We start from the raw sequence: 125,017 nt of genomic DNA on the forward strand, positions 1-125,017 counted from the left end.
GGAGTTAAACAAGCCAAAAAACATAAAAGACTCCTAAAATATCAAATACAATGTATGGTTCAAAACATAAAATAAAATTAGTTTTACTCCACAAGAAAAACAAGCCAACAAACATCAAATAAACGTTACTCTATAGAATACATGACAACTAGTTTCTCCTAACACGACTTGCAAGGATTTTCATTTGTCGTTGAAGATAGTATTCTTTTAGCATTGGAGGCATGGCAATTGTATTAATCATCATAATTCTTTGTTTTTATTTCTTTTCCTCAATCTGTACATTCTCCTGATCAACTTGCATCCTCTCTTTCTGAATACACACTTCCTATTGTCTAAGACAAAGCATCTGTTTGTCATAATCATACGCTTCTTGCATAAGTAAGATTTTACTATTTATATTTTCCTTCATCTCATTTAGTACCATGAGAGAATCTGATTCTGTTTTTTTTTTTTCCTTTCGTTTCTCTTTCTTACCTTTACGACCCATTGGCCGATCCAAATTTGAAGATGCCGCTTGGAAATCCTCATCTTCACCTAAATTTACTGAATTTGGAGTCGAAGTATTTGAATTTGGCTGTAGTTTTTTCTTTGGCTTCACTATATCCATATATTTCACCCACTTTGGATGGATCTCAACACATGCCAACAATAATCAAAGTTGGAAGTTTTCTTTTCTATTTTTAGGTACAAGACATTTGTCTTGCCAATCTACATGAATAAAGCACCATAAATATAATTAAGTAAATATACCTTTGGCATGAAAAAACAAAAGTAATACCTTTCTATATCTATATATATATATATATAAAAGGTATATCAAATTAAACAAAACATACCTTTGGCATGAAATTAATGAATCATAAAAGAAAATGTGAAAAACATACCTTGTATTGCTCATGAAAATCACTTTGATGCATTCTTTCAACTCGTGCCAAGTAACCACAAAACTTATTTACCTCTTGTTGAATTGTCGATCACTAATTCATTAGAGATGTGTAGTTACGTGTAGAATCAAAATTCTTGTTTTCCTCAAAGTATTTATGAATTATTTTCCATAATATCATGTGCTTTTGATCTTTTCCTTGCACCGCATATAAAGAAATTTCAAGTCAATCCTCCACAAGCATAAAATCTTCCTCGTTACTAAAATTGTTATTGTTGTGATTTTTATCCACTAGGTTCAATCTCAATAACCTCAACTCGGGGTAGAGATAGTTGTTGTTCATTTATCTCATCTGTGGATTCTATCAAAAATTCATTGTTATTTAGAAGATTTGTGAAGTAGGCATTTTAGTGAGTTCTTGAATCCATTCCCATTAAAGATCTCTGGAAGGGCAAGTTGAACTAAATGAGGCAACAAACATGGTGATGAGAAAGTGTTGTTGTAGACACTTGTGTATACATAGATCTGAGCATAGAGTTTTCTGACTCTGGCAAAGCCCTCTTCCTATTTTCGAGAGTGGCATAGAACTTAAATAGATAACAGAGCTAATAGGATAATATAGCATGATTTATTGTTCCTTGAACTAAAGCTTATATATTAAGAAAATAATACCAATCATATTCCACTATTAGTTCAAATATGAAGAACTTCTACCTATCACAAAAAAGACAAAAAAAAGAAGACAAAAATGCAAACCAGTTTTAAATGATGGAGGAAAAGTACATAAAAACCTTGATTAGTCAGCACTAATTGCGAGCTAGACATAGTCGAAATTTAGCTAAGATTTACTATTTAGTTAGCTTCACTTTTTTTTTTTTTTCCTTTTTCCTATAACAAATACGTAATGTATAAGTAATAAGTAGAACAACTTAATTAGTTTAATAAAAATAAAATTAAATTAAAAAAATTAAAATATATAAAATGTGTGATGATAATAAATAGCATCCCTCATCAAATAAAAGCCGAGCGAGGGGTAATAGAATAGAAAGTAGGCAAAGCTAAGCTTCAAATTATAACAAGCATTTAGGGCAGTGATTACATCTAAATCTCTAATATGGTACTTTCACACTATATAAAACAAAGATTTGAATATCAACAAGGTGTAAAACATTTGACAATCTAAAATTATTTATTGATATTGAAAATGAAAAATTCTAGACTTAAGTTTCGCACTCTATACACAACTTAAGAATATATAATTTTATCATTTTAGTATCATATCTCATCAAATATGAAATATGAGGGTAAAATAATAATTTAGGTGATGTGCAGAGTGTGAGACTTCTATGTAACACGACTCATTGAAAATTTTCTGTATTAGTATGAGATTTGATGGAAAACTGCACAAGAAAGCATCCATAGAAAATGAATACAGAGAGGATACAAAAAAACTAACCAAAAATCGCAAAACCTAAATGAGAAACAGATCCCCAGCACCTGATGAACTCCCAAGAAGTTTAATAAACCATCAGTCTAATAGTAAGTTCTACCATTTAAAGCTACACAGATCCACCACAAAATCATGAATAGAGGATAAAGCATGTTGCTGAACATCAGCGCCCAAAATCAAGAAGTTTGAAAATGTTCTCCCCTAGACACACACAGCGACAAAACTAAGAGAGAGAGTTAGGGAAAAATCAAGAGTGAGAGATACGGAGAGAGACAGAAGAAGAGAGAGAAAGAGAGATGGACGATTGAGAGACTCACCGACTTCCTTCAGTGGCGACGGAATGGCAACGAGCTTGGCTTAGGAACAGGCACCAAAAAGTCGAGAGAAAGGAGAGAGAGTATCGGCCTGGAGAAGAAAGAAAGCAGGGCTGGAGTGCATCATCGCCGCAAAATCTAATAAGTGATTCTGGCGTTTTTGTCGTCGTAAAAAGTTATTTTCCCACAAAGTTTTGCTCGCTGGACATGATCTCGCTGCAAAAGGCTTGTTTTTTTTTTTTTGACAGTTTTTGTGTCATCAATTAAGTATTTTCCACTATAGCAAGTCTTGAAAAAAAAACTCAGTGAAAAAAAGCTAAATTTCTTGTAGTGAGCAACAGTTACCTACACTACTTTGATGCTCTCCAGTTTTGCGATTCTTATCCACTTACTTACGCCACTGTATGGAGGAAGCACAGGCTCGCTCACTAGGCTATTCAGGACTCAATACTATTTCTCCATTTTTTCCATGTTGGCTATGGTGATAGCCTTCGTTACAGCCAAATATGCAGTGTTAGCTCATGTTATGAACCTCACAGGTTGTATATACCGAATCAGAATGACAATGGAAAATAGAGAAAACTATGAACAGAGAAGAAGATGATCGAAATGCTACGGGATTCATATGCTTTGGGGTATTCGAGGTCCGCAATTCCTCCAAATGAAAGTACCAAACAAGTCTAAGAGATTTCCAGGTACAAGATGATCCCCCACAGACTACCACCTGCAGTCTATATACTACATGAAAATAGAAACTAGCCGAAGCGTAAAGGGCCATGGGCCAACTAACAAAAGCACTATAGCTCTATGGCCCAAGGACACACTCCTAGCCCATCTATGAACACAAGCTAAAATGCTAAAAAGATTACATAACATGAGCCCCTCAACTAGGCCCAGACACCGGACCCTAAGCTGCTAACAGCTCGCTCCTTTGCGCTTGCCAATATTGCCACTTGTGTCATCGGCACCATCTATGCCCCTTTTTTATGCTCAAAATGTTCCTTACCCACCGTTTAAATAACCGTTGAGACCGATGAAGCAATGTGCTGGGTTTATTAAAATTGCGTTTAGATGATGAGATATTTTATGAATAATAATAAAAAAAATATTAAAAAAATAATAATAAAATATTAAATAATAATAAAAAATAAATAATAAAATAATAATAAAATAATAAATAGTGATAGAGTATTCCTAGAATACTTCACTATTATTAATTATTTTATTTTTACTTTTTATTATTATTCACTATTATTCAATATTTTTTTTTTTTTACTACTATTCACATAATACTTGAAAATACCTCATTATCCAAACGTAATCAAAGTATTCGTATGTGAAAACCTCCGAAATGGTTTGATTTGCGTTATCCAATGTAATCTTATGTTTGGGTGTTTGCCCTTCCCGACTTGTTTGTATGAACTGATCTTTTAGTAAGTTTTTTCCCTTTTTGTTTAATACGCAAGGGAACTCAAAATAAGTATGATGTACGCTTGAATCCAAATGGGATTCGCTCGTGAGTACCGATTGGCTGCAAGAAGATTAAAGATATCCACTTCAAACTAGATGCAAGCCGAACGTATCAAATGGTTGGATCCATATATTCTCATCCCTGCATCGATTAATGAAATTCTTTTATTTCTCAAACTCATTTTCAGGAGAAAAACCTTTGCCGCAAAAACATTTAGGTCTCATGTTTTAGTGTGAGTGTGAGCGTTGCTTTTCTAAACCCGGCCTCTTTTCTTTGTAGAAGGTATTCTTTCTGTAAAAAATTTAAAATTGATTAATAATAGCTCAAAGGGAACGCGGGGCATGGAATTTATGAAGAGATGTTACACCCACACCCTTCTAGTTTATCAGTCACAACTTGTCCTATCGTCTTCCCTTCTGCGAAATCAATGCAGTACGTGATTCACTCGGCAGGACGCTGGCCTAAATGTAATAAATATATAGTAGATTACACATCTCAGTGGAAAATACCGCAATAAAACAATCAGCAATCAAAGACAAACCCACCACCAAAGAGAAATTATGACACAGAACCCCAAAATAAACCCAAAAAGAAAGAAAAAACCACCTCAGCTCTTCGATTTGGAATGCTTTACAAGCCAATCAATTACTGAATCAATGTTTGTCGAGTTCTTGCACGAGATCATGAAGCAACAAACTTCTCTATCAGTAATTGACTTGAGATCCCTGCAAAGCACAATGCAATTTTTAGTAATGAAACTATATGTTCGTCCTCATTCTTTAGCGAAAACTAATATATGGAAATTGTATCATCTCAACATTAACCCCAAAAGTGGCTCATCTTGGAATATTGCTTGAGAAAGTTCCCATCACAAAGTAAATGTCTTACATTTGATCAGTCAAAGCCTGCTTAGACAGAGCTCCCGGCTTGTCAATCTTGTTTCCCAGCACTAGCAACGGGATACCACTAAGTGAGGATTTGCTCAGCAAATCATGCAGCTCGCTTCTTGAGATACTCACGTTGTCTGGATCAGCAGCATCAACAACATAGCTGCAGAAACAATCAGGTTGTAGCAACTTGTAAACTTTTGAGTCATAACAAAATTAAGAACTAACACTACTGGTCTATTACTTATTCGATCAAAAAGGCAATAAAAGTACTTATTTGACCAGAGATTTATTAAAAAACATGATTAATGATCAATAAACATTTTCCTGGTGGTAAATTTTAGATTACACAAGCAAAGTCTCAAATGCAACTTTACTAAATAACACAAGGCATTATAGCCAACATCTGTTGGTGGAAGAATAGAATGACAAGCAAACCAAACGGAATATCTGGATTTCTATAGCTCAGACTGCCAAACAATACTGTTAAACCTCAGAATTTTCTAAAGTTTCTTGTGTCTTCCATGTAATTGCACCCATCCCATCTCATGCTTAAAGAATTAATTGGATAGACACTTTGCTTATCACGGGACTATCAATCCTATACTAACACAGACTGGTGAAGACAACAATACAACAACAATTTGTGAAACCAAGGTAATTCATGGAAAGTTCTCCTTCCAAAAAGGCAAGAGCTCAACTCCAAGGAATTTGGGTGACCACTAGCTTTCAGCACTGTATTGAGAATCACACAATGACTCAATTTCTCATCAGTTTCAATAAACATAGCTTTGATGGAGACAATCCAAGCATTTCAATCAGTAACAACATCTCATATCAATTTGATACATAGCCGAAACGAGAAAAACAAAAGGTTATAATTTGACAAATCAAATGCACACGCTTGCTCTTCTTCTTCTTCGTCTTTTTTTTTTTATTTTTTGGCTTAGAAAAAAAATATATAAATGCATCTATTCATACATACGCGCATTGAAATAGAAGTGCACATTCATTAAACTATGAAAAACTTAACAGCTCAATGTTAATGCCTAAAAATAGCGCAACAGGCCGGAAGGGGAGAAAGAATCATTCCCGGCTCGTTAAGACTATTCGGGCCTCGATCGGTGTAGTGTGGAGCCCCTGGCAATGGTCTGGTGTGGCTATACGGCATCTGTGCATACAAACATGGCGGTGAGTAGTAAATAAATGCAGGGAAATAAGAGACGGGGACACACAGATTTGCGTGGTTCGGCACTGGACCTACGTCCATGGGTCATTTAGAGGGCAAATCCACTATAATATGCGTATTTTACAGTCTCTCATGGTCTCTCCTCCTCGCTGTATAATGGAGATATAAGCTCTAGCTTCTAGTGGAGATCCCGTCGCTGGAGTCCCTCTCGTGAGGTTGAAGAAGTTGAAGTCGAAGAAATCCCCCCCAAAGTCATCTAGAAAAACCCTCCTTTATCCTCTACTCCTCCCTTGTTTTACGTCACATCTCCACTTCCTTACGTCACATCTCTACTTTTCCTCCTGACACCATTTTTCCTTCCTTAGCTCTTTGTCCCCTCCTTCCTTCTCTCTTTCTTCCTTCCTGATGAATCCCCTCATATTGGGCTGGGCTTGGAAACCCTTTATGGGCTTGGGATATTTTATCCCCTCCACTCAACAATAACATAGAAGACATAATTTCTTATATTTAAATGTTCTATACTAATATCTATTTCAGTTAGAACTTTTAGAATCTCCAAAATTTCTCAAATCTAGACTACCCAAGATAAATGGAAGCGTGCATGTATAACTCTACATATGCAAGCATGCATGGTTGTATGTATTAAGTCCCCTTAATAAGGTTTTCATCATACCACTTTAGTTTCAAAATTATACATTACTCTGAGCTTCCATAATATCTATTATTGCATATTGCTACCAAGAGAAATAGGTCTAATAAAGCTAAGCTCCAAATTATCACAAGCATTTAATGTGGAGACTACCTCTGAGACTCTAATATGGTATTTTCTTTCTTTTTTGTTTGGCACCGAGTGTCTGAGAACAGCGTCTCGACTAATCCCAAAGGTGCACAAGCCTTAGGCAAGATGTTTTCCCCAAGTGCACCTCAAGTAATTCAAGGAGAAAATCCCCCAATCCAATAGCCCCTAGAAATTGTTTGCACCCAAGAAGATTCGGACTTAAGACCTAAAAGGAGCATACCACCAAGACCAAGGTCTTTACCACTTGAGCCAACCCCTATGGATTCTCTAATATGGTATTTTCACGTTATATAAAACAAAGACTTGAATATCAACAAGTAGGGTTGGCAATTCATGTTTGCGGGTTGTGTACAGGTCATGTTAAATCATAGACATTCGACTATATAGCTCAACCCGAATACGACCCGTTAAGCTAAACAGGTCAGACTTTCAAATCCTAACATGACTCATTTAAATAATGGGTCGTGTTGTGTCACCCGTTTTGACCCGTTTAATAATTAATTCGAAATGAGTCAATACATAACCCATTTGATGTAATTAATATAAAAGCTTAAATCTATATTTATTAGTAGTCACAATATCTAAAAAAATAATAATAAGACTACTTACTAACAAAAAAATATCAGTATTCTTTAGATTTTAACTTACAATAAAATCAATTTACAAATCCAACAATAACAAATATGAGCATAAGTCCAGAATTACAATCTCAACAATAAAAACATAAGCATGTCAAAAAATATCATTATTACAACCCAACAAAAATAAAATTGTAATTTTGAAATAAATTTTTTTTTTATAAGTGATTTTGAAATAAAATTGAAACAGGTGATTGTGGGTTAATTTCGAGTTAAGCGGGTTGACCCGTTTATTAATCGTTTCTTAATTGGTCAATCGTTTTGACCCGAACCCATTTATATCAAACCCAAACCCGCTAGTTTCATGTTGGGTTCACGGGTCGTGTCACATATTGTCATCCCTATCAACAAGGTGTAAAACATTTGAAAATCTAAAATTATTTACTGATATTGAAAATCTTATGTATCAGTATGAGATTTGATAGAAAACTGCACAAGAAAGCATCCATGGATATCCAAACCAGACATAAATACAAGGCCATAATAAAAGGAAGAAACATAAATAAGGTATGCATTTGAAACCAAATATTATCTTATTCAACACATCAAGTCAACTAAGATGGAAATAAAATTTGTACATACACAATAGCAGAAACTGCACGACAATATCGCTCCCACATACTGCGGAACCTTGGTTGACCTCCAAGATCCCACAACTTTATGGTGACATTTCCTTTTGTCACCTTCCTCATATTAAATCCTACCTGCAAATAGCATCGGTAGATACATTTAACCACCAACAAGAAAATAACTGTAACAGAATGAAATAGCATTGACTGAAAGAGAGTGAAATACAAGCTTTTGGCAAAAGTATATCCTACACTCGTAAAATTAAAAAAGGGCACAACTCCATTTAAAAGGCCACTCACCGTAGGGATCATGTCTTCACTATATCCACCAGTCTAGAAGCAACACCAACAATCAGGATTTCAGTGAATAAACCCCGAGATACAAGAAGTAGTAATACTAATACAAGCTCAATATGATGATTACGTACCGCGACAACATTTACAAGTGATGTCTTTCCAGCATTCTGAAGTCCTATCAAAGATAGCTCCATTTCCTGCTTGAAAAAGAGGCTGCAATCACATTACAATCGAGTAAGGACACTCATTCTAAGCAAATGATCAACCAAGGTCACTCAGAAAAATTTAATAGCAGACTTTAAGATTCCAAATATTCTTGTCATAACATATTACCAAATTCAAATGGCAGCCAAATGCTCTGCAAGACAAAGATTTCTATTTAAGGTCAATGTGCAAAATTATTTGCTCCAAAGATTACCTATGGGTGGTTTGGGAGGAGTTTAACTATCATATACGTAAGTGAGGTGTTTGCACATCTTTAAAGTGGTGGTTACTTGGGGATAAGGGTTTTTTAATGTATGACTTGGAAAATCAGCAAAAAAGAATATCCTTGGGTGGTGGGTATATAAGATGGTGTTGTATGGGTTGATTGGGGCAACTTAGAGTTCATGGATGGGATGCGTATCCCTGCAGGGATGGTTAGGTCACAAGCCATATGAGTAATTTAGTGAGCAATGGAAGGTGCACTTTTGGAGTGTTGGATTCTGGAGTTTTTTTTTTTTTTAAAAAAAAAAATGGGAGAGAAAAAAGGAAGATACAGATGTTAATAATTGTATAGGATGTTCAGAAGGCATGAACAATTACTGTCTTTATTGATTGGTAACCGAGCTAATCAGAAAATTCTCGCAGTCGCTAATCATATGAATATCGTGGTCTACTACTGCCGATGTACAATACCGCTAAACCTATAGCTTCATTTATATTTCATCGAATATCCATTGTGTCATTTAGGAAACATAATTTTCTGAGCAGCTAAAGCCCAAGAGTAATATTTGAATATAATTCAACAATCCCAGGTTCAGCATATTTCGTTTTAATAATGCTCGTGCTCAATCACCAAATAAAGCATTAGAAAGTTAAATAGGAAAAAATCAATATGAATAAGTGAATGATTTTCCACTATGATTCTTGAAGTTGGAGACAAAAAAAGAAATAACGAAGAAAACCAGAAAGACATCTATGAGATGTTGCTATCATTACGCGAAAGGAAAAACCTGCAGTCGGAACACATTACAGAATACAAATCAGGGATTCGAACGAAGAAACATCGACCTCTGATCTAATCTTCATATTCATACTACAAAATATGAAAATGTAACTTTTGGGATGAAAAAGGACATCGAGATTTCGAGAGGGAGAGAGGGGAGGGGGAGCTAGAGCTAACCTTCGGAGCCAATTGAGAAAGGCATCCCACAAACCCATTGATGATCAGAGAAATGGATCTACGCGAGTCTCTGTTTGCAATTTGACCCTTTGGAAAATTATTCTTCTTCTTGTACAAGATGCGATGCGAGACAGAAGGAAGGATTCAGATTCACGCTGATCAACTATTTACTATTTTGCAGACCGAACTACGAAGCGACGTCGTCTTTGTTTGTCACACTGAATACCCCATAGATTTTTAACAACGAATCCTGGCGACTCCGAATAATTGGTAAAGTTAAGAGGCGTGCAGCCAGGATCCAATCTGATAGACTTTCGCCAGCACCAACCAATCAGCGAAAGAGATTTCGGAGAAGTGGAAATATAATGCCTAAATAGCGAGTGGGTGAAACGTACCAATAGAAAGAGCAGGGAAGGGAAGACATACTGCTAAGCGTTCATTGGTCCACGCGCATCTCTTTGCCACGTGTAATCGTAGAGACACGCCCACGAGTGTTTCATCTCATCTTCTTGCAGCCGATCACTTATTATAATTTTCTTAAATTTTTATATAAAATATAATAAATAATTTAATTTTTTAAAATTTTAAAACGATAAAAATATTAAAAAATAATATTTTAATAATATTTTATTCAATTTTTAACTTTCAACTTTGTTTGGAACCTAAAATCATCTCAACTCATCATTATAACTTTTTCAAATTCCAACACAAAATATAATAAACAATTCAACCTTTTTAAATCTAAAAATAATAATATTTTAACAATATTTTATTATCTCAACTCAACTCAATTCAACATTCAAACTCAATTAAAGTCAGCTCATTTTATCTCACTATTCAAATAGGTTAAATCTAGTTTATTTTCACAGATGAAATGAGATAAAATGAGATGAGTTGAAATAAAAGTTGAATGTTTAATAAAATATTTTGTTAGAATATATTTTTTTAATATTTTTTTATTTTGAGATTTGAAAAAATTAAATTGTTTATTTTATTTTATGTGAAAATTTAAAAAAATTGTAATAATTAGATGAAATGAAACAAGATGAGTTGAGATAAAAATTAAAAATTGAATAAAATATTGTTAGAATATATTTTTTTAATATTATTATTATTTTAAATTTTTTTTATTTTATGTATAAATTTGAAAAAATTATAACCTATAGACGAGAAGAGAGTTGATGTATTGTGAAAATGAAGGAGGCTTAAAATACAACCAAACCAAAGTAGGACCTGTCATAACCTCTGAGTTGTGACAAAGTTTGGGTCTGCCAGAGGTTAGTTCAAACAATATAATATGTAGTTGATTACATCTTGTATGTCGCATGTATTTTACATGATAAATATTGATTTTTTTATTTTTATATATATTTAGTTAAAAAGTTTAATTAATTGTTTATAGGCTCATGAAATATTATAGGCTTATGTTGTATTGAGAATATGATTTAAAATTCTAAATGGAGACAAAATATGAAAATATTTGAAGTCTAATTAATAATAAAAAAGCTTTTTGTGTAAAAAAAAAATTCGGGTTCAACCCAGAATCTGGAATCCGAGTTTCGAAAAACTCGGATTTACCCGGGTTCCGGCCCGGGTCTGACCCGGATCAACCCGGTCCAGGTTCCGGCCCAGGTTTGAAACCCGGGTCCCGGGCCGGGTATACCCGAGTTCCCGGGTTGGAACCCGGATGAACACCCTTAGGGTCTGGTACGCCGCATGTCATCATATCTTATTTATTAACATTAGAGAAATGCTGCTCTTCGGAGATCGGATGGAGATTCGGACAATGTTTTTACTTTTTCAATAATTAAATAAATATTTTTTAATGATGTTGTAAATATTTAAAAAAAAAATTAAAATGTCTCGTTTGGTTATGCATTTTAGATTAGATGAGATAAGACATTTTGTTAAAAGTTGAATAAAATATTGTTAGAATATAATTTTTATTTTAGAATGTAAAAAAGTTGAATTATTTATTATATTTTGTGTGAAAGTTTAAAAAAATTATAATAATTAAATAAGATGAGATATTTTTGTATATCCAAATCAAGTCTAAAAATTCCATAAAAAAAAATAAAAATAAAAATACTGTCAGAATCCTATGTGCGGCTGTAGAGCCACTCTTAACATTAATATTCTTTCATGATTTCCAATCATTTTAGGTAGAATCATGTTTAAAACTGTTGGATGAAAAAGGTTAAGGTTGGTTTAGGTTTTTTGGAGCATTGATTATTCTGTTTATAATAGTAATCAAATAATTTGTGTTAAAATATTTGAATAGAATTTAAAAACGTATGTATCATTGTAAGATATATATGGATGTATAAGCAAGATGGTATGGTTTTAGTTTTTTATGAAAATTAAAAAAGTTATGAATCCTATCAATAATTAGTGTATTTTTATAATGATTGGTTAATTATTGATGAAGATATTTTCCAATATAAATTATCAAATGAATTATTCCCAAACATATTTAAATGGATAATTCCTAAGTTTTACATAATTGGAAATTTTCCAAAATTATCAATTATGAAGACACCATTCTATTTATCAACTATTAAATGAAAAATCTCTAGGTTTTTTAATAAATACTCGTACTAATAATTAGAATGGTGGATTAAAGTGTTATATAACTCATTATTTTATACTTACATTTGGGAAATTCGCATTTTTAAGTATACAGATTTTCATAACTTTATAATAAACAATGGTAATTAATTAGTGATATTAGGTGGAATAACTCTTATGAATCGACTCGAAAATGACATAATTCTTAACCTGATCAATTTACTTTTGTGTCGGATGGATCATGATCAAATTAAGCTTGATTCTATCCCATCTACTTCATGTTCATGTGTTGGCTTGTGTAAAAAATTGATATCCTTAAATATTAGATGGTGCAATGGGGCAAAAATATCAAGCCTCTTTTGAATGAGAACGATGTCATTTCGTTTTGTCTTCCAGATCAAAATGTATTGTTTTTTACTAGGGATGAGCAAAAATCTAAAATTCGTGTGAGTGAAGAGAGTCTTCCTCCCATGGCCACCATAGCTTTAAAATTGGGTGACTTTTTTATCTTATGTCTGAACAACAGCAACTACCCACTCTGGCATGAACGAATATTGGCCTTAACTAAGAGCCAAAACCTAGTGGAACATCTCCTAATTGAGACTTCGACACCCCCAGAGTTTGACATCCTTATCGACAGAGCCTTTGGTTCTAGTAAATCATAACCCACCCTAGCTTTTCTCCAATAGCACAAATTCGACTGATTGCTATAGGGTGGATTATTTACACTCTCTCAGAATAGGCCCTTGGTTTCCTCGTTGGCTAGACTCGGTCCACCAAGTGTTGGCTACACTCAAGGCGGTGTACGCACACAAATCTAGGAATGAGAGTCTCATCTAACCCAACAACTAACTTACCTAAGGAAGGAACCCACACCTCTACTTGTAGATCACCTACAAATGTTTAAGAAATTGTGTGATAGCTTGGCTTCAACTGGACACCCCATGCAAGATAAGATGAATGTGTTTTAGTTGTTGTATAGCCTTGGTGCCTAATACAAACCTTCACTATGTTGATGCTCAAGCCTCCCATGCTGTCCTACGTCGAGCTCATTCCTCTTCTCCATGGGTTTGAAACTCGAACCTCCCTCCATGATTCTATTTCTAACTCTTCATTTGAATTCTATGGACAGTGGAATAATGCGCTAGCCTCCAAGGACCACCGTAGTGGCAACTTCTCCTCTCGAGATCAAGGGTTTCACCCTGCGAGTCACTCGGCCAGAGAAAACAACACAGGGCCCTCTTCCACTCCTCGTGAGCCCATTGACAAGTCCAACCCAAATAAAGCCCTTGATCCCCCACCCCCTAGTGTAGATATATGTCAAATCTATGGCAAAAATGGTCACGTTGCCCTTAAGTCCTGGAACAGATTTAATCACTCTTACCAATCTAATGATATTCCTTAAGCACGAGCTGCTCCGACACTAAATTTTTTTTCTCATGATAATGAATTGATTACAGACACTTGAGCATATGCCCATATGACAGGTAATCTAGGTATATTAAAAAATCTTCATCGCTATTTTGGTACTGATGTTATAATTATAGGCGACGGTAGCTCTCATGCTATTACACATGTTGGTGGCACTTCTATAAATAATGGTACTATTAGAATTAAATTGCAATATGTGCTTTTAGTACTGGCCTTAGCAAAAAATATTTGATCTATTGAACAACTTGTTCATGATTATCCCGATAATTATGAATTTTATGGTGTTGGTTTTGTTGTTAAGGAATGGGAGACCCAACGCATCCTGATGACCGAACGACAAAAGGGTTATTTTTACACCTTATCATCCCCTTACGAAACTCACTTCTCCATTCATTTCCAGACTATCTCTGAAGAAGTGTGGCACCAATATTTGGGACATCCTAAGTCAGGAGAATTCTCAAATCCAAATGACTTATTCAAATTACTAGTTCTGATAAAACTCATTCTATTTGTGAAAATTGTCAATTAGGCAAACTGAGCAAACTTTCTTTTTTAACCTCTTCTAGTTTAACTCATGTTGTCTTTGATAAGGTTTATTGTGAATGGTGCCCTGCCCCTATTATTTTTGCTGGGAAATTTCATTATTATGCATGTTTGGTTGATGCATTTTCTAAATACATGTGGTTTATTCCCACCGAGAAAAAATTGATTTTTCTCTGCCTTTTTACTTTTTGAAAAATATGTTGAACCTCAATTCAATAAAAAAATAAAAATTTTCCAAATTGATGGGGGTGGTAAATTTGCCAACACTCAGTTTGCTTCTCATTTATAACAACAAGGTATTATTCACCAATTCTCCAGTCCCCATGCCCCTTAACAGAATGACACTGTCGAATATCGTCATCGTACCATTCGTGAACTTGGTATGACAATGTTTTTCCATGGTGGTGCTCTGAAACGTTTTTCAGGTTGAAGCATTTGCTCCAGCTACCTTTTTTAATTAATCGGCTTCCCACTACCACTCTTGATTTGCAATCACCTATTTTCAAACTTTATAGGACTTATCCCGACTATCGTTCCTTGCGTGTGTTTGGCTCCATATACTATCCCTACATCGAGCGTATAAGTGCTATCACCCTCCGACTTGTCGCACTTACATTTCTCATCATGCTATCTTTGATGAACATTCCTTTCCTTATAAACAACCTAAGAACCTTCAAGTACCTCCACTCTCTAAGTCAACTCACCCCCCCCCCTCCCAATTCAACCTACACCCACTGTTATCTCCCCTCCACTACCTGTCCATGATCCTCACTCCACTACCTTACCTCACTCAGATATCCCAGAACCTCCTACCCCATCATCTGCTCTTCCTCCCACACCTCCTTCTGGGCCCTACTGAACACACAATGATTACCTGCTCCAAAGTCAAAATACACAAACTCAATCCAAAATATACCAACCTTCATAATCTCACTACCAAACCCAAAGAGCCAAAATCGTCCACTCTATTCTTAATCACCCTACTTGGTCCCAAGCCATGTTTGATGAGTTACGAGCCTTGTATGACAACAATACGCATATTCTTGTTCCCCATGACCCCTTCATGTCTGTCATTGGTTGCAAGTGGGTTTTTAAAACCAAACTCAATGCAAATAGCAGCCTTGATCATTCAAAGGCTCATTTAGTTGCTAAAAGCTTCCACCAAATAGATGGTATTAACTAGCATGAAACCTTTTGTTATCACCATCCAGATTGTTATCACTCTTGCCTTGATCAACCAATGGGACATTTGCTAGTTGGATGTCAATAACGCATTCCTCCATGGTGATCTCCACAAATCTGTCTACATGGAACAACCTCCAGTTTTTATCGACCCAACTCACTCTTCTAATGTTTGTAAGTTAAATAAAACTCTCTATGGTTTAAAAGAAGTGTCACATGCATAGTTTGATAAGTTCAGTAGGTTTCTTCTTACTTATAGCTTTATTTGTAGCACTATTGATTCGTCTATTTATTTATCATTCATCTCGTGGTTGTCTTATATTACGACTGTATGTTAATGACATTTTACTCACTAGTTCCTTTACTGATTTTCTTAATGAGTTTATTTCGACTCTTCGAAATCAATTTGCCATGAAAGATCTTGGCCTTCTTCACTATTTTCTGGGTATTCAAATCACCCCGATCCCTGATGGTCTCACATTTTCTCAAACAAAATATGCCCTCGATATTTTAAAATGTGCTCAAATGACTGACTGTAAGCCCATGGGTATTCACATGATGATCAAGACCAAAGGCCTTACCTCTACAAACCCTTTTCTTGACCAAGCCCATTATCGTAGTATTGTGGGTGCCCTTTAATACCTTACTTTTACCCGTCCTAATCTTTTCTATAGTGTTAATTTTGTTTCTCAATTTATGCACTCTCCTATAGAAGCCCATTTTAAAATGGTCAAACGCTTTTTTTAGATATTAAAGAGGTACTGTGGAACTTGGTCTTCATTTTAGCTCCAATTCTACACTTGATCTTTATACCTTTTTCGACGCAAATTGAGTAGGGTGCCATCTCACACGGGGTCCCACTACCGGATACTGTGTATTTCTCGATAGCAATTACATTTTCTGGTATGCCAAAAAGCAACACACTATCTCTCGCTCAAGTTCTGAAGCTTAATACAGAGCGATGGCTCAAACTACTACTGAGCTCACTTGGATCTCATTTCTCCTTTGTGACATGGGCGTCAAGTTACCGACTTCTCCACTATTACTTTGTGATAATCTCAGCGCTCTTTACATGAAAATTAACCTTGTTTTTCATGTCTACAACAAACATATCGTGATTGATTACCACTACATCCATGAACGTGTAGCTCTTGGTCTGCTTCATACCCGTCATGTCACATCATCTATGCAACTTGTTTATCTTCTCACCAAACCACTTGACCGCCCTATACTTTTTTATCTTCGCACCAAACTTGTTCTCGTTACTTGGCATAGTTTGTGGGGGTGTATTGACATTATTCAAACACCAATGGCAAAATTATCAAAATTGGAGCACTAACCAAATGAAACATCCTCTGCTATGGTAACTTCACACCCAACTGCTACAACACTATGAGTACTCAAATGGAATCTCCCTCACAAGCGACATCTAGTACTTGCCTTTGTAAACCGATTGTGTATATCTTAGCTCTAGCAATTACCATGTATAGATTACTGTCTCTAACGGTAATATGCATCTTGTATAATTGTACTCCATTATATAAATACGAAAAATAGACTCTTGGCACTCTCACGGTCATTGAGAACTTTCATCAAACAACTTACCTTCATTGTCTTCTCTCCCTCAACTAAGTGATATCATTTAAGTATTTACATGTAGCTATTCATCATATGTATATCCTTATCCTTACCTTTAGAAATCCAAATTCATATGTAACATAATAAAGTTGTGTTGAGTCACCATAAATATAAGGATAGAGTTACGGGTAGATCATCTTGGTCACCCTTTTCTTTCCAAACTTTTCATGATATCAATAGCCACTGGCCTATGCCTTTAAACCTTTCTCTTCATGAGTTTCCACTCCTTTCTTCTCACCTCTACCACTTCCTTTCCCAACTTCACCCAAGTCATTCTTTTCAAACTCGATTGCACCAACTACCTCATGTGATTGCAGTTGTAGGCTAACCAATTGAGGATGTTGTTCTCATCTCCTTTATCATAAGTGGTTTACACCTTTCTTATTCTCCCTTTACCACTTCATTCTCTTTGGCTACTTGAGATCACCCTCTTTCTTTGATGATGTTCAAGATGAGCTGTTAAATCATAAGACTTCTAAAAAAGCAGCAAATTGTCATTTTGGATACTTATTCGTATGCTCTCTATACTCGAAAACCAGGCAATCGACACTTTCCTTCAAAGCTAGCTTACTTAATGAAGTTGTCATTTGGGTTGATGTTTGAAAACTCAAACATCAACCCCAAAATCACAATCTCCTCAATTGCAATCTACATACTTCTTAATGACATAGGCAGGGAGGCAAATTCCGCCGCTCATAGTGCATAGAAGTTGATGATATTGTAGTATGGCGGCTCTGTGTGCCAAATATTATTAAGCAAGTAGTATTGCTCGAAGCTTGATTTGTATTGATGTTTTTCCATATTAATGATGGATGTTTCAATAATATCAAAGAAAGGAATGAGATTCATCATACAAATTAAGATTAATATCAAAAACATTAATCTAGATCACATACTCCTCTCACAAACATTCAATTATTTAACATATTCATTCCCTCCAAAGATCTCTTTGCATGGTAAGTAGAAAAAAATTCATTGGAGCGCAAACTTCGATGGACAACCAAATTAGATGGGTCGTTCTTTCAATAACTCTTTACATCTTTCATTTTATTATTCTTAACTGAATAATGTTGCAACTACTACAAGTTGAAAAATTCTAGTCATTATCTTCACATCACACACCATACATAATTTTTTAATTTTTAATTTTTTTCTCTTACCAAATGTGTGATATGTTTAATGAGTAGAAAAATTCAATTAGTTTAGAAAGAATAAAACAAAAAATTATTATAAAAAAATTATTAAAAAAAAGTATGGTGTGTGGGGATGATGAGTAGCAAAACTAACTACAAGTTTACTAAATTGGTTTTATAAAAGGGTCATGTTGTGCGCTCATCATCCCACATCGCACACCATACATAATTTAATTTTTTTATATTTTATTCCTAATAAACTTATTGAATTGTTCTACTTATCATCTATATACCACATACATATTATGGGAAAAAAGAAATTAAAAGAGGTTTGGTGTGTGAGATGCTAAATAGAATTATTCTTTATAAAATGATACATGATCAGTCTAATCTATTATCTTTTTAATTATTATTTTACTGAAAAACTATTTATTAATTTTTTTGCATTAGAAGAGTTCATAATCTTTGATAACCAATATTTATTACATTGGTGATTTACTATCAATTACATGAAATTTATACCTTTCTAGTAAAACTTGTAGTAAGGTCATCATTTTCTTTCTTAATATACTAGTTAATATTATTAATTTTGAATAATTTTGGCTTAAATGCTTGAATTAAAAAATAATTAAAATTATTCGTGGATAAATGTAATTTAAAATAAAAAGTTAAGAGTGCGATTTTTTTAAAAGTAAATTTATTTGTAATTTTTTTTTTTCTAAAAAATAGCTTCATATAAATGAAGGTTTTAGCGTTGTGGTTGGTTATCTTTGTCCGTATTCAACTGTCAAAAATAAAATTGGGTTAAAAACTTAAAATCTTATAATAAATACGGAATTGACTGAGCGAAGAAATTACTCTATAATCCATTACAAATTTACAAGCCTTCCATACCATACAATTGTTTAAAAAAATCTATATAATTTATTATTAAAAAATTATTAGTTTTTATATAAATTTTATATTTATTATTTTTTTAAAAATAATTATAAACGTTTACGCAGCACTACTACTACAACTACCATTTTTCTCCACCCTATAAATCCATCCATCCGACAGGACCTTCTAAGGCCCAAACACAAACAGCGACGTAGGTAGTATCGTTGGTCGCCGGTCATACATCATCATCGACCTTAGACTCAGATCCAATTCAACAAAAGAAGCTAAGGTTGAACAGCCCCAACCCCAAAAACAAAATTTCCCCGTGACCCTTGAACAGTGTTCCGGGACCTGGTAGAATCGGTCTGATGGGCTTGTGGGATTAGTGTATGATTTAATGAACTCCGTTGTGTGTTGCTTTGGTGTTCTGATTTCGCATACTATTGGAGGCGCTAGAGTCTAAATCCATGTCTGGGAATTTAGCTGCACTCGTGGTTCGTGTGTTCGCAGGTAAGGTGTTTGATAAACGTACTGTTAGCAACATTTAATGTATGAGACTGTGTTTATCTTTGAATATTTTTGTTGATTCTGTCTGTGAAATGAGGTATGGTTCAGTTGAATTGAACTTTTTGAGCATCTCTATTATTTTGTGGCTTGAAGTGTATTAGCGAATTTCAATTCGAGTGTGCCAATTATTATGTGATATGCTGTGGTCGCTGATTTTTGAACTTTAGATCCTTTGGTTTCATTTTATGCGAAAGGTATGAATATCTGGCTGCGTACTACTTGCTTTACTGGCAGAGAGACAACTATCTTCTGATTAATCAGCCTTTACATAACCAGGAATCGCTTTAGTTGCTGTGAATTGGTTCATCCTTTGACATTAGTTCGTCAAGTGAAAGAAGAGGAAGGGGGAGAAAACGCTGTGGGTGTAAAATTATGGGAATACATGAAGTGGGGATCGAGTTTTATTCAGATTTATAAATTGGACCATTAGCAATAAACTGTTGTGTTTATAACGTTGTTATTATTGCACAAGAACTTATCCAAAAATAAGAGTACTGCATATGAACTGTTTCCAAGCGAAGTTACTCTGATTTTAATGTGGATTCCTTTGTAATCGATTTATATATCACATTCTTGCTTTTGATTTTTTTTTTCCTTGCACTTTCAAGAAAGAAATAGAATTTTTACGCCGCCAAAAAGACATAGATTAGCAAGGTTTTGACTCATATTTGGTCGGACTTATTGTATCTCCGTAGGTTGCAATATCTTAATTGCAGCATCATCTTGGAGATAAATAAAAAAGAAAGAGAAAATGAGGATCAAGAACAAATGCGGGAAACCAACCACTTTCCGTTGCAATGCAGGGGGCAGATGTTCAATGTCTGCTGTGATATGGAGCTTGGTGGGATGTCTTCTTATGCTTCATCTATACTCCCTTGCTCGCCACAAGGATGAGGTGGGTGGAGAGATCCAATTGCACGTGAGCCAGCACCCACAATTCCGTGAACTTGTAGAGGTCGAAGAAGAAAATATTCACATTCCCCCACCAAAGGGAAAGAGATCTCCACGTGCAGCAAAAAGAAGACCTAAGCGGCCAACCACACTAATCGATGAATTTCTCGACGAGAATTCACAACTTAGAAATATATTCTTTCCTGATCAGAAAACTGCCATAGATCCAATGAGGGATGCTGGGAATGATAGCTTTTACTATTATCCGGGGAGACTCTGGTTGGACACTGATGGAAACCCCATTCAAGCCCATGGAGGAGGTGTTCTATATGATCAAAGATCAAGGACATACTATTGGTATGGAGAATTTAAAGATGGTACCACTTACCATGCTCACAAAAAAGCTGCAGCACGGGTAAGTAACAATTCATAGGCTTATCCGCAACTGTAGGAAGCTCTTATTAGCCTTTTCTATCTTCCTTGATCTCTTTCTTGTGGGCTGTGTTCTTATACTTACTGTAAGGACACCTCCTTATGTCATTAAGCTTAGTTCTCTGTATCAAATCCTGTTTTTGTGTTCTATAAATACTGAAAGTAAATAATAAAGAGTTTTTTCTTTTGTTTAATATTTTTAGAAGTGAAGAGAAAACTTTTATTAGCAGAGAGGGAATCACATGCTAGCATGAACACCTAGTACAAACTTTTCACCTGAATCAGTAGACTTGTTGGAAATACAATTAGGTCTCCAGTTGCTCAGAATTTTTTACTGCCGAACCAAAGGAAAACGAAAAAACATAATAATCAGGAACGGAAACTGAGAGAGAAAAAAAATCTTTATAGAAATGTGACTCATAATAAAGTAAAAAAATCCAATGATGGGTTCAATTCGAAATTCATGTGACAACACTGACGCTAGAAGTTTGGTTTATGGATGATAAGATCTTAGGTCTAAATTTGCTACCAACTCTTTAAGAGGGAAAGGTGGGTTAAATATTTCTAGTGAATTTAGTATGTCTTACAACTGGTACTGGAAAAGACCTCAACTGTTCTGTTTCTTTATTGTTGAATGTGGCACCTTTAATATCCTTTAAAATAAATAAAAATCTCAAGTCTAGCATAGTGCATTTGGGCTATTTGATAGATTACGCATTAGATGATGGAGATTTAGATTGAGACCCTTCTATTTAATACAAACTTGTTACTTGTGGTTATCAGCGATTAAGGTATGAATCTGCAATTGACTCTTTCTTGTCAACATATTAATCAATAATATTCTTAGCCTGGCACACACCTCCTTCGAGTATATTTTTGTTTATCTCTATCTACAATTGACTCTTTCCTGTCAACATATTTATCTATAATATTTTTAGCCTGGCACACACCTCCTTCGATTATATTTTTGTTAATTTCTACCTCCAACTTAAGTGGCTTATTGTGGCCATGAACCTAGGCATACAAATCTGTGAAACTTCCCTTAAATAGATAAAGAAACACCCCAACTGAATGATAGTCTCTAGCATGATTGTGGATGTCAGTTTTCTCTATTTTCCTGCTCTTTCCCATATTGTCTGAACATGAAAGTACAACCATACGTTATCTTGTGCAAAGTTTTGCTCTTTTATCATTCTGGTCCGGGTTGAAGGCAATTTTTTGTTTTTTGTTAGTTCATTTTTACCTATTAAGTAGCCAATGTAGGACTTAGCACCGATTACTATCTTTATAACCTACCCACTCTATGTGATTTATTCATATTTCCAGTGTGGGCCTGGAGGGCTACAAACTCCTCCTCTTATGACTATCTTTATAACCTACCCACTCCATGCGATTATCCGTATATCCAATGTGCTGGAGTGTTACAAATTCCTCCCCTTTAGACTCCTGGCATCCTCATCAAGGCCATGTCATGCAGTACTTCATTATTATATGGCTGGCTGTACTAGGTGGCTCTGATATCATACGTAACAATCTAGGGAAAACAATAGCCACATCTGCACTATATGCCATTAAGACTAGATAGTTTGAAGTGTCTCTAATATCACTTATAAAGCCCAGTTTCACCTAATAGGTTACTAATTTGGGAGTTAACACACATAACTATCTTTATGTGATGGCCATTGCTTGTCACAAAAATAAAATGCCTATTTGACGGTGATGAGTGGGGATGGGATCATCTATAGAAGGATGCATACTGTCTTATAGAGGAGGATCTGAAAACTGTATCATTTGGGTTGCAATGGAAATTCGTAGAGCAATTATCTTATCATGTTGTTGGAACTGAAAAAGTGGTTTGTAGCATGCAAATGTTGCTTAAAGACCTACGCCTTGTACTACATGATGGTAATTATCAAATTTCAAAAGTACAGATACTAATAAATAAGGTTTATGAAAATCATAATGATTGTAATGACATCCCTCGCTTCAATGAGAGTATGTATATTAACTTCAGATATCATGGGGTGAAAAAAAAAACAGAATATTGAGGCTGAAAATGGGGAATTTGCAAAAATAATTTCCCATTTGTTAACGGATTATAAATAGATAATCATCCCTGTCAGAAGCGAACACTCATATTCTTTTTGCACGCAGTCACATGATTGCAGATATATCACTTCTCTAGCACTAATAATTAACTGCGAGTACTTTTTAATGGTTCAGGTTGACATCATAGGAGTTGGTTGCTATTCTTCCAAGGACTTGTGGACTTGGAAAAATGAGGGTATAGTCCTGGCAGCAGAAGAAACAAATGAAAGCCATGATCTCCACAAATCTAACGTTCTCGAGAGGCCAAAAGTGATTTACAATGAGAAGACAGGGAAATATGCTATGTGGATGCATATAGATGATGCCAATTATACAAAAGCTTCCGTGGGTGTTGCTGTGAGTGATTACCCAGATGGTCCTTTTACTTATCTCCATAGCAAAAGGCCTCATGGATTTGAGAGCAGGGACATGACAATCTTCAAAGATGATGATGATGTAGCATATCTGATATACTCCTCTGATGATAATAGTGAACTTCATATAGGACCGCTTACTGAAGATTATCTTGATGTGTCTGATGATGTCATGAGAAGAATTCTTGTGGGACAACATCGTGAAGCCCCAGCTTTATTCAAGCACCAGGGGACTTATTACATGATCACATCAGGTTGCACTGGATGGGCCCCAAATGAGGCGCTGGCTCATGCAGCTGAGTCAATCATGGGGCCATGGGAGGCAATGGGCAACCCATGCGTTGGAGGGAGCAAAATATTCAAGCTCACAACGTTTTTTGCTCAAAGCACATATGTGATTCCTCTTCCAGGGTTTCCAGGTTTGTACATTTTCATGGCAGATCGGTGGAATCCAGCTGACTTGAGGGACTCAAGATATGTGTGGTTGCCTTTGATAGTTGGTGGACCAGTTGATCGGCCACTTGACTATAATTTTGGATTCCCATTGTGGTCAAGAGTGTCCATATATTGGCATAGAAAGTGGAGACTTCCTCTGGGGTGGAGTAGTACTAGTGGGTTTTAAGTGACATATATTGGTTCTGTTTTTTTGAAAAAAAAAAAATTTAAATGGTATGTATGTGTATTATATAATTTGATGCCTCCGGGGTCATTCTTTCACTGGTTTTCATTATTATTACCGGGATTTGCTTATTTCTAGCCATGAGTTCATGAGTTTCAAACCCTCTTAGTGAAGTAACGTACACGTACCATACATATCCCTTTGCCCAGGTAATGTTAAAATCTTAGCTTCCAAGTAGGGTAGATTTTTCCCATGTGGACTATGGCCATTTTGAAATCTTGCTGAAAATTAGTCCAATAATTTAAGGAAAATTATTAAATTGTTTGAGAATAAAGATAACCTGGTATCATATGTTATCATGGGATGATAAGGTGAGAGTAAATATAACATTTCCATTTTTCAAAGCTAGTTTATAATCACCAGCAAGAGAAGCATCAATTCATCCCTCTTTCTAAGGGTATTCCTATTTTCCTGTAAATAAGCCTCAACAGACGGATCGGATGGGTCTGTCATTACCTGATCCTGAATCGATATACACACACATGCCCACACAATCCCATTTGGATGTTGGAACGTATTGAGATCAATTCAGTTCAATCTAATTTTAAGTTAAGTCTAATATCTAAACACCCAACTCTCAAATCATTAAACATCACTCAACTCAAAATATTTTTATACATGGGATCCACAATATTTTCAACTCAATACATCTTTACACGCGGGATCCACAATCTTTTTCAGTTTTCCTTAAATACATCTAAACTCATTTTAACATCCAAACACATCTAAACTCATTTTAAGTAGGCCCTACAAAACTCATTACATTATCTCAATTCACTACTATTCATAAAGAACTCAACTAATTTTAACTCAACTCAACTCAACATTCAAACGGGACCTCAAGTCCGCGCAATACTCACCAATAGTACTTTCTCAGCCTCATTCTAATAGTTGTAATTTCAATGACCATGCACCACCACCATTCCTCCTAATTTGCATGTGAACAAACACAGGTCGATCGATCATATATATGAATGAGCCTAGCTATATAATATGAATATGCAGGGAATTAAAAAGAGGTTTTAGATTGAACCACTACAACTAATTGGTTTCTTGGGACGACAATTTTTGTTCCAAAAAATTGAGATTTCGTCTCAAAATATTTCATGGGATGAAAAGCAAGCGTCCCAAGGTCATTTCAATAACAATGTGCCAAAATGTATTTTGGAAAGAAAATATCAATTTCATCCCAAAAAATATATTTTGAAACGAAATTAAGCAGAAACATTTGATCACGTTCGAACGGAATAGTTTTTTTGGGATGCTTGAACTTCGTCCCAGAATCATGTTCGAACGGTACAAAATTGACGTTCGAACGTGTCCTTCATGAGTGGTCGATTGATATCAGTCTGTTCGACCAAATAGACATGAGGAAACATTCGAACAAACAATTTGATGATCAAATAGTAAAATATGTTTGAACAAATGACTTATTGAGTAAGACGTTTGAACGGACCATGATAGGATTGAACGATTTCATATTAGTAGACATTCGAACGTTTAGTTCACGTTCGATGATTCATTCGAACGGTTTCACGTACTATTTGAACGTTTAATTCCAATTATATTTGAATGTTCTATATCAATGTTCGAATGGTTTTACTCAACTTGTTTGAACGGTTTTTTCTTGTTTGACGGTTACTATTTTATTTTACCCAATAATTATAAACCAAACAGACACATAATATTTAAACAAATATATTACAATTTTTTCAATACCTATAAAACTAGTCTAATAAGTGCGGACTAAATAAATAAAACAGTCGTAGTACTAGCGTTTTTCGTACAGAAATAGATATCGAAATCTGTACATATAATGTAAATCAGTTCCTTGGAGGCCTGAACTGTTGCATAAGCATATGCATTTGGAGTTGCACATCTCTCCTAAACTCTTCATGTTGTTGTTCTTGCTGTTTCATGCGTATCTCCATATCTGCTTGTTTTGTCAATTGAGTCTCTAACTCATGCTGCTTTGCAATCAATTCTTTGATTTTGAAATCCACTCTGTCTAACACTATAGAGGTATTATAGGCAAACTCGGACAATGAGGAAGGGCTAGAAGGCTTTACACAACGACTCAAATCCCTCAAATATCCTGAACGTCGATCCAAAACTTGTATAAAGATTTCAACATCACTTATTGAGAAGTTTTCATTTAACGCAGATTCAACACGTAGGTCAACCATTTTATCCTACACACGAGAAAGAATTAATATCATCATAAATATTCAAATATGTTTAATTAAAACAGATTATAATACTTATATAATTTTCACGAGTATCAGGATGAGTCCACTCTCCATAACGATCAGTATGTGATACACATATAATTTTATCAAATCATAATTGGTATCTGACTTTTGCTACAAGAGATATTTGTTGAGATATAAAGTCATTAAAATACTTCCAAATAACAAATTATATACAATAAATAAAATAAAATAGCATTACCAATTTCTTAAAGAGGCGGGGAAAGAAAGATCTTGACCTTGCATGATGATAAATCTTTAATTTCGATCTATTTATTTTGTTTATAAATTTTTGCTCCTGCATAGAAGTTTTAAATATTAGGAAGCGAAAATTATAAATAAGACACATAAAAATTTACCTTATATGATAGATCTTTAAACATGTCACAAAATTTTTCCCAATCGGAAGGTTTGACATTCTGAAAAGGATGTTGGCTTGCATCTTTCTCGTTCTCGAACTTATTGTAATGTTCGAGACATCCCGCCTTATATTTGGGAATGCATTACACATAAACTCATCGACAGTCTCACACTATTTTTTCCGACCAAAATTTAATTCAAAATGATCATTGAAAAAATATATACAAAAAGATATTATCACCCAGAATATTCTAAATCTTGCATATATATATTAAATAATATTAATATAAATGAATTATTTAAATATTACCAAATAACGCTTCTTAATAAGCTCTTTCATATCTTTAGTGGTTTTTTGCCACGAACTCGTAGTCAAAGGTGCATAAGTTTGTGTAAGAGCACCTGCATGTGATACAAGCCAAGCTGACAACAAGCAGCTTGATGAATGTTCGTCAAGAATGTTAATCTTAATCTTACCAATTTTATGATAGTTTTCCAACGTCACACCTCTAATAGTTCCTCGACCTTGATGAAGTTGTATTGTTAACTCTATAAAATATTTATTTCATTGTAAAAACAAAATAAATGATGGTTAGAAACGCTATAATATGTATTAATGACCTTAATTGAAACAAAATGACTATTAGACTTTTACCTTGTTTTGTAGAGTCAATCTCTAGTGGTGAGTCAGACAGAGAGTTAGGAAAAGGTGAAGATGAGATGCGAACTTCCTTCCTCTTCGGTAGCATAATTTCGAAATACTGATATATTCATTACATAAAAGATTTGTCATAATGTGTAACACAAAACTGGTCAATCATCTGTATTAGTTTCATTTGTAGATTCGCCCTCATCATTTGTAGATATTTAAGATAACTCAACATTTTACTCAACTGTCGCATCAATAATTTTAGCTTCAATATCTTCCCTATTTAATGAAATAATCTCATACTATCTCAAATCCACAACAAGTTAAAGACGGGTTGACTCTGTTGGTATGCTTTTTGAGTAGAGGGTTCATCTTCTTCTTCATCTTGTCCTTCAGCCTCAGGGATATCATCATATATATTTCTTCGAGAAAACTTTTTATACTACTCGCCATTGATTTCCTAATTTAAGACCATCTAAGTTGAATACTTGAGATGCTTGAGAAGCTAAAATAAAATAATCATTTTCATACATTTTTTTAATGTATTAATACTAAAAAAATATTCATTATCGCGTTTTACCCTTCAAAGATTTCTTAAATCCCACCAATCACACTTAAACAATACACCACAAACTCCCACAAATATCTCATTCCAATTATATCGACAATAACCTCATAAAAATCAATATTTTCTCTGCCATTTCTTCCTTCGACTAAGATACCACTATTTTATGTTTTCCTATAGCATTTTCGATCCATTGTGTGATACATACTTCCTAAAAAACTCATTTCGTTGTCTTGCTTGGTCAACATCAAAGTTTCTTTCTGGCCAATCAAACCTCGTGTCAACTCCGTGGAAGTATTTGAAACAGAATGTAAGCCACTCATTGTCAATATATGTTTTTGCAATTAATCCTTCTGGGCAGACCTTGTTACCCACTGTGCGTTTCAACTTTCCGAAGAATTGTTCAATGAGATATATCCATCTATATTGGACTGGTCCTGCAAGTCGAGCCTCACGTGTCAAATAAACAGCTAGATGAATTATGACATCGAAAAATGACGGTGGATAAATACACTTCATCTTATACAATTTTATAGAAATTTCTCCTTCCATACGATCCAAAACTTCTATATTCAATGTCCTAGCATATAAATATTTTAAAAAATGTATTCAACTTAGTCAAAGTCACGCGTACATCTCTTGTCAAGTATCCACAGATACCAACATGTAAGATACATTGTAAAAATACATGACAATCATTACTATCGGATACCATCGGATTTATTTCGATGAAACATCAGTCTTCAATGATCGTGGTTGGACACAAATCCTCAATCAGAAGGACGAAGCATGAGACCTCGTATCTTATATTGACATCGTCTCTAAGTTCTATAAAGAGTTCGGTGATGCCAATCCAAATGACGAAATGGCATACACAATCTCTATTCGAAGAGTTTCAGTTATATTTTCAGCATATATATTCACTGATTTTATTGGTATTCCTAGACTGCGCACTACATATCCGAATGTGGTGCCTAAAGAGTCTCCAGCTTCGGGTGATGGGGAGACGGCTGAGGACGAGGGATCAACTTATACAGATGAGCTCGATACCCTTGCTGATCATCTAGTGAGGGAGTTAATTGTTGGTCCAGATGCTCCTCTGTATGATGAGACGACGAGTATCAAGCAGGTAGATCTATCTGCTTTTTTCAAGATCATGACTTTGATCATCACTAACAATATTGATTATCGGCAACACAAGATAAAGGTTGACATGAATCAGGTGAAGTTTATGATATGTGTCGCTCATGTTGTTCCTATCGACCTAGTGGGTTATAAATTTGATAGGATTCGATCAGAGGCTTGGTATATTACGACGGATATATTGCCATTCAGAATCCTGATCACCCGATTTCTGCTACATATCCGAGTCCTGTCAAATATTGCCCAGTGTGTCAGATAGATGGACACTCGGGAGATCGTGGAGTATCGCCTGGTGAGACATCCACGCAGACCAAGGTATCATGCACAGCTACTCGTGAGTAGATGGCTGATATAGTGCATACAGAGATCAGCGGACAGACATCAGCAATGATCGATGCAATGCGTATGGAGATCTGTACTACCATGTCTGACTTTTGTACAAAGATTAATGCTAGAATCTCAGACTTACAAATATGGATTAATGCTAGTATCTCTGACTTACATATAGAGATTGATGTCATGTCTACGACTCATGTCATGATCAGTACTCGACTGACACAACTAGAGACATGCCTAGCTGCAGTCGATGATGTGTGCAGAGAGTTGAGATCTTAGTAGTTTCTATATTTTATTTACATTTTTTATTTATGTTTGGTATGGACAATATTTGATGTTTTGTAAATTTAATTTAATTATGAACTCAATCTTTTTTTTCTTTTCTAAATTAATTATTGATTTCTATTATTTAATTGCTAACTTTTATATAAATTAAATATTTATCCATATATAATTAAGTAAGGTATTTTGTTGCCATCAATAATTATAAAAATTCTATAACCATTAAAACGGAATATGCCACGTTCGAACGTTTCTAATCTCCATTCGAACACTTTATTTTACGTTTGAACATTGATAACTTATTAGTTCGAATGATATAGTAATATGTTCGAATGGTAAGTCAATGTCCCGCTAAATTTATTGACTTAACCAGCTAATTTTTTGTTTGATCATATATAATATGTATTCGAACATTGATTATCTTTGACGTTCGAATGTGCTGTATGCTATTTGAACGGTAAGTCAATATCCTGCTAAATCTTAACCCACCAATTTCTCATTCAATCATATATAATATCTGTTCGAACATTGATTAACATTGACATTTGAACGTTATTGTATGATGTTCAAACGGTAAGTTAATGTCCTGCTAAATCTTAACCCACCAATTTCTCATTCGATCATATATAATATCTATTCGAATATTGATTAATCTTGATGTTTGAACGTTATTGTATGTTATTTGAACAATAAGTCAATGTCCCTCTAAATTTTGTCACTTAATGCACCAAATTGTCGTTCAACCATATATAATTTCCATTCGAATATATATTTTATTTTGTTCAAATGTTTTTTGTGGATGTTTGAGCGGTTATTTTATTAGAGATGAACTTTTTTGTCCCTACATATACCGTTCGAACGAGAAACAGCTTCCGTCACTTTTTAGGAATGAAATTTAAATTTTGTCCCTACATCTCATTTTTTGGGACGATTTTTGTTTCGTCCCAAACAAAAATCATCCAAAAAATGAATTTTTGTTGTAGTGAATATTTGTTGATTTGAGCGATGGAAACATATATAACATGGGTGGCTCTACAGCCATCGTTGGGAGCTCCTGCTGGGGGCTCCCGATAGTACATTTCATCCTTTTTTTCTTGCTTATTTTTTTCACATGTATTTTTTTAACAATTTTAAAAATTTTATTTTAAATTCACAACAGAATTAAAAACACTTTCTTAATTATTAAATAAATCCTAGTGGGAGCTGCTCGGAAGCTGAGTACTAGCGTTATTCATATAACATTATAGATATATATAGCAACATTGACGACTAGGACCATATAAGATGATGATATGCACGTCTCACCAAATATGGTCCCCCAGTTAGGTCTATGAGAATCGAATGGACCACGATCGATTGTGACCCACATCATCATCATCATGGAGTGGTTAATTTGCTAATATATATATATCGATCCAAATTAGTATTAATCTAATAGAACATTATTAATGCTACGTACGTACGTACGTGTATTATTATTTTTCATGACTTGGCAATATTACCATGTATGACTTACATATATATATATATATATTATCGTTGGAGTAGACAATTAATTAATTCATGATGATGCAAATTAATTAAGTATTTGTTGGAAATACGTATAACTCCATGCATTTCATATATACGTGATCGCAATTCGCAAAGCCTTACGATCGACCGAGTGATGTACGTACGTAGTACTCCAATTAAAGAGTCAGTGCTAATTATATTAATTATTTCTTGATACCGCTTGCATGGCATCAATATCATCATGTATTAATGTCTTATATATATATATATATAGATTTATATATACCGCGAGCGAGAAATTAATTAAGATCATGATCACGCTATTCATCTGATCTTCCAGTACTACAGCTAGCATGATCAGAAACCAATTAATTAATTAATTAAAGGAATAATTAGCTAGCTAGGGCTTGGGCTTTTCATTTTCCATGGATGCACGGCCTTGTGTGCGCTAGGCGCTGTTGCATGATTGATCAGAAAGTCTGGAACTATTTTGCCCAGATCACACTAATTAATAATACTGTTTCAACGTGTGTTCGATGATCTGTACGTACATTTCGGCCACCAGAGACGACGACTATGGTCCTATCTATATATATATGAAACTTTATATAAAAGCAACATTAACATGATCAGCTGCATGCTGCATGGTCCTGTCAATTATTTTTCTGCTAAAAGGAAAACCAAAGCCCAAAGCTAAGCAAGCTAAAGGGCGGGCGGGCCATGTAGTATATATATATAATAGTACTACAAAGACAGCTCCCCTTCCCTTTAAAATAACCCACATAAAGACACACATTCATTTAAATATAAGCTGCTAGCTAGCTAGCTATACCTAAAATGTTTGATAAATAATTAAACTGAAATTAAACATGATTAAACAAATTAAAGAGGTGGATGCAGGGGTGATAAAAAAAGAGCGTAAGCATGACAACGTGGAGGAGGGGTGGGCGGCAAGTTTCATCAAAGCGATCTAAGATATATCTATCTATATGCAAACCCTGAAAAGATGTTCCCATGCCACTGTATATTATGCCTGCCTCTCTTTTAAAATAGTTTTCTCCTCCTTCCGTGGGCCAAAAACGTCGTACCATGCACTTCTTTTACGCTACTAGACCACCATGAAAGTTAAATTGCTTCTGCTTCTGCTTCTGCTTCTGCTGCTTCTTCTAGTGCATGTGGTGGGGGCCTGGGCGGCCTATATAACATTATAAGTTAAGGTGGGGGGTTAGATAGTAAGATGAGATGAAATGATTTTAGATTAAAATTAAAAGTTGAATAAAATATTGTTAAATTTTTTTTTAATATTATTATTATTTTAAAATTTAAAAAAATTAAATTGTTTATTGTATTTTATATAAAAATTTATAAAAATTATAATGATGATATGAGATATGATATGAATTTAATATCTAAACTGAGCGTTAAAAGCTTTTCTTCAATTGAAAGACGACTAGGGCTTTAAAAAAATAAAACAAATGGAGAAGACCATGTCAACATAACGTGCTGGCCACTGAACTGCTACCTCCTGTGTGCCACTATTGGCTAAACACCTTTTTATGAGATTCTCCTTACACAGCCCAACTCAGTCATGGCCGTCCAAAGATTCTATCACCCAAACTTTGATAACGACCCTAGCTTTTGACTTCATTAGCTATTTGTACTTTAAGGACTTGAAACTTTAAACCCTTCTTTAGCTCCTAGCTAAGATATTCCTCGAGCTAGCTCATCATGACATCGTAGTTACACCACATATATACCAAACCCATTAGAATTTTGGTCCCTTATCTTCATGGTGTTTTAGGTTTAATATATGCATATAACAAGTAAGGACCATCTGAATTAATTAAGAAACTAATATATATGTATATTTGGAGTGATTAACATGGGATGCTAACTGCATTAATGTTGATTAGTTGTAGGTTAATGATAGAGACGTGTGCAGGCCATGATCTCTAGTCAAACGCTGGACAACATCCATCCAATATCTCATATATATGCTATATAAAATCCATCAATACATGCCACAATAATCCTATATATAATTGAGTGTTAATTAGATCCAGGGCATCAAGATAATTTTGCAAATGATATCGATCGATCGAGGATCGATGTTACCAATTGGAATACATGGTGTGCACATATTATACACACACTGCATACTGATCAGAGAACTGGCTGGATACTTGTTTTATAATAAGAGAACTTTGTATTCAGTCAATCAAAGTATGGTTATCTTGGACTATTTTACGAAACTAGTTTTCCTTCAAGAAAAGAAAAACACCAAAGCAAAGCAATGTCTATAAAATAATACCCAGAGATACGGCCATAATTAAAAAAAAAAAATGATCAAAATCCCTACAAATCACAATCTACAGATATTAAAACAAGAGTACTAATGAAAATGAATTTACTTCATTTCTATTCAAATCAAGCAAATCCCTATTCTCGATCTCTTCCTTTATTCCAAATTAAAGCAAACCCAAAATTAAACTCCAGTACCCCATGCACGCCCAAAAAAAAAAAAACTGTCATACGTGTGGATCACTCCCAAGCGTCTGAATCCATGGTCAAGGCTTCCATGTGCTGGCCCACACCACCGGCTGATCCTTCCACGACAAAAATATTCCGGAAACATCCGAGCACTGTGTCATCGACCAACCCTCCTTGTACCTCCTCAATAATGCCCGTACATCATCACACACTTCATCACTGTAAGAAATCGGACCGAACCGACCCACGTGAAAACGCCGGGACCAGCTCGCTGCCAACTCGCGCCGCTCTTTCGAGTCGGATGGCGAGCACGCCACCAGGTCCACAATGGCACGTCCAGCCGCGCGCTCCAGCATCAGCCTCTCGTTGCTGGTCCGGGGAAAGCTCTCGTCCAGAGCCTCGAAATAAACCCTAAACCATCTCAAACATTCTTCAAAGCCTTTCATAAACTCGAGCCCATCAACTCCAACGTCAAGATCAGCTTCTTCTTCAACCACGGTCACTATCCTCGGCTGCAATCGTCTGAAAGAGGATACCAGATAATCTCGGCGGTTACCAATGGGTGTGATTGAATGCAAAGTGCCCACACAGTTGATAGCTAGGGCTTCATCGTCTTTGACGTCCAACTCCTCTAGGTTTAAGTCTGAGAGATCACCAGCATGGTGGACAACATTGAATTTGAATGGCACGCCCATAAGCCTAGCGAACTTTTCCATTCTGCTACCAATCTCTTTCATTACCTTTTGCACTGCGGCCATACCTCCAGAACCACTGGACTTTGTGGCGACCACGGTGGTGAGTCGGAGATGTGGAGTTTCGTCGCTGCGGGTTGCAAGGGACTCGAGTAAAGTAGGCCACTGGGTACAGTATGTGTTGCTAAAGTCAACTATATGTAACTTCGGCTCACCTTCAAGGGCTTCCATGATTGCACCATTACACGCCACATGTCCAAACGTAGTCCACGGGCTCACCTCTTGAAACCTCAAGAGCATTTTTCTGGTTGATTCGAAGGAGCAATTTTTGTCTGATGCGGAAGCAAGAGTGCGGTAACATCGCTCACCGGAGTCTGTCATGCGGCTAAACAAGGCCTGGAGGAAGTGGGCGGCGAGCTTTTGATCGATGTCGCCGTAAGGAGAGCTGAGCTCGTTGAGCATCCACATGAGTTGTTGGACACGGGTGCTGTTCTTGTCTGCGATGGCTCGTGCAGCTTCGAGGAGTACATCGGATGCCCACTTGCCGGAGAATTCGAAGTTAAAATCACGGGCGGGGGAGAGAGAAAATTCGGTGGGGGTACTGCTTATGTTTGTGGCGGTGGTATTAGTGGTGGTGGTGGAAGGGTGGGGTTGATAGGGATAGTAGTGCTTCGAAGAAGACGAGGAGAAGTCTTCTTCATCCATGAAAAAGTTGAAGCATTCTTCGTCTTGATCTTGTTGGTAGTGATGGTTTTGTCTGGAGGATCGAGAGCTGCTGGAGGTTCTACTGGAGTTGTAAGATTGATCAGATTGAAGACTTACTAGCCTAAACAAGGTATCCATTTAACAAACCCACAGAGATCCACATCAATAAACTGTGAGTCTGTTTGGTCTTTGGATATTGGAAGGGAGATGGGTTGCTTGAGTTTTTAACAACTAGGGGAATTGGGATAGAGAATGATTAAAGGAGGAATCTTGAAGTTGGAATTTAGCCTAGGTTTAACTCCAAAACATAATTAGGGGGGAATCGAGTTAGATTTTGCCTACTTTTGGGGAAATCGAGGAGGAATGAATACTGGGGTTGGGTTGCATTTCTAGCTTAGGTTATTATATTTTATGGGTTAGAATATTAAATTCTAGCTAGGATGGGATATATTGACTGCAATAGAGCCTTAATCTGTTAAAAAAAAACTAGAAAAGTAGTGTGGACTGGCTGGTGTTATAGAATTAGAATTGTCTGACAAAAAGATGAAAAAAGATAACAAGGCCGATATCAGCAAATGGGTTAGTGGATTAGCTTTTCAATTCTTGGAGAGAGAGAGAGAGAGAGAGAGAGAGAGAGATGCTAGTTTTTTTTTGAGTGGGAGCAGGCGTGCCGACTGCGTTTTGGGAGAAAGAGAGAGAGACATGAGTACTAAAGCTGCCGGCGTGCATCGTCATCATTAAACCCACCCATCACGGCCACCCCAAGCACAACCCCACTCATATTCCTTGCCTCCTAATCCCTGCTCTCCAAACACTGCCAAAATTCCCCCATACTTTTTCCCTCCTTTTTTTTACTACTATTAATATTATACCCATACATGAAATTCTCATATAATATATATTATTTTATCCAAATACCGAAATGTGCTTTCCCCAAAATCTAGGGCATGCTTTTCACCTTTTTCCCTACTCCCATATGTTAGTTTAGTTTATAAGCGCACTACGTATATACTGTAATAATCTCTCACCCCCCACCAACCCCACCCAAGGTTAAACATGATTTCTGATCTAAATATAGCCCAAACATGCATATAGCTAGCTAGCTAGCTCTCTCTCCTCCATTTCACATCTGTATCTCCTCATGATCTTCCTACCAAGATGCATGGACGTTCCTGGCCTATCTATATTTTGCGCCAACCCCAACTGATTGAATTTTCATTTATATCTAGTTCGATCCATATCATCATGATGATCAAGCCCGGCCGGTACGTACTCTTCAATATTCCATACAATATAGTAAACCAATATCATCAACCCCAATATAATTCGATACTCATCAATAATCTTGCGCCAAGCTTGGAATATTGCGCTCGATGGTTGAAATGAACGCAAACCAATTTCTTGCAACAATGTTTTACCTTACCAAATGGTTTGGCATGGGATGGTTTTAGTACGCACTAAAAGCTAGATTTAATAGAATTAACATATAAAGCTAGCAAATACGTACGTGAACGTAGCTTTATTATTATTACATATATTTATTCTGTCGAGTACGTTAATGGATATACAACAAATTACATGTTTGTTGGAATTTTGTAGATTTCTTCTAAGCTAGCTAGCTCGCTCGCTCGCTCATGTTTTTCTTCTTTCAATCATTAGGAAAATCCCATGTTTATGCTTTTTTTTGTCCCCTGTTGAGAAGTTGGTTCGAGGTGTTTTTTCTCGGAAGCCATCATTGCTAGCTGCAGACAGATGAAGCACAGAGGTTATTGCTCATCTTTCAATCCAAGTATACCGACCCAACAGTCATATGGCTGTACGTTGCCCCGTGAAGGGCAGTTTGGTCATGACTTTGGTCATTCAACTCTCAAGTACTCAATCGGAAGAATATATCGTACGTATTATTATCTGAAGAGTACTTGTATATTCCCCGGCCCAGAGGAAACTCCACTTGCAAAACTACACACATATATGCAAAGATGGATGCTTTATGAGACGGATCATTCAAATTCGTTATTAAACAACTAATAATTAATCTCGTGATGTGACACGACTTGCTGAAATGAAAGAAATAAGACAAATATATACATCCATGCATTGATCGACCGAATTTATTATAAGGATATATGCATGTATGTATCCATGGCTTTCTAGGCTCACATCTTTACAGCTTACAGCTTACATTAATATCTCGTTGATCGATTAAATGCATGCCACTGTCTCTAACCCTAGCCAATACAAAGTTTGTTTCTAAAGTAATTACAGACCGATCGACGTTGGAATATCGATTCTTTGGTGCGTGGTGGGTTGATTTTTTGCAGTAGTTTCTTCCTCATGATATTTATGTTGGCTTAGTGGAAGTATATATTATAACAAGATCGAGAACGAAAATAGCTAATTACTCGGGAGATCACCTTAATTGTTTTCATTTATTAATTTGTTGATCATAAGTCCCGATCAACCAATTTATAATATATGATGTTGAATAGATAAAAATAAGCACCTAGCTAGCCAGCTAGCATGATATAAAAATATATGGTGACGGGAGAAATTCCTAGCGGCTGGGCCCAGGATAAGGCCCGAGCCCGAGTCCACGTATAAGAATTGGGATGGGCCGACACGGCCCAGAAGGAAAGACACAAGGCAACAAGGCAAGAGTCCTGACAAAAGAATAGGAGACTGTGCAACCTGACACCACTGACAGAGGTGCCCCCGACCCTGACACAACAGGATGGCATGGCACTCAAATGGGCAAACCATCAGAGACATCCTCGTCCCTAACACTGCTGTCTAGACGACATAGGAGGGCAAGCGAGCTCGTCTAGGGTCACGCCGCATTTAATTATGCGGGAATGAGCACGCATGGCAAGGCCACGTCGCATTCAATGCATACCGAGATCAGTACGGAACGACGTGCCCTCCTAGGTGTCAGCGACAACCCAGGCCAGGCCTGACAAGTCTGACCGGAGGCAGGGGGTTGGCAGGGACACGCGATCCGGTACAGATCCGCACACCGGTCACCATCACTTCAGGACTGACCCCCTTTAGGTATAAATACCCCCTTCTTGCCGAGAAGGGGGGTTACTTTCGGTTTCAATACTTCTTTACAAAAAGACATGAGTTCTCTCTCTCTCTCTTCATCTTCAACCTTGATCTAACTTGAGTGTCGGAGGTATCACGGCTCTCGAGCTCCCCCTTTCTCCACCTTGCAGTGAAGTGATCGAGTGCTGCTAGCATGGAGTTGCCCAGACCCACGAAACACGACATCAACATATATATATATATATACATGCGCGCCGATCAAAATATGTATAATAGAGTCCCATGTTTTGAATTGTGATGGTGATATATATGGCATCTTATAAATTACAAGTTTCTATATACAACTAAATTAAAGTTTTGGGTTAATTTGCGATGGCGATGCCAACATAACAAAGTTGTTGAACCAATTAAAATGGGTTTAGTAATTATTAATATATCAGTACTAGAAGTAAACTATATATTAATTAATGTTGTTGTTGTAATAGAATATTTGAGAGCTGATTAATTGGTAGCTTATGACCATCTTGATATATATTTTGGTTCATAATTTCATAATAAGTTTGTGCATGCTGACCTGCACAAACTTATGTTATACGTAAATACTTGGGTGGGGAACATGTCCACGCGTTTGCAGGTTAACTAGAAGATTGAGCTTTAATTAGTTAATAAATTAAAAAAAAGTCCTCCGGACTAGTTTTTCTGCTGGTTAATTAAATATTATTTGTCTATCTCTATTATTATTATTATTATTATTATTATTATTATTATTATTATTATTATTATTATTATTATTATTATTATTATTATTATTATAATATATATATATATGGCATTAATCAAAGAGTTATTGACGTAATCAGTGGCTAGATATATGGAACAGATTATTTTATAAATTCATCATGATCTTCGATCGTATTTATAAAATCACAACTCGCTTAACCTGAAATCAACATGTAATAAACCATTTAGATTTTATTTCAAAATTACAATTTTATTATATTGTAATATTGATATTTCTCAATATGCTTACGTTTTTACTATTGAGATTGTAATTTTGAATCTATGTTCATATTTGTTATTGTAAAGTTTGTAAGATTAGTTTTATTATACGTTAAAATTTGAAAAATATTGATATTTTTTGTTAGTAGGTAGTCATATTATTTTTTTTATAGATCTTATGACTAATAATAAATATAGATTTTAATTTTTATATGAAATTATATCAATCATGTTAAATGGGTTATTCATGTTAGTTCAACACATTTATACGAAGCAAGTTGAAATATATCATGTCGTGTTGACATATTTCTAATTAATTATTAAATGGGTTAAAACGGATAACACGACACGACCTATTATTTAAATGGGTCGGGTTAGGGTTTTAAAGTTTAACATGTTTAACTTAGATCGAGTTTGTAGTCGAATACCCATGACTTGACATGAACACGACCCGCAAACACGAATTGCCATCCCTATCCAACACTAGGATTACTAGTTGTACCATCTAGTACCCCATCCTTCTTTGTAGCTCCGATTGTTCTTGATTCGGGGTTATCCTTTCCAATCCCACTAGTAAGAAAGGCTTTATATGTGTCATTATGGTACTTCAAAGATAAAGTACTTAGTTTTTTAGAATAACATATTAATAAAACATTACCACAATAATTGAATGCTTCTTTGTGCTCGTTGGAATCCTCGTCTTCAATCCTAATAACATGTCGTCATACATTTGATCTACCCTCGAGATCTTTTGATAGGAGGGTGAACATGAGGACTAATTGCAGGCAAAGAGTTATCCAACTGCATCACATCAGGGATTGCTTCAGACACTGACGAAGGTATAATGGCACTAGGTTCCAGAAGGTCAACTACAGTTTGAGATCAAGCAAGCATCGGTAATCACACATACGTACATGTGTCAACATGTATAATATTAAATATCTTGATTTTTTGTTTTAATTAAATGCAATGTGTTAACACAAGAATCAAAGAGACCTAAAGAGAGACCCAAGTGTTTTTGAGTAAAGCAAGTCAAAACCAATCATTTGTAAGGAAAAGATGTGAAGAGGACTTCACTCATAAGATTAAATTTGATTGTAGAAAATGCCATGACCTAGAGATTTATTGGAAGCCCACAAATGAGTGATACCAAAAACCCTTAAAATATATACAATACGAGAAAGATTTTAAAAAACACAACAAATTAGGATGACTACGTGTACAGTACTAAACAGTGTGTTGTGTGTGTGTGTCAATGCTACAATGTACCACCAGTGTACTATGGTTTTAAGGAAAAAAAATACAATTTTTATTTGATGGTAAACTCTACACAAACCCAAAGGGTCTTGAACACATGACCACACCCTTTGCCCATTACAATGGCTGGAGGAGGTGACATTTGAGATATAGCTCATTGGCTATATAAGAAGTATAATTTCGATTAGAGAAAACAAATTAAGGTTCAAATGATGCATCAAAAAATTGGTCTATAAGCAATTAGTAGCTCTTTATTTTATTCTCAAAATCTTCAAAGTTATGTTTTCCAGGGGCACATAGAATGAATGGGTGTCAAACTGGTGTTCTCGTATTTCAAGTTTAGACTGGTACGTAGCTCTTTATTTTATTCTTAAGAGTGCATTTTACGTTTCTGAACACACATAAGCACTTAAATGTGCATAAGTACATGAATCTAAAGACAATTTCAATAAAAAAAAAAAAGAAAAGAAAAACATAACTGCTCACAAAATTGTAGGGGCTTTAAAAAATGCACGAGCTAGTCATGCCACACGCTGCTTTTCACCACCACTTAACTGTAAATAAAAGCCACCCAATCAATGAAAATTCAAGGGTTGGCCGAAAGCTCTACAAACATTGCAATTATTTGGTAAGAATAAGTTAACGACAATTTTCAAAACTATCTAATGTTGTTCAAAATTGCATAACAGTGTACTGTAGGGATCTTTCACTCAACTATGTACACGATCGAGCATGTGACACTTCCATACAACTTAAAGTGATCATAAAAAAGGTTCAAAGCAGTACTCAGGATTGATTTGTTATCAGGATGATTGAATTGCTTTCTTTAAAGACCAAAATTTATCCTGCATCACTTGTGTTTTGCAAGAACGTGGTGATCAATATGCCCTTACTCGAGCTTCTTGGTTAACAAGACTCTAGTCTGTCGTGTCTCACTTTCCATGTTTCACAGCAACAACCTTTTTTCTATACCAATGTAAACAAAACAAAACAAATAAAAAAAATTCTTATCCATTATCTTTTGCTTTATTTTCTCACAAACCAAGCAAAAAACCCAAAATGAACCATCTCTCTATATCTACTTGTTATGAACGTGTTTCACCGCCACCAGCTCACGACCACTTGCAACCAAAGAGTAAGACGGCTTGGGGTTTCTAGGGAATGCCTCTGATGCCTAAGTTAGTGATTGAGAAGTTAATCTTTAATACCAAAAAATCCGATACCTTTTACGTACATAAGTTCTCCTTTTATATAGAGTTCTTGAACTATTCTCGTTCTTTGGGTGATAATGGTTACCCATTATTTGAATTTAAATTTGGATATGAAGGTTCATCTCTTAGTAAATTCAAATGATAACCATTCTTATCTTCTATTGTCGCTGGGTGGTAACCCAGTTAGTATTGGTAGTGGGTTGGGCCCTCTTGGTATTGACTGGGCTTTTCGATAATGGGGCAAGCTTCAAGCTTTAAGCAAAGGCCCAGACCCATGTGGGGCTAACCGGTCAGGATGTTCTATCCATATCTACTCATAAACCAGACAACCAAGAAAACAAGAATGATGACTCTTATACCAAGATGCAACGTAAATAATTCCAACACTAAAAAAATCCAATAAACACAATAGCTCAACAATCACCATACAAAAATGCTAAAACCAAGACCTCCAAACCTCCAACACAAGACCACCAGAAATCTCCAAACCTAACAACCACCATACAAACCCTAACCTTAATAGTTCGAATCGTCCTTACCTTCAGTCAGAGAGAGAGATAAAAAGAGATACTGAGAGAGCGACCGAGAGAGATGTAGCACTGCGAGAAAGAGGGTCTGAGGGAGCTGCGAGACAATGAGATAGAGACATAGACAGAGCCTTAGAGTGAGGGAGCTGTGAGTTTTAGAGAGTGAGGGAGCTCCGTGACTAAGAGAGCAAGAGAGTTGCGAGAGTCGAGACTAAGAGTGAGCCAGTTAGGAGGTTGAAAGTGAAGACGAGAGACTAGATTTTGGAAGGCTTCAAGCCAAATTCAACAAAAATTGTAAAACGATGCTGTTTAAAATCGGGTAAAGGATATTTCGATTATCATGTTCGGGTAATTACCCGACTCGACCTGACCCATATAAAAAAGAGTAAGAAATGTTCTATTTCTGACATGTTTTGTTTTGAGTCAGGTCAGAGTTGGGTATGCAGTTTAAATGTGCAGCTCTAGTGGAGATCAATTGGACATATAGGTAAATAGTTAATTTGGCATTTATAAATTAGATGATATGTACTATAAATCTAAAGGACGTTAATATTCTTGAAAGGGGACTCTTTGTATACTATGGATACACTTAGGTTGTCTCTAACTCGTTCCAAACAAAATTAACCCTTTAATTTAGATCAGATGAAAGATCTATTGGCCGTGAGTCTTAATGTATAGTTAGGTAATGATGCATGTAGGAAGAGAAGGAAATTGATATTGTAACTCATGAGCTAGCTAGCTAGCTCAGCATATTCAAATTTATGGATGATCGATATGGAGATTTAATTATATTATGAGCTCGATGATGTTTTGCAATATGCAATAGTCAATCTTTGCATTTGCATTCTAATCCTGAGAACATTTTAGAAATACTTTTATTGTAAAGAAAATCATTAACTATCTTCCTATGCAAGCTGCTTATGTGTAAATTAAGGTTCATGAGTTTTTTTATTTTATTTTATTTATGTCAAGAGGAGGTGCCCATGGATATAGCCCCCTCCTCTCCAGTTGTCAATTAGAGACGTAAACCATGGCGTTACACTTGCCTAATTGATTGCTAGCCTTGATAGTCATCATGCCTACCCATGTATTTCATGAGGAAGGACTATTACTATAGTCCCTCCCTTTTGGTGCGGGGCTGCACTAGAGTCACTACATGTGTCTCTCTCTCAATTTTGTTTGATGCTAATCCAAAATAATTATGTAGTTGTTGCTCTGGTTTTTACCATATAACACACTTCACCATCTTGAAGATGAAATCAAAGGAAGAACAACCATGCAACATGCTCGTAGAACAACTAGAGTTCTGAATTTAGAATTTTCATGAAATCTAGGTAAAAATTTTAATTTTTCACATGATGAGTGACATACTTCTTACACCAGTGATATGACAATATTTGATTTAATTTTCTTATGAGTAAGATCTTTTCATGTCAACACTATAAGTATAAAGAGCATTGGCAATGGTCTAGCCATTGCCAAGTCTAAAATTTGAAAGTTGAGATTTTGGCTAAAACCAAAATTATTAGAGAGGTTAATTCACATTGGACTATCCATCCAAAAGTTAAAATAATAATAATCATAATATAATATTAGATATTTTAAATAATAATTTTTTTAATTTTTATATTTTGCAAATACGTACAATCTATATATTAATTAATTAATAATTTAATTTTTACTTAAAATTATTGTTGCCCAATTATTTTTTTCAACCTAATTATTCAATAGTAGCCATTGAGAATATTTTTAAAGTAAAATATTATTTTGAAGATGAATAGTAGCTTATCAAATTTGGAGAAATTGATAAATTTACTGTAGTTTAAAAGTGGAGCTTTGACTACTCTAATGCATACCACTTTTGAGCTATTTAACCAAAATTTAATTAGATATTGATATTTAACTAAGCCAATGCGAGTGCTCTAAAGACTATTTATGTTTTTACTTCATAAAATGGAGTCATCAAGTTCTTTTGTTTTCTTGTTGGTGAGAGTGTAAGCCTAGTCCAAGATATATGGGCGGATAAGAAAGAACCCAGCTCAATAACACTATAACTTTGGGCCCCCAACAAAGCTCAAACACAGCCGCCCACTCTGATGCTGGAACAAAACCCTACCCAACCCTAACCATATACGGCGCCGTTCCTATCGACACCATTTTCTCTATCTATAAACGCGCACACATAAACCCTAGCCTCTCTGATTCTCCCATTTTGCCCTGCCGTTCCTCAGAGAGAGAGAGAGAGAGAGAGAGAAGATGAAGTACAATCCTAGAGTCTCCAGCTCTCGCCGCAAGAGTAGGAAGGCTCACTTCACGGCGCCGTCGAGCGTGAGGCGTGTGCTGATGAGCGCCCCGCTCTCGAACGACCTGAGGAGCAAGTACAACGTCCGGTCAATGCCAGTGCGCAAGGACGACGAGATCCAGGTCGTGCGCGGAACCTTCAAGGGCCGTGAGGGAAAGGTGGTCCAGGTGTACCGCCGGAAGTGGGTCATCCACATCGAGCGGATCACCCGTGAGAAGGTGAACGGCTCCACTGTCAACGTCGGCATCAACCCCTCTAAGGTGGTCATCACTAAGCTCCGTCTCGACAAGGACCGCAAGTCCCTTCTCGATCGCAAGGCCAAGGGTCGCTCTGCTGCTGACAAGGACAAGGGCTCCAAGTTCACCGCCGAGGATATCATGCAGGCCGTCGATTAATTCAATAAATGGTGAAACAGTTTTCTGGGCTACAAATTTATGTTTTTCTTCTGTGTTTATTTATATCGTTTTAGCTAGGTTGTTCTGTTGTCGATGGGGTTACTAAGAGGAAGAGTACGTTGTTACATTTAGCATGCTTTAAACTGTTGTGTTGGGTCTGGATATTTAGGTCTCTCAGTGACCTGGATTTTGAGATGTTTTATCGATCAATGCGATATTTCTGGGTTTCTGCTGATAATATTCTTTTTTTGTTGCAATGTTTCCGTGGGTTTTGTGCTTCCGTTATAGCGCGAAGTCAATTGATCTTAGCCATATGGCTTTTGATTATGATGCTTTGGTTGGCTATTTGTGATTTCGGGACGGATATTTCTATAAAATTTTCAATTTCTTTTGTTTATCGATGTGCATTGGGATTTGATTTTGTTTATCAATGGGTACACTGGGCATGCGATGGCTTTGTGTGTTTTGTTTTGGAGTTGATGTTTGAGAGACATTGGTTTTAGTTTAAATTCATGAGGGCTATTTGTACCTTAATTGGTGATGTATTGTCTGATATGATACTTGGTCAGATGCTTTTCTTGGTCTTGCATACCGTGTACTTGGTTGATTTTTAAGTTTTTCGAGTCTTGAATGTCGGCAACAACTTTTTTGTATTCTCAACCAAGGTTTTTCGTGTGCTGTCTAGCAGGTTATTAGATTTTGAATCTTTTGGTTGTTCTATCTGATGTCGCTTGAATCTTCTGTTAGTGACAATTCTGAAACTTGTTTTGGTTAGTTTGTCAATTCATGAGATCGGTAAACATAAGACATTAAATAGATGAAGGGACACTATCAAACAAGATTATTCTTGCATTGTTAGGTCTTGCTCCCTTTTTTAAATCACCTATCATAAATCAGTAATGTATCTATGTTATTATGCTTACTATGGCATTATTCTTCCTCATGTGCGTGTTGTACTTTGTGGGAAAAACCATGTTTAGAAAGGTGTGTTTGATGAAGCGTGGTCAATATTGGTAAACGTAAGGACAATGGTGTGGGAAAAAACCAGTAATATAATTTATTATAGGTTATTTAAATCACCTATAATAGATCGGTAATGCATATATGTTTTTTTATGCTTGCTATGGCATGATTCTTCCTCATGTGCGTGTTGTACTTTGTCGGAAAAAACCCTGTTTATAAAGGTGTGATTGATGCAGCCTGGTCAATATTGGTAAAAGTGGTGTTGTTAAGCACAAAGTTCCAAGGTCAAGGTGCTTCACTTACTAAAAGTGAAGCACATTTACAAAAGTGTGCCTTAAGCGCACATTTTTTTGTGATCGTAAGGTGTAAAAACTCCTTATTGTAGGTCTTATGAAAAAATATTAAATATATGTTTTAACTATTATTGTTTGTTTAGACTACTAATATATTTGAAGTGGATGAGGGACATGATAAGGATTAGAAGTATTTTGTTGACAATGATGAGGGTCCTATTCATAATGATGAGGATGATTATATACTTCAAGTTTGCATTGTATTGCTTATGTTAGCATAGAACTCAATTCCTACAGTTCCTTGTGCTTCTTTGTTCGCTGCCTTCTGGGATCTACCTACAATCTTTGTGCTTCTTGGTTCATTACCTTTTGGGTATATTCTTACTCTACCATGTACTTTCTTTTTATTATGGATATTAAATATCATGGTTGTATATGTTTTGTAAAGCACAAGAGAATTGTATAATTTTTTTTTTTTTTTTTTTAAATTTCATGTAGTTAGTCTCTTGCGTATTGCACAATAATTCATTAAATGAAGATAATTACCAAAATATACCATGTTTTTTAAGACCTTATTCTATTGTATTTTATGAATATTTTGTTATTGTAGATTTTTTTTTAAAAAAGAAAATGCTCTCTTTACTTCAATCAATCGTGTGCTTATGCTTTGTGCCACGTGCCCAAGTTTCTAGGCGGGTTTTGCACTTAGTGCGCCTGGCGACATCAATGAGTAATCTTATCTAAAGGAATTCTTTCTTAATATGGATTTAAGTTGTGTGTGTTTAATTTTCAATATTTCTACAACCTTATTTGATCCATGGTTATTATTAGGTAATTTTCTTTGGAGGCACTAATCGACAAGTTTGTGGCTTCTAGACGTTCTTTTCAATCGTTGTTTACGTTTCTTCGAAATATGGATGCTTTTGCATTTCAATGTGCCGTGCGGTTGGTTATTGGTCTTACTGCTGTTAAGGAAATTGTATTTTGCAGTGATATGTTATGTGTGGTTCATCCTTCATGTTTTTGTTTTTGTTTTTTTTTAATCTTACTCGGTGGTAGAACTGTCTATTGATCATCCAATACATGTTAGATGACTTGATTCAGAACTTAATTAGGATGCCGTGTTTATAAAGGGTACTAGTAGGATGTCACATGCAAGAATTGGGCTCCTACTACAAAGATTATTTGAAATTTGAAGAAAAATAAAACAAAAGGTGATGTTTTCGAAACACCATGAGAGGTAAGTGCTCAGATTTAGGGACACGACAAAACAATGCTTGCACTCTGGTGTGAGCAAAACTGCTCGAACCATGGGTGTCCCACCGTGAATAAGTAACGTTCAGACCCAAGGGCGACCAAGGAGGGAGTTCTTGAACTTCAAGGTGAGCAACAGCAGCTCCCACAAGGCAAGTGAAATTGCTCTAACCCAGGGGCAAGCAATGAGTACTCGTACCCAGTGCGAGCAAAGAGTGTCTGCACCCAGGCAATCAAAGAGTTCTCGAACCTTTGTCAAGTAACAAGTGCTCCAACACTGGGGTGAGTATAGATAGTTCGAATGCCTCGGTGAGTGACAACAACTCCTACACAAGGCAATCGAAAGTGCTCAAGTTGAGCATCGTGACAGAGCATGAAGGTTTGGCCAGGGGCTAAGAAAGCTCGCCCGATAGAGTGTTGAGAAAAAGTGTTACGTGGCCACTAAAAGTGTCAATCCCAAGACAAGAAAAAAATGAAGATAGGCTGAAAAGTGATGGTAGGATAACAAAATAAACCTATACTAGGAGAACGAAGGTAGGACGAAAAATTGAAGGTAGGTTGGAGAACGAAGGTAGGTCGAAAAATGAAGTTTGGTCAAGAAAACGAAGGTAAAAGGGAAAAATAAAGCTAGGTTGAAAAATGAAGGTAGGATAAAGAGAAGAGGTAGATCGAAAATTAGGTAGACAGAAAAATAAACTCAAGATGGATATTGAAGGTAGGACGAAAAAATGAAAGTAAGACTATTAAATGAAAGTAAGTTGGAAAACGAAGATCGGAGGGAAAAATGAACTTAGACAATCAAAAGAGCTCGCCCTGGAACGTGCTCTTCTCCTAGGTAAGCATTCAATCAAATATCTGAAATGATCTCGCACTTAGGGGTGGAGCACTTTGCTCGGTGAGAGCATAGAGAGCTCGCCCCCAGGGGTGAGCAAAGACTGCTCCAACCCCAGGGGCAACCAAAGATTGCTTGAACCTAACTAAGTAAAAGTGTTCGCATCTCGAGATGAGAAAAGGGTGTCCTATCGGAGTGAGCAACAAGTGCTCCTCTCATGGGCAAGCATTCAAAAAAATAACCAAAGTGCTCATCTCGAGGCACTTAGAAGTAAAAAAGTGATTGCCGCCCAGGGTGAGCAATAACATTTTGCACTCACGAGGCAAGCACTTTGATTGCATTACATGCTCGGGAGTTTAAAAAGATGGTTGTGGGAGCTCATGCAAATCATATCAGCTCCACTAGATCTAATGCTTACATGCTTACATGGGAGCTTGACTCCCGAGCATGTAAAGCTTATCCAATCTTCATAAGTATCTAACCCCCGACGAAATTGGTCGAATTACATTGGGAGCTTAGCTCTTGAGCGTATAAAACTTTCTAGATCACCAATAGTATCTAATCAAGTCCACAATAGAAATTCCAACTAGAAATCTCTATCTCAGAACCATCAAGCCGACGACATGAATATCCACCATAAATCTCCATCTCAGACCTATGGCAACAACACCGTGGGTCTTTGGTGTGAAAGTGAATATATTTTTCTAATTGTTTCTTTATATTTCCATCTCTACTGTGGCACCGCATGTCTTGTCGTGGTCAGATCCAGTCATGTCGACGCGATCATCCATCTCTGTCATGGCTTGTGCCATAGTTGACGAACAAACATGTCTCTACAATTTCTATAGAGAAGAAGTTTCAAGTAGAAGGAGAAGAGAAAGGACATAAGAATGAAGATCACAAGAACATGATAGATAGAGAGTGGGAAGTGCGAGAGAAGATGAAAATGAAGTTGGTTTTAGAGATTTCTTGTTGTCATTTGTTGGTTTGATTTGGATCATAATTGTTTCTGGTTGTGTTTGAGTGTAGAGAATATCTGAGATCATCTCATATATTTTCGTACGGATGAGAATATCCACATCCCAAACACACAATATATTTCATCTCAATTGATGGGACCCACCACGTTTTCATCTTTCCATAAAAAGTTAAACACATCTCAATTTACTTCATACATTCAAACTCATTGTTATTCACTTTTTCAATGAGATTCACACTCTTACACAAAACTCACTCAAACATCGTAACTCACATATATTCTAAGATACTCTTAGCATCAAAACGGGGCCTCTGTCTAATTCGATTTGTTGTATGGGTATTTTAGTTAGTTTGGATATGTGGCAGTGGCATTTTAGCCTAACTAAGATCTCTTGCAGGGGCATCTTCGTCAGATCACCATTTGTAACAAGGGCATTTCAATCCAACATAGTATCTATAGAGGCATATTTTGATCCAAGTCACTACATGAATTTTTACTAGATAAGGTCTAAACTCACAGTTTAATAATAAATAGATAGTCTGAATTCAATGATTAGTATTATTTGGCATATAAAAGCATGGAATTGAAGGGTGAGCTTCCCGAGTTATGCTATACCGATGCCTCTTACACCACACACCTCAAGTAGTTGACAGCGTGTATTTTTATTTTTAAGTTAAACACCCCTTGCAATGTAAAATCCAAGAAAATCCCAAATCTCCTCCGATATGATGATAGTTCGACGACAAGCCAAGGAGACTACTACTCGTAAGAGTTTATTCTCTTTCTATAGAGATGTGAGAGTTCTTTGTTTGTGTTGGGAAAATACACAATAATATAATAAAAATTACGATAAAATTAACACTTAAACGAAATCAGTTTGGACTAAGGCATAAAAATCTCACTCTTTAAGAAGATTCAAGCCCTCTACGGTATATTAAGTTTCAAATGAACCGGTGCAGCTGAACTCCTATTGACTTGACTTCTCCAAGATATAACAGTCCAACTGATTGTCGTATGACTTAAGCTTACTCTATGCAAGCAGTTGAATCCAAAACTCTACTCAAAAGAAAACCTCCCTTTAGTCTGAAAATTATCTCAAAAATACCTACGTACACACACTATTATTATTCTATCAATTTCTCACTATTTCATACGAAGAGAAACACACCAGAATGAAAAATCTGAGAGAGAAAACCGCTGCAAGAGCTTAAACCCATAAGCCGGTAAAAAGAAAGAGTATTAAAGAGAAAAAAAAATTCAAACGGCTTGGTTAGAAAAATACCGTAACAATGAGCAATAAAAGAATTAAAGCTGCCAGATTTTGTTACCGTTGTGATGTACACGAATGTTTTTAATGCACACGAATGTTTAAGCTGTAAATAATGCCGCAAAACTTCAACTGACCTCTTAAAAGAAACGTTATTAATAAATATTATTTATTAAAAAATACCAACAGTTTGTGCTGGGAAAATTTCTGGAGAGGTAGAGTTTCGTTTCCTAATCAGCACCTTGCTTGTGAGAGTTTCTCCTTCACAGTTGTTCCTCGATTGAAAAAAAAAATCATGCAAGCAAGCTGACTCCAACCCATATCACAGATTATGAGAGCTGATTCTCTTCTAGTGCTTCTTGATTCTGCTTGATGCAAGCTGATCAGAGCCCCATGAGATAAACAAGGAAAAGTTGTCCCTTTCCATACTCAGGAAATAAAAAATAATAATTAAGAATAGGACAGGAAACAGCTGCAGAAGATAAATGGGGGAAGCAACAGAGTAGAGAGAGAAGCGTAGGGGGAAGAATTTGATTTCTTTATGCAACTGAGAACAGATGCAGAAGATAAATGGGAGAAGCAACGGGGTAGAGAGAGAAGCGAAAGGGGAAGAACTTGATTTCTTTATGCAACTAAGAGCACTCCCAATGGCTCTTGTAAAATAGAGTTTTCTTCAAAATATAAAAAAATGTTGTTAAAAGAGGACTCCATCAGATTTTGTATTTTATAAATATTTTACATTTTGATACAGTGATCTCTCTACATCTACAGAATCCTGTTCATGCATGTAAACTTTTTTAATTAATTTCTCTTCCCTCCTCGTCCTTGTTTTCACATTCCTCTATATTTATTTTCTTTTCTTTTCAGACCCTCTCTCTCTTTCGCACGCTTTCTCCATTGCTTGGCGCCAAAGACAGAAGCAGAGCCTTCTTCCTCGACTATGCTCGCTGCTTCCATCACTGATCATCCAGCTTGCTTTCATTGTTGAGGTAAATATTAGAATCTCTCTCTGTCTCTCACTTTCTCCAAAATGCATGAAAGCTTGAATTTTTTCTTCTTAGAATATGGTTGTAGGAGTTTGCGTGGGAATTATACCGATTCACAAAACATATAGGTGAAATCTGTTTGCTTTTTTGGAATCTCTCTCTCTCTCTCTCTCTCATCTCCAAAATGCAAGAAAGCAGAAATTTTTTCGGAGCAGTTTGTTCTCTCAACGATTTGGTTTCATTGCCTTTTCTCAAGGTATGACTTGCTATACGAGTTTCAGTACCACAAAAAAACTTCCTCAGATGAAAAAAAATTGTTTATTTCCCTTGCTATTAATATAATTGATTGTTTCTGCAGTATTTGATTGACTTTCTGCAATCTCATAGCCCACTACCACCTCAAGAAATGAAAAAAAAACAACTAGCTCTGTTTTTATGTATAAAAAAAAGATTTTATCTTAATCCCTAATGTTCTAAACAGATACTGACTTACACGATTGAAATAGAAAAAATCTATTGATCTAAAAAGATACAAAATATTAAATTAAAAGTAAATATGTGATGTGGTTTTGAAAATTTTGTTTTACATGGAGAAAGGGGGCACCATTCTCCATGTAAATATGAACAACGTAGAATATATGACAAAGGGGGCACCATTCCTATACAATATGATCATGACTGAGTCAATCAATTCTCTATTTCGGTCATACGTACTTCAGAAAAACAATAAAAAGAGTGTTCTAAGAGATTCTAAGACTTAACTTTTCTTCTCTCTAATTATTTACATTGACTTGGTATTTACAGCTTGATCATGTAATAAACCTCTGATTGTTCTAACTCTCATTAAGAAATATTTGTAAAATAATTTCTCAATTATTTTAAAGGAAATTAAAAGGAGAATTTAATAAAGTTCTAGAGTATTTTGTATTGTTGTTCATGAGATAGATCGAGAAGCAGTACAGGAAATAGGAATTTGCAGAGCTTAACTCGATCTTTATAATGTTTTAATTCCATCATGTGCATTACACTATCTGCAGTATTTGGTACAAATAGAATAGTTTGCTCTTCCCCTCCTATCTTTTGTGTTATTTTATTGATAGAAAATGTCTTCTGGTCATTGATGGTCAGAGTATACCCCATTGCCATTTCTTTAATGTTCTAAATAGCTACTGACTTGCACAATTGTAATAAACAAAATCAAATGATCTAAAAAGATACAAAATATTAAATCAAAAGTAAATATGTCAATTGATGTGGTTTTGAAAAGGTTGTTTTATGATATATCTATGATATATTAAGTGTCATGTATGAATGTTGTGGAATGTGCATTTCTGATTTTTTCTGCACTCACTCTAGAATTTTTGTGATCATGTTTGTGTGGCCCTCAAGAAGTGGCCAGCTCTGTACAAAATTTCTACAGATTCTCCCAACCCCATCTATATCATGTGTATATATACATACATATATATATATACATACATACATACATACATATAGATATATATATATATATTTATATATATAGATAGATAGATAGATAGAGGAAATCAAAGATAGATCAAGTTGAATATTTCGTTTGGGTTTGATGAGGACCATAAATTGCAGCCCCCTTTTGGGTTTGTTGAGGACTATAAATTGCTGCTATTTATGGATTATTTTCTGAAAATTTTTTCTGTTGTTTAGCATGTTCATCTACTCTGTTCTTTGTTAGTTTAGCCTACTATATGTTTTAGTTTAGTATGTTCATCTATTCAAAAATTTGTTTGAGTTTTTATCAAAACAAGTGGTACTTATCAAAATTTAGAATTTCACAAAGATGAATATTGAGTTTGATGAGTTCCATGATCCCATTTTTTTTTTTCTTTTTCTCTTTTCCTTTGAAGGATGGATTCACAACTCCATGGAGTTCATTCCTTCACTACCCTCTTACAAGAGGGGGAAGAAAGCTACAATGGCTACCTCCTCACATCTTTGAATGACTTAGAATCCCAAGTTACTCGACCCAACTCAAAACAAGGGATTGCTAGAAAAACTAAATCTAGACAAGGAAACTTTAGTCCAGAAGATGACAACTTACTAGTGTCAGCTTGGCTTAATACTAGTTTGGACCCAATCAATGGGGTTGATCAATCTAAACATTCATTTTGGGCTAGAGTTCATGAATATTATGAGAAAAACAAAAAACCCACATCTTGTGAACGTAGTTCCAGCTCTCTCACAAGTAGATGGTCTACCATCCAACATGCTACAAATAAGTTTTGTGTGGCCTTAGCTCAAATTGAAGGAAGGTCTCCAAGTGGGGTTACTGAGCAAGATAAGGTACACAAATAATATCATTTTATTTCATTGTTTATAGAACATTGTATTAGATATATTTCACATCTCATTTACTGATTTTTCAGATTGAGCAAGCAAATGAGCTCTATCGAAGTAACCAGTCCGCAACATTCAACTTCCTTCATTGTTGGACTATTCTAAGGCACCATCCAAAATGGAAACAAACTGTGGCTGAGGGTAGCAGTGTGAAAACTAAGAGAAGATCAGTAACCCCAGATGGTCATGTGCCTGAGTTTACATTCCTAGATGAAGACACCATATCTCCATCTATAGATGTAAATCTAGAGAGACCTATTGGAAAGAAGGCTGAAAAGAAGCGAAAGAGGCAAGATAATACCCATTCCAATCTTGCTGATTTGGTAACTGAAATGAGAGAGGAGAAGAAGAGAGCAAATGCTGAGAAGGGAGAAGATAGGAAAGAGCTTATCCGCCTTACAAAAGAGAGGCTTGATTTGGATCAACAGAGAGAAGAGAATAAACTTATGAGGATGGACACCTCAATTTTACCTCCAATACAGCAAGAGTATTTCCGTAGCTTCCAATTGGAAATACTTGAGAAGCAAAGGTCTAGAAAGCCATGACTGGGTGGTGTATGGGTTGCTGTTTTGGGTTTTTTGAAAGGTAACAATGCAGCAACTTTTGGGAATGCTCCTTTGTTAGTTTTTTGTATAGAACATTGCACAAACCTCAAGCCACAAATTTAGCCACATTTGAAAGTTCTAATTTGATAACTTTTTGTATAGAACTATGCACAAAACTGAAGCCACAATGCAGCCAGTGGATAGTCCAGATTTTATTTTGTATAGAACACAACACAATTCCTACACTAAACTGTCTTATTAGTCTAATGGGTTATTTGTTGGGGGAATTATGATAGTGGCACACTAAAGTGTTGTTGTGAATGGTTTGAGAGTATTATGTGAATGAATGAGCATGAATGAGTATTATGTGAATGAATATATTTGCTACAGAGTTTATTATATGAATGAGCATGAATAAGTATTGATTGTGGCACATTTTATTATAGATTTGAATGAGTATTATGTGAATGAATATAATAGTGACGTGCTTGGCCCTTGCTTTCTGAGTTTATCTATTTCCTTCTTGGTTTAAATACCTTTTTTTCCTAATAAATGAAATATCGATAAAAGGATGCCAGAAAAGATGACACAAATCATACAAATAATCAACACAGAGATTTGGTCACGAAGTGGGAGAATATTGACTGATTCTCATGCATAGAAGATATTGACCGATTCTCACTCATGGAGATGTTCGTGAGTGGGAGTCTATCACTTAAGAGTCTTTTAAGTGGTCCAACACTCCTACATTAAGTTTAAACTGATCCTATGAAAATAGGATCACGTGGGACACGTAAACACCGAAATTTGATGAAGATTTCAGCTATAAATACATGTGTTTGGTCCCCAAACTCACTCACTCAATTCCCTTTGGTAATACATGAGTTCCATAATCTCCGGGATCATGGAACTCATCAAACTCAATATTCATTTATCTTCATGCTTGGATAAACGACTACCAAATAAAACGACATGTCGTTTTCATCAAATTGAAAAACGATGTGTCGTTTTGTCATTACACTTGATAAAGGCTCTGAAACAAAACGACATGTCGTTTTCATTAAATTAAAAACGACGTGTCGTTTATCACTATACGGGATACAGAATCCTAATGCTAAACGACATGTTGTTTTCATCAAATTGAAAACGACGTGTCGTTTAGCAGTACCATATGAAACAATCTCCTGTTAAAAACGACATGTCGTTTTTAATAAGGCTGAAAATGACATGTCGTTCGTGTCGTCTTCAACCTCCAGACAGCACGCGATTTTTGCATTTCACAGTCATTTTCATGTCAAAAATCATGTTTTTAATCACAGAAAGTTTAGAAAAAATATTTCTTTATAATTTCTAAACTTCTTTCAAATAAAAAACATCCAAAAACAAAACCCAAAAATTTTTTTCAAGGTTCGGCCAAAAAACAGAGGAACTGTGTTTTTTATTTTAAACACCAATGCAGAGGTTTTTATGGCTTTGATACCAACTGTTAGACTTAAATAAAATTTTCTAATGCGGAATAACACTTTAGAAATGAGAATTGAAAGGTTTAACGCTAAGAAACATTACATCCAGCCATTTATGCATTTCACTGTATAAGCTGCGTTTCTCACTGTGCTTGGCTCTTCCAAACTCTTCTCCACTCTATTTAGATGGTGTATTACCGAAGAGAATTGAGTGAGTAAGTTTGGGGACCAAACACATGTATTTATAGCCGAAATCTCCATCAAATTTCGGTGTTTACGTGTCCCACGTGTTCCTATTTTCATGGGATCAGTTTAAACTTAAGTAGGAGTGTTGGACCACTTAAAGGACTCTTAAGTGATAGACTCCCACTCACGAACATCTTCGTGAGTTAGAATCGATCAATATAGTCTATGCATGAAAATCGGTCAATTAATGAAATCAATTAATGAAGATGTGGCCTTGGGAGCTTGAGGATTGGGGAATTGGTAATTTAGATGTGGGTATGTTTTGAGATCCGACACCTCACCGGTCTACACATTTTTCGAAGCATTTCGGTCTATGTTGTCAAGCTTAAGTACCTAAAATGGAATCAATTAGCTATCCTAATTGAGAAATGTCTCTAAAAGTATACCTGTTACCCCAAAATAGCCCCGGTAATTCTACAGAAAGCTTTGAACTGAGGGGGTGTGGGTGGAGTTCCTTACATATGGCAGGCTCTCACACTCACACGGTATATTTAGATCGCATGTTACCTGTAAGGTTTTATTGCCTTATAGCGAAGTTTTGGCCCTCCGGATCCGTTGTACCCAAGTATGATCATAAGCTCGGCACCTTTTTTTATTTTCAGTCTTGTTTCCGGTTTGGGTTATGTTTAACTACCCAGTCCTTTTAAGAAAATAAATTTAGCTAGCACGCAATAGTATAGACGACCGGTAATTTTGACATTTAGAATGAAAACATGGCGATTGAAAGCAAACTCGAAATCTGTGTTAATAAAAGGTAGAGATGATCATACCACGAAGGACCAGCAATCTGCCAAAACTGAACAGCAATCTACCAAATCCACGAAATGATAGGTCCTGAAACTCGCGAACGTCAAAATGCCTGTATTGGACAGGACTGTGGACAGAATAGCAAGCAATTCTGACTCGGAAACAGAAGACCATGGGCAACCGCAAGCATCAAAACAATGAGTAAAGATGGTCTGCCGCCCCATTCTTACCGCTCTGTTTGCATAATTTTTTTTTTTTTTTTAATTTAGAGATTAAGAAAATAATTTTAAATGTATTGATATATATATATATATATATTTTTTTTTAAAAATATTTAAATATATTAAAAAAATATGAAAAAAAAATGTTAAACAGTACATCCAATGAGACGGCATAGTAGCCCCACTCCAAAACAATTGATCCACAATGATGGAGAATCTGAAACAACTATATTATCCACGGAACTTATTATTCTGCTCTTCCTTATGCGCCACTCCCCAAAAAAAATATTGAAAAAATTATATGTTCCAACATTGCGTCAGCAAATGGCACGAAACCATCAGGGCTTCAGAGCAATAGCCAACCCAAACCGGGGATTTTTATCTAAGTTTTTGGTATCGACTTCACCAGATATTGTCAGCACTGACTTGGGTATGACCTCATGTTGTAAAAGAGCCCCGAGTCTCCCATGGTTGTTGAGCTTTGCTTTCACTACTGTCAGGTGATCAACCGCGTATGACCCTCCAACTGTGAAAGTGTTTTCATTAGTAGAGAACCTTCTTGTGATCTCTCCAGCAGCAGCACTCTTGTTATATTGATCCAGGTGATGCACATATGATGCTCTCATAGTGTCTCCCTTGTCACCCCTGAGAGAAAGAGATACAGCGTATATAATCAAATAAAGTTGTTAACAGTTAATGCAATTAGTAAGGAGAAATGGCGGCTTGTGTTGTTGGGTAAGAAAGCTCACAATATTATTGCAGCAGATGAATCTGGTTTTGTCATGCTAATGCCAGCGGTGTACTTTGTAAAATTACCAGAGGTAGCATCATAACCTGCCTCTGCACCAAAAGCAATGCTTGGGGTACCAATGGTGGTTGAAACATCAATGAAAGGGGATTGGTTCAAGCCAAAAGCAGTTGTGAAGGTTGCATGGTTGTGGAAGTATTGCACCTCCAACTGCCAAAGTTGATAAGAAGTACAAATTTGAACAAACATACATGTTAAGGCCACAACAATCCCTTCAAGAATTTTTTAGCATAAAGGGACTAGATTCATACCTTGCCAGAGTTATAATCAGGCAGTTTAAATGAAGCAATAGTCTTTGTAGATGGCAGAATCTCAGTGAGGGTAAGAGTTGTTGAAATCTGCCAAGCAGAATAAGCGATGCAATATGCTTCAATTAACAAGTAATTTCACTGCACCAACATTTTCAGACAAAGGAAACAACCCACATTTGATTCTGTATCAACTTTGACATCAACAACTGCATTCCTGAACTTGAACTGTGAAGCCACATCCCCGGTCGACAGTCCTCCTTTCTTTACTGCCGTTGATGTGAGCGCCTGAAAAATGAGGAAAGAATAGGAAGAGAAAACAAAGAGCAATAAGGACGCTCCCCATAAATAATAAATTCACAAAACAAGCGTCATCAAAGAAGGAATAACTGTAACAATCCCCACCAAATGACATTCCAAAGCAAGCAGAAACAAACACTTAGAAATTTAAAATTATGAAACAAACAGCTCATTCTAGCTTAAAGATTGGCAAGTAATTTATAGGTGAATCAGATAGAATTCACTTCTTAAATAAAACTAGTATAATTTCACAGTTTTTCTTTATTTTGTTTTTCATTTTTTCATTTTTTTGTTTTTTGTTTTTTTGTTGCGATGGTAACCTTTAATTTTTAATGCACAGAGTATAGCACTGTTAGCTGCTCCATTTGAAAGATAAACCTTCAGTAAGACAAACACTACTGCTGTAGACTCCATGCATATAACAAAATTGAAGTTGCTTAATGTTAAAAATATATCTTTGACCTTTGAGCATGAATCCACACCACTCCCCCTTTATAAAGGAGGGGAGAAAACTTCTTTTATTCTACACAAACATCCTAAACTCGAACGAAGCTTAGGTGCAAAAGACACTAATCCTCAGTGGAGGTCCCACATCTCAACTCGTTTAGGGAAAAAATAAGATAATCAGCAGAATTGAAAATGAGAATAATTCACAACACATAATAAAGTGCGTACTTACAGATGACAGATACAACTCAAGCCAATTGTTTCTAAACCGTTCAAAAACTTAAAACACCCAAATAGAACATTAGCGCATATGGTTTCACACGTAGTTAAATGCTCTTATGAATTTTGCCAAGTTAAAGAAGCTGTTCTTTTTTTTTTTTTTTTGTATGAGTCCAAATTAAAGCAGCTGTTATAAATGAATTCAAATGAAATCCAAATTCAGCAATTAATAAGATAATCCAAAAAACCCCAATTAACGATCTAATCTGCGTTTTCCTTGCTAACATACAAACAAATATACTGATAAGAAAAACATCCATACAAATGTAATTTAGGAGGAGAAAAGAAGCAAGATCCCGTACCACTCCGGCATCGCTGTAGGTGGAGACAGTGAATTTCTGATCGGAGTTGTAGTCCTTGGTTAGAAGATCTATAAAGTAAGCAGCATCGAATGGTAATAGATGCTAAAACACAAAGAAACTGGAACGGACAGGTATGAAAGGAACGAAGAAATGTACGGCGTAGCGGAGTAAGATTAGATTGTCGAAGAGTGCATGAGATGATTTACCTTTGGCTTTCTTGCCAATGTCCGAGAAGAATCCCGGTCCCTTGCTCATCTTAGCGCGGAGAGAGAGAGATGGGAGTAGTCGTGAATAATCACCGCCCGCGAGTCCACAAACACGATATGAAATTATGAATAATAAAGTTGTAAGAGCTTTAAATAAAATATATAGATCCTATAAAATTATTAGGTATTTAATCCTAATCAAAATATTCATAATCTAATTGTATTCATAATCTAATTAACTTTGTGTGTGTATATATATATATCACCATAAATGTAATTATCATAAAATAAATATAGATAGAAGTCATTATTAGGAGCATCCATTTTGTACACATGATGTGACATCATCTAGTCCACACACCTTCCCAAGTGAGTGTTGAAAATAATCAACTAGAAGCAGACACGCAGTGAATGTAAAGTGTGCACTGCTATAGTAACTTCTCTCTAGTATTACTCATTATCATAATATATATATATATATATATATATATATATTTATTTGGTAAGTAATATTGGCTTTGATCATTTTCCCATGGCAGTGGGGTGTTAATATTGACTATTGGGATCATGACTACTCTTTTACATGAATTTGTTTTGTTGGTTTTTTCTTTATTGTTCATTTTCTTCTATTATGAATCAAATTAATAACTTTTCAATGAGCTTTTGACAAAAATGATAAACCGAATTTCATATTCGAAAGTTTGTCTTTTTGTATTCCAAATTAAAAAGTTAGTGATAGTTGGGTTATATATTGCAAACTTTGAAATGGTAGTTGGCATCTTTCTCCATGGGTCTTAGGACAAGGATTCGATCCCACGTAATCACAAAATAAATTTCTTAAAATAAAAAGGTTTTAAGTTTTTAACTTATATTTAAGTAACGTGATGCAGGAGAATTTGGGTTTGATGATATTGAATTGACAAATTTAAAGCGTTAAACTACCTCATTAGTGCAAATGTGACAGGTTAAAGTGAAGATTCCATGAACTGAGGTAATATTGTGCACGCAGTAATATTTTGCTTATAACTTTAACTATGAATATTGGAATTGCGCGTTGTGGTCATCACGCTATGTATTTTAAGATGTTATTTATGTGTATTTTAATTTCTATTAATGGGTTAAAAAAATATTATATTGTTTGAAAGCAAAACAAACAGTTCAAACAGTTAATAAGTGTCAACCATTCAAACAGTGAAATAAAGACATTCAAACGTAATGCATAAATTGCGTTCGAACAACCATCGAACATTACATAATTGTTCGAATAATACACTAAATGTTTGAACGAATTTGAATATTAAAATGTTCAAACGTCAAAATGAAAGTTCGAACTATCAACTGCAGACGTTCGAATGTTAATATTTTTAGTTCGAACATTCAACTACATATAACGTTCGAGCTTAAATTATGACATTCAAACGGAATCTCGTTTGAATTGAATTTAATCAATCAAAAAAATAATCCAATCCATTCGATCGTTTTGGTTGTTCGAATGAGTAAATTTGACAGTTCGACTGCTTTATCGGAACAAAATAAAATCTTCCGAAAAAAAAAAATTCCATTCGAATGCTATCAAACAGTTTTCTCTAAGAGTAATGCTAGAGAGAAGTCACTATAACAGTGCACACTTTGCACTCACTGCGTGGTTACTTCTAGTTGATTGTTTCCAATACTCACTTAAGGATATGTGTGGTCTAGATGATGCCACATCATATGTACAAAATAGATGCTCCTAATAGTAATTTCTATCTATATTTATTCTTTCTCTAATTTATCTTAAAAAATATTTTTTGAGACAAAAATCAAATTCTCGTTTCAAAAAACCTTATGAGGTAATGATTTTTTAGATGAATTTGCGACCTTTTTTTTTTTTGGTTCCAGAAAAAGTTTTGGGACGAAACAGTAGTTTTTGGGTCGAAGAGTCAAAATATTGTAGTGTTCTCTCTTGTCCAGTTGTAATAAACGGAGTGATTTTATAATCATACTTAGGTATAGAGATTACTTTCCAATTGCCACCTCATATCCGTTCTATCTAATCCCCAAATAAACAAACAAAAAAACAAACAAAAATGATTAGAAACAGCCTAAAGGTTAGGTTTACAATTTTCAGTAGCCCGAATAATACGCATTGAATTCTTTAATTATCAAATCCCGCTTTACAATTATGTTTTAAGAGTAATGCTACGTACAGTCGTGAAATGCGCAAACGTCGTGCAGTCGCTTTGAAAAAGAGTGGGGTCTACTATTAAAAAATTAATTTCTTTTCAGGTGGGTCCCTTATTTATTCACTTTTTTCAAAACGACTGCACGGCGACTGCACGCTCACAACTGCAAGTATCATTTCTCATGTTTTAAATAAGAGTAATAACTCACTTTACACAAATACATTCATTTTAAAATTATTAAAAAAATAAAAAGAAAATTACTTATATCATTACTTGGCATTAGCAGCAACGTTAGCGCTTTGACCACGCTCATTCCGTCCCTTTAAACCCGGACGAAGAAACACTGCACGGAAGAGACCGTTATTTTCTCTCTCACAATTGATGCAACCAATTTCGGATGCAGTATTTTCTATCCTCGTCCCCAATCTCAAGCAAACCAGACTGAACCAATCTACATTCCGAAAGCTCATCGATATTTCATTTATTTTCACTTTTGTCACTTTCTTCTCACTCAACTCTGTTTTTCGCAGAAGCCTCGTTGAAATTTCCTACGCACTAACAGTCAAGTACACACCGCGTTTACGGTAAAATCTTTGTAATTTCTAACTACAGCTGCTGTTCCCAGATCTGCTATTTATAACGGGAAACGTGGCGCTGGTTGTCTAAATACGAAGAAGGAGAAGAAGATTAGAAGAAAAGAAAACAACGAACTCGGACATTGAAAAGCAGAGGAAGGAAATGGTGGTGGAGAGCTATTTGAACGAGGATTTTGGGGGAGTGAAGTCGAAGCACTCTTCGTCAGAGGTGCTTCAGAAATGGAGGGACGTCTGTTTTCTGGTGAAGAACCCGAAGCGAAGGTTTCGCTTCACTGCCAATCTCTCCAAGCGTTCCGAAGCTGCCACTATGCGCCATAATTATCAGGTCTGATCTCCACCCTCTCCCAATTTTTTTTACGTAATAAAATCAACCTGTTCTTCTCGTGTATAATAATGTCCGCAGCATATTAGATTTTATCGATCCACTCATTTTTGTTGTGAACATATTTAAATAGCAGATATACGAGTGACATATAATAGATAAAATATACTTTAATTACAAAAGGATTATATAAAACTAAACCACAAAATGATACATGTGATACGTTATATTGTAAAATTATATTTATTATAAAGAAGATCTAATAAATTTTATAAAATTACATCAGTTTGTGATATTATTTTGTGTAATCTTGAAATGATAACATGGCTTGATGTCCATTAACAGCATAAGCGCTATGTTTTTATTTTTTATTTTTTGTGTGAAAAATACGTCTTAAAATTACATACGGTTCCCGTTGGATTCTGTCTTGTAAATTCTCCATGATCCATCTAAACTGTTGAGGAGTTTCTCAATGATAAAAAGAATGATATCATGATAATACTAATGCCACGTATGCCACATGTCAATTTCTCATTAGAAAGTTAATCGGACGGAAGTATCTAAGGTTGTGTTTGGATGTTGAAGTGAGTTGAGTTGAGATGATAAAATATTGTTAGAATATTATTTTTTAATATTATTATTATTTTGAAATTTGAAAAAGTTGAATTGTTTATTATATTTTGTATTGAGATTTGAAAAAATTACAATGATGAGTTGAGATGAGTTTGGTAACCAAACTCACCCTAAATCTAATTGCCAGCTTTTTAAAATTCATATATTAATGTTGCGAAAGTTAAAAATCTAAATCTAAATTTGTAAAAATATGAAATCCATATATTGATTTTCCATGGCTCGTCACGAAGACTTACATGATCCTCCGTGGCAAGCTTTACCTATCAAGGTTAAGGGTGTAAACAATTCAAGTTCGAGCGAATAGTGGGTAGTCAAGTCTCGTTCATTTAATTTTTATTCGGACATGAGTCGAGCTCAAATTTTTTATCAAGTTGGATTTTATGTTCGCGAATAGCTCGTTTGACATTCGAGTGAGTTCGAATATGTTCACGAGCTGATTTAGATAAAATAAATTATTTATGTTGCATTTTATATATTTATCTAAACCTTTTGTCAAATAAATTTTGACTTTTTGCTAATATTTTTTTTTTTTTATCAACAATTAGATTCATAAGGGTTCGAGTAACATTTTTAGAATTAGGAATATGATTTGCTCTGATCTTTGAATATTTTAAATATTCTCGATATATCTATACAAGTCAAATTTGGTAAGAGTTGAATCGTTTAAAAATCGATTATAGTTTTATGTTTATTACACTAATTGAGCCGAATTTGATCAAACCGAGCTTAAGCTGCTTGTCCAATGGTATTGTTTGTTTACAACCCTAATCAAGATGGTCAGATCAAGTCATGGAAGAACAATCCTTAGGAGGGAATACTTTCTAGCGAAATTACGGAGATCTATTTACACGAGATAAAATATGATGCATTTACACGATTTCACACGTAATATCTAGAGAATTGTATAAGCGTGGTCTGACATAAATCACATAAATGGTTTTTTTTTTATGTAATTATTTCGTATATTTTTATTTTAAATATAAAATGTTGAACATTTTGTAACGTAAAAATTCTTGGTGGAATCATCGGTGAGTGGTGACATGAGCTTGACCCTAAACAGAGAAGCTGAAGTGGGTTTATAAAATTCTCAGAGAAGAATCAGAACTTTGGCATAACTAGGAGAGCACAATGCCACTCGTGTCATGTAGATATTAGTCTTTTAAGCCTCATTACACGATCATGAAGTGGACGGATAAGGCTAAAAGTACTTTGGTTACTTCTTAATGCTGACAATAGTTCTATGAACTCCCAACAAAAGTACATATTTTGATTGACACCAGTTACTCTTTCAGTTCTTCTTGATCTTGTTGTTAAGGTTTAAGTTCCCTGATCTCTTTATTTGTGCAAAATAGAATCCCCATACCTGAATTCTTTTGTGCTCACGGTTACCAAATACCAAATCGTACCCGGATTACGCTATTAACTTGGTTCAAAGTTGGGAGACTAACTAGTTTTCTATCTTGATTACTTATTGTAGGAGAAGTTAAGAGTTGCCGTTTTGGTTTCTAAAGCTGCATTTCAATTCACTCTAGGTAAGTTTTTTCGACCTTAAAATAAATTTAGATTATGTTATGTTGAAAGAGTTTCCAATCTGACTTTGGGATATCTGCAGGTGTGCAACCAAGTGACTACACTGTACCTGAGGAAGTTAAAGCTGCAGGTTTTCAGATTTGTGGTGATGAATTGGGTTCTATAGTTGAAGGTCATGATTTTAAGAAGTTAAAATTTCATGGTGGAGTAGATGGTATCGCAGAAAAGCTATGCACATCAACCAACAATGGACTAAGTACTGATAGTGATTTAAATCGAAGGCAAGAGATATATGGCATCAACAAATTTATTGAGAGTGAAGGACGGAGTTTCTGGGTATTTGTTTGGGAAGCCCTTCAAGACATGACTCTCATGATCCTCGGCGTGTGTGCTTTTGTGTCTTTGATCGTCGGCATAACTATGGAAGGATGGCCAAAAGGGGCCCATGATGGCCTTGGAATCGTCGCAAGCATCTTGTTGGTTGTCTTTGTCACTGCAACAAGTGATTATCGTCAATCTTTGCAGTTCAAGGACTTGGACAAGGAGAAACAGAAGATTTCTATTCAGATTACACGAAATGGTTATAGGCAGAAAATGCCAATATATGATTTACTTCCTGGAGATATTATACATCTTGCAATTGGGGACCAAGTCCCCGCAGATGGGCTATTTGTTTCGGGATTTTCCGTGCTGATTGATGAATCAAGTTTAACAGGGGAGAGCGAGCCTATAATGGTGAGTACTGAAAATCCTTTTCTTCTCTCTGGAACAAAGGTCCAAGATGGATCATGCAAGATGATGGTAACCACTGTTGGGATGAGGACTCAATGGGGAAAATTGATGGCGACTCTTAGTGAAGGTGGAGATGATGAAACCCCATTGCAAGTGAAATTGAATGGAGTGGCCACCATTATAGGTAAGATTGGCCTTTTCTTTGCGGTTGTGACTTTTGCAGTTTTAGTGCAAGGATTGCTAAACCGTAAATGGCAAGAGGGAACTCATTGGAGCTGGTCTGGAGAAGAAGCATTGGAAATGTTGGAATTTTTTGCGGTTGCAGTTACAATTGTTGTTGTTGCTGTTCCAGAGGGGCTGCCATTGGCTGTAACATTGAGCCTTGCCTTTGCCATGAAAAAGATGATGAATGAGAAAGCACTCGTGCGCCACTTGGCAGCTTGTGAGACCATGGGATCAGCCACAAGTATTTGTAGTGACAAAACTGGGACACTCACCACGAACCACATGACTGTCGTGAAGTCATGCATTTGCATGAATGTCAAGGAAGTAAGGGAACCCAAGGATGCCTTTGGCATGTACTCTGAACTGCCAGATTCTGCTGTGAAACTTCTGTTACAATCGATATTTAACAACACTGGGGGAGAAGTTGTAGTTAATAAAGCTGGCAAATCTGAGATACTGGGAACTCCCACTGACACTGCTTTATTAGAGTTTGGCTTGTCACTTGGAGGGGATTTTCAGGCTGAGCGTCAAGCATCTAAACTTGTTAAAGTTGAGCCATTCAACTCTGTGAAGAAACGGATGGGGGTAGTGGTGGAACTGCCTGAAGGAGGTTTTCGAGCTCACTGTAAAGGTGCTTCGGAGATAATTCTAGCCGCCTGTGATAAGGTGATCAATGCAAATGGTGAGATTGTCCCCCTAGATAAAGCACGCGTTAACCATCTTACTGACACAATTAATCAATTTGCTAGTGAGGCTCTTCGAACTCTCTGTCTTGCCTATATGGAACTTGAAAATGGGTTCTCTGTAGAGAATCCTATTCCAGTTTCCGGCTACACTTGTATAGGAATAGTTGGAATTAAAGATCCTGTACGTCCTGGTGTCAAGGAGTCTGTTGCAATTTGCCGTTCAGCTGGAATTACTGTACGAATGGTTACAGGAGACAATATTAATACTGCAAAGGCAATAGCTCGGGAATGTGGGATTCTCACAGATGATGGTTTAGCAATTGAAGGTCCAGACTTCCGGGAGAAGAGTGAGGAGGAAATGCTCGAACTAATTCCTAAACTTCAGGTGCTTTCTTCATTTTTATTTACAAAACATATTCAAACCAATTGGATCAGTCAGTAGTGAGTGAATTTTGCTCAAATCACTGATACGGAGTTTCCACTTTTTCTATAGGTGATGGCTCGATCTTCACCTCTAGACAAGCATACTCTGGTGAAGCACTTGCGTAACTCACTTGGTGAGGTGGTTGCTGTAACCGGTGATGGAACAAATGATGCCCCGGCACTTCATGAAGCAGATATTGGACTGGCAATGGGCATTGCTGGAACTGAGGTAAGTACTTTATAGTGCTTTTGTAGTGGACGATTTATATCACTGCAGGGACTGCTCCCCTCACAGATTGGTCGTTGTTCTGTCCATATTTCTTTAAATGATGGCGCAGTTGTAGTACTCTCATTGCTTCGAGTTTTTTTAGTCATTTCTTTTTGGTTTCTTATATAACAACACTCTTAACAATTCCCACTAATCTTTACTGAATTTTAGGTGGCTAAAGAGAGTGCTGATGTTATAATTCTGGATGATAATTTCTCCACAATTGTGACAGTGGCCAAATGGGGACGTTCAGTTTACGTCAATATTCAAAAATTCGTACAGTTCCAACTGACTGTTAATGTGGTTGCATTGATCGTTAACTTCTCTTCAGCTTGTCTGACAGGTTAGAAAGCATGCATGCTCCATCTATTTTCATCTTGAGCTTGCCTTCCTTCTTGTCAAGAAAAACATTGTCCTATGTCCGCTTATGCCTTTGCATGAAATCATACTTCAGGGACTGCTCCCCTCACAGCTGTTCAGCTATTGTGGGTCAATATGATCATGGATACACTGGGAGCACTTGCACTTGCAACTGAACCTCCAAATGAAGATTTGATGAAGCGTTCACCAGTTGGAAGGAAAGGGAACTTCATCAGTAATATCATGTGGAGGAATATCTTGGGGCAATCTTTATATCAGTTTCTAGTAATATGTTTGCTTCAGACAAAGGGAAAAGCAATATTTCATCTTGAAGGCCCAGATTCAGACCTGATCCTGAACACACTTATTTTCAACACTTTTGTTTTTTGCCAGGTAACCTTTTCTGAAAGGCCTATGAGCTCTGAATTTTTCTTTTTAAGAAGTTAACAGTACCTAATCTTATTAACAAACTTCCCATTTTGGCAGAGGAATACATTTGACAAGTAAGAGCTTAACGGTTACAAAGAATCACACGTATAAAATTAAAAAAAAAAAAAAAAGGTTGCAATGAATCATAAAACCAAGCTCTGAAAACAAACTATAAAAATTACAGTAATGCTATTGTGAAAGTGGACATAAAACTACTAAAAGTGCAAAAATATAACCAGTTGATAAAACTAGAACTAGACAATATGAAGAGTTTGAGGCAGCTGTGAGACAAAGGAAGTCATCTACTGCTTGAAGCAGGAAATTCCTGCTCTATCCATTGCAAAGATGTTCATCATTTGCTTAGGAAGTTGGAAAAGAGAGGAAACAAACAGTATTACCAAATGGACCATAGTTAACTCAACCATCAACCAGTACATATTCTTCTCTATAGACATTGTATTTCTATAGACGTACAAATGTCTATAGAGAAGAAAATATTGCATTGTTGTCAGCTCGACCGTATAAGGGAGGATTTGTTGTAAACTATGTTTGAAATGGTATAATGTGCTATATGAATGTATATAGGGATAGACTAATTTGCTTGAACAGCTCTGTTGTTGAGGACTAAGGGTGACATCCCATGCACATATAAACACTAAATGTGGAAGTAGATATGTGCTGACACAACCAATTCTGTTTTCAATTTCGACATCAAGTAAGAACTTTTAAGTTTCTGTTTGTGATTTCCTTATTATCATCTAATAATTATAACAAAATCAAGGCTTTAACCATCTTTTTCATAGAGTGAGTTCATACATTATGCAGTTTGTTTCTACTTTCCAGAGGAATTATAGTACTTTTGTCATTTTGTCTTAAAACACAGATGTAGCCTTTTTCTGAATCGAGATTTAGTGCATGAGTTCATTATATCAGATATCTTTAGCTTACGAGAAGCTGACTTCATTTGATTCTGCAGGTTTTTAACGAGATAAGCTCACGTGAGATGGAGGAAATAGATGTTTTCAAAGGCATACTCAAAAATTATGTTTTTGTGGGCGTCCTCAGCTGCACTGTTCTCTTCCAAATCCTAATCATTGAGTATCTGGGCACATTTGCAAACACATCGCCTCTCACTTTGTCACAATGGTTTCTTAGTGTAGTCATTGGATTTTTGGGCATGCCAATTGCTGCTGCCTTAAAGATGATCCCCGTTTGAGCTACTTGATGGGTCATTGATCTTGTTGTTCTTTGAATTAAACGTACACTCCTGTCAATGATGGTTTCTACTTAATTTGTAAAGTTGCTAGTAAATTAAGTCATGGATATTCCTCTTTCCCTTTCCTCCACCCATCTTGTTGTGGTCTTGATCTAATTAATCCTCTGACCACTATAGCGGAAGATTTACAATCGATTAGTTGTTGGAAATATTTTTAAAATAATTAATTATATATTATATCTATTAATAATATTTTTTGATTGATTTTAGAAGTTGTGAATTATTTTGGAAGGAGAGAAGTTATGAAAAGCTTATGACGGTTATACTATTTTGTGTTTATTTGCATACCATAAGCCTTTAATTGGATTAGTGGTATTGAGGCTTCCTATTTAATCCATTGAACTATATTTGAATCACACCTCTTCCAAAGTAGTAGTTTTGTTGATTTATGAAGACGCATCTCCAAGAGACATGCAGCACCAGGGCATGCATGCGTGAGGCTGCTCCATGAAGTGGTGCAATGCATGGACAAGTAAGGTGGGGCGTGCCAAGCAAGGCAATGCAATGCTTGAAAAAATGAGAAAATAAAATTTCCAAAGCGCACACCCCATGATTCGAACTGGTGCCAACAAGTTGGAGAAGTAACAAAGCAACATTGTTGTGTCATATGGCAACATGCACAATATATGTACCTATTCTGAACAGTTTTTGTTCACAACCTTTGGTCATCTATAAATAGACCCATTGGCCTGTCATTTGAGCATCTAGAATTCAATTTCGAATTCTCTCTCTCGCTCTCTCTCTCTCTCTCTCTCTCAAAATTTTCACTTCGTCAAAACTTGTTAGAACTTGTTAGGATCTGTTTGTTCTCGAAAGAACATATTTCTAATTTCTTGGTTAAATAACAAAATTTGAGGGTATTTGAGGGCTAATTTCATGCGTGCATAACGCAGTTAGACAAATAGACTTGTTTTGAGTTTCATTGTATCTTGGAGACAAATTCGCTTGTATCCCTTGTGCATACTGTTATTGGTGGGAGCAAATATTGTCTTAAAGAAAGCGACATTATAACGCACCTTGAAGTAAACTTTTCTCTCACTATTGTCTCTTTTGTAGCCCCTTTGCACCAACAATCTTAAGACAATATTTGAATGGCACATAGTTTGAGAGAGTTTGCTGTAGACTTTGTTAAACTCGAACATTTTGATGAAGCCAATTTTCGGTCTTGGCAAAAGAAGATGCATTTTCTCCTGGCCAGTCTTAAAGTGGTGTATGTTCTAACCACTCTTAGGTCGTCTGCAAATGAGGATGAGACAATTGCTCAAAGTCGAGCAAGAATCAAGTGTGAACAAGACGACTACATCTACAAGGGTCATATCTGCAATGCAATGTCTGACACATTGTTTGACGCTTACCAGAACAAAGCAACTGCCAAGGATCTGTGGGACGCACTTGAGGCTAAGTATATCTTAGAAGATGCTACAAGTAAGAAATTTCTGGCTACCAAAATTTTCAGTTATAAAATGGTAGACTCTAGGCCTATTGTTGAATAATTCAATTCACTCAACACAATATAAAGATGGATGATTCTAAATTAGTTTCATCCATTATCGATAAACTTCTTCCATCATGGAAAGACTACAAAAGAAATCTGAAGTATAGAAAAGAGGAAATGTCTCTGGAAGATCTAAGTCAACATCTTCGTATAGAAGAGGAAATAAGGCTTAGAGATGGTAAGGAAGAGCGTGATTCTTTGACCTCCAATATGCATATGGTAGAGGAAGGGAAGACCCACAAAACTAGACAACCCAATCAATCTGGATATGAAAATCGGAAGAGAAATAATAATTTTGGAAGAAAACAAAATTACTTCCAAAGTAAGAATCAGAAGAAACTGAGTGTAAATTACTTCCATTGTGGAAAGTCAGGCCATTACAAAAGAGATTGTCGTTTCCTTAAAAAGAAACAACAAAACTCTAACTCCAAAGAGAATTTTGTGGCCATGATTTCTGAGGTCAATATTCTCGAAGAAGACAATTTTTGGTGGATTGACTCAGGAGCAACACGACATGTTTGCAAAGATAAGAGTTTGTTTAAAAAGTATGAGTTGAAAGAAGATGGATGTGTTATCTATATGAAAATTCATCCACTGCTACAGTTAAAGGCAAAGGCACAATAGATTTGGAGTTTACCTTTGGAAAAATGCTTACTCTCAGGAATGTATATCATATACCAGAAGTTAGGAAAAATCTTGTATCTGGTAGTCTTCTGAATAAGTATGAGTTTAAATTAGTCTTTAAATCAGATAAATTTGTTCTGACAAAAGGGGGTAATTTTGTGGGGAAGGGATATATGAGTGGGCATGTTCAAAACTAATATTAATAATAAAGTGAATGTTTCTGCTTATATGCTTGATTCATATTCTTTATGACATTGTTGTTTAGGACATATTCATGCTAGAAGACTTGATGACATGGTTAATTTAACTTTAATTCCTAAATATGCCAAAGATACGATAGATAAATGTAGAATATGCATGCAAACAAAAATTATAGGAAAACCTTTTTCTAGAGTAGATAGAACTTCATCTTTATTGCAATTAATACATAGTGATGTATGTGACATGCATAGCACGCCTACTAGAGGAGGTAAAAAATATTTTGTTACTTTTATAGAAGATTTCTTTAGATATTGCTATTTTTATTTGATGCATTCGAAAGACCAAGTTTTGGTTCATTTTAAGGCATATAAAAATGAAGTAAAAAATCAATGTGACATCAAAATAAAATGTTTTAGATCCGATAGAGGAGCTGAATATCACTTTCCTGCTTATTGTGAATCTGTAGGTATTATTTATTAAACTATTATGGCTTACACTACAACAAAATGGAGTGGCGAAAATGGCAAGTAGAACTTTAGTAGAGATGGTTAATGTCATGCTTACTAATTCTGGTTTAAACAATAGTTTTTGGGGAGAAGTTGTGCTTACAGCATGTTATATTTTGAATAGAATACCCCATAAGAAAACTAAAGTTTCTTCATATGAACTATGGAAGAAACGAAAACTAAACTTAAATCATTTTAAAGTTTAGGGTTGTTAAGCCATAGTTAGATTAGCTGAACCTAAGATAAAGAAGGTAGGACAAAAAGCCATTGAGTGCATTTTCTTAGGTTATGCACATCATAGTGTTGGCTATAGATTCTTAGTTGTGGAACTTAACGGTTCTGTTGACGTCAATACAGTGATTGAATCCAGGGATGCTGAAATTTTTGAAAATAGATTCAGTGCAATTTCATTTTTTAATGATAAAATAGTGGAATTAGAAAGATCACTTGAAAATAATGATGAATCTGGTGAACCATTTGAACCAAGAAAGAGTAAACGAGTCAAAACTGAAAAGTCATTTGGACCAAATTTTATTTTGTACTTGGTAGAGGGTACAAGAGATTCTTCTTGTAATCAAATCATGATTACACATAATGTTGAGAATGATCCTATGACGTATGAAGAGGCTATGAAGTTTTAGGATGTAGCTTTTTGGAAAGAAGCTATTAATGATGAAATGGATTCAATCATGGGTAATAATACTTAAAAATTAGTAGATTTACCCCCTCATTCGACACCTATTGGTTGCAAATGGATTCTTAAAAGGAAACTGAAAGTAGATGGAACAATTGAAAAGTTTAAAGCAAGACTAGTAGCAAAGGATTTTACCCATAAAGCAGGGTTAGTTTATTTTGATACCTACACACCAGTTGTTAGGGTTGCTACTATCATAACTTTAATTGCCTTAGCAGCCATCTACAAGTTTGGAATCCATCAAATGGATGTTAAGACTGTCTTCTTGAATGGTGAGTTAGAAGAAGAAATTTATATGGAATAACCTGAGGGGTTTGTTATGCTTGGCCAAGAACATAAAGTTTATAAATTGGTTAAGTCACTTTATGAACTTAAACAAGTACCAAAACAATAGCACGAAAAGTTTGATAAATCTATAGTGAACAATGATTTTAGGATACATGAATCAGATAAATGTGTCTACAACAAGTTCAATGGAAATAAAGGTGTTATAATATGCTTATATGTAGATGAAATATTGATTTCCGGCACTGATAATATGAGCATTGAAAGTATTAAGAAATTTTTGTCATCTAATTTTGATATGAAGGATTTGGGTATTACAAATGTGATTTTGGGTATTAGAATTATAAGAAATAATAATAGTATAATTCTAACTCAATCACATTATATTGAGAAAATATTGAAAAATTTTAATCATTTTGATTGCAAACCCATGGTTACACCTTTTGATTCAAATTTAAAATTGTATCCTAATATTGGGAGAGCAGTGGATCAACTTGAATATGCTAGAGTTATTGGTTGTCCAATGTATGCTATGACGTGTACTAGACCTGATATTACATTTGCAGTGGACAAACTTAGTAGGTATACTAGTAACCCTAGTCATATTCTTTGGATAGCTGTACAAAGAATTTTAAAATATTTACGAAAAACCATAAATTATGGTATTGAGTACAGCGGATTTCCTTCGGTAGTAGAAGGATACATGGATACCAGTTGGATAACTGAGCATGATGATCACAAATCAACCAGTGGGTGGATATTCACCCTTGGTTGAGGAGCAATCTCCTGAGGATCAAAGAAGTAGACATGCATAACTGACTCTACCGTGGCAATAGAGTTTATAGCATTGGCTTCTTGTAGCAAAGAGGTAGAGTGGCTGAGAAACTATTGATAGAAATTTCGATTTGGCCAAAACCAATGCCACCAATATCTTTACATTGTAACAGTCAGGCTACATTGTCGCGGGCTTATAGCCATATATATAGTGGCAAGTCTAGGCATATTGGTTTAAGACATAACTATGTGAGACAATTACTCACAGATGGAGTAATTACAATTGATTTTGTGAGATCTTGTCAAAATTTGACAGATCCATTAAGTAAAGGACTTGCAAGAGATTTGATGTGGAAGACATCATAGGTGTGGAAGACATCAAAGGGGATGCTTTAAAGCCTATACAATAAAATCACCAATAATGGAAACTCGACTCAACTCTTGAACATACCAAGACTAGAATTCAATGAGCAAAGTACATTATATATTCGTGATTTGCAAGCACTGTAATATTTAAATTAGTTCTCGAACTAATTTATCATCCCAAGGTTTGAAGTGTTTGGTATTGTAATGAAAAGGAGAGGCTATGCAATATGCTCTTAATAGACTTATAACATGATTATGTTAAAGTATTTAGTTATAGGACACTTTCGATAAGTCTACCTATATGAGTGTCGGGGGTGGTACCGCCTCCTATGCAAATTAGGTTTGTTCTCTAGAGCGCTCATGAAACCAGGATATTGACACAAGGTCAATCCACGTGTCAGCTTTTATGAACCACCTACCAAAGAGAAGAAAATTTATATGTGAGATATATCCGGCTAATTGTATAAAATCGCTAGTTCAAAACATGTCTACTATGTCATTCTGCTTAGCTTTGATGTATTTTCACTATGTGAAAGTTCAAATCCAAAAGGCACCTTCATTTATGTATGCGTTTTCTTATTCTAATTAGGATGTATTTTGAAAATGGTGGAGGATTGTTGGAAATATTTTCAAAATAATTAATTATATGTTATATCTATTAATAATATTTTTGGGTTGATTTTGGAAGTTGTGAATTATTTTGGAAAGAGAGAAGTTATGGAAAACTTATGACGATTATACTATTTTGTATTTGTTTGCATACCATAAGCCTTTAATTGGCTTAGTGGTATTGAGGCTTCCCATTTAATCCATGGGATTGGGTTCGAATCACATCTCTTCCAAAGTAAGAAGTTTTGTTGATTTATGAAGAGGCCTTTCCAAGAGACATGCAGCCAGCACCAAGGCATGCATGTGTGAGGCTGCTCCATAAAATGGTGCAACGCATGGGCAAGTAAGATGAGGCGTACAAGACAATGCGATATTTGGGAAAATGAGAAAATAAAATTTCCAAAGCGCACACCTTATGGTTTGAACTGGTGCCAACCAGTTGGAGAAGTAACAAGGCAACATTGTTGTGTCATATGGCAACAGACACAATATATGTACCTATTCTAAACAGTTTTCAGCAAAACGAAAAGTCATAACTTTTCGTTCACAACTTTTGGTCATCTATAAATAGATCTATTGCCTACCATTTGAGCATCTAGAATTCAATTTCGAATTCTCTCTCTCTCAAAATTTTCGCTTCTTCAAAACTTGTTAGAACTTGTTAGAATCTGTTTGTTCTCGAGAGAACAGATTTGTAATTTCTTGGTTGAATAGCAAAATTTGAAGGCATTCGAGGTCTAATTTCGTGTATGCATATCACAGTTAGACAAATAGACTTGTTATGGACTTCATTATATTTTGGAAGCAAATTCGCTTGTAACCCGTGTGCATACCGTTATTGGTGGGAGCGAATATTGTCTTAAGGAAAACGACATTGTAACATGCCTTGAAGCAAACTTTTCTTTCACTATTGTCTCTTTTGCAGCCCCTTTACACCAACATTAGTTACATTACAATCATTCCATCTTGTTGTGGTCTCTATGCCATGAAATGAGCGTGCATCATTCGCATGACTCAACCCATGCATTCAATCATTCACCATATCATTCATATGTTAGACTCTTGGTTTGGTTTCCCTAGAAAACCATTTGTCTTCCATAAGGTGGTTCACTTTGTCTAAGATGAGGTTAACTTCATTTAAGATGATTCACTTCATCTATCAAGTATAGGTAATTGTCCTTCATAAATAAAGTGGTTGACACTAGCTATTTTTTTATGGATGAAATAATGAAGGTAATCCAAAAAGTGTAGGAGTAATAAGTAAATGTCGCTAGTCTTGCCTATATAAAGGGGCTTATGTTTTCCATTAGACTCACCCATAAAGTTCTAAGGCAAAAGACTAGAAGTCCCTTCCCAATAGAAAAAAATCTCTACTATCTTTTCTAGGTTTTTTAGTTCTCAAATTCAAATAGCTGGAGGTAAAAAATTCTATAGATCTCTTATTTTTTAAAAGTTCTACAATTGGTATCAGAGTCATACATTTTAGCTTTGTGTTTGAATTATTAGCATTTCAATTTTGTTCATATAGTGGGCTTTTGAAATCTAGTTTTGTTCCTTGTTTATTCTCTTAACATGATTAATGGATTTTGTCATAATTTGTGTCACAAGAGAGTAGCCGGTCATGATTTAAAGTGTATTTTTCGAAAAAATAAAATTTTGATAACAGAAGTCTTTTCGCGTGTATTGGAACAATGTTATCCATGCATTTAGTCCATGATTTGTGGTCCTTTGTTCAAACATTTGTGGGCTTGATGAATGAGTCTTTAATAATTTCATAAATGGGCTTAACTTTTGGCTTTTAAATTTTTGTCTTTAAATTCATATACGGTTGGTTATGTGCTCATAACTATATTAATAGATCTCAAGGGCATGTTTTGACTTTGGGCTTAATTTCAGGCTTTATAAGTTTACAGTTAATAGATTTTTATCTATTTTAGTAGATTCTTAGTTGAATTTTTTTTGAATAATGAAGTTAATGCTACAACATCCTTATAATTTAAAAGAATACATAAATAAATTTGGAATTCCATTATAACTAAATCAGTTCTAAGGATTTATCCTTACAGGGAAAGTTTTAATTTTTGTGATTTAATTAGTACAAGAAAATGATTTTCGATATTGACGGTAAAATTAGTCTTCTGCCTATAGGTGTGGATAGTTTTATTTGTTAATATTTGGAATAATTTTTTTCATAAATAAAGATAAGTAAATTTATGCTGTTATGCAACCTTTTTCCACATAAAGGTTAAAATTTACTTGAATTCATAGCATTAAATTTTTTCTTGGTTTTGCAGCTGTTGATGGTATTTATTTTATTCCAATACTTGATGGCACTAATTGTTCTAACTGGAAAGATTCGGTTCTTTTTACCTTGGGGTATATGGACCTTGACTATGCACTCCGTGTGAAGCAACCACCTGTTGCCACGGATATGGATGCACAAGAAGTCATCGAAAATCGTCAATGGTGGGAGCGATCTAATCGCCTAAGTCTAATGCTCATAAAGTCTCGTATGAGTAAGAGTATTATAGGTTCTATTGGTGACTGCACTACAATTAAGAAATTAATGCAGGCAATTGAAGAACAATTTGTTCTCTCTAACAAAGCTTTAGCTAGCACTCATCAAACAATTCATTACTAAAACCTTTGACTGTTCTAAGGGTATGCGTGCATACATTATAGAAATGAGAGACAATGTTTCTCAAGTTTAGGGTTTAATGATAAAGATATCTAAGCCATTCTTAGTCCATTTCATCCTCGACTCATTGTCATTTGAGTATAGGTCAGTTACGAATCTTATGACCATGTGTGTGCAAGAAGAGGAAATGATGAAACATGATCGACCTGAAAGTGCAAATATGATTGTGAATGATAAAATTAAAACTGAGAAAGGCCAATATGGACCTCAAAAGAAAAATGAAGCATAATGTGCCATCAAAATCCAATGGATCTAATGGCAAAAAGGTGACCTGCTTCTTTTGCAAGAAAGATGGCCATGTAAAGAAGAGCTGCATCAAGTATAAAGAATGGTTTGAAAAGAAATGTAGCTCTATCTCTCTTATGTGTCATGAATCATTTTTCATTGATGCTCCTAAAAATTCATAGTGGGTTGACTCCGGTTCTTCAATTCATATTGTGAATACATTGCAGAGTTTTCTCACTAGAAGGAAACCAACAACAAGTGAGCTTTGAGTTTTTACTAAAAATAAAAGGGCATTCACAAGTTGTTGCAGTTGGAGTTTTTAGAGTGATTCTCAAATCGGGACATGTTTTGGATTTAAATAATGTCTTTGATATTCCATAATTTTGTAGAAATTTAATTTCTATTTCCAAACATATTATCAAAGGTTACAATTTCCTTTTTGAGAATACTATGACTATTTTTAAGAATAAAATTTTTCTTGGTTTTGGAACTCTATTTGATAATTTGTTTAAATTAGATATTCATCTCGATTTTGAGGATAATTATCTCTCCCTGCATTCAGTTGGCATTAAGAGAAACTTTTTGAATAAAAAATCTTCTCTACCATGGCATAAGAGATTGTGACACATTTCTATAGAGATGATGAAACGGTTAATAAAAGAAGGGGTCCTACATGATCTCAATTTTACTGACTTCAAGATTTATGTGGATTGCATAAAGGGCAAGTAGACCAACAAAAATTCTAAATGTTCAAGAAGGAGCTCAAGTGTTTTTGAGATTATACACACAAATATCTGTAGATCATTTCCTACCCCTTGCTTGCATGATCAAAGATATTTTATCTCATTTATTGACGACTATTCTAGATACATAACTATTCTAGATATATGTATCTCTATTTTCTGAACGAGAAGGCTCAAGTATTAGATGCTTTCAAAGCCTATAAAGTAGAAGTAGAGAATCAAAATGAAAATAAAATCAAGATCGTAAGATCTGATAGAGGAAGGGAATATTATGGTAGGTACACAAAACATGGACAAATGAAGGGTCCACTTGCAAATTTCCTTCAGGAGGTAGACATTGTTGCCCAATATTTAATGCCTGGCACACCATAGCAAAATAGTATTGCAGAAAGAACGAACCGTACGCTAATGGATATGGTAAGAAGCATGATTAGTAAATCTAACATGCAACTTTCCTTGTGGAGTGTATATATTGAATAAGGTTCCATCCAAATCTGTCTCTAAGACACCTTTTGAGTTGTGAAAATAGTGGAAACCTAGTTTAAATCATATACACATATGGCGATGTCCTGCTAAAGTTAGGATTTATAATCCTAGCATAAAAAAGTTAGACTCAACGAAAACTAGCGGTTTCTTTATTGGGTATCCAAGTAACTCCAAATGATATAGATTTTATTGTCCAAGTCATAGCCCTAGAATTGTCAAATCTAAAAATGTAAAGTTTCTTGAGGATATTGAATCTAGTGGGAGTGTGAATCCTCAAGAGGTCACATTTGAAGAAACACCTGAACACGTTACTTTGCCTTCTTTTAGAGAAAAAAATGATTGTCTTAAAGCAAAATAGATCACAAAATCATGCAGTGACACCAATTCAAGAACAACATGTTCCCGTAAATGAGGTTCAACCTGAAGTTATTCCACATTTACAGCTTGAGCCAATTGAGTCATCTCCAAATGATGAAGTAGTGGCTCTAAGAAGATCCTCAAGAATACTTAGGCCTGCTATTCCAGATGATTACATTGTATACTTAACTAAGTCTGATTTTGACATTGAACTTCCAGAAGACCCAATTACATTTTCACAAGCCATGAGTGGAGATAAATCTACATTTTAGTTGGATGCCGTGAGGAATGAGTTAGAATCCATTTAAAAGAACCAAGTTTGAGATCTCATTGAATTACCAGAAAGGCGGCAACATTTGGCTGCAAATGGGTTTCTAAAACCAAACGACATTCTTCTGGTAATGTCAAACGATATAAGGCTAGACTTGTCCCTAAAGAATTCACTCAAAAGGAAGGCATAGATTATCATGAAACATTTTCTCCGATCTCTAAGAAGGATTCATTGAGGATAATCATGGCCTTAGTAGCTCATTTTGATTTAAAGTTATATCAAATGGATGTGAAAATAACTTTTTTTAATGGAGATCTTGATGAAGTGGTATACATGAAACAACCTGAGGGTTTCAGTGATGATAGTCAGAAAGTATGCAAGTTGAAAAGTCTCTTTATGGACTAAAACAAACTTCTCGTCAATGGTATTTAAAGTTTCACAAGATTGTTATCTCATACAGTTTTATCGAGAATATTGTTAATCAATGTATGTACCTTAAGGTCAATGGGAGTAAATATATTTTCTTAGTCCTATATGTAGACGACATTCTTCTTGCAAGCAGTGATTTGGACTTACTACATTAGACTAAACAATTTCTCTCTCAAAACTTTGAAATGAAGGACATGGGTGAAGTCTCTTATATCATTGGCATAGAGATTCACAGAGACAGGAAACAAAGAGTCTTAGAACTGTCTCAAAAGGCATACATTGAAAAGGTTTTATAGAGATTCGGTATGAAAGATTGTAAAGCCTTTGTAGCTCCCATAATCAAAGGTGATAAATTTCATAAAAGTCAATCACCTGAAAATGCATTGGAATAAGAGAAAATGAAAAGTGTGCCTTATACATCTGTAGTGGGTAGCTTGATGTATGCTCAAGTTTGTACCCGTCCAGACATATGTCTAGCAGTTAGATTATTGGGTCGCTATCAAAATAACCCAGATCTTCAACATTGGATAGCTGCAAAGAAAGTGATGCGGTATTTGCAAGGAACCAATGACTATATGCTAACCTACAAGCATATAGAAAATTTGCAAGTGATTGTCTATTTAGATTCAGATTTTGTTGGGTGTGTAGACACCAAAAAGTTTACTCCTGGATATATATTTCTTCTTGCTAAATGAGCTATATCTTGGAAGAGTATGAATCAATCTATAATTGCTACGTCTACTATGGATGTAGAATTCATTGCATGCTATAGAGCAACGACACAAGCCATGTGGTTGAAGAATTTTATTTCTGGTCTTAAAGTTGTCAATTTCATTCAAAGACCAATAAAAATTCTTTGTGATAACATTGCTGCAGTGTTCTTCTCAAAAAACAATAAGAGCGGAAGTAGAAGCAAGCATATCGACATAAAGTATTTAAGTGAGAGAGAGAGCATAAAAAATAATGTGGTGTATATTGAGCACACAAGTACAAATTTGATGTTAGCTATTCAATGACTATGTTTACTGGTAAAACAGTTTCAGGGTCATGTGGATCGTATGGGTCTATGTAAAGTGTAATTTCTCTTATGTTGTTATATATTCCACAAAGAATAAAGTTGAATTTAGTTTTAGTTTAGCGCATAAAGTAACGAATTCGTTATATCCATTAGGTGATTAAGTTGGACCCGAATGACTTTTATTAGTTGTTCACAAAGTATTTTAAGGGATACTATGTATTGTGAAGCATGAAAGGGAAATGCTCACTATAGAGAGCAATACCACCATGGTTTGTGCATAGGATACCTTGACAGAATTGAGGGCATTATTTTTTTGCCCTTTCAATTTTACCTATTTCATTTATCAAGCATAGGTAATTGTCCTTAATAAATAAAGTGGTTGACCATTGTTATTTTTTTATTGATGAAATAATGAGAGTGACCCAAAAGTTGTAGGAGTAATAAGTAAGGTCCTTAGTTTTGTCTATATAAAGGGATTTGTGTTTTTCATCAGACTCACCCATAAAATTCTAAGGCAAAAGATTAGAAGTCCTTTTGTTACAGAAAAAATCTCTATTGATCATTTTTCTAAGTTTTTCAGTTCTCAAACTTAAATAATTGAAAGTAAAAGATTCTATAGATCTCTTTATCTTTTAGAAATTTTACATAATGTGCATATAATATCCCTCAATCAGCATTCCACATGCATGTGTGAGAGAGAGAGAGAGAGAGAACGAAGAAATATAGCATTAATTAAGGTGAATAACGACGGTTTGGACCTTGGAGTAGCAGTAGAACATGACTCGTGAGAGAATAAAGACTCTTTGACAGATAGATGTCCTACATGCGCGGGAACGCGCCTTATACGGATAAAAAGATCGAGCGGTGTTCTGACGCGGACATGCACGTCGGTGATTTTTCTATTTAATTTTTTGAGATAGTTAATATGATTAAAATTTAAGAAAAAAAAATTAGGCAGGTTTGTCCGTACCTTCCGATATATGCTGGCTGACGCAAAAAGGAGAAGACCATGTGAGAGTTTTATATGTAGTAGTTATATTGTGGTGGCCAAGGTTCGCCATAGACAGAGAGAGACAGAGAGACGAGAGACAGAGGAGAAGTAATCTGTTTCTGAAACCGAACAGTCTCAATGAGGGTTTACAAAAGCGGTTGCTCTCTCTCTCTCTCTCTTCTCCCTTTCCCTACAACTTCTCTCTCTAGAAACCGCATTATCCCATTTTACCTCTTTTTTTTGTGACAACTTGGCTTTCTGCTGGTTTTGTTAAGAGGTAGAGCTTTTCTGCAAGTTTGTGGTTTCGAGATATCTAAGCAGACCCATTGCGCGGTTGATACATTTACATAACGACAGAATTGGAAGGGTTCGTGGGAAGGACTTCGTTAATTGATTCTCAAGCTTGTTTTATTTTTTCTTCCTTTCATTTAAGCCAGAGTATTTAATATTAAGGTATGCGATTGCGATCACTCTTCCTTTCTCTCTCAACGAATCTTCTGTTTTTTAACCTGGATCCATTTTCTCCTTAATTGATTGGGTTCCGACCTTTCCATGGATTGAAGAACATGGAGGAAATGGGTCAATTTCTCGTCACAGAAAAATTTGATTGTCAAAACTTTCAAATGCAACGAGTCGAAAAACTTTTTTAATAAAAAGGAAAAAAACGTAATATCTTTTAATGCTGTTGGCAAGCATTATATTGCAAATGGCTCACCAACTTGCTTTATTATGTTGTTAGCTACTATGAAATAGGATCTTTACATTGTCACCTTCACTGGTTCGTCTGCTCGCATTATTAGTTTCTCACGGTTTCTGTTTGACAATTTGACAAAAAAAAATTCTTTCGGAGAGAGTCATCTTTTGTGCTGTTGGCCTTTGATTATGCCTTTCATCTGTACATCCACATATATAATATGGATTCATTCTTTCTTTCTTTTCGTGTTTCCATATAGCGAAATCGTATATTTTGGAGTTTGGTGCGCTTAGCTAAACATGATCTTTGTTTTCTCATGGGCCCTCATCCACTTGAAACATCTCCTTCGATTGTGAATCTTTATGCCTGACTTTTGAACAAAATTTAATTATAATTTGATGTATTCTACTATGACTACAATTGAAAGCTTATGATTTGAAACATAACATGCAAATTCCATCTCAACCAAGATCCAATTTAGTTTGGTGTTGGTAGACTAATATCTTCCAGAGGAGAAAAGTTATCAGTCATTACAGCCGAATAAATCATATCTTCTTTCTACTATACTTTTGCAAATCTGTAGAACATATATAATTAAGTAACATCTGCACAGGCGGAGCTTAGAATTTGATGGGAAAGATGGACAGCATCAGTGAGGGATCTCCCCTAGGTTCAGAGAAAATTGTTCCAGTGGCACCTCCATTGCCTGGTCCAACAACAAGCAGTTACCATTACCATCAGAAGGAGTTAATGATGAATGGATCAAATTTAAGCGGATACAGCTGTGTCTCTACAGCAACAATAGATTTGTGGGAGCGCCTCTTTGATGAGGGTTATAGAGCCGATGTTACTATTGATACTGAAAATGGTGGCATCATCTATGCACATACTAATATTCTTGTGAGCTACTTTATCCCATATTAGTCTGATCTTGGTTCTTTTGTTGTTTGTCAATGAAGTCCGACTCTAAAAGGCTGTTTCTATAGGGTGAATGATGATTCTACTTGAGGAATAACATCATAGCATAAAGTTTACAATTGATGGATATCAAATCTAATGTTTGCTAGTTCCCTTGTCCTTTTTCTTGTCTGAAAAAATTAGATGAAAACCAGCTGGTTATTTGCACATTGATGGCCCATACTAGGAAATCTTTTTCTTTACACGAAAGCCAGTGTTTATTACTTGTATTTTATTGTTTTCAATTTGACAAATAGCGCGGCCATATAGAAACTTATGAATCTAGACAAGAATGCATAGAGTCTGATGTAGGAAGCATGTGTTGCTGTTTTGTATCTTTCCCACAACAATTCAGTAAATATTAAGATAATGAAGTAAATGTGATTGGTTTCACACGTTGTATTCTTTGATAAATAATCATGATGACAGGGCATGGCTTCTCCTGTGATGAAAGGCATGTTAAAAAAATTGAAAGGGCGTGGTAGGCAGCAATCAATTTCAATCCGTGGTGTTCCAAATGATGCAGTGCGAGTTTTCATTCGATTCTTGTACTCTTCCTGGTAACTATTTTGGCTTATCAGTTCTTACCATTTTTGGGGTTTGTTGGAAGAATAATCTTGACACTCAAGTCAAATTTGCAGAACTGGATCATGGAATCTTTATGCCAATCAATGAAACTGATACACTTCCTGATCAATGTTATATGTTTCTAGTGATTATGTCAATCTCCACTCTATACATGCTATAGTCTACGATCAAAGAACAGCTTTAAAATTGTTTTACTGAAACCTTTAATCAATCAGTACAAATGGTCTGAGAAAGTCCTTTAGGAATTACATATTTTGACTATTTGCTAGACTCCTTTTCACCTGTTACTGGTGAAGATTAAAGCCACCAAGAAGGGGATTATTCTACCACTGCTTCAATATTGTTTTTATTTTTAGTTAGTTTGGTACTACTCTATGCTGATCGCTATTGGTGTTCCATACATAGTTATGAGAAAGAAGAAATGGAGGAATTTGTCTTGCATCTGTTGGTGCTGTCACATGCATTCGTGGTTCCCCAGTTGAAACAAGAGTGTGTGCGACAACTAGAGCAGGGTTTGCTTACCATGGAGAATGTAATTGACATCTTTCAACTTGCATTATTGTGTGATGCCCCTCGGCTTAGCTTCATTTGTCACCGTATGATCATGAGGAACTTTATAGCTATTTCTGCTACTGAGGGATGGCAAGCAATGAAGCAAAGCCACCCATTTCTAGAAAAGGAACTTTTGGAGTCTCTAATATATGAAGAAAACGTAAGCTCTAATTTTTTCATCCTATTCATTTTTTCTTCTTCTGTATGTTACCCACATGCTGCACCATGGAACACATGAAAATGACTTAATAATTTGTTTTAAAGTAAATTTGAAAACTTGTTTGCAGAGGCAAAAGGAGAGAATCAGAAAATTAAATGAGAGGAGGATTTATTTGCAATTATACGAGGCAATGGAGGCTCTTGTTCACATATGTAGAGATGGTTGTCAGACAATTGGCCCGCATGATAAGGACTTCAAAGCAAACCAGGTGCCATGTCGTTATGCAGCCTGCAAGGGACTAGAATTGCTAGTCCGCCATTTTGCTGGTTGTAAGCTGAGAGTCCCCGGTGGCTGCGTTCACTGCAAGAGAATGTGGCAGCTATTGGAGTTACACTCCTGGCTTTGTACTAATTCTAATGTCTGTGGGGTGTCTTTGTGCAGGTGAACCAACAGATCTGTCTCTTCATTTTTTTTGTTTTATTTTCATTTCATTGGTTTGTAATTTTGTGAGATTAATGTTTCTTGCACCTAAGTAGTCATAAAACTCTACCTAAGCTTATGTCAATTGAAGCCTAAACATTTAGCTAACTCAGGAAAATTCCGTTTTCTCAGGAACTTCAAGGAAAGAATTAGGAGACAGAGCAAGAAAGAAGAGATTAAGTGGACTCTACTAGTGGAAAAAATATTGAGAACAAAGACCATCGCTGGAGCACCGTTCTTCTGATGGTAAATGACTGCTCTACGTGACAACAAAGTCTGCTTCTCCTAGAACCAGCTTTCTAAACTGATCTTTGTATTTTCCCCTTAGAAAAACCATAAGCCCGCAAGTTGGGGTGTTTCTTTGTATCTCAGTGTGGAATCACAAAGCAGAATCACTTCCTTCCAAACACCCTTATATTCGTCACTCCTAATGAAAATGAGTGCAGTCCAGTTTGGGTTTAAATTAACCCTTATAGAGCAATGACATTCGACACTAAGAAAACCTGCTCACTATCCATAATCTCTAGTTGTCTGGAATCATTTCCAACAGCTCGAGAAATGACCTTGAAATCAAGGTTGTTCATGAGCCTAATAGAGACATGAATTCTTTTGGTTGAAGTCTACCTTAATTTACGAATCAAACAAGTGACTGCACTGTATTAAATACAGCGAGGGAGAAAACCTCAAGTTGAACCAAAACTTGTAGTTAATTTCAGAGATTTCGAAAGAGCCACAGTTGAAGAGAGCTCCAATTATTTTTCTTCATCTGGGACTCACAAGATTGTTTGTTGGAATCCAATATCCTCATAGCCGTAGCTGGAACTAGCTGATTTGAGATTCGCTTTGAGGCATAGTCACCAAGAAGTAGTTATCCCTGTCGATAAAATCATAAAACAAAGATCCGAAGATTTTCAAGATTGATTTTATAAAGATACTACCGAATAATGACTGAGCAATCGTTGTCAGAAAATGCAGCCATATCATATGTTAAAAGCATTTGTTTGTGAAGGGAATGTTGAACAAAATGATGTTCCGCAAACTGTCAGAATTGTAAAAAAGTTGGAAATTTATCGAAATATTTTCCATTGTTGTGGCTGCCTACATCCTCTGCGCGTCGTATCCTCTCTCTCTCTCTCTCTGGAATCTGGGTTTTGCGGCTTGCTCACAACTCACGCTTACCACTTTCCACGTGTCCCAACGATTTCCCAGCAACAAGAAGTGCTTGTGATATACCCGTTGTAATCTGGACAACCAACGAACCAACAGTGCCCCCAAAAAGGGCAAAAGGAACAAACACCATGGTATTGGATACCTTGCTCTTGTTGAATTTTGTTCTTTTCGTACGCCTCATACAAACTACGCGGCTGCCGTAGAAAGATGTAATGCCGGTCGCTAATATTGTCACTCATACTAACGGCTTGCAGTTCACTCTTGAGAGCCAGCATATAAGCATAGCACATAGGTGGGGAAGTGATAGAGAGGATTTCAGGTTTTGCATTCCCCTTTGATCTTCCTTTCTTCCAGGCGATGATCTTTGCAGCACAAATGTTGAAGATGTCGTTGCTCTTGCTTTTTCACCTTTTCTTTTTAAGTGCATTTGGTCGTACTGGTAACCAATACCATAATCTGACCTCCTCAATATGCTCCATTTTTCATGTCATTGAATTTGCGGGCTTCGTATTCTTCCTCTTCTTTTGCTTTCTTTGAACGAAGACCTTAATCTCTGTTTTCTCTCTTTGCAGGTGCAGGTAAAGAACCCGTTGTGTTTTTAAACCTTTATAACACAATCCCAGAGGTCTTCCAAGCATCCTCTCACTCTGCTCTTCCAATAGCTGTTTCTGTGGGTGATGAAAGCCTCTATGAGGTCTCAAGCAGTGTTTTAATGGCTGAAACGTGGCTCAGGTCCAATGTTTTAGCTCGCTACCCGGCAACCAAAATCACCACCATTGTTGTGGGTGACACCGTGCTTTGCAACAGAGGCAAAGAACACAAGCTGGATTTGGTCCTGCCATCTCTTAAGAACCTTTATCAGTCTCTGACAAGGTGGGGTTTGGAAAAAGAAATCAAAGTTTCTGCTGCTTTCTCTTCCAACTGTTTGGTGCACCATTACTCTGCTTCGTACAGAGACGATTTAACTGAGAAAGTTATCAAACCTCTGCTAGAGTTTCTGCAGGGTACCAACTCAACCTACTCAGTCAACCTGTATCCAAAATTCTATCCTTTGTCAGATGAACTCGAGAGCTTGGTGTCTTATCACTCTGGGTCCATGGGAAAGCTGGGATTTGTTGAGCTCAAAAACATTAATGTGTTGGTCCCTAATCCAAAAGAGAAAAAATCCATGGGCAGGAAGCTCTCGATCATGGACTCCAAGCTTGACGAACCACTCCCAGAAATGGCACTATCCCCACTCCACTCCTCCGTTGGATACCCTGTTCCAGCCAATGTAGCACAAAACCCACATCCCCCAATTGCCCAAATAGCCTCTCCGCCATCGTTGCCCTTCTCCTTTGCTCCAGAGAAGCCTCCAGTTATCGGTACAGCGACTCCACCTTTCGGTTTACCATTTCCTCCTTGTAAACCTCCTTCTACCAGTGCCCCAGAACCAGAGACAGCGGGGATCCAGAAGCTGTGGTGTGTGGCCAAGCCTAGTATTCCTGCAGAGACACTGCAAGTGGCAATGGATTATGCTTGTGGAGAAGGTGGCGCTGCTTGTGAGGAGATTCAGCCTAATGGGAACTGTTACCATCCTGATACCGTTGTTGCACATGCTTCTTATGCCTTCAATAGCTACTGGCAGAAGAACAAGAGGAACGGCGGAGTTTGTAGCTTCGGGGGGACTGCCATGTTAATCAATACTGACCCAAGTAATCCTTCTCTGGTTCTCTTTATCTTAAAAGAATCTTTTTGCTTCCAATAGCCATCTCTTTCTTCATGTTTTATCTCTTCTACTGATAAAAATGGTTGGTTCTTGCAGGTTCTCCTCACTGTCGATTTGTGCTCAGCTAGATGGATACGGAAGTGAAAGCCTCAAGGGAGATTGCGGTGTTTGTTTTATTTCCACTTCATATGGGAATAATGACTGTTGAGGTGTTTCCTTCGCCTTTAATAAGTTCAGTTAGATTGGTTGTAGTTATTCTCGAGACACTACGACCAAAAACGACTTTTGAGTTTTGACGTCTGTCCTGGATATATACGCTGCTTGTGCTTCAATAAAAAGACTCTTGTTTTGCTGTTTCTGCCCCCCGCTTTTGGCTATATTAAAGGGGTTTGCTATGCATCTGCCTACACCCGGCACACACTTCATATATATATATATATATATATATATATATATATATATATTTTACACTCAATGCATTGAGTGTGTGCCGGTGTAGGCAGATGTAAAAATTTTTCCATATTCAAAAGAATCATGCTAGACTGCCGCCCCTTGCGTATCGCCTAGAACAAATTTTTCTTTTTTTTTTCTTTTTCGTATTTTTTAACATGTTTAAATATTTTTAAAAAATAAAAAGAATATATCAATATACTAAAAGCTACTTCTTTAATTATTAAATAAAAAAAAATTAAATACATGAGTAGTCAAAATGAGTGGATAAACTCAAGTGGCATACTAGTATTTTCCATATTCAAATTCGCCTATCATTTTCTAATGAAACAATATTTGCTATAAAGAGGAAAAATTTTAAAAATTAAAAACCTTTTACAACTTTGTTTATTGACAAATCAAATACATTATTAATACAAGACCCACCTTATCACCTAGCTTTAAAAAAATGTATCAATTGTAAAAATTAGTCAATTTTTTATAATTAGGAAGCAAATAGGAAAAAAAAACTATTATGGATTTTTTTTTTTTTTTTAAATGAAACCTAAACCATCAAAACAAGTAATCAACACTGAAACAATCCAACTCTGCAGCATGTCCCATATACCTGGCTATGCCTAGTCCTCATCAATAAAATTCTTATTTACTGATAAAAACAAAATCTGCAACATACGCCATTGGCTGAAGTTTGACCGTTAGATCAATACAAATAAAATAAAAAATAAAAAAAAAGGCCACATGACATAACCTTAACAGTTAGATCTTAATCGACAGTAGAAATTGTCAAAGATTTTGTATTTTAGGAAGCAAATAGGAAGAAAAAAGCCCAAAGATAGTTTGGGTGTACAAGATGTAATTCTTGTGTCTTTCCAAGGAGCAGCTATGTAATGTCTCATTCACACTTAACATACATAGTAGCAATCTTATATCTTTTATCTTTAATATTGAAATCTTATAACTATTTAAAACCTCTACGAAATTCAACCCATACAATGAGTATGCAAAAAAGGTCTTCCTCCAAGCCAAAGCTCATGTGTGTACATAAATCCAAGATAGAAATAATCCAACTTCATATCCTCATTGTTGTGCATCACTAATTGCAATGATTGCCGTGCAATCTCCATTTTCCGCATAATCAGGATCGTTACTTCTGTCGTGATTCTGCAAAAGCTTGTACCATTAGAGAAATTAAACAAGGTGGTGGCCAAGGTTAGACAAAACGCCTAAACAAAAACAGTACAGACCATCTAGCAATGAGGGAATGAACTTGAAATTAAAAGTGCCTATTCAATCAAAGACTGTCAATCCCCAAAGATTACAATCATTTAGTTCATTGCCTGGTGTTGGTCCTACTAAGTGGTCCTAAGAAGGATGACTTCGACCTACCCGGCACTATTTTTTTTTTCTGGTCTCTTTCAAGCTCGAACCACTCACATGCACCTCGCAACCCAAGACTCCCCCCCACCCCATAGACAGTATTTCAAGTTTCCAATCAGGCACACTTCCTCTCTGAATTGGGCAAGACTTGTGGATGGCCAAAGCTATTTTTGTCCCTTACAATACCTCCATATGCTTTACAAAGTGAAGGGTTTCTCTTTACCCACTCATTGAATTTTTTTTTTTTATCGGTACACACATTGAAAATTTTGATGACTTGTTTAAACAAAGAAGCCATTTGGATGGTAGAAAGCAGAAATTAGAACTTAGCAGAAAACAAACAATTAAAGTTCTGATGATCCAAAATAATTCTAGCAGTCAAGAAAGACACAAGGTCCTTAATTGTTGTTGTTAATGCTGCAATTAAGTAGTGCTCTTTCTCTTTGAAGATCTACTGAAGTACCAATGGCGAATAATCATGAAATAAAAACGGAGAAAGTAAAGATGACAACTATTGCCTCCTTGACTTTCTCAAATAAAAATCCGTACAAATATAATTCAAAGAATCATAATTAATCATTTTATACAAGTGAATAAATCAATTGTCACCAATAAACTGTTAAATATTAAAGTTTCTCGGAGTGAGAGCCAGTGAACACATCCATTCTTAACTCCAAGCAACAACAGAGAAATCTCATTGAATTATGGTTTTACTTTATGATTGTCGAATGTGATAGGTTTCCAGCATAATTTACATCAATTTCCACCATTAGTGATGAAGATCATGCCAAATTATCAGCCAGAAACTGTCAAAGACCCAAAAAGGATTGCAGGTGAAAAGGACATTCAATATATTTTTGCTTTTTATCTAAGAAAATTAAGCTCATGGCAAACTTATTTAGGCCAATTTAAATAATGTATAAGACATGAGCTGAACAAACCTTTTTATTTAGACCATGAGATGACATTATTTCATAAAACTTGCGCATCAGCATTTCTTCTTCTACCTGCAAATCATGAATCTGGATGATTCAGTATGAGTTATTTAAATTTAACGAACTGAAAAATAATTGCATGAAATTATTTTTTGATAAGTAAAAATATTATATATATCAAAAGAAGAAACCAAGTACACTGAATATATACAAGAAAACACCTTGCCCAAAATTACCCAAAAAGCCCCTAATGACCCAAAAAGCCATGAAAAAACAACCCAAAATACACCAAACCCGACCCCAACCCCTTATTTCCCGTTTGCATGAAATTATTATCTCTCTCTATATGCAATGGAATTCTTATGAGTGTGTGTAGAAAGTCGTATTTGTATTTCTTTTGGTTGCTACCTTGTTTTCAAAACAGTTATTCGCACAGACAATTATGAACTTCATGAGCATGAGAAAACCTAGCAAGCAATAGAGATTCCGACATTCATTTTAAACTCAACTAGCATTTCATTTGTCATTATAGTGATGCCCAAACTCTTTAACATGGTAGCTGAAGAAATTGTGCATGCCTACTTGATTGCATAAACTAGTTCCTTTAGCTGTTTAATCGGTCCGCCAAAGAACTGTATATATTGATATTAAAGGAATTTTCTAGTCAAAGAAGCTATGGTCATCGCACTAACCCTAATATGCAAGCAAAATCATATCATCAATAGTTTTAGAGATAATATAAAATCAAGAATTTGATTTGATTATTATCCTAATTAAGAGATTAGGTTTCATAATTATCAAAAAGAAATCTTATCAAGAGATTTAATTTTCACAAGGATCAAGATATTTACCTTATCTCATCTTTAATTAATTTCCTTATAAATAGGCGCCTATGCTTTTTTTTTAATTAATGAGAATAATAAAGATGTAGCCCTCAAAGTCTCTCTCTTTCCCATCCTCCTCCTTCCTTTTCCATCTCAATTTCTATAATGGTATCAAAGCCCTCGACTAACACCAAGCTCTGAAGCTCAATCTCATGGAATATTTCTCTTTGTTCAAACCTTGCAATAGCTTTACCTTTCTCAAGAAGTCTTCATCACCATTCAACCATATTTGTTAGCTTTGGTAGTTGTGAGCCTTTTTCATTGGGTTCTTTGTTAGCACAATTGTTATTTTTGGTCTTTTGTATGCATGGTTTGAAGTCCCATATAGGGTTGGGCGGCAAGCTCCTGCAATCCAACTCGCCCGCCCAATTTGCCTGTCTCGCTAAGGCACGAGCGGGCAACCCACCCACCTCCGGTGCAGGTGTGGGCGGGTGCTTTAGGCAAAAATTGAAATGTGGGTAGGGGGCAAGGGGGTACCCACCCGCCCGCATATATATATATATATTCTTTCTCTCTCCTCTCACTTTCTCATCAAGCCGCCCACCTCTCCTCTCTCCCTTCTCTTCTCTTCTCTTTGTCTCCTTCCTCTCACTCTCACTCAGGCTTTACCATTTCTCATCTTCTCCTCTTTTCTCTTCTTCTTTTTCTCCTCCTCTGGGTCCTCTTCTTCTCCTCCTCTTTCTCTTTCTCTTTCTCCTCCTCTCAGTCCTCTTCTTCTTCTCCACCCATGGCCAAGCCGTGGTCGTAACATCATAAGATCTATGTAGATCCACGCATAAATATGAGATTTTATGCGATTGTTGGCTTTTTTGTGAATATTGTTCGTGGCTAGGGTGGACGAATGGTGGTGGTGTCAATTTGCTCATATGGCAAGCGGATGCAGTCGGTTAGGGATGTGGGCGGAGACGGGGTGCAGAGGTCAATTTAGCCACCCCACCCAGGCAAGGATGGGGTGCGGGAGGGGTCATTACCTGCCCGTATAGGGCAAGTAGCACCCCTAGTCCCATACCCTTTGTTATTGGCCTCTGGGTTTTTGGTCATGTAGTTGACCGAAGCCATATTTACCCCATCGTTGACTTTTAATCTTTCAGCCTATTATTAGCCCTTTGACTTTGCCCTATTATCAACCCTTTATCAACTATAGCTCCAATCACTGTCTCACTATTTTCAACTGTCACTTCATCACCACTGACACTATCATCATCCCATTGGTGATCAATCGATGAATATGAAGGTTACATTCAGATTTCAATCTCAAGATTTCAAAATTTTCCATCTTGAATTTGAGAAGCGTTGTTAGAGATAATTTCATATCAAGAAATTGATTTGATTATCATTCTAATTAAGAAATATGATTTTCATAATTATCAAATATTTATCTTATCAAGTGATTTACTTTTCATTCTAATCAAAGTATTTAACTTATATTATTTAGGACCTATTTAGGGCATACATTTTGTATTTAATTCATTGAGAATAATTTCTTTATTAGATAATCAAAAAAATTATTCACAAGGATAAAGGCATATCCCATGTACACAAGTAGTATACAAGAGAAGCATGTAGCCCTCAAAATCTTTTTCTCTCTTCCCCCAACCTCCTCTCTTTTCCATCTCAATTTCTATTATATTTTAAATTCTAAAAAAGTTGTACACTTATGATACACAATTGCCTATTCTTGAAAGTATCGCAGGGATTAAGACAATAATTTAACACCCCAATGGAATGCCCAAACTCCATGTCCTATACTCCAAAAGGACTAGTCAATGATACAATTGGAACCCTATTGGAACCTTATAAAGAGCAAGAACGTCTACTTCCAAAGCAATGTGAGATCTCATATACCACCTACCCTTATCCTTATCATATGAGATATCACAATCTATCCCCGTTAAATTCTCGACGTCCTCGTCAGACCTGCCTATTGTAAGTAGCATGGCTCAAGTCCTACATTTCTGGTTGGGATAGGTTTTGATATCATTTGTTACGCTCCAATGGAAGGTTCAAACCACATGACCTATACTCCAAAATGACTAATCAATGATACAATTGGAGTCCTATTGAAACCCTATAAAGAGCAAGAATTTCTCATTTCCAAATAATATGGGATCTCATGCACCACCTACCCTTATTCTTATCATATGAGATATCACATAACTACACAGCAAGATAATCAAAGAGAAATTGGGTACTTGAGAAACAACCTGGAGTTTATGCAATTCATGTGACATAGATCTATAGGAATCCATAAGGAGCTCGCTCTGCTTCTCCAAATGCCTAAAAAAAATCACAGAAACAAAACTTAATATGAGCAAGCAAAACCCAAATAAAAAATCGATCATAAAATAACTCATGGTGAAGAAACTTACTTCAATATCTCTCCCGTGTATCTGGAATCCATTGTAAGTGTTATATTTAATGGGACGACGGTAGAACCCTAGCCGGCGATGAGATCTCTGCACGAAGGCTGCATTTCCAAGATTTATTACAAGAGAAACTTACACCCAAAAATTAAAGCTTGAAAGTGGGTCAAAATGCGAGCTTAAGTTTAATAATAAGTGTGGGCCTTCCAGCCCTCCAAAAAGAATTTTTATACTGCATTCCATTGGATTATTCCTTGCCCATTACTGTACAAATATAAATCAAGCATTTATATTGAAGAAACTTAGAAAATACCTTCTTTTCCAATGGAGTTTGGTCACCGGAGAGGAGTTCTGCTTGTCAGTGAGAGCAGCTGGAGGTGGTCAAGGAGTCGTGGGTGGTGAGTCTGGTGACCGCTGCGGGCGTGGGTGTCTGTGTGGGTTTGTAGAAGGTGTCGGTAAGAGCGAACGAGGAGGACGAGGGGAAAAAGAACCGTGGAGGCGATTAATCAATTTCAAGTGTCGTTTAAATGCAATTGTTTTTGCAACTGATCTATATGTCAACGCTTTTTTGGGCCCTAAAAGGCTAAAATTATAAAACCGGTGAGCCCATAATGGTCCTTTTTAATTGAATTGGGACTGCTTTTCTTTCACCGGCCTCCCTTTTCTTGTAAACAATGGGCTTTCCTAGTCCATAAAGTATGACTCGACAATAAAATAAAAATATATATATAATTTTAAAAAATAAATTATCATCACAGTTGATAAAATGTTAAGAATATTCTGACTTTATTGTGATAATTTCTCCAATTCGGTTTCCTTTTCTTCTCATTCTTAACACTAAAAATATAGGAAACACGGCAAAGTCTTTTGTACCAGATGACATAAGGTTTAGGCCTTGTTTGGATGCAGTGAGCAGCTCAACTCAACTCATTTTTAAGCTACCTTAAACATTCAGACACAATTTTATTCACAAATGAGTGTAGTTTAATTTATAATTTATCTGGACCTCACAACTGACAAACACACATCTTACTTTTTCTTTTCTTTTTCATCGGTTAGACCCCACAACATGTAACTCAATATTAATTTTGCGCTGAAAATGATGGCTGCAAGTGCAATCACATGTTGTACATTTTTTCATTGTCGCAAGTGCAGCTTGTGCAATGGCTTTTTTTTTTACTGGTTTGGCGTGCAGTGACAAAAGAATGTCAGGTGAACAGTGGTTTTTAATGATGGGACTTATAACATTTTTTAACTTTTCATAAATACATTTAAACTCATACTAGTATCCAAATATATTTAAACTCATCTTAAGTGGACCTCACAAAATTTATTCCACCATCTTAACTCATTACTATTTATAAAGAGCTCAACCTAACTCAACATCTAAACGCAGCCTTATTCTCAGATGAGAGAAGCAAATTTGAAATCCCCATATACCACTGTATAAAAAGAAAAAAAAGATGAAAAGGACACATAATGTTTAATATATAAAAACTAGAGGAGAGGCTGCATTTGGTGGTTTGAAAAGATGATTACAGGCAGCATTATACTGATTCTGATCCCCTGAGAATAAAAAAGAAGATAGTAGCAATATTGGGGTAAACTGTTAACAAAGACAACATCAAATGGGAACCCTATTCTATGATTTAGCCCAGTGGATATGCTTTGACTGTTAATATCATTGTCGAAAGATTCGAAGCTCATTTTCATGTCCCCATAATCATCACAATTTTAGAGCGACCAACATATTACTTTTGAAACTGAAACTGCGCGAGAAACTAATAACATAGACAGCTTTTTAATAATTTAAAAGGTTGGTCCCCTTTCTTGAACCCAGGAATTTTCTATTGACGTACGTGCAGAACAGGAAATTGATCTACAAGAAAATGAGCAGAAAATGGTGGGAAGAAGGTCCAAATAGCATGCAGGAGGAGCACATGGTATGGGTCATAAATCACGTATGCATGGGAACATAAGAGAATAGATAACCACAATGTTCCCTCCCCCTCTATCCATCTATCTATCAAGTGGGCACATCTTAGCTTGTGTGGTCTACCATTGGCATGATCCTATTCCTAAAGCCTAAAGGTCCAAATTTGCAAATGCAGGATCTGAACTTTTCACACAAGCACGACTTCCATTGTCGTTGCAAAATTCGGTATCTATAACCACTGCTTTGACTAAAAGAGAAAACAGATCATGTGGCCTAAATGCTTGAAAAATAATTTCTTGTAATATTGTTGACCGAACCCAACCATTTCTTTTGGACGGACAAGATCTTTCTCTGAAGATATTACCACAAAAAATGGGAGTCCTGACAGTTCTTCAGGAATCCATTTCACCTTGCTCAGATCCTCTATATATATATATAGGTACTGCGAATCAGGTGCGCCAAACAAATATTGAAAATAAATATATATTTTTTTCAGGTGATTAGATTCTTGATGCACGGTAATGTTAACAAATCAAAGCAATATTATGGGGATGTGTTAAAATTGTAAAAAGAAGAAGAAGAATTGGTATAAATTAAGTAATTGTATACGTTTTTTTTAGAATAATACTAAATACAGTCGTTGACTCTACTCTTTGTTAAAATGATTATGTATCATTTTATATATTCACGACTGTAAATATCATTTCTCCACTTTTTTTATGTTATTTAGGCGGTGGGGATTAGATCATTGCACGTGGGTGGAGGAAATAAAAGATTGGATAAGGGAAAGCATCGTGGGCACAAATTGGTACACTAGTGGAGCAGAAAGTAAATCATTTTGATTGGATATGTCCATGAAGAAAAGAGATAATCAACACCATATTTCAATTTATAATGATAAATGTCAAGCCATTAGTTCAACACAACAACAAAAAAAAAATGTTTATTTTCATCTTGAGTAATAATATTATCTCAGTCACACTTGTTGAGGCGAGATATTTTAAATAGCTATGCATTTAAGGCAGTAACATGTGAAATTAACCAACTTAAAATGTGTTAGACCAACCAATATTATTAGATTAACAAAACTCAAGATGAAGAGTATATATTGAAATCAAGAAGGACCATAAGTGTTATTTGATTTATGCAGTTTGTAGAAGTACAGTTAATACTTAGGAACAACATTGAATAAACAAGAAAGCATCACAAGTTAAGATGATGGTACTGAAATAAGCATAAACAAAAGCAGCGCAAAGCTAAGCTATGACTGAGCCATGTGATGAGCACGGTATGGTCCAGGGCTCCAGACCTATCTCTTTACAGTACCAGTTGTTTTGGTAGAATACCCCGAGAAATCAAGGGACGACTTTTTCCATTTATCTATCTATCTTGTAGATTTCGAGATTGTAAGGTAAATGGTAGATTTTTTTTTTTTTTTACCATTATATATTATCAAAGTACGAGAGGAATGCAGGGGTCATTTTCTTTGTATACGGACAGTTCTCTTTTCTCACGCACATGAAACGAGTCGGGGAAGTCTGATTATATTTGGCAAGGGGAACAACAAAGAAGTCCTTGTCAGATTGGCATGCATTGCTCGTGAGAGAGAGAGGGTGGGGGATCTAATGCATAGTATGAAAGAGCCCGTTTTGCGTTCTAGCTGGCTCATTGGAGCTGCACTAAAGTATAAAGTATCGTCGTTAAAAGAGAAACAAAGTTTAGAGAAAAAAGAGCGGAAAATAGCATGCCTTTCTCGCTTTCACAAAGCAATAATGTTGGTAGACTTTAGTTTCTACAAGTCTTTGGGGGTGAATATATGAGAAAGGTGGTCGGAGCGGTGGTGCTGATTCAAAGGGAAAGGGGATGAGAGAGAGAGAGCGGGGGGGAGTGGACATTCTGAGCTTTGTTGGCTTTTTGTGCTTTTGTAGCTGTGGTTGCTGACAAAGTTGAGGAACAACTCATCTTTTTTATTAATGGCTTCTTTGGGTTTTGTTGGGTGGTTTCAGCAATATGTGGGGTTGGTTCTCTGCCTCTTTGGATATGCTCATGCAGTGAACACTGTATTTCTTGTCGTTTGTTTCCATTGATATTTGAGTCCAAGTGATTGACAAATTGAGAGGTGCACTGAAACATTTATAGGTGGGTTTTGGAGACCCCTTTCAGTGTCGCCTATGCCTTAGTGTTTCTCCATATTGTTGTGTTTACTTTTGTTGTTTAGACATTAATCATTTTGTCTTTGAATTCTTCTGTGGGATGAGATCCTGAATGTTGTTATATGAGTTTACTTGAGGTGCGATTCAGTTCGTTCATTTTCTTGTTATTTATTCTGTCTTATTCCTTTTAGAGTTAGCGTCTTCTTGCTTATTGTCAAATAGATATAACTTTATTTTTTCTTGTGAAAAAAGACTCGGGAAGCTACTATTGGTTGTTTATTCAAGCTGAATAATGATTTGTATGATGGGATCATATTGCCTTGTTTGATGTAGAACATGAGATGTTCTTGAATTGATTTCTGACTTAGATCCAAAAATTTCTACTCCCCATTTTGTTTGAAATAATTTTCTTTGGTACTGACGTTTGCCTTTAATCTTTACAATATAGACCACCAAAAGCTATGCCTTTAATCTATTGCTTTGGTGGTTGATACCGAGATACGCGATTTCTGGTGCAGGTGTTCAGGGTTGAAGAAGTGAACAGAGCTGAAAGAGGATTTGTAAAGGAATGTCGATTTCTGCGTTCTGACCAAGACTTCGTGGAGCATGAATGGTGTCGGTCGTCTGTGATCCATTGGAGAAACAAAACAAAGGAAAAGGAGAGAGCACATATCTAGAACCATAAACAACTAAAAAAGAGGGGGGTGGGGGGTTGTGTCAGTTTTGAGCAAGTGGGGGTGTCTCTGGGTTTGGAAATTATTTATGCTTCAGGGAGGCTGTTGGCATGTCTCCTAATCGACCTTCTTAGCCCGGGGTCCTTGGGCTGTGTTACCAATCTAGGAAGCCACCACTTCTTTGGGTCTCTTCCCATTCAAGTGAAGGATTTTTAAAATTTACACATAAACACTCTCTCTGTGGCCTTGATTTGTGGGAAAGATTCGGTAATACCAGGAAATACCATAACTTTCTTTGATCCATCCTTCCTTGGCAAGAACATCATCATAAAGTTGGTCGCTTTCAGGTGTTCAACCCCTGCTGGTGCGATTCACTTCCTATTCTTTGAGGAGGATTAGATTTGATTGGTGGTGCTGCTTCTGCTTCTGTGATTATCTTTTCTATATAACCTTCAGTTTACCAAAATGAAATTTATGAAGCTTGGATCTAAGCCTGATTCTTTTCAGACTGACGGGGACAATATTAGGTGAGTGTGATTTACTTCTTTCAAGATCCACTTCTGATATATATTACTGAAAATCGTTGAGGTTATGTCCTTCCTGTTGTGTTTTCTAACCTTCATTCTTAATTCACTAATTTGTATGTTTTTCTTTTCTGTCAAATTTTTGCTCATGTGCTTGCTTTCTGTATGCATTTTTTTCCGAGAAATTATAAACATAAGCCCCCACACTCCACACCACTTAAAAGCATGTGATCTTTTTTCCTGATGGGAGATATCTACGGAAGCTACTTTCTCTTCTGCAGAATCATTTGTTTAGAAAACCTTAATATCAATACGTATATTTTAAATCATCTTGCATGTTATTTCATTTTTTCACAAAACAAGTACTAATGGATAAAGCACACTGGAAACGGGGGGAAGCTGTTCAAATTTGCTCTGTCCAGAAGCCATCAAGAGTGGCATGCCTAAATGATACGACCATTCTCTGTCCAGATCTTTAACAATTTACATTTTACTTAGCCCACTAAGTGATGCAATCTTCATTTTCTTGTTTTGTAAAAACTTCAAAAAAAAATAAAGTTAATTAAATATCTGCATCAAAATCCTTATTATTTTTCTTCTGAGCATACTCGTGTTTCGTATTAAAAAAAATCTACACAATATTTTACTATTCACACAATTTCCACACACCATACTTTTTTTAATTTTTATTATTTTTTTCTTTCATCAAATATTTAATATATGAATAATGAATAGAATAATTGAATTAGTTTAAAAAGAATAAACTCAAAAAAAATTTAAAAAGATATTAAAAATTTTAAAATTTTAAAAAAGTGTGATGTGAAGAAGTTGGGAGGTTGTGTATCATTGCTCTTCGTATTAACTCTGGAGAAATGTTTTCTGTTTTCTTTCAGATATGTCGCAACTGAGTTGGCAACTGACATAGTCATTAACACGAGGGATGTGAAATTCTATTTGCATAAGGTATGAAGTCCTTGTAATCTTCATTGGATTTAATAACTCAGCAATTAATGGAGTTCTAGAAATAGGAATATATGGTTTTTGTGGTGCGATTTTCTCTTTTCAATATGTTTCTTGTTTGGTCATCTAATAGTCTGTAAAGTCTCTACAGTTTCCACTTTTGTCCAAGAGCGGACGCTTACAGAAACTTGTTGCAACCGCAAATGAGGAAAACATCTATGAAACTCAAATTCAGGATATTCCTGGTGGACCTGCTGCTTTTGAAATATGTGCCAAATTCTGTTATGGGATGACAGTTACTCTCAATGCATACAATGTGGTTGCAGCTCGATGTGCAGCCGAGTACCTTGAGATGTATGAAAGTATTGAGAAAGGAAACCTTATCTACAAGATTGATGTCTTCCTCAATTCTAGCGTCTTCCGGAGTTGGAAAGACTCGATTATTGTTCTTCAAACCACAAAGTCTCTTCTTCCATGGTCCGAGGAACTTAAAGTGGTCAGCCACTGTCTTGATTCCATAGCTTCCAAGGCTTCCATTGACACCTCCAAGGTGGAATGGTCATACACCTATAACAGGAAAAAGCTACCATACGAGAATGCGAATGAGCCACTCTGGAATGGTGTGAGAAAGCAACAGCTGGTTCCAAAGGACTGGTGGGTAGAAGACCTCTGCGAGCTTCAACTCGATTTATACAAGCGGGTCATAACAACAATAAAGGCAAAAGGAAAAGTTTCTGATGATGTTATCGGGGAAGCCTTGAATGCATATGCTCTGAGAAGGTTGCCAGGTTTTAGCAAGGGTATTATTCAGGGTGGGGATACAAAAAAGAATAGATCATTGGTGGATACCATAGTGCAGCTATTGCCCACAGAGAAGGGAAGTGTCTCCTGCAGTTTCTTAATTAAGTTGTTGAGAACAGCAACAATGTTGGAGTGTGGAGAAATGGAAAGATGGGAATTGACAAGGAGAATTGGCCAGCAACTCGAGGAGGCAACAGTGGCGAATCTTTTAATTCGAACTCCATCTGGGAAAACAACACCATATGATGTTGATATGGTGCAAAACCTAGTTAAGGAGTTTTCAATGCAGGTCCAGAATGCTCAAATTGATTCCCCTATCGAAAATGAATTCCAAGAGATTAGAATCTCAAGGCTTGTGCCAGATGCTTCCAAGGCAATGGTAGCAAAGCTGGTTGATGGCTACCTTGCCGAAATTGCATGTGATCCCAGTTTACTTGTGTCAAAATTTGTCAGTCTTGCTGAAATGGTATCGAGCTTCTCAAGACCATCTCATGATGGACTTTATCGTGCTATTGACATGTATCTGAAGGTGAGTTCCCGAGTATTTGAGGTCAATCTATCACATTTGAATTCTAGCCAAATAACCGAGGAAAAAAAAGGGAAATTTTAGCCAAATAGGTATATACATTTTCTTGGTTGAGAAGGGGCAGTCGGTATGCATTCCTGGTCCAAAGTCTTGTCAAATGTCATTTAGCATAACCCAATAAGCTAACCTTTATATGTTGAGAACAAGGTTCTGGATGATGTTTATTGCCATATATAACCATATTTCAGAAACCCCCCCTCCCAATTTCTTTTTCAACTGACTTCAGAGTTGAGGTCATTCTGATCAGCTTTTGACAACCTATACTTCTCAATTCCCTTTCCGTGTGCCACACCCATTTGATGAAATAAGCACACTTGCGCTTGAAACTACCATATTTAGTTACAAAATATATGTAATTGGTTGATTCGTGGCTTGTGTAAAAAAAGGTAATGTGTGTGTACCCAAAATTTGCGTTTTTTTACGAATGCTTGCATTTTTCGGTGCAGGAACACCCTGGGATCAGTAAGAGTGAGAGGAAGAGAATATGCAGGTTGATGGACTGCAGGAAGTTGTCAGCTGAAGCGTGCTTGCATGCAGTTCAAAATGAGCGGCTTCCTTTGCGAGTTGTAGTGCAGGTCCTTTTCTTCGAGCAGCTTAGAGCTACCACATCTGCTGGCAACAACACACCTGAGCTTCCTGGTTCAGTCAGGGCCCTACTCCCTGCTGGCTCTCATGGGAGTTCAAGGTGTACAACAATCAGCACGGAGGAGGACTGGGATGCCGTGCCAACAGCTGAGGATATAAAGGCTTTGAAAGGGGAGCTCACTACTCTGAGATTAGGAGGTGGAGCGGGTTGTTGTGACGCAAACTATGATAAAAGTAGTGCGGAAAAAGTTGCTGCCAATAAGATGAAAGGTTTGGTGATGTCAAAGCTGTTTTCAAAGCTCTGGTCAAGCAAAGAAAGAAATGGTGAAATTAGCAGCTGTGATACATCAGAAAGCCCTGGTTCCACCAATGCCAGATGAAACAAAATCCACCCCTTGCCGAAGTAGGAGGCAATCAGCATCTTAGTTACAGACACATATGGTTTGTAGAATTGGAGAACAGCTAATTTGGAGGGCCAGTTTATAAAAATTCTCTCACTCAGTTGACATTTAGGAAATTAGAAGCCACTGACGGCCAGTTCATAAAAATTCAAAGGCAAATAAATTCTTTTATGCTCGCTTATTGATCTCACATTATTAATGTAGAGATCCATGGTTCCTATTAGTACCCAATTTTGGGTCATCTCCAGTTAAAGTGGGCTGATTTTCAATGGAATTGCATGCCTTGACAGTCTACCTTGTTACTTTCGGCCATTCAAGATCGATTGACTCACCAACAAATTGACAAATATATATATATATTAGATAGGCCTGCAGTGCAGGAAGCCAATAGCCTAAATTTCCTAATTTTATATTCATTCACAAGTAACTTCATTGAATGTTGAAACCAGGAATTAAGTATATATATAGTGCAGCTTATAAGTACAAGTAAACATACAAAAAACACGACTAATTAATTTCATGGAGACTTCGGCCCAATGCAACCACTCCGATCCACATGACTTTTGTTGACACTTTTTAATTTATTCGACAAATCCTTAATTTGTTTCACCATGAATTGCAAACACTCGAACACAAAGCACTGCAGATGATAAGCAATTCTTCTGACCATGGGATACCAAAATATCTAACAAACTGCATGCAGCATAATAGTTATTCAGCTGTAGAGTCATCATGGCCAACATCACCGATCGAGGCGGCGTTCATGCACATGAGAAAGAGAGAACCCATCATGACTACATATATATTTATGTCGTTTTCATATAATAGATCCGTCGCTGACAATCCAAGGGCAGCGAACGGTTGTTTCTGGTTATACCCTTAATTAGATATATAGATACCATGAAATGAAATGGATTAGTCAAAGTCAACATATAATAAAGAAATCCTAAATAAACAAATCTCATACAAATTTTTTATAAAATAATAAATCTCACTAATAAAGAATAAATTTTTTTACACTTTTTCAATATGGGATCTATTTTTTTACAATGACTTGAATGAGACTTGTCTATTTAGAATTTGTATAAATTATTTCTCATATATATATATATATATAATTGAGAAAATATATTTACAACTTATAATAATGATGGGTTAGAAGGGTTCTATTTTAAAAGAGTAATGTTATATATAATTGTGAAGTTTATCATTAAAAAATTATTACTTTTATATAAATTTTATATTTATTTATTTTTATAAAATAATTATACAGTAATTACACAACCTAATCGTTTGAAAAAGATGTTTTTCTTTACATCACATCATATACAGAGCCATTCTATAATTAGAAACTGACCCAACATGAAAGTTCAAAAAAAAAAAAAGTTCTGCTTCAACAAGATGTAAAAAAGCCACATCCAATTACAACAAAAAGCCTATGGTATATATATGGGCGGGTTTGATATTTTCTTTTGTTTTACTAAAAAAAAAAAAGAAAAAATATCCATTTCTTCTTTATTCATATTTCCTCATGATTGGCTAATTTGATTTTTAGATTTTAGAACTCTCTTGGGTCCACAAAAATGGACAATCCAGGTTTTGATTTGGTCCAGTCACCGACAGAGCCGTCATTATAGCCTTCGGCTTCCCCCAGCCTCTTCACGCCCCACAAGTCCTCAGCGCACGATAATTTCTTCCAGTGAGGAATTCCTAACCTCAGCGGTTCCCGACTTGACACCTCCGTCGCCACTACCCCACACCCACAATCCTTCGCCAGGTTGTGCGCATAACCACACAACGCCTTCACCAACTTCACCGCGCCTGGGCCTTCCCCTCCCATTCCGTACATGAAATGCAGCCCGAATGGCTTAAACAATTCCGGCACCGAAGGTACGTGCAGCCACGGAAAGGCCCGGTCCACGATCCGGGTTGTTTTTGCGAGAGTGCGCCTCACGTACGACGCCCCCCGGACCTCCAGCGCGAACACCTCCTTACAGTTCCATACACTCAGTACCGCCCAGGACTCAGGTGGGTCTGAAAGGAACCGATCCGACCCGGGGAATGACTCCGCCGTAAACGTCCCACGAGGCACAGCAAGAAAGGTCCCCAGACTGAGTTTGTTGTTGAGAACGGAGTCAATGTCTCGGGGGAAAAACTCGGTGGTTGAGAATCGCCGGCGGTAGAGGATTTCTGCGTCCGAGGGATCGAGCCGAATGACGGAGACTCGGTTGGAGATCGGGACTCGGTGAGCGAAGACGGGATTGACAAGGATGGAAGGCGTACGGAACTTGGAGTAACCGCATTTCTGGGTGAAGAGCGTAACGGAAGCGAGATTGTCGTTGTCGGTTGCCATGTACGAATACTCGGCGCCATTCTCTCTAAACCACTCCTCCATTCGACGCACCAGCATTAAACCGATTCCCATCCTCCTGAACATACATGCATACAAACCAAATAAATACATACATCTAATATTATAATGAGATCATAAAGGTCACGAAAATGATATAATAGAGTAACCCAATAATTGGAGAGCATGTCTTTTCAACGTTAATGGTCATAATAATATATGTATATAAACAAAAATTAAAGTTGGAGAATGGAAAAAGGGGAGGTGTGTCAATTTTAGTACCGGTGAGAAGGGGAGACGCGGAGGCCTAAGATGTAGGCGAGCTTGGTGTAAACAGGAACATGTTTGATGTGTTCATTCTTGTTGGCGTTAGTTTTGGCATTTCTGCAGAGTTTCTTGCCGCAAGTTGCGGTCTTGATGCAGCCCCTGATCATGCCAACTATCTCTTTCTCTTCGCCCATCTCCGCCACCTACATACAAATTGAGAGCGAAATGATAATATCGGTGATCAGTTTCCGGTTTGATTACAAAATTAAAGAATAAATAAAAGTCTTTTATGGTTGTTAAATCTCTATTGGAAGAGGGTTACGGGAATTTATAAATAAAAGGAAAGAGACAAGAAGAAGCATTAATTAATTTGGTAGTACCAGCATGAGGAAAGCAGGAGAGTTGCGGACCCGGCAAATAGGATCACCAAGGAGGTCGGTGAAGAGGGAGAGCTTGCCGCTGGGTCCGACCTCGCACCTCCTCTCCACATCCTCCACTCCCCAAAGGTCCTTGTTACGGTCGAACTCTCTCAACACTATCACACCCTCCGGCCCTCCCATTAGAAATTAATCCCGGCCTTCTTTTTTGTTCTCTTTCGTGTATATGGAACAGTACAAGAACTAGACCAAATCCCACGAGAAAATAAAGCACAAGCTGTCTCGGACTATGAGGCGATAAAAGGATCTATGATCGTTGGGCAAGTAAGGCAGTGAAGTGTAAGGTTTAGAGGGAATTAAAGAGACAGTTCTAGCAGTAGTTAGATATCCTGAATTAACGTGTCTTGTAAGTTATAAGCAAGAAAGCAAAGCTATAAGAACATCGAAAATGAGACACCAAAATAAGAATACGACACAGCAAACAACATAATCACTGAAAACGATCCGACCAACATATAAAGAGACGAGAAAAAAATAAAGGTTTTGGGGCCGCCGGGATTCTTCTCTTCTACTGCGCGCTTTTCTTAGGTGGTGAGTAGTTGTTAATCACAGGGATACAACTGCTCTGAAGCTACCACCCTTTAAATACCCGGTTTTTGGGCTTCTCTCTCTGACTCTCCCTTTGCGAATCAACGTCCCTCGACGTCTCCATTATAATATTTTTGGTTTTTCCCCTTCTCACTCTTTTTGTTTAATTATTTATTTATTTCAGTGCTACTTCGTGTCTCTCTCTCTCTTCTCTCTGGCCGTCTGTATGTCATTCTCCGTCTCTCTCCAAAACTGTACAGACTGTATAGAAGTGGTAATAATGATGTCGAAATAAATGAAAACTAAAGAAAAAATGGAAATTGATAATGAAGATCATAACGAGAATTTATATTTGATGAGAACAATGGGAAGAAGAAATGGCGGCTATGGCTGCGCATGCAGTCAGTCTTATGGTGGTGGGCTTTTGTAATCCATGATTTTAATCATTTATTTCAACGGACTGGAGGCCTTGCCATCATTACTCCATTTAAATCATTACCTTTAATCTTCTCACTCAGATCCCCATCATCGTGCCCATCCCCCATCCCAGATTATCCACCACCACCACCATCATCATGTACTTGATTGATGGTCATGGATATTACCTCATGTGGGGTCGCCACGTCGTTCATGATGATCCCTGTGAGAATCATCTGACTTTTTTTAGAAACCTTTTTATGCATTTTTGAGAGGGAAAAATTATAGTTATAGTAGGTGAGTGCATAAATATAAATAATTATTTAAAAATAAATAAATATATAAAAATTTTATATGATTTTTTTTTAAAATTATTATATAATATTTATATATTTTATTATTATATTTAACATTACTCTCGATGATAATATAAAGTAGAACAGTTAATACATGCAACCGCTGCATGTATGTCATGCGGGTTTCGAGTGGCCCATAAACGAAAGAAATGCCACCGTCGGTACAGGCCTGAAGGGGCCCCTGGATTTTTCAATCCTCTTCTAGTAATAACGTGGCTTTTTTCGATGATCAAATCATCATATCATCACGCCGAATCTAGATGGACGGTTATGGTGCGCCTCATCGAGGGCTTCGCTAGATTTGATGCCTGCGTCGTCATGGATCATGTAGGGTCTACATACATATGCTATCTCTGATGAAAGTGATATTTCAGCTGGTGGATATTTATTATTTTAAGACTTTTTATTTAATTATTTTTGTGTAATGAGAGTGACCCGTTTGGTTCATATTTGTGAGGATTATTCTAATGATTATATAAAGTATTTAAAACTAAATTAATATATATTTTAATTAAAAAATAATATTTACAATCAAAATTAAAAAATAAATATCAATAAAGAAATATAATGTTTCATTCATCATATATTAATTAAGATTCAAATTTTAAAATTTATTTTTTAATATAAATTATACCACATGATTGATGTGTAGTGTAAAAAGAGATGTCATGTCTATCGAAAATTCTCACCGTGACGTTCAATACTCTTTTTTTACTATAAATTTTTTTAATCTACTTAAACATTTTTTAAAAATATTAAAAAATATATTAAAAAATAATTTCTTAATTATTAAGTTAAAAAAAAAAAGACTCATTAAGATGACTTATAATGATGTTGTTATAATTGTCATATATAGTACTAAATTAAATTAATACAAGTAGATCAGGATCGGAATAACAAAAGGAAAAATAGCGTCTCGATCGACGGGAATTACATCGGACATGTCACATGATGCATGGAAGTCCAAAGCATGCTGGAATTGCCACATTTTTATACCCAAAAAAAAAATCATTAATTAATTAGTGAAGGCAAAATTAATACGGGTTTTGATAATGATTGGCCGGAAGTCAATTAGGATGTGTAGACGTCACTATTAATTGGGATTTAATTATAAGAATAATTAAACATATTTATTAATTATTCAATCATTTTCCTCATTGATTTTAGCATATTATATATACGTAACCGCGCAATTAATATATATTAGATTATTAATCTGGGAATAAGAACCGTTCGTTTCTGCTATATATCTTCCTATTCTATATAATAATGGTTTAGGAAAATGACCTACAAATTATTGAGCATATTTAAAACAAACAACCCGGGAGATGAAGGAAAATGATAGGAAAATTAACTATATATATGGCCGTCGAGAGTCGTTAATTGAGCATCCTTACTTTTAAATTTAGAGCGAAAATCATACTCCAAATTTTCTTAATTATAATGTATAATTACTTTAAAAAATATGAATAATTAATACGGGTCTTATATAAAAAATAATAATTTTTTAATAATAAATTTTATTCTTTTTAAAATAATTACACGATGTTTACGTACTTAATAACGGCGTGTGGTATTACTATTGGGATGATGATGATTTGGACTCCATCGATCATTATTAGTTATATATATATAATTCATGATGTAGTATATATAAATATATATCACGTGTCTTTAAAAATGGATTAAAATTAAGAAATAAGTTTTCTTTTATTTTTTCTGATCAATCAACTTTTGTTTTTCTTGTTCATATTTTATTTGGAATTCGTAATGCAGAACGTAGCTTTAACAGCGACGCAAGAGGAATATTAATTAATGCCGTTGCCAAGTTTAGGGGTCAAAGGGCTTAATTTTTATTTCCTTTTATACAACTAATATTGATCTTGATCTTTGTAGTCTTCGTCTCCCTGTTATTATAATAATTTAGCCTTCATTAAATTAAAACAAAGTCAGTCTTATGTAATTAATAATTAAATTAAATAGGTAAGGCACATGCAGATTCACAGGCCGCAAGTCGTTTAGAGAAAAGTGGCGGCTTTGTGAAAATCATCGCAAGTGATCCTCATGCGCCTCTCACATCTGCGCGTGGTCCTGATCATCACGTGCCACCCCTTTTGGTAACTATTCTTGCCACATGCATCAATCACCGGACTCGCCACCACCAGATCTTTCATATTTGACTTTTGTGGTTGAAAAAAGACAAGCGTGTTACCTTTACTCGCCGTCACATATTTCAAAATTTATCGAAATTGGTCCAAATTGTAATTCGTCTTTTTTCATATCTATCTTATTGTTTTTCTTTTTGATTTCCTTATTGTTAATTAAAATAAAAAAAATAATTTGTCTCTTAGACTTTTGTCTATAGAGGTTGAGTCCTCTTTTTCTATATATGAAGGGTGAGGTTGAGCTGTCTCTTAGACGTTTGTATGTAGAGAATATCAATAGTAATGAAGACCAAACCAATCACGAAAAGAAATAATATATTGGTAGAGCTCCAAATGCAATATAATGGTTTATGATGTCATGTTTGATATGAAGACATCACAGAATATATCTACTTATGAATATAAGTTTCTTGATAAATGAATGATGACATTTTCTCTTAAAAAATAATAATAATTAAATTAAATAGGTAGAGGCACACACGTATATATTTAAGCACCTCGAATATTATAAGCGGCTGTATATTCGTTATTTTTTTTTAGTTAGATTACTAATTAATCAGCCGTACGTGTGGATCATGAGATATATAATGATGAACAATAGTCAATTTAGCGATGATTCTGATCAAGATTAGTAATAATTTTCTAACAAATCGATTGAGATATTTGCATATATTCGATCTCTTGCATTTGCATATATATACATTAATTATAAGGACGTTGTTAGGGAGGTGCCCAGCTTCTATATATTTAGATTTATTTTTCTTTTAAATATTTTTTAACATCATTGACCATTAAGAAAAAAAAAAAAATATATATATATATATATACTTTCCTAATAATTACTTTCTTTAAAAAAAAAAGCACAAGCTGGGCGGCAGACTATCATTTTTCTAATTATAAATACAAATTATTAATTATATGCATACAATAATTAATATTATTGCACGTCATGCATGCATGCATGTACATATATAGGTTGATCAATTATTAGCAATGGCGATGGCGAGAGGGTATATATATATATATATATATATATATATATATATATATATATATGTATATATACATATAATGCAGTATGTCATGATACGTACACATTATATTATATATAGGCAAATGGAATTTGTCATTATATATATATATATATATATATATATATATATATATTATAGCAGCTTTGTCATTGTATTTGTACTCTTTTGGGAACACATGATGATCTTGACAAATAAAGGAAAAAAGAAAAGAAGATAAAAGAAGGCCATCGGTACTCATTAATTATATATAATCAACAAGAATTCATGTCATGTAGATAAAACTGCATATATACTCATATTAATTAATGTCGAGTACTAATGCGTATATACTCATCATCATCACTTTATCATTTGGCCAATGATATATATATATATATACACGACATCATGTCCTAATTAATTAGATCATGTTGTGCATCAAACTATATATAGAGAGAGAAGACTTTGATCAAAATGATATATATATATATATATGTATGTATGTATGTATAGGACTGGACTACATGAACCTCGTTTGAAAATAAATTATTCGCCAGATCATATAAATGATAGATCGAAAATCATTAATTCATAATTAATAAAATGAGTAATGATATATACACAATGTATTACACAACATATTGTATAATAATATTATAAATAAAAATATTTTTATAAAATAATATTATTTTTATAAGATATCTTATAAAATATACCTATCATTTAAAATATATGCTCAGCCAAGAGGTAGGTAGGTAGGTAGGTAGAACGTAACACGAGTACTCTCCGAATCGACGCGTATAGTTTGGGTTAATTGATCATATATAAGAAGTTTCACCTGTATTTAAAAAAAAAAAAAAAAAAACATGAGAACATGTTCCTCGGAATTGATGTTGGTACGTGGTCATGGGGGGGTCTTCTTGCCTTTTGTAGGGCCGATGTGAAACAACACTCCTTAAATCAGGCGGCTATGTCGACTCATCTCGGATTTTGCAAGATGAAAGGTACTGGATGGAGATCACGGAGCTGCACGGAGGCCGAACCAATATTAATAAGGAAAGGAAAATGCTTGTGTTTTATTATGTATATTTTTTTAGTTATTTTTTTATATAGATTTTTTTAATAATTTTAAATATTTTTAAAAAATAAAAAAATTATAATATAATTAAATAATACTTTCTTAATCATAAAATAAAATAAAAAATATTTTTTTATAATTTTTTATTTGATTTCGTAATTAAAGAAGTATTTTTTAATTTTTTTTTACTTTTTAATTAAGAAATATTTTTAACGATATTTTAAATTTATTTTATTTTTTAAAAATATTAAAAAAAAACACATATAAACACATCTACAACTTCAGCAAGAGCCCCTACGCACTACAAGAAAACTGTTTATTTGTGGTTATTTAATTTCAACGAAATGACTATTTATAGTTAAAATGAATCTATTTTGATTAAAAATAATATTTTCGTCGCAATTAAATAGTCACAAAAATCTATTTTTCTTATAATGACAAGAGCTGTAACATCGTCCTATTTAATAGCATGACGAAATAATATTAAGGTAGGTAGGTTGTTAATAAGCTAGCTATGTAGGGTGTTTTAAAATGAAAAAGACATACAGACCACCTAATTAGTATTTTAATTAGTTCAGAAATACAAGCATTAATAATATTGATCATGATCAGTTGATCAAGATGCGTGATCGATTACTACTGTGTAGTAGTCTCGACTAGGAATGATAAGATTGATTAATTAATTAGTTAAAGCTGAAAACCCTAGCTAGCTTGCTTTTTCACATCTCTTTGCTGCATGCATATATATATATATATATATATATGTATGTATGTCTATGTATTATTGTGCGTGACTGTAATTTGCATGCTAATTGCTTGTCTTCAAAAACGAAAAAACAAAAGTTGGCAATTATAAGTACATTGACTACTGGGTCAGACATGATGTTCTGCAGGCTCCACCCCCACCTAATGTATTTTTGGCATCGAGACCCGAAATTGACCACCCAACAACACGTATATCATATCATATGATCCAAAACTTATAGGAAAATTAATGCGCATATATATATATTATGTTAACTTTCACACTGATCACATGGAATTAATTTTGTGGGACTGTTACTAGCTAGCTAGGAAATTAAATATTTGATTACAGTTATAAGCTAGCACAAAAATAATATATATAGTACATTTTGAAGATTTTAGTGCTGAGAAAACCCTAGCCATGCCCATTAGTTTAGATGGTGTACAGCTTAGGATGTTGGGACTTAGCGGAATTTGGGGGGACAAAAGGTAGAGAGAGATATATATATATATATAGCTGGGTGGATCGATTTGGTGTTCTACTTTTCTTTATTTTTTTCTATATAATGGAGGAGTACAACAACTCTGAATTTTATTGAAGCTCACTAATGGCTGAGAAACCGTGGTAATTAGGTTTGTTTGTTTTCGAAGATGGGATGAGATGAATTGAGATTAAAGTTAAAAAGTTGAATAAAGTATTGTTAGAATATATTTTTTAATATTATTTTGGTTTTGGGATTTGAAAAAATTAAATTATTTATTTTATTTTGTGTTGAAAATTAAAAAAATTGTAATGATTAGATGAGATGAGATGAGATGAGATGAGATGTTTTCTGAAAACAAACGAGACCTTAATGTGAGTAAACAAATACAACCCAGCTTTGACAGCAGAAACAACCAACCAGAAAATAAACCATACCAAAGAATAAATAAAACCAATTACATTTTTAAAGTAAGGAAAGCGAAGCTTATTTGTCTGAATCAAACCCCTCAAAAGAGGAGGAATAGAATCCATCTCAATCCATGACCCTGCACAGTCGTTCGAAGCCATTCGAGCCAAATAATCAATTGGAGCGTTGCTTTGCCTGAAAAAATGACTAATTGAAAACACCTTGCCTCTGAAGTAAACTCATCAATTCCTCCCAAAAATGATCTTCAAGGTACCAAATATGACATTTTGCTTGTCGAAACCAGTTTACCACAATTAAAGAATCCATCTCTATCTCTATCTTATCCAAACCTTTTTTAAAGGCTTAATTGCACGCAACTTCTCACTTTTTTTTAAAAAAAAAAAAAAAAAAAAAAAAAAGAGGATGGGACCCCAATTTTATTGATTGTCCTCACTTGTGGCGGAGGGAAACCGTGGTTACAAGTACGACACCTGGGATTTACATAAGCGCTAAATCTAGGAAAAAAAAAAACCCAAGCATCAAAATCCGTATAACCATATAGAGTACACGACCTTAAATAAGATACATAACCTACATCCGAGCTAGCCAAAGAGGGGCACCTGCAAAAAACCAAGTACACAAGGCAAAAAGAGACGCAAATAACTTGAGAGCAACGAGAGACAAATAAATAACGAACAACAAACCTGGCACGAAGCTTAAGATATCCTCAGGTAGGGCATACCCAGCTTGTCCATGCGGAGAAGACCCCTCACCCGGCTAGGCAGCATGTGAATGTCATCCCAATCAGAGTTCAACCCTTCCGCCCCACACTTAGCTAGAAAGTCAGCCACGGCATTACCTTCACGAAAGATGTGATTCACTGTATACTCCAGTCAGCCACGGCATTACCTTCACGCAACTTCTCAATTAGTTTAACAATCCAGAATTTAATATTTCACCAAGTCTCCTCCATAGATTCAGATTTTCCTTTCATTCTTACCTTGCATCGACGGAGCCATAGAACCCAGGTAACAATGACTGGAATTATGCCAATAAGAAGTCTTCTTGTTGTCGACTTTGAAGCTCTATTAAACCATGCATACACAGTCTCTTTCCACGTACTGAAATTAGTTCTCAACATACCAACCTGGATAGCACATTTCTGCCAAATAGTCTGAGCCACTTCCCCATTATAAGTTAGCACATGATTCAAATCTTCATAGGGCTCCATTGTCGTAGCAATTGCACTTAGAAACAAGAGGAATGCCCAGTCTTCGAACATTGTCATCCAAACTAAGTGCATTATTAAAACCTTTCCACATCACAATGACCATTTTCTTTGGAAGACACGGGTGCCAAATCCAATTCGACCGTCTGATTTTTGGAGCTCTAACTTGAATGCACTTCCAAGCACTCTTAGAAGAGAATTTTCCATCTTCCTTAGGCAACCAAATTAGTATATCCTCCCCTTCTTTCTGCCCACTAACAGTACTCACAATCTCTTGAGCTTTTTGAGAACCCACCAACCGATGCAATAGGTCCAAATCCCAACCATCCTCAAGCCAAATATCTTTTAATTTCAAGCTAGGCAACGTAACAAGAGAACTTGTAGCAAGAGTTTCCTCCCCCAGCCATTTACCAAACCAAAACAAAAGTTGTCCTGCCTTTGGCTTCCATTTAGAGTGTTCAATGACATCCGGAATACATCTAATTATTAGCTTCCAAAACCAAGACCCTTTATTATGATTCACAAGAGAAATATGATCTTCCTTCACATATTTAGCTTTGAAGAATCGAGACCATAGAGAGTCAGTAGTCAATAATTTCCAAGCTAATTTCATATGTAACGATCTTTGAACATCCTAAAAATTTCGAATTCCAAGACCCCCCTTACTAGTCGGATCTTCCTCATTCACGTACGTGATGTGCCCTTGCCTGCCCGCCTGCCCATCACCCATGCATCTCCTGATTTCTTCACATTCTCATTCAACTCTTGTCATAATAATTTCATCCAAAGCCAAAAAACAAATTAGATCTGATCTAGTGATCATGCTATCGAGACGCGTACGCACGCACTTCACGTCAAACCTAGTCTCAGCGTTCCAGATTTTCACATCACAACTCTAGCTAGCTACTGCATGCTAGTTCGTTCTTACATATATAACTTTGTTCCCTTAGACTTGTTTCTTTTTCTTTTCCCCTCAGCAATCTATATATATTATTTCAAGCAAGCAGATCACCATTATAGAAACTATCTCTGGAAGGTGCTTGTTTAATGTCTATCTGGAAACAAAATTTCTCTTTCGCTACCATTCATTATTTCACATTTCACATCTTATAAAAAATACCTCTACACCTTAAAAAAAAAAAAAAAAAACTATAAGTATGAGTTGGTATGAAAGTAAATAGTGACTGATGCATAATATTTCTAGTTATAAAAATATTAAAAAATTAATTCATTTTATAATTTTAATTAAGAGTACTCATTTCAATGATACGTTGAGTGTGATAAACAATTAGTTTATAAATAATATTTTTCAAGATTATTATACACACACATATCTAATACTCTATTGTAATAAGTGGCTATCTAACTATGAGCAGTAACTCTATTCCAAGCTTGCCCTTCCTTGCTCCTCCTTCTTATGGGTATCTGGGCCCTCTTCCAGTTTCTCAAGTGTCCTATTTCAATTTCAAATTTCAAATTTCAATTGGTATCCAAATGAACCAATTGAAGAGTATATGCTGGTTGAGAAATTTGAAGTTATTAGTGTTTCTATTGTACTCTCATGTGGTAAAGAGTGGAGAACTAGTTTGATTACAAGGGAGAGGGTTTGTCACAGTCCCAGAACGATTACAAGCCCTCAGTAACTAGTTTGAGTTTACATGCTTGTTGGGCCATGGGCCACCTTACGTTTATGTAGTTAGTTTTCATTACATGTTTGAGTCATTGTTGCTTAATTGGATGTTACATGTAGTGGGTTAATGGGCTTGGGCCCTTTAGAGTAATTCTCATTTTAGTGTCTTGGCCCATATGTGGGATAGCCCAGCTAAGACTTTACTATGTGTAAAGAATCAGGGGCCCTACGAAATTTTATGCAGAAACTTTTAATCAAAATCCTATTTTCTTTTTCTCTGATCATGTTCTTCCTCTCTTTTTTCTGGTGGTGCTCCCCTCGAAGTAAGTGATTTCAGTGTATTTTTCTTCAAGTAATTTGAGGTGTGTTACATCAAGCGTGAAGTTAGGCTCTGGATTTGGAATTCAATTTTCATCTCTGCAACGCAGTTGAACATCCTCAATATATTATCGAGTGCATCTTACACCATGGTAGGGTTCCTCTTAAGTATAATTTAAAATTTTGGATTGAAGTTGTAGGTAATACCCTGGACAAGTGTGACGACTGATCCATAACAGCCTTTTTAACTCCTTTCTGGAGAGTCACATCTTACGGACGATGCATCTTTCAAACTCCTTTCTGGTGGATCTTTAGCTTAAATGATATAATTCATGCTGTTTTTCACTTGGAAACTATGTGCAAAACTAATGGACCTGGAACAGTTGCAGCTGTTATGTATAACATAAATCTGGTAGTCTCGGTCTTGAAGACTCACATGGCATGTAATTTTGATAAGCTTAATATTTTATTCAAACAGTAATTAAATTAAGCTTTTTGGAGCATTTTATTCTATTGAACAGAAAATTACTTTTGTGATAGAGGATAGAATTAGATCTGGTAGTGACAAGGACAATTGTAGAAATGTAGCCCAAGGATAATGTCCATCTATTACAGGTAACAGATATGCATAAATGCATAGTTGGTGCCAAAGGTATCATTGTTGGTATGTCTTTAGTTCATTGAGCAACCCTCATAAGAGTTATGTCGAGGCACTTGGGTTCCTTGTGACCGGCAAATTTCCATCATAAGTGCATTTGAGGACATCTGGTTTCCTCACTATCCTGGGCCCAACTGGAACCTTGTTGTTTTTTGGACGAATGTCCTGCACAGACACACAAGTACATTTTTAAAGAATCTAATGTACAAATTATCAATAGCCTAATATCTGTTAACTTTATACCACTCTCACTCGGTTATATTATGAGTTTGTTTTTAGTTGTAGAACATTTTCCACCCCTTGATTAAGTTCATTTAGCTTGGCATAGTCATGGAGGATATTTTAGAGAAGTAGAACAAGAAGTGATATGGCCCATTCCTTCCTGCTTAAGCTTATCAAGTTTTGTGGATCATGTGAAGTAATAATCATAGAATAGTTCCAATTAACTTTTTCTTTGTTCTTCTTTTGGGGGGGCAGGGGGAGGTGGTTCAGGTCAAAAGCATCTTGCCACTCTTTCTTATGGTCACCTGGAAATAACTGAGGAAATAAATGTGTTTACGACTTGTAATTTGGCAGGAAGCTAGTGACCCTTTAGCTCGTTACAATAGAATCTTGATCAATAATTTGCACGTTGAAGTTTTAGTAATCTGATGGTTACTAGATAACGTGATAAAAGTAGAATGAATATTTGGTTTATGCTTGTTGGAAAATTAAAGGGAAAGAGTTACCTGGTCAAAGATTGCTGTTGGGATTGCTAGGGTAGCACAAGCATTGGGGGAATCAACTATTCCAGAAATTCTTCCTTCACAGGGGCAGCATGAAAGCAGAAGATAGACCTGATAATGACCATAGTATCTACTAGTTCAGTAATGTTATTCAAACCTAATATACCCTATGCATGTATTTGGGTACTTCACTGCACGCGCATGGCAATGTATGGGTCATAGGAACAATTCATATGTTATAGAGGGGCATTAAATTACCTGTTCTTTGGAGTACCCAAATTTGGAGAGGTAGTCAATGGCATTGAGGACAGCTCGCTTGTAAGCAACACTTGCATCAAGGTAGTGTTGCCTTCCACTCTCGTCAACACTAATTCCCTCAAATACCAGCCATTCTGAAAATCTTGGCTCGACTGGACCTATCTCAAATATTGGATTCACATGGAGAGGAGTGGGACCCATTGGCGTAAGGTACTCTTTCATTCCTCCTCTGATAAGTTCACACCTGAAATAACAAGATATGTGCTGGATGACCAATAAGCTGTGAACAATGTGCTGGAGATGGAGATAGCTGTTGATTCTTTTATTCAATAAATTGGAGTCTCAAATAATGGAGTGACTGATGTATTCGTTTTATTAAGTGGTGATTGACCTAAATATGATGAAAGTGGTTTTCAATGGTGAAATCATGCAAGTCTTAGAAATTTGAAATGTTCTGTGACATGTTATTTAGTTGTTGATGAGGCACATAAATTTATTTTCCTGGTTAGTGAGATGGCCCAACATTGTGATTGACATCAAAAGTGAAAATTTTCAGTGTTTGGAAGGGATATTCTTGATGATGTCTAGATAGTTCTGCTCTTAAGATGTTAAAGAATCCTAAATTGGTTTTAGAAGGAAAAACCATGCCTGGAGATAAATACTGTGGGATATATTTCTGTGATAGTTTGATTGGAGTATCTAACACGTAGCATATGTATAAAGACAAAGAAACTCCTGATATTCTTATCTTTGTCACTATGGTTAAAGTGTTCAAGTGGTGGATCAAGTTGTTGCAGTGGTATCTGAAATGGCTGCTTCTTTAGCAAGAGTTGTTAACTCATTACAAACCTTCTCAGCAGTCATTTCTTTAACTGGACACCAGAGCAGTTGCCAGTCATCTCTGTTTAGTGATTCTAGAGGTCAACTTCTAGGGTGTACTGGACACGTGTTCTGGTTCCTTTAAATATCCTCACAATTTCTCTCAAACTGTTCCTCTTATTTTACTAAGATCTTATAACATTCATTCCAAGAGCAATGGGATCCCGCCCTCCCCCTGCCCCTTCCAAGGCTTATAATAATAAATAATTGGTATCTCTTCTACTCATGAAACTATCATCAATATCACTACAAATCAGATGCTTTGGTCAATGTTATCAATGCTTGTTCAGAATCCTGACATAGAAACCTAAATGTTAAGAGATACGAAATATACTTAAGTTCTAGGAAACCACTCATCTCGATTGCGCCACAGAATGAAACTTCACCGTCACCCTGGGAGAAGTGCATATCACCAGTACTGAGATTTGCTCCATCTACAAATACAGGAAGGTATATCTTTGAACCTCTGCTGAGATTTTTTATGTCACAATTGCCACCATTTTCTCTTCCTGGAATTGTTCTTGCAGCCTCCCTAGCAATCTTTTCCCATTCTGGAGTGCCATCTTCAATCTACAAACGTCAGTGACAGTGAATAACTAATTGATTCAGTTCCAACTCTGGTGGCTAACATTAGCTACCAGAATTATATGAAAGTTCTTTCATGGTCACTTGGGTACTCTCATGAGTATTCAATGAAGCATACCTTTCCTAGGCGGCAGCCTTTGGGTGTCGGTAGGTTTGCTAATGGTCGTGAATGCAAAACCTCACATAATTTGAGATTTTGGAGCCCATTTTCTTCAAGATCTCTTTCCCGTTTGTTCCATATGTCGAGCAGTTCCATTGATGGGGCAGTTCCAATTACTCCCGGGTGAGTTAAGCCTGGAAATCGTACTCCTGCAATGCATGGCATAATATATGAAATAGAATCTATTCCTTTTCTCCGCAATATATTTAGAGTAGTCTATGAAGCTTTTAGGGGCATGCTGCTAGGGAGGTGGGGAAAGAAGGGTAGGAACTTTACCTGGTATGTGAGGAGAGTAGGCATATATTCCTTCAAAATACCAAATAGCTTTGGTTGCGCAAGGAAAATGGTCAGTCAGGAAACCACCTCCATTTTCTCTGTCAAATGTTGCTGTATAACCCCATTCATCTCCAGGAAGAGGACCCAAGTTCAATATTTCAACCACTAGAAGATCACCTGGCTTGGCCGCTATCCCATCCTCACCCACAACCCTGATCGGCCCGCTGAGATAATGAACCTGTGCCAGTTTCCAGATCGTTAATCATTAACCTACTCAAAATGATCATGCTCGTAGGATATGCTAATATGTCAGTCTCAATTAGTAGTTTCTTCTAATCAGGTTGATAGCAACAATCCCTTCTAGAGTTTTTAAGTTTCTCCTCAGTAGATATATTAAAAGTTCATACTTACAGCTGAGAGGTCTATTGATTTTATATCAAGTGCAGAATCATCATCTTTAATTACACCTCCAGTCCAGTCTGACATCTCCACTCTAAAGAGCTCGCCAACTTTTACCTCTGCAACTGGGGGTATGTGAGGATGCCAACGGTTGTGTAGAGGGAATTTTTGCTCCCATGGTTTCTTTGTCAAGTCTATGGTCACCACTTGCTTCGGAGTCGGAGGAGCCATGGTTGAAGAAGTGGAAGAGCGGAGAGCATGGAATTATTGTTGTAGACTTATAGGGCTAAGCTAATTGCATATTTGGACAAAGCTGGTTGCCGTCCTAGAATGGGACCCAATTTAAAATACACGGTGGCGATGTGCATCAAAGGACAAAAAATACCAGGACTTTTCTTCTTAGGCTTTTTAGTACCAAGACCGAAGCAGCATCTCCAATTTGTGGAAACAGTAACTCCCCCCCCCTCATGTTTTGTTGCTATGGCAAACTAAGATGTCTAGAGGTAATTTCCAACTGCAAGAGGCTGTGCCCACCAACCTGATTAAGAATCTTTTTTTCATCTTCTAATTCTTGAGAGAAAAATAAAAGCTATACAAGGGTGTTTCATCAAAGAAGGCGTTTCATCAGTGTGCATGCAGTTTGTTGAACGAGAACTTGAAAAATTCTTCAAATACAAAGCTAAAGAAGGGAACTCACAACAGATGGATCAGCATGCTTGATATCCTCGGCAGTGTAGTCGTGTGTGATACCACCTCCACTGAAGTCCACCATCTCTACTCTAAAAACCTCTCCTGTTTTAACCTCAGCAACAGGAGGTATGTCCGGGTGCCACCGGTTGTGGAGAGGAAGTTTCTGCTCCCATGGCTTTTTCTTGACATCAATAGGCACAACCAGTCTTGGACCATATGGAGCCATGGCTGATGGCTGTGTCCAAATTTTCAGTCTTGGTCTCAAGGCAATGAAAGTTGGGTATCTTAAAATCAAAAGATTCTTTGAGGAAAGCGGAGTCTTCTAAGGTTTCACTTTGACATGGAAGTTTTGACACCCATGATAGGACACCTTTGGATAAGATATTTTTTTTTTCTCCGATGTGGATGGACCACCTAAACCTGATTGAACTTCAGAAAGTTTTGATTTTGGTCGTAAATACGGTGAGAGGAGGTAAAACCGTAAAGAGCAATGCGCTTTTTTTTTATTCAAAAAAAAAAAAAAATATATATATATATATATATATATATAATTAAGGAAGATAATAGTATCTCAATTTTATTAATAACTATCACTTGTAATAGAAGAAAATACTAATTATAACTAGACACTTAGGTGATACATATAAGAAAAAAGACACAAACCCAGACATAAAAAAATCTTAACAACTCCAACCAACGATACAATATTTCTCTGTTCAGGACAACTCAAGAACAGGAACATGTAAGGAAAAGAGAACCAAAACCCAATGCAAGTAAAATTAGAAAAAAAAAATAAACCCGAGAAAGTCAGAAATATACCTGAAACAACTTACGAGATGCATAGATAAGGAATATCAATTCTGTCCAATATAAGAAGATTACGTAGTTGATTAGGCAAAGTGTCACAGTCAGTAGACCAATTCATATTTACTCCCTCAGCACATGTTTAGCAAGAAAGTCTACCACAACATTCTCTTCATTATAAATATGGCTAACACGATATTTCATACAAGCAAGATAATTAAAAACGTCATCTCAGTAATCTTTCAGATATCAAATATTACAATCACTTTTAATAATCCAGTTAACAAGAATATGAAAGTCCGTCTCAATATCAACACTAGAAAAATCCATCTGACAGCACCCCTGGACTCCAACTGTATGGATCCTACTGTATTTAATATTAAAATCCATAATATTCATCTCTACAGACAATATTAATAATGTAGAACTACGTATCTTATTTGGAAAAGTTCAGCCCCTCAGATACTAAGGAATAATGCGTGCACTTACTTGTGGAACTTTATCCAGATAATCAAAGCTGATTTAGCTGATGTCTGATCTGATCTGACATTATAATTGGTACTAGAGTTGCCAACAGGTTAACAGAAGTTAGGATTTGGGTATAATCATCATTTTGGAATAGAAACTGGCTTCAAGCTAACCCAACTTGCTTCATTCAAGGACCCCACATATCGGAATCTTCAAGATATAACCTGCAAATTCATGCTAGATTTTTATTCAAAACAAAAAACTGGGGGGCAACTTTTTAACTCTAGCTCTTGTTTGTTAGTTAGGGAGTGAAGAAAACGCTCTGTTTTGCTTCACTCGAGGCATTTTCCCAAAAAGTATTCATAGGCAGTGTGATACATTCTTCATTGAGTTGTTACCTGATTGTTGCTGTTGGTGTTTTTTATTGGGGAAGAGGGGGTGGGGTAGGCATGACATGGTTCTTCATGTCATCTAGCAGTACTTATAGGTGCTTTTGTATATACTATGATCATACCACTGGCAGGGTATTTTCCATCTCGTACTCTTTTAATTATAAGAGTCTTTTGCCTCCAAAAACCTCGGGAAAATAATGTCATTTTCCATGTTAAAAATAAGTACGAGTAATTTAGAAAGTTGAAAAAGTACCTAAATGAGAAACTGTGCTTGCAGAAACTTGGGTTGTCCATTTGCTTAGGCAGATATTAAAACGCTAAAAAAATAAATAAATAAACAGAAATACAGCTCTTTTTATGAGAAATAATTAATCTTTTTATTAATTATTATTTATTATTCTACACTTCATATCTTATAAAAAAAAAAAAAAATCTGTCTGATATAAAACGTGGGGATAAATAGTAGGAGAGCCTCCACATGCTTTGATTGTAGAAGATAAGGATGCCACATCATCTCTAACAAAGATATTGTTTAAAAATATATATATATATATATATATTTTAAAGATATTCGTTTTTTATTATACGTACGTGGGAAGAGAATAATGATAGATATATAATTATTTCACAATCAAATTTGTAAAAATAGTTACGTTTTGTCATTTTCTTGTTGGAAATTCAAGGATAAGGAGTGTGACACCAGATTCGAATTATCTTGTTTCTCTTTTGTAAGGATACAAGTTTCAGTTCCCATACATTCTTCATGGTCAGACTGGAAAAGTCATTGAAACTCGCGGGTAGGGCTGCAAATGGTTTGGTCTGGTTCAGTCTAATCCGAACTTGGGTTGAACAATAAAATTTGGGCTCAACTGGAGCAAAGAGTAATTCTATTCATCATATTATCATTTTACTTTTATCTTATTAAGTAAAATGTGATATATTTATCACTATTAGATGATAAAGATGTATCTAATAAATAATCATTCAATAGTGATAAATGTGTCACATCTTACTTAATAGGATGAAAGTGAGATGGTAGTGTGATATATATAATTTTTTATATATGTAATATATCTAATAAAATATTTATATGGCATGATTTTTTTTTTGGCATAATTTGATTCAAATCTTAAAATTTAAATGATATGAACTGTGTACTCTACACATCGATTTAATATGAACTCGACCAAGCTTTAAGTTTAGTTTATGTGAAGCTATAATTTTTAGGGAAATAATTTATATAGTTTTAGAATGTTCAAGGTTTGTGTATTTTCTTTAATAGTAGATCCTATTTGCTCTAAAGTGAGTACATAGAGCTTACATATTCTAAAATTATATATAGTATTATATTTAAGAATAATTTTATTTGAAGGTCTTTATACCACACATCATTCACTTGACATAATTTGTTTTGAAATATAAATTTTAAACTTAAAATCTTACAAATTAAATTATATAATGTGGATGATATATAGTATAAAGAACTTCAAATAACACTATACTTATTCTAATTTTTAAAACTGAGCCCAATCCAAGCATGAAAAATAGAATCACAAGTGCTTAAAATTGGACATTTCAGTTGCATAAAAATGCGAATGTTGTTCCAGCAAAGCCCATTCATGCATCCAGTTAGTTAGAGTATGCACGTATGGGCTCACTTGGGATGGTGACCACTGACCAGGATATTTCTAACTGTCACTGCATCTTCATGTGTACTCAGACAGGGCTTGGCCCCAGTTTGTGCATGATTTTGGCAACTCCAAATAATAAAAACAGAGAAGGAAACCATTTTTACATTAATTAGTTGACAACTGTTGCAATGCGCGAGATAATTATTAAAAAAATATTTTAACTACAAATAGATTATACAAATAAATTTACAAACTGATATGGGTTGATATAGTACGTCAGATTGTAAAATTACCTTTATTGTAAAGTAGATCTAGTAGATCACGTAAAGTCACGTTAGCTTGTGAATTTACTTGTATAATCTCTTTATATCTGAAGTAGTTCTCTAATTATTAACTATCATCTATTAATTATTTAATATTTCTATCACAAAGAGTATATTCATATAATCTTTCAAAAGTGTAGTTCTTATATATAGGGTGTAGATGCAAAAGTTTGGTTAGGACTAAGTAACTAAGTTGATAAGTTTGGATATGACTAAGTGAATAAAATGATAG

The 125,017-nt window shown here is 35.7% G+C and overlaps 12 protein-coding genes across 21 annotated transcripts; 6 read left to right on the forward strand and 6 right to left on the reverse strand.

Annotated features, from left to right (window-relative positions):
- Positions 1-4,436: 4,436 nt before the first annotated feature.
- Positions 4,437-10,084, reverse strand: LOC108988554 (ADP-ribosylation factor-like protein 8a). Of its 2 annotated transcripts, none has more exons than XM_035683215.1 (6): positions 9,882-10,084; positions 8,629-8,694; positions 8,501-8,533; positions 8,214-8,335; positions 5,007-5,168; positions 4,437-4,843 (listed from the first exon to the last, which is right to left on the reverse strand). In XM_035683215.1, exons 2-6 carry the CDS (start codon positions 8,689-8,691, stop codon positions 4,726-4,728), a joined length of 498 nt encoding a protein of 165 aa, XP_035539108.1. In that variant the 5' UTR covers positions 8,692-8,694; positions 9,882-10,084; the 3' UTR covers positions 4,437-4,725. The 2 variants fall into 2 exon arrangements, with proteins under 2 accessions (XP_035539108.1, XP_018817391.1); XM_018961846.2 differs by having other exon boundaries at positions 8,629-8,710; positions 9,882-10,083.
- Positions 10,085-19,390: 9,306 nt separating this feature from the next.
- Positions 19,391-24,367, forward strand: LOC108988562. 2 transcript variants are annotated; one of them, XM_018961865.2, is made up of 3 exons: positions 19,391-19,765; positions 20,518-21,128; positions 23,369-24,367. In XM_018961865.2, exons 2-3 carry the CDS (start codon positions 20,574-20,576, stop codon positions 24,227-24,229), a joined length of 1,416 nt encoding a protein of 471 aa, XP_018817410.1. In that variant the 5' UTR covers positions 19,391-19,765; positions 20,518-20,573; the 3' UTR covers positions 24,230-24,367. The 2 variants fall into 2 exon arrangements, with proteins under 2 accessions (XP_018817410.1, XP_018817411.1); XM_018961866.2 differs by having other exon boundaries at positions 19,416-19,765; positions 20,626-21,128.
- Positions 24,368-33,682: 9,315 nt separating this feature from the next.
- LOC108988543 (protein SHORT-ROOT-like) lies at positions 33,683-35,545 on the reverse strand. The gene has a single exon (XM_018961829.2). It carries the CDS (start codon positions 35,405-35,407, stop codon positions 33,950-33,952), a length of 1,458 nt encoding a protein of 485 aa, XP_018817374.1. The 5' UTR covers positions 35,408-35,545; the 3' UTR covers positions 33,683-33,949.
- Positions 35,546-44,442: 8,897 nt separating this feature from the next.
- Positions 44,443-45,240, forward strand: LOC108988566 (60S ribosomal protein L26-1-like). Its single transcript, XM_018961870.2, has one exon. It carries the CDS (start codon positions 44,562-44,564, stop codon positions 45,000-45,002), a length of 441 nt encoding a protein of 146 aa, XP_018817415.1. The 5' UTR covers positions 44,443-44,561; the 3' UTR covers positions 45,003-45,240.
- Positions 45,241-57,270: 12,030 nt separating this feature from the next.
- LOC108988544 (mitochondrial outer membrane protein porin 2-like) lies at positions 57,271-59,917 on the reverse strand. The gene is made up of 6 exons (XM_018961830.2): positions 59,762-59,917; positions 59,556-59,623; positions 58,405-58,515; positions 58,231-58,317; positions 57,921-58,129; positions 57,271-57,816 (listed from the first exon to the last, which is right to left on the reverse strand). The coding sequence occupies exons 1-6, from the start codon at positions 59,808-59,810 to the stop codon at positions 57,510-57,512; spliced, it is 831 nt and encodes a 276-aa protein (XP_018817375.1). The 5' UTR covers positions 59,811-59,917; the 3' UTR covers positions 57,271-57,509.
- A 2,447-nt stretch (positions 59,918-62,364) lies between these two features.
- LOC108988565 (calcium-transporting ATPase 2, plasma membrane-type-like) lies at positions 62,365-69,471 on the forward strand. Its single transcript, XM_018961869.2, has 7 exons — positions 62,365-62,847; positions 64,955-65,009; positions 65,090-67,035; positions 67,144-67,302; positions 67,513-67,684; positions 67,796-68,094; positions 69,107-69,471. Exons 1-7 carry the CDS (start codon positions 62,665-62,667, stop codon positions 69,344-69,346), a joined length of 3,054 nt encoding a protein of 1,017 aa, XP_018817414.2. The 5' UTR covers positions 62,365-62,664; the 3' UTR covers positions 69,347-69,471.
- Positions 69,472-82,209: 12,738 nt separating this feature from the next.
- Positions 82,210-86,076, forward strand: LOC108988564 (BTB/POZ and TAZ domain-containing protein 4-like). Its single transcript, XM_035683652.1, has 6 exons — positions 82,210-82,631; positions 83,486-83,772; positions 84,259-84,389; positions 84,823-85,129; positions 85,257-85,570; positions 85,742-86,076. Exons 2-6 carry the CDS (start codon positions 83,503-83,505, stop codon positions 85,851-85,853), a joined length of 1,134 nt encoding a protein of 377 aa, XP_035539545.1. The 5' UTR covers positions 82,210-82,631; positions 83,486-83,502; the 3' UTR covers positions 85,854-86,076.
- A 989-nt stretch (positions 86,077-87,065) lies between these two features.
- Positions 87,066-88,845, forward strand: LOC108988563 (glucan endo-1,3-beta-glucosidase 1-like). The gene is made up of 3 exons (XM_018961867.2): positions 87,066-87,218; positions 87,352-88,473; positions 88,584-88,845. The coding sequence occupies exons 1-3, from the start codon at positions 87,137-87,139 to the stop codon at positions 88,613-88,615; spliced, it is 1,236 nt and encodes a 411-aa protein (XP_018817412.2). The 5' UTR covers positions 87,066-87,136; the 3' UTR covers positions 88,616-88,845.
- An 861-nt stretch (positions 88,846-89,706) lies between these two features.
- Positions 89,707-95,024, reverse strand: LOC108988545. 2 transcript variants are annotated; one of them, XM_018961835.2, is made up of 5 exons: positions 94,810-95,024; positions 94,503-94,600; positions 94,338-94,410; positions 91,256-91,321; positions 89,707-90,098 (listed from the first exon to the last, which is right to left on the reverse strand). In XM_018961835.2, exons 2-5 carry the CDS (start codon positions 94,532-94,534, stop codon positions 90,015-90,017), a joined length of 255 nt encoding a protein of 84 aa, XP_018817380.1. In that variant the 5' UTR covers positions 94,535-94,600; positions 94,810-95,024; the 3' UTR covers positions 89,707-90,014. The 2 variants fall into 2 exon arrangements, with proteins under 2 accessions (XP_018817380.1, XP_018817376.1); XM_018961831.2 differs by having other exon boundaries at positions 89,707-90,107; positions 94,810-95,006.
- A 3,050-nt stretch (positions 95,025-98,074) lies between these two features.
- LOC108988555 (BTB/POZ domain-containing protein NPY4-like) lies at positions 98,075-103,295 on the forward strand. 4 transcript variants are annotated; one of them, XM_018961849.2, is made up of 5 exons: positions 98,075-98,449; positions 99,104-99,786; positions 100,677-100,746; positions 100,886-102,073; positions 102,577-103,295. In XM_018961849.2, exons 2-5 carry the CDS (start codon positions 99,725-99,727, stop codon positions 103,093-103,095), a joined length of 1,839 nt encoding a protein of 612 aa, XP_018817394.2. In that variant the 5' UTR covers positions 98,075-98,449; positions 99,104-99,724; the 3' UTR covers positions 103,096-103,295. The 4 variants fall into 4 exon arrangements, with proteins under 4 accessions (XP_018817394.2, XP_018817392.2, XP_018817393.2 ...); XM_018961847.2 differs by lacking the exon at positions 98,075-98,449 and adding an exon at positions 98,456-98,571; XM_018961848.2 differs by lacking the exon at positions 98,075-98,449 and adding an exon at positions 98,579-98,722.
- A 1,207-nt stretch (positions 103,296-104,502) lies between these two features.
- Positions 104,503-106,688, reverse strand: LOC108988558 (probable N-acetyltransferase HLS1). Of its 2 annotated transcripts, XM_018961857.2 has the most exons (3): positions 106,114-106,688; positions 105,749-105,936; positions 104,503-105,545 (listed from the first exon to the last, which is right to left on the reverse strand). In XM_018961857.2, the coding sequence occupies exons 1-3, from the start codon at positions 106,291-106,293 to the stop codon at positions 104,675-104,677; spliced, it is 1,239 nt and encodes a 412-aa protein (XP_018817402.2). In that variant the 5' UTR covers positions 106,294-106,688; the 3' UTR covers positions 104,503-104,674. The 2 variants fall into 2 exon arrangements, with proteins under 2 accessions (XP_018817402.2, XP_035539562.1); XM_035683669.1 differs by lacking the exons at positions 105,749-105,936; positions 106,114-106,688 and adding an exon at positions 105,637-105,659 and having other exon boundaries at positions 104,575-105,545.
- Positions 106,689-117,018: 10,330 nt separating this feature from the next.
- On the reverse strand, positions 117,019-121,509 carry LOC108988557 (formamidase-like). 3 transcript variants are annotated; one of them, XM_018961855.2, is made up of 8 exons: positions 121,231-121,460; positions 120,490-120,545; positions 120,079-120,316; positions 119,761-119,951; positions 119,392-119,627; positions 118,179-118,422; positions 117,924-118,031; positions 117,019-117,360 (listed from the first exon to the last, which is right to left on the reverse strand). In XM_018961855.2, the coding sequence occupies exons 1-8, from the start codon at positions 121,391-121,393 to the stop codon at positions 117,238-117,240; spliced, it is 1,359 nt and encodes a 452-aa protein (XP_018817400.2). In that variant the 5' UTR covers positions 121,394-121,460; the 3' UTR covers positions 117,019-117,237. The 3 variants fall into 3 exon arrangements, with proteins under 3 accessions (XP_018817400.2, XP_035539466.1, XP_018817396.2); XM_035683573.1 differs by having other exon boundaries at positions 120,490-121,015; positions 121,175-121,291; XM_018961851.2 differs by lacking the exon at positions 120,490-120,545 and having other exon boundaries at positions 121,175-121,509.
- Between the last annotated feature and the right edge of the window lie 3,508 nt (positions 121,510-125,017).

Source organism: Juglans regia, chromosome 12 (genome assembly GCF_001411555.2).
Source record: "Juglans regia cultivar Chandler chromosome 12, Walnut 2.0, whole genome shotgun sequence".
Classification (NCBI taxonomy): domain Eukaryota; kingdom Viridiplantae; phylum Streptophyta; class Magnoliopsida; order Fagales; family Juglandaceae; genus Juglans; species Juglans regia.

Coding starts and splice junctions, on each gene's coding strand:
- LOC108988554 (XM_018961846.2), bottom strand. CDS start 9,919: ATGGGTTTGTGGGATGCCTTTCTCAATTGGCTCCGAAG. Junction 8,534..8,628: donor CACTTGTAAATGTTGTCGCG/GTACGTAATCAT, acceptor TGTTGCTTCTAG/ACTGGTGGATATAGTGAAGA. Junction 4,844..5,006: donor CAGGCTTTGACTGATCAAAT/GTAAGACATTTA, acceptor TGTGCTTTGCAG/GGATCTCAAGTCAATTACTG.
- LOC108988562 (XM_018961865.2), top strand. CDS start 20,574: ATGAGGATCAAGAACAAATGCGGGAAACCAACCACTTTCCGTTGCAAT. Junction 21,129..23,368: donor ACAAAAAAGCTGCAGCACGG/GTAAGTAACAAT, acceptor TTAATGGTTCAG/GTTGACATCATAGGAGTTGG.
- LOC108988543 (XM_018961829.2), bottom strand. CDS start 35,407: ATGGATACCTTGTTTAGGCTAGTAAGTCTTCAATCTGATCAATCTTAC.
- LOC108988566 (XM_018961870.2), top strand. CDS start 44,562: ATGAAGTACAATCCTAGAGTCTCCAGCTCTCGCCGCAAGAGTAGGAAG.
- LOC108988544 (XM_018961830.2), bottom strand. CDS start 59,810: ATGAGCAAGGGACCGGGATTCTTCTCGGACATTGGCAAGAAAGCCAAA. Junction 59,624..59,761: donor CATTGGCAAGAAAGCCAAAG/GTAAATCATCTC, acceptor CTTACTTTATAG/ATCTTCTAACCAAGGACTAC. Junction 58,130..58,230: donor CTGATTATAACTCTGGCAAG/GTATGAATCTAG, acceptor CAACTTTGGCAG/TTGGAGGTGCAATACTTCCA.
- LOC108988565 (XM_018961869.2), top strand. CDS start 62,665: ATGGTGGTGGAGAGCTATTTGAACGAGGATTTTGGGGGAGTGAAGTCG. Junction 62,848..64,954: donor CTATGCGCCATAATTATCAG/GTCTGATCTCCA, acceptor TACTTATTGTAG/GAGAAGTTAAGAGTTGCCGT. Junction 65,010..65,089: donor TGCATTTCAATTCACTCTAG/GTAAGTTTTTTC, acceptor GGATATCTGCAG/GTGTGCAACCAAGTGACTAC.
- LOC108988564 (XM_035683652.1), top strand. CDS start 83,503: ATGGGAAAGATGGACAGCATCAGTGAGGGATCTCCCCTAGGTTCAGAG. Junction 84,390..84,822: donor CGATTCTTGTACTCTTCCTG/GTAACTATTTTG, acceptor TTCCATACATAG/TTATGAGAAAGAAGAAATGG. Junction 85,130..85,256: donor CTCTAATATATGAAGAAAAC/GTAAGCTCTAAT, acceptor ACTTGTTTGCAG/AGGCAAAAGGAGAGAATCAG.
- LOC108988563 (XM_018961867.2), top strand. CDS start 87,137: ATGATCTTTGCAGCACAAATGTTGAAGATGTCGTTGCTCTTGCTTTTT. Junction 87,219..87,351: donor AAGTGCATTTGGTCGTACTG/GTAACCAATACC, acceptor CTCTCTTTGCAG/GTGCAGGTAAAGAACCCGTT. Junction 88,474..88,583: donor GTTAATCAATACTGACCCAA/GTAATCCTTCTC, acceptor TGGTTCTTGCAG/GTTCTCCTCACTGTCGATTT.
- LOC108988545 (XM_018961831.2), bottom strand. CDS start 94,534: ATGGATTCCAGATACACGGGAGAGATATTGAA. Junction 94,411..94,502: donor TACACGGGAGAGATATTGAA/GTAAGTTTCTTC, acceptor GATTTTTTTTAG/GCATTTGGAGAAGCAGAGCG. Junction 90,108..91,255: donor CTCATGGTCTAAATAAAAAG/GTTTGTTCAGCT, acceptor TAATGGTACAAG/CTTTTGCAGAATCACGACAG.
- LOC108988555 (XM_018961849.2), top strand. CDS start 99,725: ATGAAATTTATGAAGCTTGGATCTAAGCCTGATTCTTTTCAGACTGAC. Junction 99,787..100,676: donor ACTGACGGGGACAATATTAG/GTGAGTGTGATT, acceptor GTTTTCTTTCAG/ATATGTCGCAACTGAGTTGG. Junction 102,074..102,576: donor CTATTGACATGTATCTGAAG/GTGAGTTCCCGA, acceptor TTTTCGGTGCAG/GAACACCCTGGGATCAGTAA.
- LOC108988558 (XM_018961857.2), bottom strand. CDS start 106,293: ATGGGAGGGCCGGAGGGTGTGATAGTGTTGAGAGAGTTCGACCGTAAC. Junction 105,937..106,113: donor CTCCTGCTTTCCTCATGCTG/GTACTACCAAAT, acceptor ATTTGTATGTAG/GTGGCGGAGATGGGCGAAGA. Junction 105,546..105,748: donor CGCGTCTCCCCTTCTCACCG/GTACTAAAATTG, acceptor ATGTATGTTCAG/GAGGATGGGAATCGGTTTAA.
- LOC108988557 (XM_018961851.2), bottom strand. CDS start 121,393: ATGGCTCCATATGGTCCAAGACTGGTTGTGCCTATTGATGTCAAGAAA. Junction 119,952..120,078: donor CTACTCTCCTCACATACCAG/GTAAAGTTCCTA, acceptor CATGCATTGCAG/GAGTACGATTTCCAGGCTTA. Junction 118,423..119,391: donor AGTGGTTTCCTAGAACTTAA/GTATATTTCGTA, acceptor TTGTTATTTCAG/GTGTGAACTTATCAGAGGAG.